The 119,347-nt window shown below is 45.4% G+C and overlaps 2 protein-coding genes across 2 annotated transcripts; both read right to left on the bottom strand.

Annotated features, from left to right (window-relative positions):
- Positions 1–34,262: 34,262 nt before the first annotated feature.
- Positions 34,263–36,542, bottom strand: LOC142905569 (exosome complex exonuclease RRP44-like). The gene is made up of 3 exons (XM_076052199.1): positions 36,461–36,542; positions 35,898–36,054; positions 34,263–34,386 (listed from the first exon to the last, which is right to left on the bottom strand). The coding sequence occupies exons 1-3, from the start codon at positions 36,508–36,510 to the stop codon at positions 34,354–34,356; spliced, it is 240 nt and encodes a 79-aa protein (XP_075908314.1). The 5' UTR covers positions 36,511–36,542; the 3' UTR covers positions 34,263–34,353.
- Positions 36,543–38,389: 1,847 nt separating this feature from the next.
- On the bottom strand, positions 38,390–54,922 carry LOC142905595 (exosome complex exonuclease RRP44-like). Its single transcript, XM_076052220.1, has 6 exons — positions 54,890–54,922; positions 41,395–41,511; positions 39,636–39,737; positions 38,945–39,009; positions 38,490–38,574; positions 38,390–38,398 (listed from the first exon to the last, which is right to left on the bottom strand). Exons 1-6 carry the CDS (start codon positions 54,920–54,922, stop codon positions 38,390–38,392), a joined length of 411 nt encoding a protein of 136 aa, XP_075908335.1.
- Positions 54,923–119,347: the final 64,425 nt, after the last annotated feature.

Below are 119,347 nucleotides of genomic sequence, written 5' to 3'. Positions count from 1 at the left end.
AAGTCACGTAGATAGAAAATAACAACAATAAAATCAAAATAAATTAAAATAAAAGCAAAAAACCCACGACGTTTCGATCGCAACACGTGATGAAGACCGCTTGTGTTGCCACCGACCTCGTGGGTTTTTTGCCTTCACTTAAAATGTTATTTTCTATCTACGTGACTTTACCGAAAGAACCAAAAATATGAATTCCTGCAAGTTACGAAAGTTTAAAGTAAAAATTTGACAGTCGTGTAACTAATCAGGCCTGGAGGATACAGTGGACCACGTGGTTTCCGGGGTTCGTTACCTTAACAAGTGACGTCACTTCCCTAGCAACGGTCGATCGTTACAGACGGAGGTGGACGCGCGCTCTGTGTGCTTAAAGATCGCATTCGGGAGCACACTTCGACAACGTCGTCAGTGAACATCGATAACGCGGTTAAATTACTTGGTAAACCTCATTGACAAACATCCGTGAGGTTGAACACTTCATTAACACAGTTAACGAAATCTATTGACAAAACGTGACCATCCGTGACTTCTCGTTCTGCCTTCAAGGCGATGTCTTCCGTGAGTACATCCACACGCGCGCTGTATCAGGATAACATTAATCTGAGAGAACATCTATATGTGAATGTGTGTCTGTTCGAAATGTTTAATGATGAGGACGGTAATGATGATGGTGGTGGTGGTTGTAAGCTGTGATATGATTAGAGTCTCACGTGCGCTGCTGTGATTTTGTTGCAGGGTGGAGAGATGAGCAAGCCGACGGGAAGTGAGTACTGTAATTCCACACACAGACATACACACAGACACATGCACCTGTATACAAAGACAGATCCCGTATAGCCTTAACAGACTATTGAGTCAAGTGCTGTTAGCGAGTTAGCACCTATGATGGGGTGGGTGGTCAGCACCGCATCCGGATGCCTTTGTCTCCCCACATTTGATGTTTATACGTTGCACGAGGTACTATTTTAAGTTTGAGTAGATGTAGGGGACGCACACGACCGGTTTTATTTATTAGTCACTGATGGTTGTGAATGGGAATCGAACTCAGGTCGATCCCCACAGACACAACTGCTCCCAACCACTCATACAGACACTGCACATAGACACAAACAAAGACATAAATCTTGTGTATAGCCTTGAAACACTGTAGGAGCAAGTGCTGTTAGTGAGCACCTATGACGGCTGGCACCGCACACGAGGGGTGGGTTGCCAGCACCACACTTGTCCGTCTTTGTCTCCCAAGTGGCGATGTTTACACACCGTATCAGATACTTATTTGAGGCTGAGTGGACCTAGGGGAGGCCCCTAACCGACTCAGATAACAACAACAGCCCTCATTCGCCACTAAGTGACGGAGACGTCACCATGGCGCTTGTGCCAGGCCTGGTGCACTCCGAGGCCACTTGAAGTGTCGAAGGCTTGCCGACAGGAGATCAGGGGACAGACCCCAGTGCGATGGGTTGACTGACTGAGATGACTGGCAGACGCACCACCTTTGCATCCTACTGTGCCAACTTGCTGCGTTTTAGTCATCCAGTGCACCGTCTGTTGTTGTGAGCGTCGCTCCTCTCACCCTCCTTTTTTGCTTGAGGGCAACTGCCACCAACTTCCCATAAGCATCCTTCACGAGCTTCCTCCATAGAGGCAGATCTTGACACCAGTGGTACCAGTCTTTGGCAAGTCCACTTAGTTCCGTATCCTCCTGTACTGCATCAGTCCATCTCTTCTCCAGGCCGTGCCACGCCCATTTAGCCCCCTCTATCTGGAAAAACAGAGGCTGCTTGGGGATGCGGTGGCTGAGCAAGCAGGCTACATGACCCAGGCAATGCAGCCCTGCCCACCAGTGGAGCTCACTGTGAGCTGTTCACACATTCCAGCCTAGTTAAACCCAGGGTGGATCGTAGGCAGGCCAGTCTGAAAGTGTAAAGCTGGTTCAGATTTTTCATTTATTCTATCATTGGCCAAGAAGACCCAGCGTTTTGTGTCGAGTGACAGACCAGGTAGATACCCCAAAGTGTTACGAAGCTGATGAAAATATGCCACTTGACCGATTCGGAGTGAGACCTCTGCTGCCAAACCAGAATTTTTGCATAAGCACACTATCCAGGTACGTAAACTTCTCTCTACAATTACCCCATCACTCAAGAGTAGTTGAGGGGGCGGAGTATTAAATTACACAAAATACTCAGGCGGGTGCTTAGTTTTGGTGGGGCTGATGGTAAGACACCACCTCTTTGTCACACGCTCCAGGCTTAGCAGCAGAACCTCCAACTATTTTTCAGTGTGAGCATCAACTTCCAAATGATCAGTGTACATAACATGGTTGACCAGTAGGGAGCCATCCCTTGACCTCACCCAGGCATCAATCAGCCTCCCATTGTATCTGTAGCAAATATTAAAAAATCCACCGGTACAGCCATAAAAAAAAAACTTCTCGAACTATGTGGTCGAAGATGATGCTAAATAATGTGTCAGCCAGAGTAGATCCCTGTCGCACCCCACTGTAAACAGGAAATTGCTCTGACTCCTGGGCACGCAACTTTATCCGGGCCTGCCCACCATCGTGAAGGTCCTTAATGATTGTGAGCAGAGGGTTAGGGACTCCGGAAATACGAGTAACAATCCAGAGCCCTGGCCTACTGATTGTATCATAGGCCTTGACCAGGTCGGCGCTGCAACACTACACATGTAACGCATGGATTTGTTACACCGTTCAACCACACACACAGACACATTTTAATTAAAACAAGTCCCTGATTTGTAAAAAAAAGAATCAGAGTACCAGTCATCAAATAGGCAATTGACACTTGGTCCAAAGAATATGTGATACTGTAATAGAAATACATGAATAGCTAAATTCAGAATTTAGGTTAATAAGGCATAACCCAGTGCACAATATGACATTCATGAAAAGACAAACAGTGCAACAAAGGAAATAAGCTTTCAGTCTGTATCAGACGGTCTCAGACGCTAGTGTTGAGAAGGTGACATGGCAGGCGTTTAGAAACCCGCAGTGCCGGCCAATGTAAAGTCGTTACACACAGTGTCTTTCGAACAATACAACAGTCAGGTGCTTGATGCAGCTGGTGACTTTCCAGATGTGGTGGGGTATTGACGATGTGTAGAACGATGCAATTGTACTTCTTTCTCGAATGTCAGGTGTTGTCGGGCTTTGACGATGTGTAGCACGATGGATTTCCTTCAGTATCCAACGTATAGAGGTGTCTTCACCATGATAATTATTCACAGGCTTGTTGGTTTACAGTCACGTTTTTTCTAAACTCATGTGATTCATGGCACGTGACCTTGCAGCACAGTTTTGAGCAATGCCTTTCCTTCTCCAAGAGACACACATGTATCCTCTCTTTCTGTAAAACTCACTTTAAGTCTTCTTAATTTCACTTGCCATATGTATCGGCTCAATATAAAGTGACAAATGCAAATCTTAAACTTTGCTTTTAAAATCTCCACTGTTTTACCACTATACCGTCTCCACTGCTTAACCACTATACCTCTGAGTGGTTACTCAGCGTTTCAGCCATTCTCGTGCAAGGAATGACTTCTGTTGAGAGCAACCTCACATGCACGGGAGCACATGCTATCCAGCCAACATAAACATTAGGGTTGCCCCTGGCTCTCTGGCCCCTTTGGGCACCCTCCTCTTCTCCTCCCTTTATCTTTTCTAACGTAGCCCACTAATATACTAATTGTATGAATGGACCAGTGTATAAGAATTAATAGTGTATTTCTTATCCAATTCATGTTCTCTCTTGTGAAACAATGGACATCTTTTAAATTTAGCCAGACCTCCACAGCTTGCCCATAAATCCATCTTACTTTTTTCTGAGATAACGGAAGTTTTTCTATGTTTGGCCTGGAGTTTCCAGACCTCGCAAACTTAATATGGCCTCCCCAACCAGCCCATAATCCTAATGAAGTTATTTGGAGGAGGAGGTGTCTCCGGCACATGAGTCAACCTCCAGACCTCCCTACAGTGGTATCATTGTTACATCGGTCTCAAGTTAAGTTAGATTCCTGTCAATGGTGCCAAGTTTCTTTACCAAAATAACATACAGGAAATACGCCTTTTGGCGTCCTCTGGTCTAACACCGTTTGAGACGAGGCTCAAAAGAAAGCTGTCCCTGGTGTGGACCAATCAGTTTCAAGGACAATGCATATATTATCAGAGTATGTTTTTTGTTTGCATTCTGACCACAAGCATCATGGTTAATGCAGACATGATTCCTTGTAAAAGGTTTCAGTTTGGTGTTTTAACATCTTAACACCTGTTTTGTTGCCAGTAAAAATGGGAAAACCCTATTATCATACAGGAAATACTCAAATACCCATTAACGAATCAATTGTGGTGCTGCTCTCTCCTCCCCATGTGACTCCCCAGACCGTCGCTCGAAGGGGCAGCGAAAGAGGTTCCTCGTTGACACAAGACTAGAAGCTAAGCGCCAGATTCTGGAGCTTGAGATGATCCTGCTGGATCATTGTGCACAGCAGCAGGCCAAATATCAGCGGGAGCTGCTGCAATTCCAGAACAGCACCGAGCTGAAGAGCTTCATCATCCACCAGCAGCAGCAGCAGCAGCAAAAGGCAGAAGAGCAGCAGCAGGCAGAAGTCAGCACCAATAATGAGGATGTGAAGCAGACAATGCAGAATAGCAACAAGGTTGAGAACGAGATCGAAGAGATGGAGAAAGTGGGGGAGAGAAATGGTATGAAGAAAAAACGTGGGAGTAGGAAGAAACATAAGAACAAGAAGAAAGTTCTGGAGGAGACAGTGAAAGAAGAGGTGGCTGAGAGAGAGGGGAGTGAGGGAGAGCCCATGCAGGAAGTGGTGGAGGTTGGGACGATTGAGGTAGAGATGATTGAAGCAGTGGCTTTGGAGGATGTGATGAATGAGGTAGAGTTGAATAAGGTAGAGGTGTTAGAAGGAGATGGCAAGCGGGAATTAGCGAAGGAGGCAGAGGTAGCGGTGATTGAGGTAGAAGCAGTGGCCAAGCAGGAAGTGGTGAAATATATAGCGGCCAATGTCATAGAGGGGATTGAGAGAGATGCAAAACAGGTATTAGCAGAAGAGGTAGAGCCAAATGAGGTCGATCGGAATGAGGGAATGGCCAAACAGGAAGTGGCTAAGAAAGTTGATAATGTTGTGGAGACAAAGAAAGAGGGAGAGGATGGTCTTCAGAGGAAACGTAGGAATAGGAAGCTACGAAGGACTGATATGAAAGTGCGGGAAGTAGAAGAGATGAAGGAAAACGAGATTGAGGGAGAGGGGAATGATGGAGAGCCCAAGAAGGAAGTGGCGAGTGAGGTAGAGGTAGTGGTGATTGAGGTAGATGCAGTGGCCACACAGGAATTTGTGAAAGAGGTAGTGGCCAATGTCGTAGAAAGGATTGAGAGAGATGCCAAGGAGAACTTAGGGAAAGAGGTAGAGGAAAGTGAGGTAAATGGGAATGAGGGAATAGCCAAACAGGAAGTGGCTAAGAAAGTTGATAATGTTGTGGAGACAAAGAAAGAGGGAGAGGATGGTGTTCAGAGGAAACGTAGGAATAGGAAGAAACACAAGAACAAGAAGAAAGTTCTGGAGACAGTGAAAGAAGAGGTGGCTGAGAGAGAGGGGAGTGAGGGAGAGCCCATGCAGGAAGTGGTGGAGGTTGGGACGATTGAGGTAGAGATGATTGAGGCAGTGGCTTTGGAGGATGTGATGAATGAGGTAGAGTTGAATAAGGTAGAGGTGTTAGAAGGAGATGGCAAGCGGGAATTAGCGAATGAGGCAGAGGTAGCGGTGAATGAGGTAGAAGCAGTGGCCAAGCAGGAAGTGGTGAAAGATATAGCGGCCAATGTCATAGAGGGGATTGAGAGAGATGCAAAACAGGTATTAGCAGAAGAGGTAGAGCCAAATGAGGTCGATGGGAATGAGGGAATGGCCAAACAGGAAGTGGCGGAGAAAGTTGAGAATGTTTTGGAAACAAAGAAAGAGGGAGAGGATTGTGTTCAGAGGAAACATAGGAATAGGAAGCTACGAAGGATTGAGATGAAAGTTCGGGAAGTAGGAGAGATGAAGGTAAACGAGATTGAGAGAGAGCGGAATGATGTAGAGCTCAAGAAGGAAGTGGCGAGTGAGGTAGAGGCGAATGAGGTAGAGGTAGCGGTGATTGAGGTAGATGCAGTAGCCACACAGGAATTTGTGAAAGAGGTAGTGGCCAATGTCATAGAAGGGATTGAGAGAGATGCCAAGGAGGACTTAGGGAAAGAGGTAGAAGCAAATGAGGTAGATGGGAATGAGGGAATAGCCAAACAGGAAGTGGCTAAGAAAGTTGATAATGTTGTGGAGACAAAGAAAGAGGGAGAGGATGGTGTTCAGAGGAAACGTAGGAATAGGAAGCTACGAAGGACTGAGACGAAAGTGCGGGAAGTAGAAGAGATGAAGGAAAACGAGATTGACGGAGAGGGGAATGATGGAGAGCCCAAGAAGGAAGTGGCGAGTGAGGTAGAGGTAGCGGTGATTGAGGTAGATGCAGGGGCTACACAGGAATTTGTGAAAGAGGTAGTGGCCAATGTCGTAGAAGTGATTGAGAGAGATGCCAAGGAGAACTTAGGGAAAGAGGTAGAGTCAAGTGAGGTAAATGGGAATAAGGGAATAGCCAAACAGGAAGTGGCTAAGAAAGTTGATAATGTTGTGGAGACAAAGAAAGAGGGAGATGATGGTGTTCAGAGGAAACGTAGGAATAGGAATAAACACAAGAACAAGAAGAAAGTTCTGGAGACAGTGAAAGAAGAGGTGGCTGAGAGAGAGGGGAGTGAGGGAGAGCCCATGCAGGAAGTGGTGGAGGTTGGGACGATTGAGGTAGAGATGATTGAGGCAGTGGCTTTGGAGGATGTGATGAATGAGGTAGAGTTGAATAAGGTAGAGGTATTAGAAGGAGATGGCAAGCGGGAATTAGCGAATGAGGCAGAGGTAGCGGTGATTGAGGTAGAAGCAGTGGCCAAGCAGGAAGTGGTGAAAGATATATCAGCCAATGTCATAGAGGGGATTGAGAGAGATGCAAAACAGGTATTAGCAGAAGAGGTAGAGCCAAATGAGGTCGATCGGAATGAGGGAATGGCCAAACAGGAAGTGGCTAAGAAAGTTGATAATGTTGTGGAGACAAAGAAAGAGGGAGAGGATGGTCTTCAGAGGAAACGTAGGAATAGGAAGCTACGAAGGACTGATATGAAAGTGCGGGAAGTAGAAGAGATGAAGGAAAACGAGATTGAGGGAGAGGGGAATGATGGAGAGCCCAAGAAGGAAGTGGCGAGTGAGGTAGAGGTAGCGGTGATTGAGGTAGATGCAGTGGCCACACAGGAATTTGTGAAAGAGGTAGTGGCCAATGTCGTAGAAAGGATTGAGAGAGATGCCAAGGAGAACTTAGGGAAAGAGGTAGAGGCAAGTGAGGTAAATGGGAATGAGGGAATAGCCAAACAGGAAGTGGCTAAGAAAGTTGATAATGTTGTGGAGACAAAGATAGAGGGAGAGGATGGTGTTCAGAGGAAACGTAGGAATAGGAAGAAACACAAGAACAAGAAGAAAGTTCTGGAGACATTGAAAGAAGAGGTGGCTGAGAGAGAGGGGAGTGAGGGAGAGCCCATGCAGGAAGTGGTGGAGGTTGGGACGATTGAGGTAGAGATGATTGAGGCAGTGGCTTTGGAGGATGTGATGAATGAGGTAGAGTTGAATAAGGTAGAGGTGTTAGAAGGAGATGGCAAGCGGGAATTAGCGAATGAGGCAGAGGTAGCGGTGATTGAGGTAGAAGCAGTGGCCAAGCAGGAAGTGGTGAAAGATATAGCGGCCAATGTCATAGAGCGGATTGAGAGAGATGCAAAACAGGTATTAGCAGAAGAGGTAGAGGCAAGTGAGGTAGATGGGAATGAGGGAATGGCCAAACAGGAAGTGGCTAAGAAAGTTGATAATGTTGTGGAGACAAAGAAAGAGGGAGAGGATGGTCTTCAGAGGAAACGTAGGAATAGGAAGCTACGAAGGACTGATATGAAAGTGCGGGAAGTAGAAGAGATGAAGGAAAACGAGATTGAGGGAGAGGGGAATGATGGAGAGCCCAAGAAGGAAGTGGCGAGTGAGGTAGAGGTAGCGGTGATTGAGGTAGATGCAGTGGCCACACAGGAATTTGTGAAAGAGGTAGTGGCCAATGTCGTAGAAAGAATTGAGAGAGATGCCAAGGAGAACTTAGGGAAAGAGGTAGAGGCAATTGAGGTAAATGGGAATGAGGGAATAGCCAAACAGGAAGTGGCTAAGAAAGTTGATAATGTTGTGGAGACAAAGATAGAGGGAGAGGATGGTGTTCAGAGGAAACGTAGGAATAGGAAGAAACACAAGAACAAGAAGAAAGTTCTGGAGACATTGAAAGAAGAGGTGGCTGAGAGAGAGGGGAGTGAGGGAGAGCCCATGCAGGAAGTGGTGGAGGTTGGGACGATTGAGGTAGAGATGATTGAGGCAGTGGCTTTGGAGGATGTGATGAATGAGGTAGAGTTGAATAAGGTAGAGGTGTTAGAAGGAGATGGCAAGCGGGAATTAGCGAATGAGGCAGAGGTAGCGGTGATTGAGGTAGAAGCAGTGGCCAAGCAGGAAGTGGTGAAAGATATAGCGGCCAATGTCATAGAGGGGATTGAGAGAGATGCAAAACAGGTATTAGCAGAAGAGGTAGAGGCAAGTGAGGTAGATGGGAATGAGGGAATAGCCAAACAGGAAGTGGCTAAAAAAGTTGATGATGTTGTGGAGACAAAGAAAGAAGGAGAGGATGGTGTTCAGAGGAAACGTAGGAATAGGAAGCTACGAAGGACTGAGATGAAATTTCACGAAGTAGAAGAGATGAAGGAAAACGAGATTGAGGGAGAGGGGAATGATGTAGAGCCCAAGAAGGAAGTGGCGAGTGAGGTAGAGGTAGCGGTGATTGAGGTAGATGCAGTGGCCAAGCAGGAAGTGGTGAAAGAGGTTGTGGCCAATGTCGTAGAAGGGATTGCGAGACATACAAAGCAGGAATTGGTGAAACAGGTCGAGGCAATTCAGGTCGACACGATCGAAGAAAAGGCCATGCAGGTCTTGATCAATGAGGTAGACAAGAATGAGCTAAAGGCCAAACAGGAAATGGCAACAAAAGTTGAGAACGTGGTGGAGGAAATAAAGCAGGAAGGGGCAAATGAGGTTGAGGCATATGAAGTAGATGCCATCCAGGAAGTGGCAAAAGAGGTAGAGGAGATTGAGGGAGAGGCCAAGCAGGAGGTGGTTATGGAGGTAGAGCCGAATGAGTTAGAGGCGAATGACGTAGAGGTGATTGAGGTAGAAGTGAAGGTAGGGGATATTGAGGTGGAGGAGAGTGAGGCGATTTTGGTAGAGGTGAATGATGTAGAGGCAATAGAGGTAGACGCAAAAGAAGTAGGAGCTATTGAGTTAGAGGCAAATGAGGTAGAGCTGAAGGAGGTCGACACGATTGAAGACGATACAAAGCAGGAAGTGGTGAATGAGGAAGGAAGATGTGAGCAACCTTGGAGGGCAGATAGTGTTCAGGAAGAGAAGAAAGAGATTAAGCACATCCCATCTTCTAAGGGAGAGAGAAAGAACAGTTTCTGGCGTTGGGCAATTTGGAGCTTCATGTGCTGCACACGGCAGCTGGAGAAAGATGAAGAGGAGAATGAACGAGGAGGAGACAGAGGGAAGGAACACCAAGACGAGGAGCTGGGAAACAAGAAGAAAGAAAAGTGGTGGAGACTCCACAGAGGGAGAAACTAGCGTGTTCTCCCAGACATAGACATTGAGACGTGGTTGTATGGACATGTATATTTATATATGTATATATACATTTGAGTTGAAATAAAAACGTACTTATGTTTCTTGAACTCGACTTCTGGTATAAAATATGTATTACCTAAGCTATCAACAGAAGGTTTGTACAGGATTAACTGCACTTGTGGCAAATGTTATGTTGGGCAAACAGGACAAATGATCAGCACGAGACTAAAAGAACATCAGAGAAATATTAAATACACACGTTTCAACAAGAACACTCAATCCACTGCTGGATAAAGCCCTCTCCATGCTGCGATTCCTTACATCCCTGTGATGTGGCAATCCATTCAACTCCTGTAAGCAACCTATTTTTATTTGACCAGGTAAGGCCCACTGAGATACATAGCTCTTTTCCAGAAGCAGCCTGGCCACATATGATTGCTCAACGAGGTGGCTTATGTGAAAATTCATAGCAGTCATTATCCCAACGTGACCATGGGGAGAACATGCAAACTCCAAATACGGGAGACCCTTGAATATCACGAGTTCATAGTCCGTGGTTTAGACCTATCGCCGGCAAGCTCTATGTATATCAATTTACCTATCATGGGGATTAGATTTGGTCTTTATTGGGTATACTGTACAAGGAAGTACTATATCATCGTGTGATATCGTGGTGGGGAGCAGGCGAGGGGATTATTTGTTTACTAGCCTTTTGCCCGTCCAAGCATGGGTGTATTGCAGTAAATCTGAAACTTGCAAGCGCAAAGCAGACCGCGAAGTGATATTCATTGCATCCATTTGTGTGCAATTTGTAAGCCCGCGGTGACAGACCTATTTCATTTAAAGGTTATAATCCCTTGTTCATCATGACGTTGTTTTTACTTAGATGTCTCAATAGCGTTATGGAGATCGCGTTACGTGAGGGTTCTGCCTTTGTAGTGAGTTTATAAGTTGACGCTTAGGAGGGGAGAGGAGGCACCTCGCCCCCCCCCCCCCCCCCCATGTGGAGTGATGTCACCCGCTAATTATTATCAATGGAGGGGGGTGTCCATTTGGAGGACGTCACCTGTTCATGATTAATAATGGGGGGGGGGGTCCATGTAGAGGACGTAACCTGTTTATGATTATATTCTATGGGTCCTTTGGTAAAGCCACGTAGATAAAAAATAATAAAAATATCACGACGTTTCGATCGCAACACAAGCAATCGTCTTCAGGTCAGGTGAGAGAGAAAGTTGCTGAGACAAGGTCTTATATAGGCCTGAGATAGGTGCATCAAGGTAGGTTGGTGGAGCTAGAGATGGTCCAACCACAGAGGCTGGGACAGTGGTCTTTGTATTGTGAGTTTAGCAAACTCCTCCGCCATCTCAGTTGAGTACTCTCTATTAACTTATTAAATATTTAAACTTGTTATATACAATAGAACCCCTCTTAACGACCACCCCATGTTAACGAGTAATCCCTTAACGACAGGCCTCCATAGAGCCCAATGTTTACTGTATAGTAGTGGTGTATAATAGTGGAGTGCCTCTGTAGAGCCCAATGTGTTCCCTTACCGATCATTCCCATTGCTAGCGACGGGCTGCTGGTTTATTCTCCTTGACACGAGATCAGCAAGGTATCATGGTTCATGTGTGGCAGTTTCACCACCTGTACGCGATCACGACAGTCGACGCGGCTGACCGGGCCCCACGTTTGTGGTGAGGCACCACGGGGGCCAACGTTTTCATGGAGAAATTTGAAACTGATGCCATCCAGACTGCCACTCTACGCCCGACGTTATGGAAGAGGTACGTGGATGACACTTTTATCATCTGGCCACATGGCCGGCCTGCTCTAGACCAATTCCTCGACCACATCAATTCCATACACCCAGCCATTAGATTTACCATGGAAGTCGAAAAAGATGGCAAGCTACCCTTTGTGTATGTCCTTATTAAAAGGAGACCTGATGGTTCAATGAGCCACTCTGTCTACAGGAAAGCTACCCATACGGATGCTTACTTAAAACCGGATTCCCACCACCATCCATCCCAGAAGAACTCCCTCATCAAGACTCTATACCATAGTGCCCAATGCATTTCCGACCACGAACACATTGCCAGTGAACTCAAGCACGTACACCAAGCTCTCAAGGCTAATGGTTACTCCGACTACACAATCCGCAAAGCCATCACTCCAGCAATGAAGAAGAATCCTCTTGAGGAGCCATTCAAAACCATCACCTTACCCTACATTGCGGGGGTCACAAAAAAGATCTCCAAAATCCTGAATAAACACTAGATCCAGGTCCGATTCAACACAGTACATAAAATCCGTGATCTGGTTCCGTCTGTAAAAGATGTGGTTCCAGACATACAGTACCCGGGCGTCTACAAACTAAGTTGCCTCTGTGGTAGCAGTTACATTGGAGAAAACAAACGACATATCTCGGACCGCATCCGTGAACATAAAGCAGACTTGAAACATGGTAGGACGAACACCTCAGCCATGGCAGATCACTGTTATAATTCAGTGGGCTCACATGACATTGACTTCTCCAAGACGGACGTTCTCTGCAAGCCATCCGGCTACCATGAGAGATTCGTTCATGAGGCCATCCACATATACAAACACAGAGACAATTTCAACCGAGAAGATGGATTCTGGCTTAGTAACCATTGGAAAGATGTTATAAACCATTTCGGTTCTTAATTGATTGTATTTTATGGTGACTTTCAGACCGCAGTCCATTCGCTGGCACTGCCTCTTAATAGCTTTCACACGACGGTCAATGGTATGGTTTATAGCATGTTATATAATAATAAATAGTATAACATTGTAATGTTTAACATAATTCATAAGGCAATATATAGTATCGTAATTGTATAGTGAATATACAGCAGTGTGGTATACAGTAGGGTTGGTAGAATAATACATAGTGTAATATTACAAGTCTAACATTTTACAGTCTAAAGTATAGGGTAGTGTAAAGTAACGCATTGTATAATTCAAGGGTGGGTTTGTCTATGGTAGTGTATATTATGGTGAATAGTCGTGTAATGTTGGAAAATTTTAGTTGGAGACATATCAATATCATGCATAATGTTCGAGCTTACATTGGGCTGTGTATACGATATTATACAATGTAGTTTAGATTGGAAGGTATAACATTACAATGTATAGTAGTCTAGTTTATGGCATGGTTGTAACGCAACACAGGACAGAGCAGCGCATCGTGGCTGTTTCTCCCCCCTCCTCCGTTCCGAGCATGGATGGACTCGTCCGTCTGAACGAGGCTCGTCGCTCTCCATGGTGCTAACGTTTGAAAGAAGGAAAAAACCGCCACCCATTTTTTCGCCATAGGGCATTGTAATGTATAATGACTTATTGTTAGTAGCTCAGCTGATGGGAGAGTATATAGAGTTTATTGATAACATTGATGTAGTTATATTTTAGTTGTATTAATTCGTTTACTATATGGTATTCATTATATAGTGTAGTGTATACCTAGTTACTTTATGTTTATAGCTCAACTTTTTGAAAAATATATTGAGTACATTTATTATATTGATGTAGTTTATACTTAGTTTTTTTTCACATCGGTTTATTGTATGATAGTTGGGTAGTTGCAGTCCTTTAGCGTCCATATACTAAATGCCTCGCTTGATATGTAAACTTTGACCTTAATATAGCTATTTCCGTGACCAGTCGCATGCTAATCTCTCACATTAACATCATGCTAATCTCCCAGTTACATGCTAATTTCTGACTTTAACACCCTGCTGATCCAACACTTTAACACAGCTATTTCAATGCTAAATTATCCTGTTTGATATGTAAACTCCTTTGTCAAGGCGCTTTACCTCTCACACCTAGCCTAAAAGGCGCTGCGAATCTTAGCAGCGTTCAATGAAGCGCTCTGCTGATTGGAGAGTATATAGAGTTTATTGATGACATTGATGTAGTTTATACTTAGGTTTTTTTCCACATCGGTTTATTGTATGATAGTTGGGTAGTTGCAGTCCTTTAGCGTCCATATACAAAATGCCTCTGTTGAGATGTAAACTTTGACTTTAACATAGCTATTTCCGTGACCAGTCACATGCTAAACCCTCACATTAACATCATGCTAATCTCCCAGTTACATGCTAATTTCTGAATTTAACACCCTGCTGATCCAACACTTTAACACAGCTATTTCAATGCTAAATTCTCCTGTTTGATATGTAAACTCCTTTGTCAAGGCGCTTTACCTCTCACACCTAGCCTAAAAGACGCTGCGAATCTTAGCAGCAGTTATTGAAGCGCTGTCGTCCCGACAGTTCTGTTCCTTCACCTGAAGAAGGCTACTTGTGTTGTGGCCAAAACGTCGTGAGAATTTTTTTATGTTTTATTTTTTATTATTTTATTTCCATTCTACGTGACTTTACCGAAAGAACCAAGAAGTTCCATAAAGTTGTTGCATGCTTGGGCTCCACGTGCCGAAATAACCTTTTAAAAAACGGCTACCAGTCTCATCAGATCTCAGAAGCTAAGCTTGCAGCGCCCAGCCCTGATGGTAACCCGGAGATACAAATTAATATGGAGAAACAAATGTTCGCTTGTGACGACCAAGACTACGCCTGTCCTCCCAAGGACAGGCCTCACTGATTCCGAAGACTTTTATTTTCAGGAGGGTCCTGCCGAGTTTTTTTGCAGTAGGGAGGCGATGTTGTGCTGTGCAGTGCCGGAGAGTAAGCTCATGCAGCCGGTCCACCCTGTCCTCTCTCCTCCCGTCGGGACGGGTCGGTCACAATAGCGTTCAGAAACACCCTCCACGTCACAACACAGTTCAATTTCTCAATCCGGAGGTCAGCTCAAATCTGTACTGTGGGCGTTCCCTTGTATTCTACTGTGTACGTGGGGCTCTGGGTCCAATCCCCTGATCACCATTGCATTCACTTAAATAATAATACATTCTCCTGGCCACCCATAGAAAATAAGAGTGCGCAATTATACGTGTTATTCATCACAGGCGAGCTCACACCGGCTACACTTACAGCTTAGGGCCTCGCATTAAGAGAGGGGGGGGGGGGGGCTCTAAATACGAAACAAGAAATGGACACGAGGTTTCGAGTTTTAACATAATTGTTTAAAAAAATTAAGATCGGTGAGAAAAAAAGACTCTCCAAAGCAGTTATTTTCATTCTGCTGACAAAAATATACAGGCATTCATAGAAGGGGCCTCTTAAGCTTGACAATGGCATAGGGCCCCAGCAATGTCATCATCCCAGTGAAGTAATTTGCAGGTAACATTAGCATTGGGATGCTTGGCCAATACCCAGTTACATTGTGATTGTGTGTTTTCTAGCTACGTGAGCAAAGTGGATAACCCATACATCCGCAAAGTGCCAGTCGGATGATTAACCAAGGCCCTTCTTGTTGCGAGGGTCAAAGATCACCGCTGCAACACCCTGCCACCTGAAACGATAATAGTTCGCTTATAATTATGATTTTTTTTATTTTAGTGTGCACATTTACACGCGATAATCACATCTCATCTCAAGCATTTTAAAAGGGCACCCTCAGTGGCAACTGTTCTCTGTGTGACACACGGTTATTCAGCACCTAACCTGCAAGCAGGTCAAGTGCTCTTTGCTGCGAGCAATCCCAATTGAGTGATTCGGAGTGAAGTTTTTTTTTACATGCCAATTTTCGCCTGTGATGCTGACACACGATGGCCATACTTTATTTTAAATAATGTCTTGGGATCGTTTTTATTTTTTTACATTGAATTTTAGTGAGTAAATCACGAGCCCGTTACAGTGCGCCACGGGACTGCACGTAATTCGAGTGGTGCATTCACAATGCAACCGGACCATTTATTAGGGGGGGCTGACGCGAAGGGGTGGAGTGAGGCCCGCGGCCCCCCATAAACTGGGGGGGGGGGGAGAGGGGGGCATTGTGACAGGCGTAGAAGAGTTGTAGTTGTAATCTGCTCCACGTTTGTCTTGATAAAGGAGATCTGTGCAACCTGCTCGGTGTGTGACGTGCGTGCTCCTCGGTGTGACGTGTGTGCCGCTCAGTGTGATGTGTGTGGGTGTAGGAGAGGCCCATTACCCTGGCGCATGGCAGTCGATGACAAGTTCTACCGCTTGATCTGCGATGGCTACTGCATCCAGCCACTCCCCTGCTGTCCACCGCAAGTGTAAGCCGCCGCCCCCCCCCATACCTCCGACGCCAGGTTTTATCCACTGCTGGACTGATGCGTTTCTATTGTCGATGCAGGTGGCTGACGGAGGAGAGTGTGAAGTGTTTGTTCTGGGAGATTCTTTGGTTTTAATTGTAGTGATTCAATTAATTGATTGAACAATTGCTTAAGGGTGAATTATGTGATATGTGTTATTGGCAGTGAGTTGTGCTGGCTGGTTCAGTATCGTTGACATTGCCATCATTAACCCTATTAGTCTGGAATGTCCTACTTCCAGCCGTACGTGATGTTGCGACCCACAGACTCCTCACATACATTGAGGGGAAAAAGTATTTGATCCCCTGCTGATTTAGTACGTTTGCCCACTGACGAAGAAATGATCAGTCTATAATTTTAATGGTAGGTTTATTTGAACAGTGAGAGACAGAATAACAACAAAATCCAGAAAAACGCATGTAAAAAATGTTATAAATTGATTTGCATTTTAATCAGGGAAATAAGCATTTGACCCGTGTGCAAAACATGACTTAGTACTTGGTGGCAAAAGCCTTGTTGGCAATCACAGAGGTTCGACGTTTCTTGTAGTTGGACCACCAGGTTTGTACACATCTCAGGAGGGATTTTGTCCCACTGCTCTTTGCAGATCATCTCCAAGTCATTAAGGTTTCGAGGCTGACGTTTGGCAACTCGAAACTTCAGCTCCCTCCACAGATTTTCTATGGGATTAAGGTCTGGAGACTGGCTAGGGCACTCCAGGACCTTAATGTGCTTCTTCTTGAGCCACTACTTTGTTGCCTTGGCCGTGTGTTTTGGGTCATTGTCATGCTGGAATACCCATCCATGACCCATTTTCAATGCCCTGGCTGAGGGAAGGAGGTTATCACCCAAGATTTGACTATACATGGCCCCGTCCATCGTCCCTTTGATGCGGTGAAGTTGTCCTGTCCCCTTGGCATAAAAACACCCCCAAAGCATAATGTTTCCACCTCCATGTTTGACGGTGGCGATGGCGTTCTTAGGGTCATAGGCAGCATTCCTCCTCCTCCAAACACGGTGAGTTGAGTTGATGCCAAAGAGCTCCATTTTGGTCTCATCTGACCACAACACTTTCACCCAGTTGTCCTCTGAATCATTCAGATGTTCATTGGCAAACTTCAGACGGGCATGTATATGAGTTTTCTTGAGCAGGGGGGCCTTGCGGGCGCTGCAGGATTTCAGTCCTTCACGGCGTAGTGTGTTGCCAATTGTTTTCTTGGTGACTATGGTCCCAGCTGCCTTGAGATCATTGACAAGGTCCTCCCGTGTAGTTCTGGGCTGATTCCTCACCGTTCTCATGATCATTGCAACTCCACGAGGTGAGATCTTGCATGGAGCCCCAGGCCGAGGGAGATTTACAGTTCTTTTGTGTTTCTTCCATTTGCGAATAATCACACCAACTGTTGTCACCTTCGCACCAAGCTGCTTGGCAATGGTCTTGTAGCCCATTCCAGCCTTGTGTAGGTCTACAATCTTGTCCCTGACATCCTTGGAGAGCTCTTTGGTCTTGGCCATGGTGGAGAGTTTGGAATCTGATTGATTGATTGCTTCTGTGGACAGGTGTTTTTTATACAGGTAACAAGCTGAGATTAGGAGCACTCCCTTTAAGAGTGTGCTCCTAATCTTAGCTCATTACCTGTATAAAATATATCTGATAGCCAGAAATATTTCTGATTGAGAGGGGGTCGAATACTCACTTCCCTCATTAAAATGCAAATCAATTTATAACATCTTTGACATGCGTTTTACTGGATTTTGTTGTTGTTATTCTGTCTCTCACTGTTCAAATAAACCTAATATTAAAATTATAGACTGATGATGTATTTGTCAGTGGGCAAACGTACAAATCAGCAGGGGATCAAATACTTTTTTCCCTCACTGTAGATCCCTGTCACACCCCACTGTAAACAGGCAATTGATCTGACTCCCGGGCACGCAACTTTATCCGGGCCTGCCCACCATCGTGAAGGTCCTTACTCATTGTGAGCAGATGGTAAGGGACTCTGAAAACACGAATAACAATCCAGAGCCCTGGCCTACTGATTGTATCATAGGCCTTGCCCAGGTCGGCGCTGCAACACTACACATGTAACGCATGGATTTGTTACACTGTTCAACCACACACACATACACATTTTAAATAAAACAAGTTCCTTATTTGTAAAAAATAATCAGAGTACCAGTCATCAAATAGGCAATTGACACTTGGTCCAAAGAATATGTGATACTGTAATAGAAATACATGAATAGCTAAATTCAGAATTTAGGTTAATAAGGCATAACCCAGTGCACAATATGACATTCATGAAAAGACAAACAGTGCAACAAAGGAAATCAGCTTTCAGTCTGTATCAGACGGTCTCTGATGCTAGTGTTGAGAAGGTGACATGGCAGGCGTTTAGAAATCCGCTGTGCCGGTGGATGTAAAGTCGTTACACACAGTGTCTTTCGAACAATACAACAGTCAGATGCTTGATGCAGCTGGTGACTTTCCAGGTGTTGTAGGGTATTGACGATGTGTAGAACGATGAAATTGTACTTCTCAAATGTCAGGTGTTGTTGTGCTTTGACGATGCGTAGCACGATGGTTTTCCTTCAGTATCCAACGTATAGAGGTGTCTTCACCATGATAATTATTCACAAGCTTGTTGGTTTACAGTCACGTTTTTTCTAAACTCATGTGATTCATGGCACGTGACCTTGCAGCACAGTTTTGAGCAATGCCTTTCCTTCTCCAAGAGGCACACATGTATCCTCTCTTTCCTCCAAGATTTTTTTAGCAACACACTTTAAGTCTTCTATATTTCAGAAATCTCCACTGTTTTTCCACTATATCGTCTCCACTGCTTAACCACTATACCTCTGAGTGGTTACTCAGCGTTTCAGCCATTCTCGTGCAAGGAACGACTTCTGTTGAGAGCAACCTCACATGCACGGGAGCACATGCTATCCAGCCAACATAAACATGAGGGTTGCCCCTGGCTCTCTGGCCCCTCTGGGCACTCTCTGGGCTCCGGGCACCCCGGCCCTCCTCTTCTCCTCTACTCCCTTGATCTTCTCCTTCTCTAACGTAGTCCACTAATATACTAATTGTATGCATGGACCAGTGTATAAGAATTAATAGTGTATTTCTTATCCGAGTCATGCTATCTCTTGTGAAACAATGGACATCTCATGAATTTAGGCAGACCTCCACAGCTTGGTCATCAATCCATCTTACTTTTTCGGAGATAACGGAAGTTTATGTTTGGCCTGGAGTTTCAGACCTCGCAAACTTAATATAGCCTCCCCAACCAGCCAATAAATCTAATGAAGTTCCGAAATGGTTTAAAACATCTTTACAATGGTTCTTAATTAATTGTATTTTACGGTTACCGTCAGACCGCAGCTCTTTCGCTGATATTGCCTCTTAATACCTCTCACACCACGGTTAATGGTATGGTTTATATCATGGAGTATAACAACGCATTATGGCTGTCTCTCTCCCTCTTCCGTTCCCGAGCATGGATTGAGTCGTCCGTCTGAACGAAGCTCGTTCGTTGTCCGTGGTGCTGGTCGTTGATGGGAAGAAAAACCGCCATTTTTTGCAATATGGCATTGTGATATATAACGACTTATTGTTGGTGGCTCAGCTGATTGGAGAGTATATAGAGTTTATTGATAACATTGAGGTATTCTTATTCTTAGTCACGTTGAAGGGAAACAACAAAATAATAATATATAAAACAAAAAATTCTCACGACGTTTCGACCATAACTCAAACGGTCGTCTTCAGGTGTGTTGGTTTGCATAAATTTATTTTTAAACGGCGCATTTATTTATTTATAAATGCATATCCGACCAGGAACACATAAGCAGTGAACTCAAGCACGTACACCAAGCTCTTAGGGCTAATGGTTACTCCGACTATACAATCCGCAAAGCTATCACTCAAACCATGAAGAAGAACCCTCTTGAGGAGCCTTTCAAAACCATCACTTTACCCTACATTGCGGGGATCACAAAAAAATCTCCAAAATCTTGAATAAACACAAGATCCAGGTCCGTTTCAACACATTACATAAAATCCGTGATCTGGTTCTGTCTGTAAAAGATGTGATTCCGGACATACAATACCCTGGTGTCTACAAACTAAGTTGCCTCTGTGGTAGTAGTTACATTGGAGAAACCAAACGCCATGTCTCGGACCGCATTCGTGAACACAAAGCAGACCTTAAACACGGTAGGACCAACACCTCGGCCGTGGCAGATCATTGTTCTAATTCAGTAGGCTCACATGCCATTGACTTTTCCAAGACAGAGGTTCTTTGTAAGCCATCTGGCTTCCATGAGAGATTCGTTCATGAGGCTATCCACATATACAAGCACAGAGACAATTTCAACCGAGAAGATGGATTCTATCTTAGCAATCATTGGAAAGATTTGATAAACCATTTCAGGTCTTAATTGATTGTTCACGCTTACAGTGGCTTTCAGACAGCATACATTATAAAAAATTTCGTCTCCCCCCTCCTCTTTTCAGAATATAGATGGACTAGTCCTAAATAAACTGCCAAATCGTTGTGCGTGGCGCTAACGTTTTTATAAATAAATAAATGCGCCGTTTAAAAATAAATGTATGCAAACCAACACACCTGAAGACGACCGTTTCAGTTATGGTCGAAACGTCGTGAGAATTTTTTGTTTTATATATATTATTATTTTGTTGTTTCCCTTCAACGTGACTTTACCGAAAAAACTAAGAATATGAATTACTGCAGTCACGAAAGCTTTAAATCAAAACATTTAGGTAGTTTATATTTTGGTTTTCATTGGTTTTACTATATGGTATTAATACTGGAAGGAACGAAGTTGTAAACTGAGTGTACCAACCTGCAATAGACAAAATTCCAATGTTCCTACCAGCCCACCCTGCAGGGACCTGTTTATATAGTGTAGTGTATACCCAGTTGCTTTGTGATTAATAGCTCAGCTTATTGAAGAATATATCAAGTACAATTATTATACTGATGTAATATAGACTTAGTTTTTTCCCACATTGGTTTACTGTATGATAGTTGGGTAGTTGGAGGCCCTTTAGCGTCCATATACTAAATGCCTCTGTTGATATGTAAACTTTGACTTTAACACAGCTATTTTTTGTCACAAGCTAATCCCTAGCTATTTCAATGCTAAATTCTCCTGCTTTCTAGGTCATTCACACCTATCACCGAGCTTAAAAGACGCCACGAATCTCAGCAGCACTCATTGAAGCACTGTCGTCCCGACAGTTATGTTCTTTCACCTGAAGAAGGCCGCTTGTGTTGCGGCCGAAACGTCGTGAGAATTTTATTGTCTTATTTTTATTTTATTATTTTATTCTCATTCTACGTGACTTTACCGAAAGAACCAAAGAAGATAAACAGATACTTTAAACACCTTCATTTGGAAGTGCACGCTTACGTTTACTATTTGCAAAACATAAACCAGGATCAATCCACTGCTGGATGAAGCCCTCTCCATGCTGCGATTCCTTGCGTCCCTGTGATGTGGCAATCCATTCAGCTCCTGTAAGCGACCTATTTTTATTTGACCAGGTAAGGCCCACCGAGATATATAGCTCTTTTCCAGAAGCAGCCTGGCCACATATGATTGCTCAACGTAGTGGCTTATGTGAATATTTATAGCAGTAATTATCTTAACGCGTGTTTTTAGATGTGGAGAAAAAAACTGGAGGACCTGGAGAAAAGGATACGTGACCATGGGGAGAACATGTACACTCCAAATACGGGAGACCCTTGAATATCACGAGTTCATAGTTCGTGGTTTAGACCTATCGCCGCCAAGCTCTATGTATATCAATTTACCTATCATGGGGATTAGTTTTGGTCTTTAGCGGGTATACTGTACAAGGAAGTACTATATCATTGTGTGATATTGTGGTGGGGAGCAGGCGAGGGGATTATTTGTTTACTAGCCTTTTGCCCGTCCAAGGATGGGTGTATTGCAGTAAATCTATTGCAGTAAATCAGACCGCGAAGTGATATTCATTGCATCCATTTGTGTGCAATTTGTAAGGCCGCGGTGACAGACCTATTTCATTTAAAGGTTATAATCCCTTGTTCATCATGACGTCATTTTTACTTCGATGTCTCAATAACGTTAGGGAGATCGCATGACGTGAGGGTTCTGCCTTTTAGTGAGTTTCTAAGTTGACGCTGAGGAGGGGGGAGGAGGCACCTCGCCCCCCCCATGTGGAGTGACGTCACCCGAAAGTTGCTGAGACAAGGTCTTATATAGGCCTGAGATGAGTGCATCAAGATAGGTGGGTGGAGCTAGAGATGGTCCAACCACAGAGGCTGGGGCAGTGGCCTTTGTATTGTGAGATTAGCATGTCAATGGCTGTGGCAGTGGCCTTTGTATTGTGAGAGATTAGTCTATTCATGAGTATTAATGACGGGGCCTGCTCGACGTGGAGTGACGTCACGTGCGGGACACAGACATTATTGGCTCATTATAGTAGTAAATTTGGCATTCAGTACAGCACATTTCCATTGTGATGTGTCTATTTTTGGTTACGTGTATGTAAGCTCATTATTTAGGTCAAGCTTAAGTATTGAATATCACGCTTTTGGCTTTTGCTACACTTTCCAAAAATGTAACCACCTCGATATCCAAGGTACTCCTTATAAAGGCATCAGGGTCGGGATCAAACCCTCGGCCTCCTCCATACCAGGTGAGGTAGTTAACATCTCCTAGCCACCGAGCTGATTCAGTCTCTGTGGCAATGATTGTCCATGCTTTGCACAAGCAAATACTGTAGAAGCATAACTCGCTTTTTGTGTCTCCACATAAATCAGAATACGATGTTTAAATACATCAGCCTAATGGCTTTTCCCACCAACATTCCCCAGCAGCATTTGTTTTAAGCAATATAATTATACCGGCTCCCATTTGGGTTTCATCAGTTAGGCTTGTTAAACTAATGGTGGTTGTTATTCAAAAAAGAGCCGGCCATTTGCGTCAGTGCCACAGTCCAAATTTACCAGACTTTAAATAATACTTTCCAATTATCCAATTGGTTAAAACCACAGAGCAGCATTGCCCTTAATGTGAAACCATGGCACACTCTACCCGTCTGTAAAACATATCACCTTCGTGAGAGCCTTGCATTGTAGGAATGGTGCAAATACATCTGGTAATGATTTCATCTAATTAGATCTGAGGAAGAGTTATTACTATAAATCTTGACTTAAAGCTTTCGTGACTGCAGGAATTCATATTATTTGGGTCTTTCGGTAAAGTCACGTAGATAGGTTCAAATTAATAAAAATAAAATAAACAAAAAAGCTCTGACGTTTTAATCACAACACAAGTGATCGTCATCAGGAAGAAGAAAGAGGGGGAAAGCTGCTGAGGCAGACTGTTTTAAAGGTTGAAAATGGGTGTAGCCCAAGGGTCATAAACGACGTGGCTAGTGATGTTAATGTGAGAAATTAGCACATTAATGTAAGATCGGAGAGCGGCCTCCATGACGAGGGCGCGGAGGTGGTTAGGTTAATGTGAGAGATTGGCATGTTAATGTAAGATCGCAGAGCTGCCGCCACGTCTAGGTCAGCATGCGGAAGGGGCTATGTTGGTGTGAAATTTGTTTCACCTGTTAATGTAAGATCGGAGAGCCGAACCTACGGGGAAAATAAAAACTAACATCGGAAGGTGGCAGGATGAGAACAACACCAGTTATGACTTAAACTGGTTGATGACGTTCTTCCAATGATTGCTGAGTTTGTACCCATCGTCTCGGTCGAAAATGTGACTGTGTCTGTATATGTGGATGGCTTCATGAACGAATTTTTTTGATAGCCAGTGGGCTTACAAAGTACCTTCGTCTTAGAGAAATCAATTGGCGTGTGAGCCAACCGCATTAAAACAATGATCAGCCAAGGCTACCGTGTTGGTCCTACCGTGTTTCAAATCTTCCTTATGCTCATGAACACAGTCCGAGACATGTCGGTTAGTTTCCCCAATGTAACTACTGCCACAGACACGGCTTAGTTTGTAGACGCCAGAGTATTGTATATCAGGGACCCAGCGTATCCGCAGGTGGTGGATAGTGGAACGACCTTCTGTGAACTTTAGCTGCAAAATAAGCAGCGGCAACCCTGGCGGATAAGCAGTTGTGGACCAAGCAGTGACAGCACCACCAGGGTGTGGTTAGGACTGAAAATGCCAATGGTTTTCCTCTTGAAAAGCGACATATACCCTTTAACGATGCTTCCACATGGCGAGTATAGGCCGCCATTATAATAAGCATGTCTGCCACCAGCCATGGGTTAACAAGTCCTCAACAGCAGAGCAGGAGGAAGAAGATGTTAACATCTCAACAGCTGTGAAGGCGGACCAAGACTGCAGCAGAACGATATCTCCAATCGTACTGGTCTCCTTGCCATTGGATTCATGGTCCCATTCTCTCAAGAACTGTGTGGAAGCTACTGTACAACAGCTTTTTGGCGTCATCTGGTCCAACACCATGTGAGACTAGGCTCTAAGGAACGCTGTCTCGGGTGTGGACCAATCAATTTCAAGGACAGTGCATACATTATCAGAGTTATGTTTTTTGTTTGCATTCCGACCGCGGGTATTGTGGTCAATGCAAACATGACTCCTTGTAAAAAACAGGTGTCAGTTTTGTTGCCAGATAATAGGGTAAAAAAACAATTATTAGCTTCTCCACAATAAAATAAATCATGCACAGGCGTGTTTCATTAAAGGAATAACATCTTCTGGCCCATTCAATACAGTGTTTTTGGTGACCAGCTAGTGACGACGGGAGCTTGATTGTGAAGTCTGGAAGCTTCTAGTGGCAGCTACAAGAAGGTCGTCTAACACTCAGCAGAAACAAGAGTGTGTTTCTGCAGCTGTACCTGCGACTAAGAAGTCCTTTCAAATTATCCACTCTGCTCACCCCACGTGGGGAAGGAGCTAGGAAAGTGGCCCTAAACATAGTCTGTCTCACTTCTTCCGGACTGGATAACCACGTTCAGAAGGATCCCCATTACTGTGGTGGAAACAAAACTAAAAGTCAGATAATTACCTTTGGGAACTGGAATGTCAGGACCCTTATGGACAAGACTAAAAGTGAACGCCCAGAATGCTGCACCTTAATCGTGGCCCGGAAACTCAGACGACACAACACTGACGTAGCTGCCCTCAATGATACTCGACGAGAAGAGAAGGGGCAGCTCAAGGAACAAGGAGCTGGCTGTACCCTCTTCTGGAAAGGCAGACAGGAAGAACAGCGGCGGCTGCACAGAGTTGGTTTCTCCATCAAGAATTTACTTGATGAGTGAGCGCCTCATGACTCTATGTCTCAAACTGGTGGGGAGCCAATATTCTACTGTCATCAGCGTATATGCCCTGATTCTTCACTCCGATTATGAATGTTACGTCAACCTTGATCAGGTCCTTTCTACTGTTCCTGTGGGAGACAAACTTATTCTGCTCGGTGATATGCATGCCAGAGTTGGAAGAAACATAAACCTCTGTAATGGAACCATCGGGAAAGAAGGAGTGGGTAAAGTCAATTCCAACGGCATCCTTCCCTTGACTAAATGCACGGAAAATGGAGTCATCATCATCAACACCCTGTTACGCCAGAAAAAACAAATACAAAACATCATAGCATCATCCGTGATCTAAGCACCGCCACTTGATCGATTACGTCATTGTCCATGAACAGGATCCCAAAGATGTCTGCATCATCCAGGCTGTTCTAGTAGCTGCTGGTGGCTGGACTGATCATTGACTCATCTGCTCAACCATGCTCATAAAACTGGCTCGCAAGTGACGGCTTCATCAGAAGAGATGTCTACAGAAGATTAACATTGAAGCTTTATAGGACTCCATTAAGCAAGACCTCTTCCACCAATGCCTCAATGAAAAACTGTCAAACTTGATTAACCAAAAGTGGGAGAATGTAGGTCGTCAGAGAAAGTGCTTCAAGGATGTCCTCAAGTCCAACATGAAGAAGTGCTCCATCGACACTAACTCAAGGGAGTATCTTTCCCAGGATCACCTCAGATGGAGACAGTCTATTTCAAGAAGCCAAACATTTTAAAACTTAATAGCAGAAACAGAAAAAGTGGGAATGGCGGAAACAACAGCCTGCAGCCCGACTAATGCAGTTCCACCCACCACTATTTCTGGACACATGTGCCAGAGTTGCGGCAGAATCTGTCGATCCCAGATTGGTCTCTTCAGCCATCTTTGGACCCACAGAAAATCCAAATTTTCTCTGGAAGGCAATCCTCGATTGCGAGGGAAAGCCTATGATGACACTTGGGTCCCTGGTTCCATTGAAAAGGATGCAGTTGGGTTCATATTTTCACTGACACCACACCGTTCCGGGCCCTATCCACTGCTATTTGTGACTCAGTCTATGGGCCTCTGAGTCTATGAGTTTGTATGTACAACGTTAGTTCATGGGCTTCTCTGGACAGGCAAGATATTGGTAATACGAAGCCGTAATTTTCACAGCCCCGATGTGTTTATGTAATTTTTGTTGTGACTGAAATGATGTACATTATATAAGCGATATAGTTTGAAGAGTTGCGATGATTAGAAGGCTCGTGTAGGGGCTAATGTTGATCAAACTGTCGAATGTTTCCCTGCACTCAAGTATACAAACGGGAGAATGTGGAGCGCCATCTGCAGTTGGAAATGATGCGTTGATAGCTCAATGAGCTGGAGAAAGCCACGGCCACGGTCTCCACCAACACCACCACTGCCTCCAACGCCATCCTGGCAGCCACATGCAGTTCCGCCGCCACCACCAGGGATGCTGTTGGGAGATGCATCGACACCCCCACCCCGACTGCTTCTGGCATATTATTCACCGCCATGGCGCTTGATGTTGGCAGATTCAGCGCTGCCACCCCGGCTGCTGCTGGCATCTCCAACACCGCCACCACCGCCCCGGCTGCTGCCGGGAGATCCAACGTTGTCATCCCAACCCAGCTCATGCTGGCAGATGCACCACTGCCTCCCCAGCTTTTGCTGGGAGATCCACCACCGCCTGTGCCAAAGCCACCAGGTTCGGCAAATTGCGTAAATTTATTCGAGAACTTCACTGGTCGGCTACTGCTGGAAGATCCACCGCCGCTACCCCTACATCTGCAGGCCGATCTACCGCCGCCACCCCAGCGTCTGCAGGCCAATCCACCACCACCCCAAGGTCTGCAGGCCAATCCACCACCACCCCAACGTCTGCAGGCCAATCCACCGCTGCCACCTGTGGGTCTGCAGGTTGATGCACCTTCACCACTCCTGGGACTTCATATTCAATACCCGTTGAGAAATACAACTGAGATTCTTGCATTACGTGTAGTCATTACACTTTCGGTGTTTTGCTTTCACTGGTGTTTGTCACGCCAAAACAAAGGTCAAATGTTGCTTTCGGGAGGTTATAGCTGGGAGGGAGAGGACAAGTGTGGCAGAAAAGAACCAGAGCTTTGTATGAAGTGATAGGCCATGTAACTTTTATACAGCACTAAGCAGCTGAAAAAAAGGATATGCCACTGAACTAATTCAGAGTAAGACCTCCGCTCTGAAATCGGAGCTGGTCATAAACAACTGCCCAGATATGGGAATACCTCCACTCTTTCCACAACTACCTATCATGCGGAGTTGAGGGGGTGGAGTCCTTGAAGACATACAAAATATCAAGGCAGGTACTGCTTTGATTTGTTTGGTAGGGCGAATGGTAAGGCCCTACCTCTTATTGGCACAATCCAGGTTCACCATCAGACTCTCCCACTCCTTGAAGTGAACAGCCATTACGAGATCATCACCAACATCATCAGCACACAGATCATCCGTTGTTCCCTCCTTCCAGATTAAGAAAAACCATGGGGCATGTTACACGTTAACATTATTGATACATTACGATTCGTAGATCAAAGTAGATTTTAATACAATCAGTCCTCGCTTAGAATGCTCCCGTAGAACACTGATTCGTTACAGTGATAGGTGTGGGGCCAAATGTTCTGGACTGACTTCTACCACCAAGCCAGCTTCACAACATCTGCGCGTTTCTCCGGTTTCCTCCTACGTGCCGAACCCTGATGCTTGAAATTGTCCAAACATCTTAATGCAGCACGGAGCTAATAATGAGTCTCGAGACTCAATGTGGCTCTCCTGGGTACATACAGGATATTTCTAGATTTGATTATATTTATTAATATGATTCAGCCTAGCAGCTGCACTGCGATGTGCCAGCCTTGCCACTGTGTCATGGTGGTAGTGGTGGTAAAACCGATTCGGAATAATATGTTCAGTGCGCGTTGTGATTTTTTCTTTTAAAAGTGTTAATCAAACGAGTTGCAGTGACGTCATGGTCGAGTAAGCAGCAATGACCGCTCCAACCCCTACATTAGAACATTACCTTTTTCGACCCAACATAACCACTCGCTTTCCTGTTTGATAGTTTTCTTATTTTTCTACCTGGCCTCAGGCACTTTATAGGGGGCCTTGGAAAGCTGTTTTTTTTACTTTGGAGCTTCCTAGGGCGATCCACAGCCTCCTTAGGTGTAGGGTCCTCAGTAAGCAACTCGAGCCTGACCTCATGGCTAGGCCAAGGGGACCTTCCGCCTGTATCTTTGTGCTCCATGGAAGACAGATCCCCTGGGAAAAAAGCCATAGCTTTGTCTCCCCCCCCCCCACCCCGTTCAAGTTGACACCAGAGATCCCGGTGGGAGGAACGAGAGCTCTTACAAGCCCTTTTGTAAAAAAAAAAAACAAAGAGAATACTGCCCTTCTTCGGGTCCTCAACGAGATGTCGAGTAAGGTTTGCAGGAGGGTGAAGATTCAGGAGGCAGCCACATATGACCCTTCAGACTATGCTAGACGAGCAGAGCGGTGCAATGAAGACCTACGAAGCCAGGCTGCTGGAACCTGAGGAGGCTTACATCAGACTGGACTCTAAGGGACGGGAGTGCCAAGTAATCCATACGGCCTCCCGGAGGGGGTCGAGGGCAACGCTCCTCAAGATGCTCTATCCTACATTCGGCTACATCTGCTCGAAGCTCCGGCATTCCTCTCTACAACTGGGCCATCACCACCTACACTAGTCGGCGCTGCGCTGTGACCACGGCGTGCCTCCACGCGTGCCTGTCGACGGTCGTCCTCAAGACTGCCCGCATCGAACGCGAGCTCATCTCATTCGTATGGCAATGCTTGTTTCCCGCAGAGCAGACTCTTGTCCACAACCTCTCTCGCATAGATGTAGCGTAATAAATGCACATCCTATACCGTCGGTATACTTACCTGCAGTTGCGGGCACAAGCCCATAGGGGGTGCCACCCTGAGCTGGGGAAGGACAGAGAGAGCCAGGCCCCAGGTGAGGGGTTGGGGGGTTCTTCCAGAGCCCCCTGGAAGGTTCTAGAGAGGGGGCGGCACCGGGGGCGGAGAGCCCCCGAGAGGTGTATTAAAGGGGCACCTCTGGGACAGCTCGGGGCAGTGCTCCGAAGACGAAGAACAGAAGACCATCCTAGCTAGGACCCTGGGACCCGACATCCTTATAAGGGTCGGGGCCGAGCGCGGACCAGTGGTCAGGACCCGCACCTTGGCTGGGTCGGGTCAGAGTAGCCTCCCTAGCTAGGACCCTGGGACCTCGAGCCCGACGTCCTTGTAAGGGCCGCGCCGAGCTCGGACCAGTGGTCAGGACCCGTACCTTGGCTGGGTCGGGTCAGTTAGCCTCCCCTAGGGCACAGATAGCCAGAGGGCTGAGAGCCAGGTTTGATCAGTGCGAGGGCACGCTAGCCCGGAGGCTGTACCTCCCTAAATAGTGGGAGTTAAGGGGAGTTCTGTTCATAGTTACAAATAAACCGTGTTGCCTCTAAAGACGTCTCCAGTCTCCGTGGAACCCACTACATGTGTATTTTTTTATTTTTACTACTGTGATATACACGTTGCCTGCGTGCGGCGACGCTGGATGCTTTTCCCTCTTCCTTTTCCTCATCCCTTCACCACAGAATGAACACGGTAACACGGTCATGCACCTCGGGGGGGGGGGGGGGGGGTCAGGGGTCAGACATTTGTGACGATGTGTGACGTGGGGGAGGGGGGGGGTTTGAGAAATGTGACGTCACATCAAAATGCGCAACTTTAAGTATAGAATTGTTATAACACTAATTGTTATAACACTCGTACAACATCAGTGCAGCGCCACGCACTACAATGGCAATAGTTGAAGCATGTTTTATTTTCAAAATGGAAATATGGTTTTGGGGGGGGGGCAGAGCTTTGTGACGTCATATTTGAGGGGGGGGGGGTCTGACTTTTTGTGACGCCGAGTGACGAGGTCAAAAATTGCGTGACGTCATTTATGGACGGCCCCTCAAGTGAATGGCAAAATTGGTTTCGATTTACGTTGTTTCACTTACTGTCGTGTTTTTCAATGTACTAAATCGAGAACTTCAGTGCTTGGGGGATTTTGGAGCTGGCTCACCGCCTGGGCTGCTGCTGCCTTCCCACTCGGCTGTGGTTGCTCGAACCTCCGAGTCGTTCATAGCTCGTGGCTTCTAATATCGGAAGGAAGCGGTGATCGTCTTTGTTCGATGGCCAAGAGCTGCTGCTGCGAGGATGACCGGAGTTTGCGTGATGACCGTTTATGCTCCTGGACACGAGATCAGCAAGGTGTGATGTTTCATTTGTGGGAGTTGCACCGCCTGTACGCGATCAACCGTCGACGCGCCCACCCGGGCCCCACGTTTGCCGTGAGGCACCATGAGGGCCTCCCCGACGGCCAGGGCCTCCGCACGGTCAGAGTGGGCAGAGGCCGGCGTTCGACTGGTGGTTTGAAAAGAACACGGACAAACATTCGAGCTCACACTTTTGCTTTGGCAAAAGTGTGAGTGTCAGCGCGATGCCCTCCACGCACAGTGTGAGGCCCTACACAAAACACAAAGACATCTCTAATGTAGCCTTAACAGACTGTTGGGGCAAGTGCTGTTGGCGAGGAGCACAGATGAAGGCCGGCACAGCACACAAGGGGGTGGTTTGCCAGCGCCATGCCCGGCCGCCTTTGTCTCCCCAGTGGCGATGTTTACACACCGCACCAGGCATTCAATTGAGTTCCGAGTCAACCTAGGGGAGGCCCAGGACCGGTTCAGATAATCATCACTGGTGTTGACCGTGCGAAGGAATCGAACCCAAGTCGCCAGGATTGTAGCACAGAACGCTAACCGCTACACTACCGCTGACTGCTCTCTGCCAAGTGCCCTGCATACAAGTACGGATTGACGTGAACCCAACGTTATTATTCATACAATTACAAGGGTCACTCAGAAAAGCCTCACTGATTCTCAAAACGTTTGCATTCAAGGTCACTGCTACGTTTTTGTAAAAGGAGGCGAACGATTAATATGTGCTCCCCAAATAAGTAATTTGCATGTAATTTGCCAACCTTGGACCATGATGCTGGCACACGAATAACGTTACAGGATCTTTTAACGTCCACTGTTAAAGCGGATAGCCTGTAAATATTTTACGCTTAATACACACCACAGTATTAACCGGAGTGGCCACCGAGTTTGAAACGCAAACCTCCACAACACACAGCGAATGCAATACCGCTTGGGCCACCTCACCGCGAGCTGAAAACCAGGCATGAGAAGCCGATGGCTGCAATGACCAAACCAACCGAGGGATCGTGATGTGCGGGCCAGCCAAGAAATTTTAAAGCCTTATTTGGCCATCATTAAGGAGTAGATGCAACCCCCCTTAGGTTATATGGAGTGTACAATTGCAGTTAAGAACATACCTAAAATATGGCTGCAAATGTTGACCCTTTTGAGCTTCTGGTCCAAATTAGGCTGTGTGCATTATCCACACAGAGTGACAATGTAATGCGGCATACAAGGCATGCTGGAAAGGACCGGATCCACTGATCACAAATGTGCTTTTTGCCATCTAGAGATCACTTTTTGCATCAACTACTATTTCCCTCATTTGTTTTTATTCTACAAGTACTTTTCTGCCCTTCGAGTTTCTCATTGTTTACAGAAAGCATTAGATTTTCTCTATAATTCTTCCGGATCTGAGGGATTTTACTGTATTTTTAATGTGATGTCCTCTCCGAGACAATACGGGCTCAGTCATGGCAGTTATTTCCAAAGCAAATTTAATTGTGACCGTTTTATATTTGAAACGCATTTACATCATTTAATTCAGTTTCAGTTTATTTTGGTATAGCCCTGTGAGCCATCCGGCTCTAATGTATCCACCGGTGTAACTTCCTCTGTAATAGTCCACACTGCCAAATGGCAAAAAAAACGGAGCTTCGTATCTCACTACGTTCTTCCACCTTAAACCAAGTGTCTGTGTGTCTGATAGAAACCTAATCGTAGAGAGATGGTCAGTGGGCTTGGGTCCCAGTGCATTAAGCCAGTCCTGGGTTTAAATGCAGAATTCAGCCGTTCGGGAAATGCCAATGCCTCCCGGTTAAGTGAACACATGCCCTACCTCCTCGTCGAAGGTAACGTTGAGCTTGAGATCTTTGGAGTCAAAGAAAACCATCCCCTCCAAGCCGTACTTGGGAATGAGCACCACCACGGCGTTCTTGCGCACAAACAGCACGAAGCCCTCTTCGCTCACCACTCCCTTGCTCTTGAAGAACAACTGAGACCACAACAACAACAGCCGTTAATCACCGCTACGTGGCCAAGAGCAGACACACGCGCATCACTTACCAAGCCCATAATTACTTAACAAAATTTAAGGTAATTTTCCGCATCCCCCCGCTAATTTATTCCAGTTGTGCTATTGGCATCATGTCATGGGGATTATTGACTATAATCCTCCATCACCTGACAGAGCCAATCAAATAAAGTTGTCACATCATGGGCAAATGTGCCAAGTGACGAGGTTTTTCAGCAAACACAGAAGAATGCTGAAAAGCAATGTCAAGTGTAGCCAACCAGTACAGCCACGGCACCACCACACGTAAGCGTGTGAATAGAAAACAATTGATTCTTACTACACGCACAATACGATGCCTGCTTTCGTGACCTTAAAAATGGTTTTCAAGAGACGAATGGACTCATTATCAGGTGCCTAAGCACACGCCGTGCAAGCTCCACGTGGCCCACACTTCCGCCTCCCACCTGCGTGTGGAAAGCTACAGACGAGCGTTGGGCGTACTGCGCCATCTTGTGGCGGTAGTTGAGGTTGTTGCAGAGCTGCTGCTGCTTCTGCTTGTCGGTGAGCGCCGGGTACGTGGGGTCGGCGCCCACGCACATGGCCAGCAGCCGGTGCACAATCACATCCGAGTATCTGTAACGGTACAGGGAGACAACAACAACAATATTCACATTTGTTGTAGCCTCTATTTAATATGAAGATTAAATTTACAGTAGATACAGGCTGCGGTATGGCCACGAGATGCCAACGGAGCAGCGGTATTAATCCACCAAGCACCGCGATTCATTCTGTTGGATCTCAGCGGGTTTCACGATCCACCAGAAAGCTACGCAAACAATGACTCAGATGAATTTAACCCTGATAGAATACTGTACTCTGGCCATACCACGTTCTAGCACCATCTGCTGGTGGAAATTATCTTTGTTAATGTATGAATTTAATTCTTTGTTGAGGACTTTTTATTTGTCATCAGATGTAACGCAAATTGCTGCCTGCTCATATCTGTGTTCTTATTTAAGATCCACAACAAAATCGTTAGCGATCCATGGCAGAATTGCAATTCACTTTTGGCCGCCGCTGCAACACGGCAATGGATTCTTGATTCTGCACGTGGAACACTGTCACCCTCCTTGTAGGCGTCGGTGTTCTCCGAATCCTCTAGTTTTTCTCCAACACAAGCCAAACAACCATTTAAGGAATTGGCCAAACTTCCCGTTTAAAGGACCTTTTAGAAAAATAAGTCAAAATCTGAATCTTTATCCTGGAGAAATCCGATTCGCGATAAAAGCTCTTTTTGACAGATGTCCAGTAGGTAGATGATAGGAGTGCTAAGAATAGGAAAGGTAAACAAATCACTAAAAGTAAATAATAGAAAAAAGATATACAAGTACGTAGCCAATCGTGCTAATCGGAGGTGTGCCATAATGACAAATTAACATTGCATAAGTACATCAATTAATTAATAAATTCCTAAACTTGGGAAAGGCAACACAGTCCCAGACCACACCAAGACAACAACATAGTCCCCTCAATAATCGCGAAGGTCGATTTCACGCGTGTGCCTGACGCCAGAGCACGTCACCGTCGAATGGGCGACGTGAAGTGGGTGTAGATGGCGGTGGCGAGCCTGTAGTGGTGGGTGTCGGGCTCCATGCCGGAGCAGAAGTAGATGGCCTGCATCACGCAGCGCGTGGCCAGGATGCGCGCACTTCCTGTGGGCATTCAGGTTTCCATAACCTGGCTTGCCAGGAGAAGGCAGTACAGCAAGTGGATTAATCTACATCTGGCACAGTGCCTGGCTGCCTTCCAGCATTGTCTGTGGTTCGTCACACCTTTTGAGTTGTTCTGCCTCTAAGGGCGAGTGGAACCTATACGGCTACATCTCAAGATAAAGGTAAAAGGTGCAGCCCTGCAATTGCTCGCTCAGGCCAATACTGACATCGTTTCAAGGCACCTCTGCTTCACAGTAGGGGGTAGCACATTCCCACCCATTTTGAGCACAATGTTCATCACAATAAGTCGACCTGATATTTCAACATTTCAGTGCTGGAATTTATCTAAAATTAAATACAGTACTACATTTATCGTGATGGTTTTTTGTTGCTTATTTCTGTGGAGTAGCTGGGAAACGAGCCGAGTCCTTCAACTCCCTACACTTGATAACACAGTGTGTTCAATGCGGCTGCTGGATTTTGAAGCCAGGGTCCCAGCTGTAATCTCTGGGTCATAGGGTGACCCAGGTGACCCTTGCAAATGAGACTATTATGGTCTCTTGAGTTCTCACCCGGTTAAACCAAAAGACCTCAAACAAAAATTTGAGCCACCCGGCGACCTCTGAATTCCTTGCGAGGAGGATGATATTGAAGGAAGGTTAACAGCAATCTAGAGACGATAGAACCCCTCTTAAAGACGGTAATTGGTTCCACGAACACGAGCATCGAAAGTTTCCCTTGTTCACCCAAAACACGTATTTTATAATATTTAAACAATGGATATGAATACATAAAGATACTAACATTATAAACACATCATATTAAAATAAACACTGTTAATAAATGCATGAATTCATTTTGATTTAAAGCTTTTGTGACTGCAGGAATTCATATTCTTGGTTCTTTCAGTAAATTCACGTAGAAGGGAAACAATAAAATAATAAAAATATAAAACAATAAAATTCTCACGACGTTTCGACTGCAACACAAGCAATCATCATCACGTGTGAAAACCACAACAAGAAAATTTGAAAAAAGTGGCGGTTATTTTAACGTTAGCACCACGGAGAGAGATTTGATAAACCATTTCGGGTCTTAATTGATTGATCACGCTCAAGGTGGCTTTCAGACCGCATCCATTATTTTTCGTCTCCCCCCTCCTCTTTTCCGAACATAGATGGACTCGTCCATCTGAACAAACTGTCAAATCTCTCTCCGTGGTGCTAACATTAAAAATAACTGCCACTTTTTTCAAATTTTCTTGTTGTGGTTTTCACACCTGATGATGATTGCTTGTGTTGCAGTCGAAACGTCGTGAGAATTTAATTTTTTATATTATTATTATTTTATTGTTTCCCTTCTACGTGGCATTAATTCATATTTACTGTACCTACAACAGCCCGTCGTTAACAGGGAAATGGTCGGTTAAGCCTACACATTGAGCTCTATGGAGGTCCGTTGTTAAGCGATTAGTTAACAAGGGTGGTCGTTAAAAGGGGTTCTAACTCTACCTTTGATTTCGCCGCCTTCACCAAGATGTCGTAGTTGGAAGGCGGAGGCGCCGGGTGGCGTCGAAGCAGCGCACACTCGGGGAATTCGTCTACGATGCGCTCTGCCACGGAGATGTTGGCGAGCAACATGAACTCCTCCACCATCGAGTTGGTCTCCCTGTGTACACGCACCAGTTTCCGCCACCACAACACATCAATCACAAGGGTCAAGAATCTTTATCTTAGATTATTTTGCTGATAATAAATTTCCCACGTGATAAGCCACTTTGTTCAGCTATCATTTGTGGTCAGGTAAGATTTTTTAAAAAGATAAAAATAGTTTAGTTTTATTTGTATATTTGTTTAAGTTATTTGTTTACCTTTCCAATACTTTGCAATCCTAACGTGTGCTTATATTGTTTGTTGTTGTAACGTTGTGACCTGCCCCAACTGGACATCTGTGAAAAAAGAGCTTTATAGCTCATCGGATTCTTCCAGTAGAAATATATATTTTGATTCTGATAGAGAGGTCTGCACAACAGTCGGATTGCAGTCATGGGAGGTGTCTTCTTGACGAGACTCACTTGAGTTCCTTGGTCTGCAGGTCGATCGGGTCATGGGTTTCGCTGTCCATGTGGAATCGGACCTCAGGGGATGCCAGAGTCAATGCCCTACGGGTGGAGAAGGGACATGAGCGATTATCATGTCCAGCCAAAACAACACAGAATCTTAATATAAGACACTTCACAAACTCAGATATTTGAGTTGAACATGCAGAGCTCGTTAAGTCAATCCACTGCTGGATGAGGGCCACCCCCATGTCATGCGAGTCGTGGGGTGGTTTTACCGTACTAAACCGTGGTGGTCAGTACGCGCTGGCAAAGGTGGGGGAGCACAGACATGGGAGCATTAAGTAGAGTAAAACAATTTATGTCACTGCATTGTCCTCTATTGCCCACAATGTAGCCCCGCAGCAGCCTGTAACACTCCAATCTAGAAGGATGTTATTAACCAGGTAAAACCTTAACTTCTTTATTGTTGCCTTCATTTCCGCATCTCCAGCTTCTTCAGCCTCCCACTCCCAGCCCCGCTCACTTCCCCCCCCCCCCCCCGGCATTTTGCCGTGCTCGCCCCTTTAATCCCTCTAGCAGCACCCCACTTCCCCTATCCCACACCCCCCTCTCTATCTCTCCCCCCTTGCTCCCCCCCACTCTCTTACCTATATAGCCTGTTACAACAGCCCTTTTTTGCCCACTTCAGCAATTGTTTCTGGCTGTGGTTGTCCCACCAGAAGAAGGACGCTTGTGTTGCGCCCGAAATGTCGTGATTTAATTTAGTTGTTATTTTATTTTATAGTTTTACCTACGTGACTTTACTGAAAAAAAAACAAAGAGTATGAATCCTGTAACACTTGTTTGTGCATGGTATTCACCCAAGCCTCATGCATCATGGGGTCAAAAAAACCTACAGGTGCAGCTTTGCAATTGCTTGCTCAAGCCACTGCTGGAAGGGGGCTCCCATAAGAGGGGGCCCCTCTAGAGATACACCCTTTTACAGTCCCTCTCAATGTATTTTAGCCTACTCTTCCACGCTGGCCGGATGTCTTAGAAGACACGGGAGTAACCACACTTTACCGCGCCACAGGCGACCTGCCGATCGACTAAATGTGGTGCACCCATTAATACTGCTCAGCGCTCCAGAGGCGGTGGAGGGGATGAGGATCTTGAAAATGAGTTACCCGTTTTGAATGCGCCTCTGCTTGAGGATCTTGGCCAGGGAGTTGAGGCCACGCAAGCTGCTGGTGACCGGGTCCTTCCGCCCGGCGTCGTCCATCATTAGCTGAGCCTCTGTGTACGTCAGAGACGCCTGCGGGGATACGATGAACACACCACGGGTGAACCATGGGGTCCTCGCAATTACACAATGCCCACGCCTGATCCAAGCCCAAGCCAGAACTCAACAGATGTCTACGTGGCGCCCGATGACCACTGAGGGTTACGCTCACCCAAAGACAGTAAAATTTATATTTTTTGAATTCTCAAAGCTGGAATTTAACCAAATTTAGTGCAATGTAATTTGGTGGTCTTTTGTGCAGTGAGTTTAACACGTAGGCTTTCGTGACCAATATCATCCATAATACAGGTTTTTTGGGTTAGATTGTGTAAATACATAAATGTGTCGTTAAACCCGCCACCACCCGACACAGCCGACTAGTAAGGGTTGTCACATAAACAGAACGTGGCCAATTCGTCACTGGTACAACACACCGGTGTGCTGTACTCGTGACGAATTGGCATGTTCTGTGTTTTGTGCAGTGATTGTTGACTGGACAGAGACCATCAACTCACTACTTTCATGTCCTACCTCGCACCTCCGATTAGCACAGTTGGCTACATACGGTGCAAAAGAAGTTCAACATACATACTACCACTTGTGAACCCGGTTCATCTCGCTCCACTTGTGAACCCAGAGGTGCAAGCTCAACGCTCTGACCTCTCAGCCATCCGGAAACCTCAACTGCACTAACATAGCAAGGCACTGATACAATAAACGTGAAAGCAAACGAGAGTTTTACAAAAACTGAACGTCTGTGGGGGGGGGGGAGGGAATCACCTTGGAATTGATGATGCTCTTGGTAAAACGTGTGCTCACGATCTCAGCCTTTGGAGTCATCTCCCATATGCACGAGAACGCCAGCCTGCACGCGCACAGCACATGCACCGTCGCCATTCACCGTTGAGTGGCGGAGTCGTCGACATTGGAGTGGTGCAGGGTGTTCACTCAGGAAAGCCTCGCAAAGTCTCGAGACTCTTTTTCAGGAGGGTCTTGCCAAGTTTTTGGTAGTCGAGTCATTCTTTCAGCAGCGGGATGTTTGGCCAAATACCGGTTTGGGTTGTTACAAATTACTCAACTGGAATATATACGTAGCAACCATTGTTCGACTGCAAAAGCTTTGCAGTACCACGCATCATGGGATTACATGTGCACCTGGCAACAACGCACGTTAGCTGCTGAGTATGGGTTGCAATGTGCGCACTCGCGAGTTCACAGTTGTTGGTGCATCTCACCGGTCGACGTTGGATCTCAAGGAACACAGGTTTGAGCTCAATAACTCTGGCACCATATCAATCCTCTGCAGGTGCAAAAACACATAAACGCAACCACTTCTCTATCAATAAACACAATCTGGCAAATACATATGCACCAACTCAACGAGTGTTTTGCAAGCAAACCCACACATGATTAAATCACCTGCATGTAACTGTTCAGCAAGGGGATGTTTTCGCGAATGCCAGTTAAGATTGTATGGGTTTTATTTAGAGGAAATCTGATTAATCCAGAGGAAACCCATTCACTAACAGGGGGGAGAACAAACAAAACAGCAAGCAAAAAGGCACAAGAGTTGAGTAATCAAACCCAGCGTCTCCTTGCTGCAAGGCACGAGTGTTACACTGCGCCGATAGCCTGTCGCTCATGATGTGACGGTACATCATATGATAAGAAATCCACAAAAATCACCTCGTTTAATACATCATGAGAGATATTTAGCATTGTTGTTATTCATACGGTAAGTACTGAAAAGCACACAAAAAAATGTGGTGAAAATGTCAACTACAATTACAGTTGTGGGGAAACTGGTACCGCGATGATCATTACATCATAATATTTTACATCATGTCGTAAAGTTAAGAATGAAAGGATGAAATCGGCGGGTTGTAAAACACTTGATATTGTGGCAAGAAGAAATCCACATCTCACCTTCTCACACAGGTAAACTGTGGTACCACGCAGAGATGCCTCCTCATCCAAGGCATTCCCCGGCCGGATAAAGTAGCTCACATCGGCGATGTGTACCCCAACCTAGAACACACATTAATACACCGTCACCACCCTCACATGCATGGATGTGTAATGACAGGGTGATACCTGCCGGCCTGTAAGGGTAATTAAGGTTATAGCTGCATTACATAATGCCTTATTATGAAGGGGCGTATCTGGGGTAAAGGTCAACGGCGGAGTCAGTCGAGAAGCTCCGGGAACCATCCCGAAGGGCCTAGAAGGTTCTAGAATGGGGGCGTGGCCAGAGGTGGAGCTTGGCCACTCCAGGCAGATATAAAGAGCACCGAATCAGAACTTCGGGGCTGTTAGCGTGGGGTCTGGGTCCTGGTTGCGTCGCTACGGTCGTCATCTCTTCGTCTTCGACCACGTGGCTGGTTCTTCTGCAAGAGCAGCTCTGTCTCCGCCGCTACGCTCGTCAACCAACCAGCGTAGCTACGCAGGACGGAGATGGGCTGCGTGTTTGTACAGCCTAGGTGTAGCCGCGTTACGAAGTGTATCGCCCTGTGTGCTTTTAATAAATAAGACGCCTTCTACTAGACGTCTGTCGGAAGTTGCTCACTACACATGCATGCATAACCTCCACCATAGCCACTCCAACCAAAGCACAATAATGTGAAATGAAATGCACACCCATTACCACCTGGTGCATTCATTGTGAACCAGGCATTCGGCCAGTGACGTGGACACTTAGGCCAGTGGAGTCTTAGCTATGGCTTGGCTCAGGCTTGGCTCTCGCGCAACATGCATTGAGATTATTTCTATTATTTTGGCTGCTATAAATGTCCAAATGATGGGCCACTTTGTTCAGCTATTCATTTGTGGCCAGGTCACTAATCAAAAATAAATCAATACCTCAGTGGGCTTTGCCTGGTAGGATGGGGATGGTTTCGTTGTATTTGTTTGTGTTTGGGTTATTTGTTTGTCTTTCTTGTACTTTGCACTACTATTATGTTTTGTACTGTTTGTTGTTGTAACGTTCTTACCCGCCTCTACTGGACATGTGAAAAATAGCTTTATAGCTCATCGGATTCCTCCAGTATAAATATTCTGATTCTAATTCTCAATAAGCCACATCAAAGCAATGCTTAAAACCCGAGCTGCCTCTAAGCATGGTTCCAGCCCTGAGCCTCTGTGTCCCTTGTGCCTCCTCGTATATCCCTGCATGCTCCCAGCCACGCTCAGAATTTCTGTGAGCTGAGCGTGAGCCAAGGCACAGCTGAGCCACTCATGCTTCTTTGGAGGCAACGGAGCAGATCAAGCCAGAACCGAGCCATGTTGAAGTCAGTCCTGAGCCGAGCAGATACCAAGAATACGGGCACTAAGGCAACAATGTTTGGAAACTTAAAAACAGGAATATTGTCCACCCCTTTGTCAATCCACTGCAGGATGAGGGCTTCTCCATGCCGTAATGGGTCGCGATTGTCATTTGACCTTGCTTTGTTACGATGGTCAATGCAGGTGGTGAAGGGGAGAACTTGGGCAGTTTTTTTAGATATCACTCTGTACCGGTGTTAGCCATGACTGGAACTAAACCAGCTTGACAGGATGAATGTGCAGTGCACTTATCATTGTGTCATTAAACTCCCCTTGTCACCTCCGCTAGCATTGACAAAACCATGAAAGGAATAGGCACGAATTACCCCGACCGTGACCACGATTACCACCACCAAATGAATACCTCGGCGTTCCCATTGTCGAGCGGTTTGCAGTGTTGGGCATCGTCGATGTCTGTGCAGCCTGGAGGATCCACACTGCAGATGGACAACACACGGAGGTCCTCCCTGCCAGCCTGGTCCTTGTACGGGACACACACAGCACCAGGTTCAACAAAACGCTGCCTTACAACAAACAAAACACAGGGTGAGCCATACATGGGTAAACCAACTTCATTCTAATGGCGTTCTAGCTTCTCAATAGGCGACTGAATATTTTGAAAGTACAGTCCATTCTCCTATAACTCCGCGTGTTTTCATATCGTGAATTAGATATAATGCGATGAATGCATTAGGGAACACATTTTTTTCATAACATGGATGCGAATTGGATAAAAGGCGATCGAGTGAACAGAACTGCGTTGTGCGAGGCAGAATAAGCAGTTGTACGGTTGCCTCGGTGTAGCATCACACAAGGTGGGATGCTTCTGGATGCTTCTAGATGCTACTCACGTACCCGAAGTCTTTGTTAAGCCTGCGTACGCATCTCACGTGTTATCGCGGACTGTGCTTTACCCTATCTTATTTATTATGCGATTTTTCCACAATTCGGTGTTCTTCAGGAACGCAAGTACAGCGTTATAGGAAAAAAGTCTGTAGTCCCCTTGCTCCATTCATTTATGTACTGGACCATCTCCACGGCTACTGCAGAGTCCTCCACATCCTGGCTCACCACTTTGATCCGCATCTCTCGAGGCCTGCCTCTCGGATCTCCGCCCTGGTGCTTCCATAAGTCCGTCGCCTTCCTTCCTCCGATGTGAATTTCCTCTCTTCTTACGATGATGTGTCCGAGCCATCGACTTTCTTTCAGGTCGACGGCTTTTCTATATACGGTCTGCGGTAAAGGTGTAGAGCCCCGTGGCTTCTCGTTCATGCCAGTGCAGCGGAAGGACCTCGACTGGAGGGAGAGCTCCAGAGAGGTCCTCTAGAAGGTATTCTACGCAGGCCAAACATCTTGAAACTATTGAGGTTTGACAGCACGATGATGATGATGGGGGCTGTTTTCGCATTTGTCTATTGTCGGGGGCCTATACGTCGGGGGCCACACGTCATGGGCCACACCAAAGGCCACCCAGGGGCCACCAGTGGCCCGTGGGCCTTGTAATAAAGAACATTGAAGTAAAGGATTCTCACATGCACGACCAAGCACACCAACACACCGCAGGCGTAAGAATTGAACTCAATCGATGAATTGACATATCGTCACACGTCTCATGCGTACCTCTGCTGTGATGCTGAACGTGGGAGGGGGCAGGCATGCAAGTACGGCCTGGCTGAAGGGCTGGTGTGGCACGTCGTGCTCCAGCAGCAGCACCTCCGTCTCCGTCTCCTTATCCCCACATTCGCCCAGACAGCGCACAAAATGGCCCTGCACAAGCACACCGACGATTAGCACGGTTGTCTACGTATGGTACGGAAGAAGTTCAACATGCATATGCACATACGTGGCCAATCGTCACCGGTATCCCTTTTCCACTGGTACAATGGAACCCAGACAGTGCAGATCTCTCGAAGTGTCTGTGGTCACCCACTGGCTTTTTGCCGTGTCGAACCAGAACCAAACCGTAGTATGCTGGCCCCACAAGGCATCCAAATATATCCGGGGGCCGAGCAGGGCCAGGGGCGGGGCTAGCGACACATTGTGTGACGGCAGTCAGTACACCGCGGGGACGTGGCACCACAGCGTCATCTGCACGTGCCTAGCCTTGTTCAAAGCATTGACCGTCCATGGCATGGATCCGCTTTTGCAGTGGATAAACAAACTGCAGCCTACTAAACCGTGCCAGCCATGGTGTCGCTCGGTTGTGCAGTGGCAAATAGGTATGAAAAGCACAACCACAATGCCAACCTTGTACCTAACGTACATTATGTAGAATATTAACCGACATCTGTTTAAACAAAGATACAACCCAAAGAATACATCTTAACAATATATTTAACTTTTCACCAATTTAGTTTCTCATTGTGTTAATGGTATCGCACAAGACAAGCAATCTATACAAACCCTTCGTGGTCAAGGACGACCCACAGGAGCAGACATAACAGAGCTACTTCTAAGATCCATTGAAGTGAAATGCAGTCCAAATTGTAGGGGGGCAGTGCTTTTCCAACCACTCTGCCAATCAAAGTAATGTTCATCACATGGCAGTCAAACGCAGTAGTTTTCTCAGAGATGGAAATCAAACAATCGAAGTGCACGACCAAATTTAATATCGTTTTTGGTGCAGTTATTGGTGACTGGGCTGAGACTATCAACTTACAACACCTTAATAACCTAGGTTGAATCACAGGTGAGTTTGCCATGCTTTCAAACAAAAAAATATCACAGTGGTGCCACTTCATCCACCCTGACTTCCAATTCACCGTGTCACCGTTCGTGTTTTGGGTTCGACGGCTTGCATACAGAGCCGCGTGGCCGCGCATCAAGTGACAGAAGGATGAGCCCGACGTTGCCGACCACGGGACAGACGGGTGAGGTGTCACGGCGTCCGGGGCGTCACGGTGCAGTCGTACGTTCGGGTAGCGGGAGTGTCGCAGCCAGCCACCGATGGCTGGCTGCGACATTGCTCTCAGGGGCCTGGGTCACATCGCTGCAGACGTAGCAAGATCTGAAATCGCTGCAACCCTCAAAAACGCTAAGATGCCAGCTAGCAACCTCAGCAAAGATGAGCGTTTTGAATTATATAAATTAAAAAAGAGGAATGATATTGTAGTCCTCTCAGCTGACAAAGGCAATGCTACTGTCATCATGGATAAAATAGAATACAACAACAAAATTTAAGAATTACTCGACGATGGTAGTTATACAAAAATAAAAAGAGATCCCACCAACAGCCTCGTCACACAAACCAACAAAATAATTTCTGATTCAACCGCATTAATTGATCAATCTAAACAGTTTTCGTTGAAACCTTCTGCTGCCAGGCCACCAAGATTATACGGCTTACCAAAAATACATAAAGTAGATACACCCCTTCGTCCCATAGTCTCTACTATCGGCTCCCCCACCTACAAACTAGCTCGTTTTTTGTCTGAAATCCTGCGTCCTTTCACTGGAAAGACCACCTCTGTGGTACAAAATTTGACTCACCTGGTATCGACAATCAAGGGTATTTCCCTGTCCCCAGACGACCTGCTTATCAGTTTTGATGTAGTTTCCTTATTCACCAAGGTTCCTGTACCTGACACCATTGCAATCATTGAAGACTTGGTTCATCAAGGACTAAACACTGAGGTACCCCCCCTGGTGAGACACTGTTTAACCAATACATACTTCACTTGGAATGGAACTTTCTACAAACAAACTGAGGGCACCCCAATGGGCTCCCCCCTTTCTCCAGTTATAGCTAACATTTTCATGGAGAAATTTGAGACTGACGCCATCCAGACTGCCTCTCTGCGCCCAACCTTATGGAAGAGGTACGTGATGACACTTTTGTCATCTGGCCACATGGCCGGCTTGCTCTAGACCAATTCTTCGACCACATCAATTTCATACACCCAGCCATCAGATTTACCATGGAAGTCGAAATAGATGGCAAGATACCTTTTTTGGATGTCCTAATTAAAAAGAGACCTGATGGTTCAATGAGCCACTCTGTCTACAGGAAAGCTACCCATACGGATGCTTATCTGAAACCGGATTCCCACCACCATTCATCACAGAAGAATTCTCTCATCAAGACTCTGTATCATAGAGCCCAATGCATATCCGACCAGGAACACATAAGCAGTGAACTCAAGCACGTACACCAAGCTCTTAGGGCTAATGGTTACTCCGACTATACAATCCGCAAAGCTATCACTCAAACCATGAAGAAGAACCCTCTTGAGGAGCCTTTCAAAACCATCACTTTACCCTACATTGCGGGGGTCACAAAAAAGATCTCCAAAATCCTAAATAAACACAAGATCCAGGTCCGTTTCAACACATTACATAAAATCCGTGATCTGGTTCCGTCTGTAAAAGATGTGATTCCGGACATACAATACCCTGGTGTCTACAAACTAAGTTGCCTCTGTGGTAGTAGTTACATTGGAGAAACCAAACGCCATGTCTCGGACCGCATTCGTGAACACAAAGCAGACCTTAAACACGGTAGGACCAACACCTCGGCCGTGGCAGATCATTGTTCTAATTCAGTAGGCTCACATGCCATTGACTTTTCCAAGACAGAGGTTCTTTGTAAGCCATCTGGCTTCCATGAGAGATTCGTTCATGAGGCTATCCACATATACAAGCACAGAGACAATTTCAACCGAGAAGATGGATTCTATCTTAGCAATCATTGGAAAGATTTGATAAACCATTTCAGGTCTTAATTGATTGTTCACGCTTACAGTGGCTTTCAGACAGCATACATTATAAAAAATTGTCTCCCCCCTCCTCTTTTCAGAATATAGATGGGCTAGTCCTAAATAAACTGCCAAATCGTTGCGCGTGGCGCTAACGTTTTTATAAATAAATAAATGCGCCGTTTAAAAATAAATTTATGCAAACCAACACACCTGAAGACGACCGTTTGAGTTATGGTCGAAACGTCGTGAGAATTTTTTTATTGTTTTATATATTTTATTATTTTGTTGTTTCCCTTCAACGTGACTTTACCGAAAAAAAACTAAGAATATGAATTACTGCAGTCACGAAAGCTTTAAATCAAAATTTATATTAAAACTATTTAAAAACTATAAACTAAATAACTTTACCAGGTAAGGACCCTGAGAGCTCTATAGCTCTTTTTAAGTGACCTGGCCACAAATGATCGTTCAGTGAAGTATCTTATCACATTTGAAATTGATAGCAGCCACATACTCTAAGTGCATGTCAGATTGTAACTGTGGAGGGAAAAGCCGGAGGACCTGGAGAAAAATCCATGCGACCACGGGGAGAGAGACACGCACACTGCAGGTGTCTGGGTTTGATTTTGGTTCGGCAGTGTTGACGCTCCACTCACCACATCCTCTTCATTCTCTTCTGCAACGTCCCCTGCGACGCCCTCATCGTGCAGGACCAGCGAGGAGGGGGCAACCCAGCGCTCCTCGGGGAACATCTCCACGCACACGATGTCGTCGTGCATCGCGCGGTTTAAATGCTGCAGGCCCTGGATCAACACCTGCACGCAGACAAAAAAGATCCCCCGTATAGTCTTAACAGACCGCTGGGCCAAGTGCTGTTAGAGAGCAGCATATACAGTAAAACCTTGGATTGCGAGTAACTTGGTCTGCGAGTGTTTTACAAGACAAGCAAAATTTTTAATAAATATTAATTTGATAAACGAGCGAGGGTCTTGCAATACGAGCAGCTTTGTACTGCCGAGCGTCACGTGATCAGAACTGATATACGAGTGCTTTGATATACGAGTGCTTTGGATTACAAACACGTTTCCGGAACGAATTATGCTCGCAATCCAAGGTTTTACTGTACAAGAGTTTTAATACCACGAATAAACAATTTAAAATGTAGGACTATGAGCCCATGAATCTTCTGAAACCAATGTTTTTCAGTAACATATGTTCAAGTAGGGCAATTTCTAGACTGGGTTTTTTTTTTCCAACAAAGGACCAATGTACCTAATTGTTATTTAACGTTACATTTTGGAGGTGGAAATAGACCATTCATTTTGTTAACAAAGTAGTCACAACCATCATTAGACCTCCTTTGCCAGTACCAAAATATAATAGGGTTTTTCCCCTTTTTTCTGGCAACAAAACTGAAACCTCTTACAAGGAATCAGGTGTGCATTAACCACAATACTTGTGGTCAAAATGCAAACAAAAACACACTGATAATATTTGCAATATATGCGTACGCCTTTTGGCGTCCTCTGGTCTCGCACCAATTGGGTCGAGGCTCAAAAGAAAGCCGTCCCTGGTGTGAACCAATCAGTCTCAAGGACAATGCATATATTATCATAGTGTGTTTTTTGTTTGCATTTTGACCACAAGTATTGTGGTTAATGCACACATGATTCCTTGTAAAAGGTTTCAGTTTTGTTGCCAGAAAAAAAAGGGAAAAACCCTATTATTAAAGTAGTCACAATTAACGTATATACTGTAGTTGTGGTGGCGTAGCTATCGAGTGTGCAGGCAGTGCAACTGCACCAAGACTCACAGGCCGGGGGGGCAGGAGCCAGGCTATGACACCTACGTAGGGTGCAAAAGACGTTCAAAATACAAATATTTTAGCCCAGTAGCTCTTAACCTTTACTGCAGCCTTGCAGTAAAGGTTAAGAGCTACTGCTCATGCCAAGAACGCTATGCCACTGCTTAATTATAAATTTGTTTTTAAAACTCACACAGATACGATCGGACAGCATTGTTCCTTCCAGACGCAGGCTTGTGAAACGTGTACCTCTTTATCACTGTCACCGTCCCCTCGCACCCTCAGAGTCCCCTCCAGGTAATTCTCACGACTCGCAAGGAAGGTTCCCTGGACAAACCAGCCGGAGCGCACACCTTGCTGCAGCTGGGACAGCGGGAGATGTTCGGGGAAGATTACCCGGGACTCCACCACATCCTGCACACGTACACAGCACACGCACGGCACATGCACGCGTCAACAACAATTTTGCAACCGCCATCACGTAACGAGACGAAGGATCCAGTCTGATTTATCTCAGAGCAGTACGGCCATCCGTGTTAGAGAACGTTCCACAAAAGCGGATATCAAAGAGCTACCTCTAGAGTTTCACCCTTCCATCTCTGCTTTTTGGTAAATATGCCACGTTATAAATCTAGGATTTATTTGATTGATTGACCATTGATGGTGAGGATGAGACGTTCTTAACGGGAGCTGTTTAACACGTGTTCTTTTGCGACCAATATTATCCATAATAAAGGTTTTTTGGGTAAGAGCGCGTAAATGTGCGTAGTTAACCCGGCACAGACAATTAGTAAGGTTTGTTACGTAAAACAAAACGTGTCAATTAGTTACTACTGCAGCACGCCAGTGTATTGGAGAGTAAACCCACAACACTTACAAATCGAGTATATCGTTTCCCTGGCGATTACAACCAGCGAAACGTCGTACTCAGCGCAAGGCAAGTGTCCCTTTCTTCAGTGAGGCAGCTGGATGCAACGCGGAAGTGAGGGGTCGGACAAGGGTACAGGCCCGCACCATAAATATGAGGGGGGGGGCAGAGCTGATGCACGCATACGGAGTCTCACCTGCTCCGAGGCCAGTGCCAGACGGTCAATCAACTCAGGGTTGTCCAGCAAGCTGCGCACGTATTCCTCCACTGGGGGTACACAGACACGCGCAGATAAACGCAGAAATTATAATTGGCGACACGATTTACCGGACGATTTAGAGTGCCACCCAAAATGTAAATGTGTTACTTTTCAAGTCATGCCTGCTGGATTTATTAATTTTCCTGTTTAACTGAAGCACTGTTTAACAAGAGGCACTACAGACTTGATTCAAAGCTTTCGTGACTGCAGGAATTACTCTTTGTTTTTTTTCGGTAAAGTCACGTATAAATAAGAAATAATAAAATAACATAATAGCGTACGACGTTTCGGTTGCAACACAAGCAGCCATCATCAGGTACAGAAGAGCTAAATTTACGAGAGAGAGGAAACACATAAACCCAGATGTATATACATACACACAAGTAGGGGGGAACTAACACAGATACAACAGGGGACACAGAGAGAGAAGCATACCAAACAAACAGGGTTTAGCAAAATTTGGAAACCATATAAAGCAACACAGACGGTCGGTCAAAACACAATTAACGCATAGTCTGGTTGATTACGCTATTTCAAAGATTGCTAAATTGCAAGTTAAGTATGACATTTAAAATACAGACCGCGCACACACACATAGACATCCAAGTAGAGTGAACCAGCACAGACACGCACACAGTGAAGTCGCCTTAAATAGGCAGAGAAGGTAAGGCTGAGAGACAATGGGACAATTTAGCATGAGGTATGCATGGAGCAAAGGGGGTGCAGCAGCACACACTCGGAAACACCAAGGCCCACACACAGGCAGAGACAGCACAGAGACACAAATCCAAGCCAAGACACAAAGGCAGATACACAAGCAGAGACAACACAAAGACACAAACCTCATACCTCCCCGTAGAGGTGGTTCAGACTTGATTCGAAGCTTTTGTGACTGCAGGAATTACTCTTTGTTTTTTTCGGTAAAGTCACGTATAAATAAGAAATAATAAAATAACATAATAGCGTACGACGTTTCGGTTGCAACACAAGCAGCCATCATTAGGTACAGAAGAGCTAAATTTACGAGAGGAAACACATAACCCCAGATGTATATACAGACACACAAGTAGGGGGGAACTAACACAGATACAACAGGGGACACAGAGAGAGAAGCATACCAAACAAACAGGGTTTAGCGCCCGAAACGTCGTGATTTGTTTTATTTTATACCTATGTTACTTTACCGAAAGAACCAAAGAGTATGTTTAACTGTGTCTCTGTGACTGTGCGTGTTTAACTGTGTCTTTGTATTTGACTGTGTCTGTGGTGCACGTCTTTGTTGCCCTTAATATGGCTGTCTGGGTAGCGAGTGGTCGCTCAGTGGTTAGTTCACTGTGCTACGAACCCAACGGCCAGAGTTCGATTCCCGCTCACAGCCAACATCAGTGACAATTATCTGAACCGGTCTTGGGCCTCCCCAGGTGGACTCAGTCTCAAATGAGTACCTGGTGCGGTGTGTAAACATCTACACTGGGGAGACAAAGGCGGCCGGGCGTGTTGCTGGGCACCCACCCCGTCGTGTACCGTGGCCGACCTTCACAGAAGTTGCCCCAAGTTTGTTGAAGGCCACACAGGGAATTTTTTTCTTTTTTTTAGTGCATCCACCGCGACCTGGCTGCGAGGAAATTGCTGGTAACGCATGGACACATCGCAAAGATTTGCGACTTTGGGCTGGCACGGGACGTCCAGACTGACCCCAACTACATGGTGAAGGGCAATGTGAGTCCTTCACCTTACTTAGCATCATCAGCATCATTATCAGTATCGCCAATGTCATCACCATCATCGGGATAGAAGGCCCATCACTTTAATTGTACTCAATGTTTTTATTTTATTTTGCACAGCCCCTAAGAAAAAAAGAGTGGGGGTGCTGCCACACACGGTGGTTCAATGGCTCTCCCACCCTGGACTTGCAATCCAGAGGTCGGCAATTGGATTCAATCTCCCTGCTCTGCCGACAGTTCAAAATATGGGGCAATTTCACAAATCTCCTTCCTCCTCCCCCCCCATGTGGTACACGGGGTAACTGGCCCAGAATAACAACCTGTGGTGGTGACCACCAGGCTAACTACACTAATTACAACATGACTAGCTACGACAGAACGGGACCACAGCTCGGGTCCCAGTCCATGTGTTGGAGACTCGGTAGAACGTAGACGTAGACAAAGGTTTCTTCAGGATGAACAACAACGCCGGTCCCTCTGGGGGACCCAGCTTATATTCTCTGTGGCGTGGCTGGCTCCGCCCTTGGCCACGACCACCTTCTAGAATCATCGAGCAGCAGGATCTGGACCCCGACCACGTGACCACCCCTAGCCCCCACTTGGGGCCCCTTTGTAGACTTAACCGGTCACGTGTCCTCTCGGGTCAACCAGAGTGCCATGGCATTTAGTAACCCGTTTCCTACGGTCGGCACTCCCACACCCTATCCTGTTGGGTTGGCACTGCACGCCAAGCGTGATGCTATCCAGCGGGATCAATCAGCGCTGACCGAGCCCCTCTAGGGCCGGTACTACACCCACACCAGAGTGGTATCCGCGATGTCAATACACCGCACGCCGTGCCTCTCTAGGCCCGGCACTACACAGTGCCATCCCGTGATGTCACTACACATTTAACCCTTCAGGGTAGTGGAGGGCTAGATGACGCTAATTTGGCCAGATGAATATGGCCTGACGCAAAAAACGTATGACGAATCGCGATGCATCGGCCTGAACTGAATTTACTGAACGTATTGTTGTTGTGCTTGTGGCCATGCGGTCATGTCCATTAGGTGCCTCTGCCTGTAAAGTGGATGTCTTCAGAAAGCATGTTCCATGGGCTCTACAAGGTGCAGAGCGACGTGTGGTCATACGGTATGCTACTGTGAGAAATCTTATATTTTGCTGAGACAAACTTTCACTTGCAACAAACATTCGGGGCCCTGAGTACAGAAGATCCTCACAGCAGACAACGATTGTAGTCTTATCTTACACTATGATTTTTTATTGCGTAAAGTTCAGATTTAAAGCTTTCGTGACTGCAGGGATTCATCTTCTTGGTTCTTTCGGTAAAGTAACGTAGAATGGAAAAAAAAAACGTAATAAAAAATAAAATTTTCACGACGTTTCGGCCACAACATAAGTAGCCTTCTTCAGGTGAAGGAACAGAACTGTCGGGACGACAGCACTTCAATGACTGCTGCTAAGATTCGCAGTGTCGTTTAAACTAGGTGGGAGAGGTAAAGTGCCTTGACAAAGGAGTTTACATATCAAACAGGATAATTTAGCATTTAAATAGCTGCGTTAAAGTGTTGGATCAGCAGGGTGTTAAAGTCAGAAATTAGCATGTAACTGGGAGATTAGCATGATGTTAATGTGAGGGATTAGCATGTGACTGGTCACGGAAATAGCTATGTTAAAGTCAAAGTTTACATATCAGCAGAGGCATTTAGTATATGGACGCTAAAGGACTGCAACTACCCAACTATCATACAATAAACCGATGTGAAAAAAAACTAAGTAGAAACTTCATCAATATAATAAATGTACTCAATATATTCTTCAATAAATTGAGCTATAAACATAAAGTAACTGGGAATACACTACACTATCTAATGAATACCATATAGTAAACTACTAAAAACTAAAATACAAACTACATCAATGTTATCAATAAACTCTATATACTCTCCATCAGCTGAGCTATTAACAATAAGTCGTTATACATTACAATGCCATATGGCGAAAAAAATGGGTGGCGGTTTTTTCCTTCTTTCCAACGTTAGCACCACGGAGAGCGACGAGCCTCGTTCAGACGGACGAGTCCATCCATGCTCGGAACGGAGGAGGGGGGAGAAACAGCCACGATGTGCTGCTCTGTCCTGTGTTGCATTACAACCATGCCATAAACTAGACTACTATACATTGTAATGTTATACCTTCCAATCTAAACTACATTGTATAATACCGTATACACAGCCCAATGTAAGCTCTAACATTATGCATTATATTGATATGTCTCCAAATAAACTTTTTCCTACATTACACAACTATACACCGTAATATACACTACCATAGACAAACCCACCCTTGAATTACACAATGCGTTACTTTAGACTACCCTATACTTTAGACTGTAAAATATTAGACTTGTAATATTACACTATGTATTATTCTACCAACCCTACTGTATACCACACAGCTGTATATTCACTATAAAATTACAATACTATATATTGCCTTATGAATTATGTTAAACATTACAATGTTATACTATTTATTATTATATAACATGCTATAAACCAGGGGTGTCCAAACTACGGCCCGCGGGCCAACTGCGGCCCGCCATCCATTTTTAATGGGCCCGTATCAAAGTTTAAAAATATAATGGACTATGGCCCACTGTATTGCATTTCTTAATTTAAACACTAGATGGCGCTATTGTCTTGAACAAGGCAGCGTCTCCACAAAGCAAGCAATCGAAGAAAACATTTGCTCAGGGTCACCAAAAATGCCGGAACCGAAGAGACGCAAGATTGCAAGCGAGTGCAGAAAATTTCAGACTCGGTGGAAAAATGAATGTTTTTTCATAGAAACCAAGGGGAAGTGTGTTTGTTTGATTTGTAATGAGAGTGTTGCCGTGATGAAAGAGTACAATGTACGACGGCATTATGAAACGAAACATCAGACCTTCACGTCCTACACTGGCGCCGAGCGGAGAGAGAAGGTAAAGCAAATGGCAAGCTAGCCTGCTAACGCAGCAGCAGGGTTTTTTTTTCCGTGCTAACAAAGCTCAAGAAAATGCAACAATAGCCAGCAATGAAGTAGCTCAACTCATTGCCCTACACGGGAAACCTTTCTCAGACGGTGACTTCATCAAACAGTGCCTCACTAAAGTCGTGGGAATGTGCCTGGAGAAAATGCAGGATTTTAACGATGTTAGTATGTCCAGAAATAAGGTTGTGCGGCGAATTGAAGACTTGTCGGCTAACTTAAAACAGCAAGTGTCAGATAAAGCTTGTGCTTTCGATTTTTACTCGATTGCATGTGATGAGAGCACAGATGCCACGGACACTGCACGGCTGTTAATTTTTTTGCGGGGAGTTGATGAGAATTTTTGCATTACGGAGGAACTGCTTGATCTTCGGAGTCTAAAGGGGACAACAACTGGGAAGGATATGTTTTGAAGCTGTGTCAGATTCAATTAACCAGGCTGGACTTAAATGGGACAAGCTGTGTGGAATTACAATGGATGGGGCTCCAGCAATGACAGGCGAGCGCAAAGGAATGGCTTCTATGGTGAGTGCCAAGGTGCAGGAGAGCGGAGGTGAGACTGTTAAAATGCACTGTATCATCTACCAAGAAGCCCTCTGTGCCAAGATAATCCAGCTTGGCGATGTGATGAACACAGTTGTGAAAAATGTCAAAAAATTATGGCCCGAGGGCTTTACCACAGAGAATTGCAAGCGTTCCTCTCTGATGTCGATGCTGAATACGGGGACCTACTCTACCATTCTCAAGTGCGCTGGCTCAGTCGCGGCTCCGTGCTGCAGTGGTGTTATTCCCTGAGATCAAATATCGACAAGTTTTTGAAAGAAAAGGGCAGACCTCTCCATGAGATCAGTGACCCTTTATGGTTGGCAGGCCTGGCTTTTTTAGTTGATCTCACGAGACTACAAGGCAAAGAGCAGCTGGTACCACAGCTGTATGTGCACATGAAAGCATTCCGTGCGAAGCTCCGTCTCTTCGAGTCACAACTGCGCAACTTCAATGTAGCGCACTTCCCCACGCTGACCGAAATCAATGCGCATTTCCAAATGCCAAGCTCTCTGCAAAAATGGGAGAATATGTGTCTGTGATCACATCTCTCATGACAGAATTCAGTCAGCGCTTCCAAGATTTTTCTGTCATTGAGAAGGAAATCACACTGTTTGCGGCTCCGTTTTCAATGGATGCAAAAGAAGTGGAGGAGAGTCTGCAATTAGAACTGATCGAAATTCAGTGTGATGATTCTCTGAAGAATCAGCATCAGCTTCTCTCCCTACCTGACTTCTACCGGAGTTTGGAAAAGGCCAAGTTTCCTCCGACGAGACGCCATGCAAAACGAATGATGAGTCTGTTCGGCTCAACATACATAAGTGAGCAGACATTCTCTCTGTTAACGCTGAACAAAAGCAGGCTGAGAACCAGAACGACCGACAGCCATCTCCGTGACGTCCTTCGCATCTCAACCACCAAACTTACTCCTGACCTGCCAGCTATCTTTCAGACCAAAGTGCAGCATCACTGCTCCCACTGAGCGTAACATTATTCCCATTACAGGTGAGTTAAAAATATACACACCGTTTTCATTTGTTAATAAGCCCAATTACTTCATAAATTCAGTCAATTAAAGTTGATGACAATTGTTTTAACAAACGTTAGTTGATGTGTTAACAAGCCCAATAATTTATTTGTGTAATAAGGTTGAAATATCCACATCCCCTATTTGTCTTCTTGTCTCTCCCTTCATATGGACAATGAAGGGGGATCAGCACCCTAAGAACCAATCTGAGGCTGTCACTGAGAGAATTACCTGCCAACCTTTTTGTAAAAAATAAAATTAATATCTACTAATGAAGAGCTATGATGGAGGCTTTTTTTCTTCAAACATGTTCAATAATCAAATGTAATTTACCTGCATTTGATTGATTTTTACAATATTAGTGCATGAGAAGTGAGGCAGTATACCTCACGTCTAGTGAGTGGCCCAATCCTTCGTATATTTTTCTGTATGTGGCCCTCGGGAAAAAAAGTTTGGACACCCCTGCTATAAACCATACCATTGACCGTCGTGTGAAAGGTATTAAGAGGCAGTGGCAGCGAATGGACTGCGATCTGAAAGTCACCATAAAATACAATCAATTAAGTACCAAAATGGTTTATAACGTCTTTCCAATGGTTACTAAGCCAGAATCCATCTTCTCGGTTGAAATTGTTTCTGTGTTTGTATATGTGGATGGCCTCATGAACGAATCTCTCATGGTAGCCGGATGGCTTGCAGAGAACGTCCGTCTTGGAGAAGTCAATGTCATGTGAGCCCACTGAATTATAAGTGATCTGCCACGGCTGAGGTGCTCGTCCTACCGTGTTTCAAGTCTGCTTTATGTTCACGGATGCGGTCCCAGATATGTCGTTTGGTTTCTCCAATGTAACTGCTACCACAGAGGCAACTTAGTTTGTAGACGCCCGGGTACTGTATGTCTGGAACCACATCTTTTACAGACGGAACCAGATCACGGATTTTATGTACTGTGTTGAATCGGACCTGGATCTTGTGTTTATTCAGGATTTTGGAGATCTTTTTTGTGACCCCCGCAATGTAGGGTAAGGTGATGGTTTTGAATGGCTCCTCAAGAGGATCCTTCTTCATGGCTGGAGTGATGGCTTTGCGGATTGTGTAGTCGGAGTAACCATTAGCCTTGAGAGCTTGGTGTACGTGCTTAAGTTCACTGGCAATGTGTTCCTGGTCGGAAATGCATTGGGCTCTATGGTATAGAGTCTTGATGAGGGAGTTCTTCTGGCATGAATGGTGGTGGGAATCCGGTTTTAAGTAAGCATTCGTATGCGTAGCTTTCCTGTCAACAGAGTGGCTCATTGAACCATCAGGTCTCCTTTTAATTAGGACATCCAAAAAGGGTAGCTTGCCATCTTTTTCGACCTCCATGGTGAATCTGATGGCTGGGTGTATGGAATTGATGTGGTCGAGGAATTGGTTTGTGTTATGGTCGAAACGTCGTTAGAATTTTTATTGTTTTATATATTTTATTATTTTGTTGTTTCCCTTCAACGTGACTTTACCGAAAGAACTAAGCATATGAATTACTGCAGTCACGAAAGCTTTAAATCAAAATTTCATTGGAAAGACGTTATAAACAATTTCAGTTTTTAATTGATTGTATTTTATGGTGACATTCAGACTGCAGTCCATTCGCTGGCACTGCCTCTTCACACGACGGTCAATGGTATGGTTTATAGCATGTTATATAATAAATAGTATAACATTGTAATGTTTAACATAATTCATAAGGCAATATATAGTATCGTAATTGTATTGTGAATATACAGCAGTGTGGTATACAGTAGGGTTGGTAGAATAATACATAGTGTAATATTACAAGTCTAACATTTTACAGTCTAAAGTATAGGGTAGTGTAAAGTAACGCATTGTGTAATTCAAGGGTGGGTTTGTCTATGGTAGTGTATATTACGGTGTATAGTAGTGTAATGTAGGAAAAAGTTTAGTTGAAGACATATCAATATAATGCATAATGTTAGAGCTTACATTGGGCTGCGTATACGATATTATACAATGTAGTTTATATTGGAAGGTATAACGTTACAATGTATAGTAGTCAAGTTTATGGCATGGTTGTAACGCAACACAGGACAGAGCAGCACATCGTGGCTGTTTCTCCCCCCTCCTCCGTTCCGAGCATGGATGGACTCGTCCGTCTGAACGAGGCTCGTCGCTCTCCGTGGTGCTAACGTTGGAAAGAAGGAAAAAACCGCCACCCATTTTTTCGCCATAGGGCATTGTAATGTATAATGACTTATTGTTAGTAGCTCAGCTGATTGGAGAGTATATAGAGTTTATTGATAACATTGATGTAGTTGATATTTTAGTTTTATTAATTAGTTTACTATATGGTATTCATTATAGTGTAGTGTATACTCAGTTACTTTATGTTTATAGCTCAACGTATTGAAGAACATATTGAGTACATTTATTATATTGATGTTGTTTATACTTAGTTTTTTTCACATCGGTTAATTGTATAATAGTTGGGTAGTTGCAGTCCTTTAGCGTCCATATACTAAATGCCTCTGTTGAGATGGAAACTTTGACTTAACATAGCTATTTCCGTGACCAGTCGCATGCTAATCGCTCACATTAACATCATGCTAATCTCCCAGTTACATGCTAATTTCTGACTTTAACACCCTGCTGATCCAACACTTTAACACAGCTATTTCAATGCTAAATTATCCTGTTTGATATGTAAACTCCTTTGTCAAGGCGCTTTACCTCTCCCACCTAGCTTAAAAGACGCTGCGAATCTTAGCAGCAGTTATTGAAGCGCTGTCATCCTAGAGTTCTGTTCCTTCACCTGAAGAAGGCTACTTGTGTTGTGGCCGAAACGTCGTGAGAATTTAATTTTTTATTATGTTTTATTTTTATTATTTTATTTCCATTCTACGTGACTTTACCAAAAGAACCAAGAAGTTGCATAGAGTTGTTGCATGCTTGGGCTCCAGATGCCGAAATTACCTTTTACAAAACGGCTACCAGTCTCATCAGATCTCAGAAGCTAAGCTTGCAGCGCCCAGCCCTGATGGTAACCCGGGGATACAAATTAATGTGGAGAAATAAATGTTCGCTTGTGACGACCAAGACTACGCCTGTCCTCCCAAGGACAGGCCTCACTGATTCCGAAGACTTTTTATTTTCAGGAGGGTCCTGCCGAGTATTTTTGCAGTAGGGAGGCGATGTTGTGCTGTGCAGTGCCGGAGAGTAAGCTCATGCAGCCGGTCCACCCTGTCCTCTCTCCTCCCGTCGGGACAGGACGGTCGCAATAGCGATCAGAAACACCCTGTACGTCACAACACCGCCAGTCAATTTCTCAATCCGGAGGTCAGCTCAAATCTGTATTGTGGGCGTTCCCTTGTACTCTACTGTGTACGTGGGGCTCTGGATCCAATCCCCTGATCACCATTGCATTCACTTAAATAATAATAAATTCTCCTGGCCACCCATAGAAAATAAGAGTGCACAATTATACGTGTGATTCATCACAGGCGAGCTCACACCGGCTACACTTACAGCTTAGGGCCTCGCATTAAGAGAGGGGGGGGTCTCTAAATACGAAACAAGAAATGGACACGATGTTTCGAGTTTTAACATAATTGTTTAAAAAAATTAAGATCGGTGAGAAAAAAAGACTCTCCAAAGCAGTTATTTTCATTCTGCTGACAAAAATATACAGGCATTCATAGAAGGGGCCTCTTAAGCTTAACAATGGCATAGGGCTCCAGCAATGCCATCATCCGGCTCTGCTGCCGAGTGTCATCCCAATGAAGTAATTTCCAGGTAACTTTAGCATTGGGATGCTTGGCCAATACCCAGTTACATTGTGATTGTGTGTTTTCTAGCTATGTGAGCAAACTGGATAACCCATAGAGAACAAAGGGGAGAACATAGAAAAGTCCGCAAAGTGCCAGTCGGATAATTAACCAAGGCCCTTCTTGTTGCAAGGGTCAAAGATCACCGCTGCACCACCCTGCCACCTGAAACGATAATAGTTCGCTTAGAATTTTTTCGTTATTTTAGTGTGCACATTTACACGCGATAATCACATCTCAAGCATTTGAAAAGGGCACCCTCAGTGGCAACTGTTCTCTGTGTGACACACGGTTATTCAGCACCTAACCTGTAAGCAGGTCAAGTGCTGTTTGCTGCGAGCAATCCCAATTGAGTGAGTCGCAGTGAAGTTTATTTTTACATGCCAATTTTCGCCTGTGATGCTGACACACGATGGCCATACTTTATTTTAAATGTCTTGGGATCGTTTTTATTTTTTTACGTTGAATTTTAGTGAGTAAATCACGAGCCCGTTACAGTGCGCCACGGGACTGCACGTCATTCGAGTGGTGCATTCACAATGCAACCGGACCATTTATTAGTAGGGGCTGACGCGAAGGGGGGAGTGAGGCCCGCGCCCCCCCATAAACTGGGGGGGGGGGGGGAGAGGGGGGCATTGTGACAGGCGTAGAAGAGTTGTAGTTGTAATCTGCTCCACGTTTGTCTTGATAAAGGAGCCCTGTGCAACCTGCTCGGTGTGTGATGTGCGTGCTCCTTGGTGTGACGTGTGTGCCGCTCGGTGTGTGATGTGTGTGGGTGTAGGAGAGGCCCCTTACCCTGGCGCATGGCAGTCGATGACAAGTTCTACCGCTTGATCTGCGATGGCTACTGCATGCAGCCACCCCCCTGCTGTCCACCGCAAGTGTAAGCCGCCCCCCCCATACCTCCCACACCAGGTTTTATCCACTGCTGGACTGATGCGTTTCTATTGTGGATGCAGGTGGCTGACGGAGGAGAGTGCGAAGTGTTTGTTCTGGGATATTCTTTGATTTTAATTGTAGTGATTCAATTAATTGATTGAACAATTGCTTAAGGGTGAATTACGTGATGTGTTATTGGCAGTGAGTTGTGCTGGCTGGTTCAGTCTCGTTGACAAGGCCATTATGAACCCTCTTAGTCTGGAATGTCCTACTTCCAGCCGTACGTGCTGTTGCGACCCACAGACTCCTCACATACAATGAGGGAAAAAAGTATTCGATCCCCTGCTGATTTTGTACGTTTGCCCACTGACAAAGAAATGATCAGTCTATAATTTTAATGGTAGGTTTATTTGAACAGTGAGAGACAGAATAACAACAAACAAATCCAGAAAAACGCATGTCAAAAATGTTATTAAATTGATTTGCATTTTAATGAGGGAAATAAGTATTTGACCCCCTCTCAATCAGAAAGATTTCTGGCTCCCAGATGTCTTTGATACAGGTAACGAGCTGAGATTAGGAGCACACTCTTAAAGGGAGTGCTCCTAATCTCAATTGTTTTCTTGGTGACTATGGTCCCAGCTGCCTTGAGATCATTGACAAGATCCTCCCGTGTAGTTCTGGGCTGATTCCTCACCGTTCTCATGATCATTGCAACTCCACGAGGTGAGATCTTGCATGGAGCCCCAGGCCAAGGGAGATTGACAGTTCTTTTGTGTTTCTTCCATTTGCGAATAATCGCACCAACTGTTGTCACCTTCTCACCAAGCTGCTTGGCAATGGTCTTGTAGCCCATTCCAGCCTTGTGTAGGTCTACAATCTTGTCCGACATCCTTGGAGAGCTCTTTGGTCTTGGCCATGGTGGAGAGTTTGGAATCTGATTGATTGATTGCTTCTGTGGACAGGTGTCTTTTATACAGGTAACAAGCTGAGATTAGGAGCACTCCCTTCAAGAGTGTGCTCCTAACCTCGGCTCGTTACCTGTATAAAAGACACCTGGGAGCCAGAAATCTTTCTGATTGAGAGGGGGTCAAATACTTATTTCCCTCATTAAAATGCTAATCAATTTATAACATTTTTGACATGCATTTTTTTGGATTTTTTGTTGTTGTTATTCTGTCTGTCACTGTTCAAATAAACCTACCATTAAAAATATAAACTCATAATTTCTTTGTCAGTGGGCAAACGTACAAAATCAGCAGGGGATCAAATACTTTTTTCCCTGCCAATGAACATCTGCATGATTCAGAGGACAATTGGGTGAAAGTGTTGTGGTCAGATGAGACCAAAATGGAGCTCTATGGCATCAACTCAACTCGCTGTGTTTGGAGGAGGAGGAATGCTGCCTATGACCCCAAGAACACAATTCCCACCGTCAAGCATGGAGGTGGAAACATTATGCTTTGGGGGTGTTTTTCTGCTAAGGGGACAGGACAACTTCACCGCATCAAAGGGACGATGGACGGGGCCATGTACCATCAAATCTTGGGTGACAACCTCCTTCCCTCAGCCAGGGCATTGAAAATGGGTCGTGGATGGGTATTCCAGCATGACAATAACCAAAAACACACGGCCAAGGCAACAAAGGAGTGGCTCAAGAAGAAACACATTAAGGTCCTGGAGTGGCCTAGCCAGTCTCCAGACCTTAATCCCATAGAAAATCTGTGGAGGGAGCTGAAGGTTCGCGTTGCCAAACGTCAGCCTCGAAACCTTAATGACTTGGAGAAGATCTGCAAAGAGGAGTGGGACAAAATCCCTCCTGAGATGTGTGCAAACCTGGTGGCCAACTACAAGAAACGTCTGACCTCTGTGATTGCCAACAAGGGTTTTGCCACCAAGTACTAAGTCATGTTTTGCAGAGGGGTCAAATACTTATTTCCCTGATTAAAATGCAACTCAATTTATAACATTTTTGACATGCGTTTTTCTGGATTTTGTTGTTATTCTGTCTCTCACTGTTCAAATAAACCTACCATTAAAATGATAGACTGATCATTTCTTTGTCAGTGGGCAAACATACAAAATCAGCAGGGGATCAAATACTTTTTCCCTCATTGTAGAGACCCACAGACTGCTTCTCTCACTACAAGATAAACATGACCAGTGTTTCTGCACTACGTATGGAGATGCAGTGGCATTTAGACGCCGCTGTGTGAATCCATACTGTAGATATTTTACGTCTTCATGACCCTCTCCCTACTCACCCCCCCCCTCACCCCCCTCGCCACCTGATCCCCTTCATCCCCCTCTGTGACGTCATTAACATCATCGGCACTCATTCAACCATTCTGAGAACGAACGCGCACTGGAAGAGGTGAAAGCGCAGTCCGAGCTTGTGCGCGATTCGCCTTCCTCGCACCCTCACCGCACCCTCCCCTCGCCCCACAGCCGCAAGGTGATGCACCACTGCTGGAGCTACGCGCCGTTAGAGCGCCCCACGTTTGAGGCGATCCTCGCAGAGCTGAGACCGGCCTCCAACGATGACAAGATCGACAAAGGCGAAGAGGTCGGCTGGGAGCCGTCGTCCGTTCCGTCCGAGCACAGCTCCCTCACTTGCTAGGATCACCCTCGTTACCCTGTCCACTCTAGGGGTGAATAGTTTATTTTATTATTTCAAAGATTACCGTGCTACATTTGTTTATTCAGGGAAGTCTCACTGTTTTGCAGGAGGGTCCTGTCCAGCTTTCACAGAAGGGGCGATGTTGCCACGGTGTGTAATCCCTGTTTAAGTAATTTGCAAGTAAAATCTCACTGTTAGAATTGGTTGTTCTTTTTTGAAAGCTGAGAACCCTGAGAAAACGCGTGCACAACAGGGGAAGAACATGTAAAGTCCACAAACTCTTACTTACACGCCAAGACTAAGATCCCCCCATGTAATAGACTGTTGGAGTAAGTGCCGTTATGAGCACTTATGCAGGCCAGAACAGCATATGGGGTTTGTCTCTGCCAGTGCTGATGTTTTCACAATACACCAAGTACTCATTTGAGGCCGAGGGTAGGTCCAGGAATGGTTCAGATAATTGCCACTGGTGTTGGCCGTGAGCAGGAATAATGCCAGGATTTATGGCTTCATAGTACAGCTCGCTAACCCGCTCCACTAACGCTCCCCGTAAACATCAATAACATAAACAAACAACAGCTCGTACAAATACAAGAACAAATACAAGAACCCCCCCCCCCATAAGGTACATCGTGTTGTTTTGATTTCACGACTCGGCGCGACTCGCGAATACTCAAAGCGAGATGCTCGTGGTTAGTAAACAGGTGTCCAGTAGTCAATCCGTGTTTACTAAAATCTCGTGGTTGGTAAATTCGCGGTTGGCAATGGATTCCTGTACATGTATGCCTCTATTTACGAAAGGAATGCGTTCTTCTAAAAACGCACGCAAAACAAAATATCGTAAATCGGATTGGCCTTTCCCATTAATTGAATACGAAAAACTTGCGATGTGTTTCAGTCATTTCTGCTATACTCCTAAACCCAAAACATACACCAATATTTCACAATACAAAAAATAATAAAGAACAAATATTATAACGGTTGAATAATAATCAATTTAAGACAAAAATAATTAACATCTTCAAGGAGCTCACCAAAAGATCTGCATGTTGGATGGACTGGAGAGGTGACGAGGCGTTACTTTTGCACTATGGGGATACCGTGACACTGTCGTGGATGGGTGACAGCTTCTTGCTTGATGATCTCATGGCGCGTGACATGTGATATATTGTTTCCGCTGAAATTCTATTTAGCAAGTCGAAAAGTATCCTTAATTTGTCAATTTCGTTTTCACTAAATTTCGTGAATGCAACATTCGTAAATCAAAACACAAAAGATTTCCTGTACAACCAATATAGACTGTTGGGCCAAGTGCTGTCATCAAGCACCTAATACAGAAAATAAAAAACACGTGCATTCATGCACAACCACGTACAAATACACGTGACCATTATAAGCACATGCTTTCAACAGAAATTACAAATGTTATATATTGTGCTTTAATGATTAAATTTTTTATTAGTGTGTCTTAATATTACCATCATCACCACCATCATCACCAAATGTATCATTATCATCATCCTAACCATCTGTATAATCAATCACCATCTGTATCATCACCACCAAAGCAAAGACTCCCCGTATAGCCCGAATAGACTGTTGGGGCAAGTGCTGTTAGCGAGTACCTGTGAAGGCCAGCATGGCACACGAGGGGTGGGTGGCCAACACCACGCCCGGCCGACTTTGTCTCCCCAGTAGTGATGTTTACACCACACCAGGTACTCATTTGAGGCTGAGTCGACCTAGGGGAGGCCCATGACCAGTTCAGAGAGTCGTTACCTGCGTTGGGCATGAGCGAGAATTTAACTCGGGTCGCCGGGTTCGTAGCGCAGCGTGCCAAACGCTACACTACCGCTACCCACCACCTGTATCACCATCATCTTCCAGAGTTAATACATTTCATGTCAATAGCTGGAAATGCTTGTATTTGTAATAACAAAAAATGCATAAGTAGTTGTCACTCACTCACCCACACTCAAACGGTCAGAAAGGACTGAAAGATGAAATATCTTCAGAACCCTACATCCTGAAACTAAATTAATAATTTCAATTTTACCAAGTAAGGCCCACTGAGCTTTATCGCACACTCAGGAGTCCTGATTCCACTTCTGGGAGTCTCAAGTCCAACGCCATGGAATTGTATATGTTTAAACATGTGCGTGCACGTGTGTTTGTGTGCACGTATGTGTGCATGCGTGCCTTCATATGCGCATGCGTGTATGCACGTGCGTGTGGATGCACGTGCGTGTGTAAAATAACTTTAGCCATGACATTTGGGATATGTTAGGTTTAGGGTTAAGAGCTTTGCGCACGTAAACAGGTGGGTGTGTTAACTCACCAGTGTGTAGCTCACCTCACCGGTGAGCTGGTGTGTACGCTATCTAATCTGTAAGCTTACGACTGTGTGTGTGCACACTAGTGTGTAAGCTCACTGATGTGTAAACCTGCTGGTGTGTGGCCTCACTAATGTGCAGCACATTTTGTGGAAGCTCACTAGTGTGCTTGCACACGAGTGTGCCGGTGAGTGTGAGTGTGTGTGAGTGTGCGGTGAGTGTGTGTAAATTTGTGTGAGTGTGTGTGAGTGAGTGTGTGTGAGTGAATGAGTGCGGTGTGAGTGTGTGTGAGTGTGTGTGAATGCGGTGTGAGTGCGGTGTGTGTGAGTGTGCAGTCAGAGTGTTGGTAAGTGAGTGTGCGGTGAGTGTGTGTGAATGTGCAGTCAGTGTGCCGGTAAGCGAGTGCGTGGTGAGTGTGCGGTGTGTGAGTGTGCAGTGAGTGCCAGTGTGCGAGTGTGCCGGTAAGTGAGTGTGCGGTGAATGTGGTGTGTGTGAGTGTGCCGGTGAGTGTGTGGTGAGTGTGTGGCTTGACGTGTCTCCGTATCAGTCTTACTCAGCCACCCCCTTACTTGCCCACACGTAGATCCGTCCTGCCCACCAGACAGCTACATGCGATTCAAATGTCCACGTACACATGACATCACATTGCGATGCGCATGTGTGGCATACATGTGCCACGTGTTGCACACACTACGCACGTCCCATGCACAAAGAGCATGCCTTACAAGTGATGACCACGCGATGCAGGTGCTTGCCTTGTAGATGTCACGTACCCGTGACGCACGTGGCCCGTGCGCGTGACGCGCGTGCTCCGCGCTGCCGTGTGCTTTGACCAGGGCCGTCCATAGGGGGTGCGTGGGCCCCCCCCCGATGCCTTCAAACTAAACCGGAAGCATTACATGTGACACTGATGTCTACACGTGGGGCCTCCCCCGAAGCGCGAGGCCCGGGATAGTCGGTCCAATTTGCCGGACACTCGGGGACGACTCTTGATTTGGCATACGCGACGCGCACGTTGTGTGCGCTGTGCGTGGGGTGACTGGCCCGATGTGCGTGCCAGGCAGGGCAAGGGGGACTGCCATTGATTGTGTCGAGACCTTTTGTATGGGTGACGAGATGAACGCCCAAATTCAACGCAGGCCGCCACACAAGGGCTGCACATTTCAATGTTGAGCAGGTCCCTGTGTGTCCGTGCGTGTGGGTCCCTGTGTGTGTGTGTTGTTTCTGTGTGCGTTATGTGAGGGTAGCAGTGACGCAGTGGATAGTAAGCTACGCTCCGAACCCCGCAAACATGCGAGTTGGAGTCCCGCTCATGGCCAACACCAATAGCGATTATTTATCTGAACTGGTCCTGGGTCGACTCAACCTCAAATGAATACCTGGAGCGGTGTGTGTATACATCACCACTTGGGAGACAAAGGCGGCCGGGTGTGGTGTTGGCCACCTACCCCCTGGTATACCATGCCGACCTTCATTGGTGCTTGCGAACAGCACTTGCCACAACAGTCTGTTAAGGCTATATGGGGGACCTTCGTCTCTGTAGTGGGAAACTCGTAGGTGTGTGCATGTGTGGAGGGAAACCTGTACTGCTGTCGTACGTTGTGACCGGGCGAGGCCAATTTCCGTCCTCATGGTCGGCCACGGCGTCCTGGTCTTCGTACTGCTGCTTGTTTTTGGCTGTAATGACACCCAACATGGACAACCCCATCACCTGCGTTCAAACAAGTGTTACACAGTACATACACACGCGCAATAAAGCAACCACAAAGCACATGCACTTTTAAATATAAAAGCACTGGGGGTCTAGTACTATAGTCACCAATCCGTGCGTATTATTTATTTATTTATTGGTCATTCTGATGGCAGCACAACAGAAGCTGCATCCATAACTTCTCAATCCCCACAGTCCCAGGCCAAGGTCCATTCGTGGAATTAATACAAATATTTACTTATTAGAGGGTGTTTTTGTTTGTTTGGGTTATATCGCGTAAATCTTAGTCAAGTTTGTCACGTAAACAAAACATGCCAATTAGTGACTAATTCAGCACATCGGTGTGTTGGAGAGTAAACCCACAACATTTACAATTCAAGTACCGTGACGTTTCGCCTGTAACTACAACAACAACCCGCCTCGTCAGGTAATAGCCAGAGTTGTGGTGAAATCCTTCCCCTGTTTCGGTCTTTAATAGACGTAGACGGGGGATAAATGTGACGTCGTCGCTTGTAAGCAGATCCGATACGAAGACGGGGGGGGGGGGTAATGTATTGATGTAAATTACAATGGATATCTGTTATTGATTGGGTTATTCGCAGTTAATCAACATACATAATTGTTACTCCTGCTATTATGGATTGACTCAAGCAGCTAGCGAAGGGTGCTAGGTTTAGTAATATATGTTATATATGTCGCTATTGTTAACTTTCAATCACATTTCTTATGATCACTGTTGCATTGTTTTTATAGCATTATTTTAGTAGCTTCTAGAAAGGTTTAGTTTAGCCTGATTTTTACATAGTGGACACTGTGTGTGTGTGCTGCGAGCTGAGTGGTGGAGGTACCTGGCAACAGTTGAACCGAGCCCGCTCGGCCTCTTCATCCGTGGCGACCAGGGTACAATCGCTACTATATTCTTGGTTCTTTCAGGTAAAGTCACGTAGATAGAAAATAATAACAATAAAATAAAAATAAATTAAAATAAAAGCAAAAAACCCACGACGTTTCGATCGCAACACGTGATGAAGACCGCTTGTGTTGCCACCGAAACCTCGTGGGTTTTTTGCCTTCACTTAAAATGTTATTTTCTATCTACGTGACTTTACCGAAAGAACCAAAAATTATGAATTCCTGCAAGTTACGAAAGTTTAAAGTAAAAATTTGACAGTCGTGTAACTAATCAGGCCTGGAGGATACAGTGGACCACGTGGTTTCCGGGGTTCGTTACCTTAACAAGTGACGTCACTTCCTTAGCAACGGTCGATCGTTACAGACGGAGGTGGACGCGCGCTCTGTGTGCTTAAAGATCGCATTCGGGAGCACACTTCGACAACGTCGTCAGTGAACATCGATAACGCGGTTAAATTACTTGGTAAACCTCATTGACAAACATCCGTGAGGTTGAACACTTCATTAACACAGTTAACGAAATCTATTGACAAAACGTGACCATCCGTGACTTCTCGTTCTGCCTTCAAGGCGATGTCTTCCGTGAGTACATCCACACGCGCGCTGTATCAGGATAACATTAATCTGAGAGAACATCTATATGTGAATGTGTGTCTGTTCGAAATGTTTAATGATGAGGACGGTAATGATGATGGTGGTGGTGGTTGTAAGCTGTGATATGATTAGAGTCTCACGTGCGCTGCTGTGATTTTGTTGCAGGGTGGAGAGATGAGCAAGCCGACGGGAAGTGAGTACTGTAATTCCACACACAGACATACACACAGACACATGCACCTGTATACAAAGACAGATCCCCGTATAGCCTTAACAGACTATTGAGTCAAGTGCTGTTAGCGAGTTAGCACCTATGATGGGGTGGGTGGTCAGCACCGCATCCGGATGCCTTTGTCTCCCCACAGTTGATGTTTATACGTTGCACGAGGTACTATTTTAAGTTTGACTAGATGTAGGGGACGCACACGACCGGTTTTATTTATTAGTCACTGATGGTTGTGAATGGGAATCGAACTCAGGTCGATCCCCACAGACACAACTGCTCCCAACCACTCATACAGACACTGCACATAGACACAAACAAAGACAGAAATCTTGTGTATAGCCTTGAAACACTGTAGGAGCAAGTGCTGTTAGTGAGCACCTATGACGGCCGGCACCGCACACGAGGGGTGGGTTGCCAGCACCACACTTGTCCGTCTTTGTCTCCCAAGTGGCGATGTTTACACACCGTATCAGATACTTATTTGAGGCTGAGTGGACCTAGGGGAGGCCCCTAACCGACTCAGATAACAACAACAGCCCTCATTCGCCACTAAGTGACGGAGACGTCACCATGGCGCTTGTGCCAGGCCTGGTGCACTCCGAGGCCACTTGAAGTGTCGAAGGCTTGCCGACAGGAGATCAGGGGACAGACCCCAGTGCGATGGGTTGACTGACTGAGATGACTGGCAGACGCACCACCTTTGCATCCTACTGTGCCAACTTGCTGCGTTTTAGTCATCCAGTGCACCGTCTGTTGTTGTGAGCGTCGCTCCTCTCACCCTCCTTTTTTGCTTGAGGGCAACTGCCACCAACTTCCCATAAGCATCCTTCACGAGCTTCCTCCATAGAGGCAGATCTTGACACCAGTGGTACCAGTCTTTGGCAAGTCCACTTAGTTCCGTATCCTCGTGTACTGCATCAGTCCATCTCTTCTCCAGGCCGTGCCACGCCCATTTAGCCCCCTCTATCTGGAAAAACAGAGGCTGCTTGGGGATGCGGTGGCTGAGCAAGCAGGCTACATGACCCAGGCAATGCAGCCCTGCCCACCAGTGGAGCTCACTGTGAGCTGTTCACACATTCCAGCCTAGTTAAACCCAGGGTGGATCGTAGGCAGGCCAGTCTGAAAGTGTAAAGCTGGTTCAGATTTTTCATTTATTCTATCATTGGCCAAGAAGACCCAGCGTTTTGTGTCGAGTGACAGACCAGGTAGATACCCCAAAGTGTTACGAAGCTGATGAAAATATGCCACTTGACCGATTCGGAGTGAGACCTCTGCTGCCAAACCAGAATTTTTGCATAAGCACACTATCCAGGTACGTAAACTTCTCTCTACAATTACCCCATCACTCAAGAGTAGTTGAGGGGGCGGAGTATTAAATTAGACAAAATACTCAGGCGGGTGCTTAGTTTTGGTGGGGCTGATGGTAAGGCACCACCTCTTTGTCACACGCTCCAGGCTTAGCAGCAGAACCTCCAACTATTTTTCAGTGTGAGCATCAACTTCCAAATGATCAGTGTACATAACATGGTTGACCAGTAGGGAGCCATCCCTTGACCTCACCCAGGCATCAATCAGCCTCCCATTGTATCTGTAGCAAATATTAAAAAATCTACCGGTACAGCCATAAAAAAAAAACTTCTCGAACTATGTGGTCGAAGATGATGCTAAATAATGTGTCAGCCAGAGTAGATCCCTGTCGCACCCCACTGTAAACAGGAAATTGCTCTGACTCCTGGGCACGCAACTTTATCCGGGCCTGCCCACCATCGTGAAGGTCCTTAATGATTGTGAGCAGAGGGTTAGGGACTCCGGAAATACGAGTAACAATCCAGAGCCCTGGCCTACTGATTGTATCATAGGCCTTGACCAGGTCGGCGCTGCAACACTACACATGTAATGCATGGATTTGTTACACCGTTCAACCACACACACAGACACATTTTAATTAAAACAAGTCCCTGATTTGTAAAAAAAAGAATCAGAGTACCAGTCATCAAATAGGCAATTGACACTTGGTCCAAAGAATATGCGATACTGTAATAGAAATACATGAATAGCTAAATTCAGAATTTAGGTTAATAAGGCATAACCCAGTGCACAATATGACATTCATGAAAAGACAAACAGTGCAACAAAGGAAATAAGCTTTCAGTCTGTATCAGACGGTCTCAGACGCTAGTGTTGAGAAGGTGACATGGCAGGCGTTTAGAAACCCGCAGTGCCGGCAGATGTAAAGTCGTTACACACAGTGTCTTTCGAACAATACAACAGTCAGGTGCTTGATGCAGCTGGTGACTTTCCAGATGTGGTGGGGTATTGACGATGTGTAGAACGATGCAATTGTACTTCTTTCTCGAATGTCAGGTGTTGTCGGGCTTTGACGATGTGTAGCACGATGGATTTCCTTCAGTATCCAACGTATAGAGGTGTCTTCACCATGATAATTATTCACAGGCTTGTTGGTTTACAGTCACGTTTTTTTCTAAACTCATGTGATTCATGGCACGTGACCTTGCAGCACAGTTTTGAGCAATGCCTTTCCTTCTCCAAGAGACACACATGTATCCTCTCTTTCTGTAAAACTCACTTTAAGTCTTCTTAATTTCACTTGCCATATGTATCGGCTCAATATAAAGTGACAAATGCAAATCTTAAACTTTGCTTTTAAAATCTCCACTGTTTTACCACTATACCGTCTCCACTGCTTAACCACTATACCTCTGAGTGGTTACTCAGCGTTTCAGCCATTCTCGTGCAAGGAATGACTTCTGTTGAGAGCAACCTCACATGCACGGGAGCACATGCTATTCAGCCAACATAAACATTAGGGTTGCCCCTGGCTCTCTGGCCCCTTTGGGCACCCTCCTCTTCTCCTCCCTTTATCTTTTCTAACGTAGCCCACTAATATACTAATTGTATGAATGGACCAGTGTATAAGAATTAATAGTGTATTTCTTATCCAATTCATGTTCTCTCTTGTGAAACAATGGACATCTTTTAAATTTAGCCAGACCTCCACAGCTTGCCCATAAATCCATCTTACTTTTTCTGAGATAACGGAAGTTTTTCTATGTTTGGCCTGGAGTTTCCAGACCTCGCAAACTTAATATGGCCTCCCCAACCAGCCCATAATCCTAATGAAGTTATTTGGAGGAGGAGGTGTCTCTGGCACATGAGTCAACCTCCAGACCTCCCTACAGTGTTATCATTGTTACATCGGTCTCAAGTTAAGTTAGATTCCTGTCAATGGTGCCAAGTTTCTTTACCAAAATAACATACAGGAAATACGCCTTTTGGCGTCCTCTGGTCTAACACCGTTTGAGACGAGGCTCAAAAGAAAGCTGTCCCTGGTGTGGACCAATCAGTTTCAAGGACAATGCATATATTATCAGAGTATGTTTTTTGTTTGCATTCTGACCACAAGCATCATGGTTAATGCAGACATGATTCCTTGTAAAAGGTTTCAGTTTGGTGTTTTAACATCTTAACACCTGTTTTGTTGCCAGTAAAAACGGGAAAAACCTATTATCATACAGGAAATACTCAAATACCCATTAACGAATCAATTGTGGTGCTGCTCTCTCCTCCCCATGTGACTCCCCAGACCGTCGCTCGAAGGGGCAGCGAAAGAGGTTCCTCGTTGACACAAGACTAGAAGCTAAGCGCCAGATTCTGGAGCTTGAGATGATCCTGCTGGATCATTGTGCACAGCAGCAGGCCAAATATCAGCGGGAGCTGCTGCAATTCCAGAACAGCACCGAGCTGAAGAGCTTCATCATCCACCAGCAGCAGCAGCAGCAGCAAAAGGCAGAAGAGCAGCAGCAGGCAGAAGTCAGCACCAATAATGAGGATGTGAAGCAGACAATGCAGAATAGCAACAAGGTTGAGAACGAGATCGAAGAGATGGAGAAAGTGGGGGAGAGAAATGGTATGAAGAAAAAACGTGGGAGTAGGAAGAAACATAAGAACAAGAAGAAAGTTCTGGAGGAGACAGTGAAAGAAGAGGTGGCTGAGAGAGAGGGGAGTGAGGGAGAGCCCATGCAGGAAGTGGTGGAGGTTGGGACGATTGAGGTAGAGATGATTGAGGCAGTGGCTTTGGAGGATGTGATGAATGAGGTAGAGTTGAATAAGGTAGAGGTGTTAGAAGGAGATGGCAAGCGAGAATTAGCGAAGGAGGCAGAGGTAGCGGTGATTGAGGTAGAAGCAGTGGCCAAGCAGGAAGTGGTGACATATATAGCGGCCAATGTCATAGAGGGGATTGAGAGAGATGCAAAACAGGTATTAGCAGAAGAGGTAGAGCCAAATGCGGTCGATCGGAATGAGGGAATGGCCAAACAGGAAGTGGCTAAGAAAGTTGATAATGTTGTGGAGACAAAGAAAGAGGGAGAGGATGGTCTTCAGAGGAAACGTAGGAATAGGAAGCTACGAAGGACTGATATGAAAGTGCGGGAAGTAGAAGAGATGAAGGAAAACGAGATTGAGGGAGAGGGGAATGATGGAGAGCCCAAGAAGGAAGTGGCGAGTGAGGTAGAGGTAGTGGTGATTGAGGTAGATGCAGTGGCCACACAGGAATTTGTGAAAGAGGTAGTGGCCAATGTCGTAGAAAGGATTGAGAGAGATGCCAAGGAGAACTTAGGGAAAGAGGTAGAGGAAAGTGAGGTAAATGGGAATGAGGGAATAGCCAAACAGGAAGTGGCTAAGAAAGTTGATAATGTTGTGGAGACAAAGAAAGAGGGAGAGGATGGTGTTCAGAGGAAACGTAGGAATAGGAAGAAACACAAGAACAAGAAGAACGTTCTGGAGACAGTGAAAGAAGAGGTGGCTGAGAGAGAGGGGAGTGAGGGAGAGCCCATGCAGGAAGTGGTGGAGGTTGGGACGATTGAGGTAGAGATGATTGAGGCAGTGGCTTTGGAGGATGTGATGAATGAGGTAGAGTTGAATAAGGTAGAGGTGTTAGAAGGAGATGGCAAGCGGGAATTAGCGAATGAGGCAGAGGTAGCGGTGAATGAGGTAGCAGCAGTGGCCAAGCAGGAAGTGGTGAAAGATATAGCGGCCAATGTCATAGAGGGGATTGAGAGAGATGCAAAACAGGTATTAGCAGAAGAGGTAGAGCCAAATGAGGTCGATGGGAATGAGGGAATGGCCAAACAGGAAGTGGCGGAGAAAGTTGAGAATGTTTTGGAAACAAAGAAAGAGGGAGAGGATTGTGTTCAGAGGAAACATAGGAATAGGAAGCTACGAAGGATTGAGATGAAAGTTCGGGAAGTAGGAGAGATGAAGGTAAACGAGATTGAGAGAGAGCGGAATGATGTAGAGCTCAAGAAGGAAGTGGCGAGTAAGGTAGAGGCGAATGAGGTAGAGGTAGCGGTGATTGAGGTAGATGCAGTAGCCACACAGGAATTTGTGAAAGAGGTAGTGGCCAATGTCATAGAAGGGATTGAGAGAGATGCCAAGGAGGACTTAGGGAAAGAGGTAGAAGCAAATGAGGTAGATGGGAATGAGGGAATAGCCAAACAGGAAGTGGCTAAGAAAGTTGATAATGTTGTGGAGACAAAGAAAGAGGGAGAGGATGGTGTTCAGAGGAAACGTAGGAATAGGAAGCTACGAAGGACTGAGACGAAAGTGCGGGAAGTAGAAGAGATGAAGGAAAACGAGATTGACGGAGAGGGGAATGATGGAGAGCCCAAGAAGGAAGTGGCGAGTGAGGTAGAGGTGATTGAGGTAGATGCAGTGGCTACACAGGAATTTGTGAAAGAGGTAGTGGCTAATGTCGTAGAAGTGATTGAGAAAGATGCCAAGGAGAACTTAGGGAAAGAGGTAGAGTCAAGTGAGGTAAATGGGAATAAGGGAATAGCCAAACAGGAAGTGGCTAAGAAAGTTGATAATGTTGTGGAGACAAAGAAAGAGGGAGAGGATGGTGTTCAGAGGAAACGTAGGAATAGGAATAAACACAAGAACAAGAAGAAAGTTCTGGAGACAGTGAAAGAAGAGGTGGCTGAGAGAGAGGGGAGTGAGGGAGAGCCCATGCAGGAAGTGGTGGAGGTTGGGACGATTGAGGTAGAGATGATTGAGGCAGTGGCTTTGGAGGATGTGATGAATGAGGTAGAGTTGAATAAGGTAGAGGTGTTAGAAGGAGATGGCAAGCGGGAATTAGCGAATGAGGCAGAGGTAGCGGTGATTGAGGTAGAAGCAGTGGCCAAGCAGGAAGTGGTGAAAGATATATCAGCCAATGTCATAGAGGGGATTGAGAGAGATGCAAAACAGGTATTAGCAGAAGAGGTAGAGCCAAATGAGGTCGATCGGAATGAGGGAATGGCCAAACAGGAAGTGGCTAAGAAAGTTGATAATGTTGTGGAGACAAAAAAAGAGGGAGAGGATGGTCTTCAGAGGAAACGTAGGAATAGGAAGCTACGAAGGACTGATATGAAAGTGCGGGAAGTAGAAGAGATGAAGGAAAACGAGATTGAGGGAGAGGGGAATGATGGAGAGCCCAAGAAGGAAGTGGCGAGTGAGGTAGAGGTAGCGGTGATTGAGGTAGATGCAGTGGCCACACAGGAATTTGTGAAAGAGGTAGTGGCCAATGTCGTAGAAAGGATTGAGAGAGATGCCAAGGAGAACTTAGGGAAAGAGGTAGAGGCAAGTGAGGTAAATGGGAATGAGGGAATAGCCAAACAGGAAGTGGCTAAGAAAGTTGATAATGTTGTGGAGACAAAGATAGAGGGAGAGGATGGTGTTCAGAGGAAACGTAGGAATAGGAAGAAACACAAGAACAAGAAGAAAGTTCTGGAGACATTGAAAGAAGAGGTGGCTGAGAGAGAGGGGAGTGAGGGAGAGCCCATGCAGGAAGTGGTGGAGGTTGGGACGATTGAGGTAGAGATGATTGAGGCAGTGGCTTTGGAGGATGTGATGAATGAGGTAGAGTTGAATAAGGTAGAGGTGTTAGAAGGAGATGGCAAGCGGGAATTAGCGAATGAGGCAGAGGTAGCGGTGATTGAGGTAGAAGCAGTGGCCAAGCAGGAAGTGGTGAAAGATATAGCGGCCAATGTCATAGAGGGGATTGAGAGAGATGCAAAACAGGTATTAGCAGAAGAGGTAGAGCCAAATGAGGTCGATGGGAATGAGGGAATGGCCAAACAGGAAGTGGCGGAGAAAGTTGAGAATGTTCTGGAAACAAAGAAAGAGGGAGAGGATTGTGTTCAGAGGAAACATAGGAATAGGAAGCTACGAAGGATTGAGATGAAAGTTCGGGAAGTAGGAGAGATGAAGGTAAACGAGATTGAGAGAGAGCGGAATGATGTAGAGCTCAAGAAGGAAGTGGCGAGTGAGGTAGAGGCAAATGAGGTAGAGGTAGCGGTGATTGAGGTAGATGCAGTAGCCACACAGGAATTTGTGAAAGAGGTAGTGGCCAATGTCATAGAAGGGATTGAGAGAGATGCCAAGGAGGACTTAGGGAAAGAGGTAGAAGCAAATGAGGTAGATGGGAATGAGGGAATAGCCAAACAGGAAGTGGCTAAGAAAGTTGATAATGTTGTGGAGACAAAGAAAGAGGGAGAGGATGGTGTTCAGAGGAAACGTAGGAATAGGAAGCTACGAAGGACTGAGACGAAAGTGCGGGAAGTAGAAGAGATGAAGGAAAACGAGATTGAGGGAGAGGAGAATGATGGAGAGCCCAAGAAGGAAGTGGCGAGTGAGGTAGAGGTAGCGGTGATTGAGGTAGATGCAGTGGCTACACAGGAATTTGTGAAAGAGGTAGTGGCCAATGTCATAGAAGTGATTGAGAGAGATGCCAAGGAGAACTTAGGGAAAGAGGTAGAGTCAAGTGAGGTAAATGGGAATAAGGGAATAGCCAAACAGGAAGTGGCTAAGAAAGTTGATAATGTTGTGGAGACAAAGAAAGAGGGAGAGGATGGTGTTCAGAGGAAACGTAGGAATAGGAATAAACACAAGAACAAGAAGAAAGTTCTGGAGACAGTGAAAGAAGAGGTGGCTGAGAGAGAGGGGAGTGAGGGAGAGCCCATGCAGGAAGTGGTGGAGGTTGGGACGATTGAGGTAGAGATGATTGAGGCAATGGCTTTGGAGGATGTGATGAATGAGGTAGAGTTGAATAAGGTAGAGGTGTTAGAAGGAGATGGCAAGCGGGAATTAGCGAATGAGGCAGAGGTAGCGGTGATTGAGGTAGAAGCAGTGGCCAAGCAGGAAGTGGTGAAAGATATATCAGCCAATGTCATAGAGGGGATTGAGAGAGATGCAAAACAGGTATTAGCAGAAGAGGTAGAGCCAAATGAGGTCGATCGGAATGAGGGAATGGCCAAACAGGAAGTGGCTAGGAAAGTTGATAATGTTGTGGAGACAAAGAAAGAGGGAGAGGATGGTCTTCAGAGGAAACGTAGGAATAGGAAGCTACGAAGGACTGATATGAAAGTGCGGGAAGTAGAAGAGATGAAGGAAAACGAGATTGAGGGAGAGGGGAATGATGGAGAGCCCAAGAAGGAAGTGGCGAGTGAGGTAGAGGTAGCGGTGATTGAGGTAGATGCAGTGGCCACACAGGAATTTGTGAAAGAGGTAGTGGCCAATGTCGTAGAAAGGATTGAGAGAGATGCCAAGGAGAACTTAGGGAAAGAGGTAGAGGCAAGTGAGGTAAATGGGAATGAGGGAATAGCCAAACAGGAAGTGGCTAAGAAAGTTGATAATGTTGTGGAGACAAAGATAGAGGGAGAGGATGGTGTTCAGAGGAAACATAGGAATAGGAAGAAACACAAGAACAAGAAGAAAGTTCTGGAGACATTGAAAGAAGAGGTGGCTGAGAGAGAGGGGAGTGAGGGAGAGCCCATGCAGGAAGTGGTGGAGGTTGGGACGATTGAGGTAGAGATGATTGAGGCAGTGGCTTTGGAGGATGTGATGAATGAGGTAGAGTTGAATAAGGTAGAGGTGTTAGAAGGAGATGGCAAGCGGGAATTAGCGAATGAGGCAGAGGTAGCGGTGATTGAGGTAGAAGCAGTGGCCAAGCAGGAAGTGGTGAAAGATATAGCGGCCAGTGTCATAGAGGGGATTGAGAGAGATGCAAAACAGGTATTAGCAGAAGAGGTAGAGCCAAATGAGGTCGATGGGAATGAGGGAATGGCCAAACAGGAAGTGGCGGAGAAAGTTGAGAATGTTTTGGAAACAAAGAAAGAGGGAGAGGATTGTGTTCAGAGGAAACATAGGAATAGGAAGCTACGAAGGATTGAGATGAAAGTTCGGGAAGTAGGAGAGATGAAGGTAAACGAGATTGAGAGAGAGCGGAATGATGTAGAGCTCAAGAAGGAAGTGGCGAGTGAGGTAGAGGCAAATGAGGTAGAGGTAGCGGTGATTGAGGTAGATGCAGTAGCCACACAGGAATTTGTGAAAGAGGTAGTGGCCAATGTCATAGAAGGGATTGAGACAGATGCCAAGGAGGACTTAGGGAAAGAGGTAGAGGCAAGTGAGGTAGATGGGAATGAGGGAATAGCCAAACAGGAAGTGGCTAAGAAAGTTGATAATGTTGTGGAGACAAAGAAAGAGGGAGAGGATGGTGTTCAGAGGAAACGTAGGAATAGGAAGCTACGAAGGACTGAGATGAAAGTGCGGGAAGTAGAAGAGATGAAGGAAAACGAGATTGAGGGAGAGGGGAATGATGGAGAGCCCAAGAAGGAAGTGGCGAGTGAGGTAGAGGTAGCGGTGATTGAGGTAGATGCAGTGGCTACACAGGAATTTGTGAAAGAGGTAGTGGCCAATGTCGTAGAAGTGATTGAGAGAGATGCCAAGGAGAACTTAGGGAAAGAGGTAGAGTCAAGTGAGGTAAATGGGAATAAGGGAATAGCCAAACAGGAAGTGGCTAAGAAAGTTGATAATGTTGTGGAGACAAAGAAAGAGGGAGAGGATGGTGTTCAGAGGAAACGTAGGAATAGGAATAAACACAAGAACAAGAAGAAAATTCTGGAGACAGTGAAAGAAGAGGTGGCTGAGAGAGAGGGGAGTGAGGGAGAGCCCATGCAGGAAGTGGTGGAGGTTGGGACGATTGAGGTAGAGATGATTGAGGCAGTGGCTTTGGAGGATGTGATGAATGAGGTAGAGTTGAATAAGGTAGAGGTATTAGAAGGAGATGACAAGCAGGAATTAGCGAATCAGGCAGAGGTAGCGGTGATTGAGGTAGAAGCAGTGGCCAAGCAGGAAGTGGTGAAAGATATAGCAGCCAATGTCATAGAGGGGATTGAGAGAGATGCAAAACAGATATTAGCAGAAGAGGTAGAGCCAAATGAGGTCGATCGGAATGAGGGAATGGCCAAACAGGAAGTGGTGGAGAAAGTTGAGAATATTGTGGAGACAAAGAAAGAGGGAGAGGATTGTGTTCAGAGGAAACATATGAATAGGAAGCTACGAAGGATTGAGATGAAAGTTCGGGAAGTAGAAGAGATGAAGGAAAACGAGATTGAGAGAGAGGGGAATGATGGAGAACCCAAGAAGGAAGTGGCGAGTGAGGTAGAGGCAAATGAGGTAGAGGTAGCGGTGATTGAGGTAGATGCAGTGGCCACACAGGAATTTGTGAAAAAGGTAGTGGCCATTGTCGTAGAAGGGATTGAGAGAGATGCCAAGGAGGACTTAGGGAAAGAGGTAGAGGCAAGTGAGGTAGATGAAAATGAGGGAATAGCCAAACAGGAAGTGGCTAAAAAAGTTGATGATGTTGTGGAGACAAAGAAAGAAGGAGAGGATGGTGTTCAGAGGAAACGTAGGAATAGGAAGCTACGAAGGACTGAGATGAAATTTCGCGAAGTAGAAGAGATGAAGGAAAACGAGATTGAGGGAGAGGGGAATGATGTAGAGCACAAGAAGGAAGTGGCGAGTGAGGTAGAGGTAGCGGTGATTGAGGTAGATGCAGTGGCCAAGCAGGAAGTGGTGAAAGAGGTTGTGGCCAATGTCGTAGAAGGGATTGCGAGACATACAAAGCAGGAATTGGTGAAACAGGTCGAGGCAATTCAGGTCGACACGATCGAAGAAAAGGCCATGCAGGTCTTGATCAATGAGGTAGACAAGAATGAGCTAAAGGCCAAACAGGAAATGGCAACAAAAGTTGAGAACGTGGTGGAGGAAATAAAGCAGGAAGGGGCAAATGAGGTTGAGGCATATGAAGTAGATGCCATCCAGGAAGTGGCAAAAGAGGTAGAGGAGATTGAGGGAGAGGCCAAGCAGGAGGTGGTTATGGAGGTAGAGCCGAATGAGTTAGAGGCGAATGACGTAGAGGTGATTGAGGTAGAAGTGAAGGTAGGGGATATTGAGGTGGAGGAGAGTGAGGCGATTTTGGTAGAGGCGAATGATGTAGAGGCAATAGAGGTAGACGCAAAAGAAGTAGGAGCTATTGAGTTAGAGGCAAATGAGGTAGAGCTGAAGGAGGTCGACACGATTGAAGACGATACAAAGCAGGAAGTGGTGAATGAGGAAGGAAGATGTGAGCAACCTTGGAGGGCAGAGAGTGTTCAGGAAGAGAAGAAAGAGATTAAGCACATCCCATCTTCTAAGGGAGAGAGAAAGAACAGTTTCTGGCGTTGGGCAATTTGGAGCTTCATGTGCTGCACACGGCAGCTGGAGAAAGATGAAGAGGAGAATGAACGAGGAGGAGACAGAGGGAAGGAGCACCAAGACGAGGAGCTGGGAAACAAGAAGAAAGAAAAGTGGTGGAGACTCCACAGAGGGAGAAACTAGCGTGTTCTCCCAGACATAGACATTGAGACGTGGTTGTATGGACATGTATATTTATATATGTATATATACATTTCAGTTGAAATAAAAACGTACTTATGTTTCTTGAACTCGACTTCTGGTATAAAATATGTATTACCTAAGCTATCAACAGAAGGTTTGTACAGGATTAACCGCACTTGTGGCAAATGTTATGTTGGGCAAACAGGACAAATGATCAGCACGAGACTAAAAGAACATCAGAGAAATATTAAATACACACGTTTCAACAAGAACACTCAATCCACTGCTGGATAAAGCCCTCTCCATGCTGCGATTCCTCACATCCCTGTGATGTGGCAATCCATTCAACTCCTGTAAGCAACCTATTTTTATTTGACCAGGTAAGGCCCACTGAGATATATAGCTCTTTTCCAGAAGCAGCCTGGCCACATATGATTGCTCAACGAGGTGGCTTATGTGAAAATTCATAGCAGTCATTATCCCAACGTGACCATGGGGAGAACATGCAAACTCCAAATACGGGAGACCCTTGAATATCACGAGTTCATAGTTCGTGGTTTAGACCTATCGCCGGCAAGCTCTATGTATATCAATTTACCTATCATGGGGATTAGATTTGGTCTTTATTGGGTATACTGTACAAGGAAGTACTATATCATCGTGTGATATCGTGGTGGGGAGCAGGCGAGGGGATTATTTGTTTACTAGCCTTTTGCCCGTCCAAGCATGGGTGTATTGCAGTAAATCTGAAACTTGCAAGCGCAAAGCAGACCGCGAAGTGATATTCATTGCATCCATTTGTGTGCAATTTGTAAGCCCGCGGTGACAGACCTATTTCATTTAAAGGTTATAATCCCTTGTTCATCATGACGTTGTTTTTACTTAGATGTCTCAATAGCGTTATGGAGATCGCGTTACGTGAGGGTTCTGCCTTTGTAGTGAGTTTATAAGTTGACGCTTAGGAGGGGAGAGGAGGCACCTCGCCCCCCCCCCCATGTGGAGTGATGTCACCCGCTAATTATTATCAATGGAGGGGGGTGTCCATTTGGAGGACGTCACCTGTTCATGATTAATAATGAGGGGGGGGGGGTCCATGTAGAGGACGTAACCTGTTTATGATTATATTCTATGGGTCCTTTAGTAAAGCCACGTAGATAAAAAATAATAAAAATATCACGACATTTCGATCGCAACACAAGCAATCGTCTTCAGGTCAGGTGAGAGAGAAAGTTGCTGAGACAAGGTCTTATATAGGCCTGAGATAGGTGCATCAAGGTAGGTTGGTGGAGCTAGAGATGGTCCAACCACAGAGGCTGGGACAGTGGTCTTTGTATTGTGAGTTTAGCAAACTCCTCCGCCATCTCAGTTGAGTACTCTCTATTAACTTATTAAATATTTAAACTTGTTATATACAATAGAACCCCTCTTAACGACCACCCCATGTTAACGAGTAATCCCTTAACGACAGGCCTCCATAGAGCCCAATGTTTACTGTATAGTAGTGGTGTATAATAGTGGAGTGCCTCTGTAGAGCCCAATGTGTTCCCTTACCGATCATTCCCATTGCTAGCGACGGGCTGCTGGTTTATTCTCCTTGACACGAGATCAGCAAGGTATCATGGTTCATGTGTGGCAGTTTCACCACCTGTACGCGATCACGACAGTCGACGCGGCTGACCGGGCCCCACGTTTGTGGTGAGGCACCACGGGGGCCAACGTTTTCATGGAGAAATTTGAAACTGATGCCATCCAGACTGCCACTCTACGCCCGACGTTATGGAAGAGGTACGTGGATGACACTTTTATCATCTGGCCACATGGCCGGCCTGCTCTAGACCAATTCCTCGACCACATCAATTCCATACACCCAGCCATCAGATTTACCATGGAAGTCGGAAAAGATGGCAAGCTACCCTTTGTGTATGTCCTTATTAAAAGGAGACCTGATGGTTCAATGAGCCACTCTGTCTACAGGAAAGCTACCCATACGGATGCTTACTTAAAACCGGATTCCCACCACCATCCATCCCAGAAGAACTCCCTCATCAAGACTCTATACCATAGTGCCCAATGCATTTCCGACCAGGAACACATTGCCAGTGAACTCAAGCACGTACACCAAGCTCTCAAGGCTAATGGTTACTCCGACTACACAATCCGCAAAGCCATCACTCCAGCAATGAAGAAGAATCCTCTTGAGGAGCCATTCAAAACCATCACCTTACCCTACATTGCGGGGGTCACAAAAAAGATCTCCAAAATCCTGAATAAACACTAGATCCAGGTCCGATTCAACACAGTACATAAAATCCGTGATCTGGTTCCGTCTGTAAAAGATGTGGTTCCAGACATACAGTACCCGGGCGTCTACAAACTAAGTTGCCTCTGTGGTAGCAGTTACATTGGAGAAAACAAACGACATATCTCGGACCGCATCCGTGAACATAAAGCAGACTTGAAACATGGTAGGACGAACACCTCAGCCATGGCAGATCACTGTTATAATTCAGTGGGCTCACATGACATTGACTTCTCCAAGACGGACGTTCTCTGCAAGCCATCCGGCTACCATGAGAGATTCGTTCATGAGGCCATCCACATATACAAACACAGAGACAATTTCAACCGAGAAGATGGATTCTGGCTTAGTAACCATTGGAAAGATGTTATAAACCATTTCGGTTCTTAATTGATTGTATTTTATGGTGACTTTCAGACCGCAGTCCATTCGCTGGCACTGCCTCTTAATAGCTTTCACACGACGGTCAATGGTATGGTTTATAGCATGTTATATAATAATAAATAGTATAACATTGTAATGTTTAACATAATTCATAAGGCAATATATAGTATCGTAATTGTATAGTGAATATACAGCAGTGTGGTATACAGTAGGGTTGGTAGAATAATACATAGTGTAATATTACAAGTCTAACATTTTACAGTCTAAAGTATAGGGTAGTGTAAAGTAACGCATTGTATAATTCAAGGGTGGGTTTGTCTATGGTAGTGTATATTATGGTGAATAGTCGTGTAATGTTGGAAAATTTTAGTTGGAGACATATCAATATCATGCATAATGTTCGAGCTTACATTGGGCTGTGTATACGATATTATACAATGTAGTTTAGATTGGAAGGTATAACATTACAATGTATAGTAGTCTAGTTTATGGCATGGTTGTAACGCAGCACAGGACAGAGCAGCGCATCGTGGCTGTTTCTCCCCCCTCCTCCGTTCCGAGCATGGATGGACTCGTCCGTCTGAACGAGGCTCGTCGCTCTCCATGGTGCTAACGTTTGAAAGAAGGAAAAAACCGCCACCCATTTTTTCGCCATAGGGCATTGTAATGTATAATGACTTATTGTTAGTAGCTCAGCTGATGGGAGAGTATATAGAGTTTATTGATAACATTGATGTAGTTATATTTTAGTTGTATTAATTCGTTTACTATATGGTATTCATTATATAGTGTAGTGTATACCTAGTTACTTTATGTTTATAGCTCAACTTTTTGAAAAATATATTGAGTACATTTATTATATTGATGTAGTTTATACTTAGTTTTTTTTTCACATCGGTTTATTGTATGATAGTTGGGTAGTTGCAGTCCTTTAGCGTCCATATACTAAATGCCTCGCTTGATATGTAAACTTTGACTTTAATATAGCTATTTCCGTGACCAGTCGCATGCTAATCTCTCACATTAACATCATGCTAATCTCCCAGTTACATGCTAATTTCTGACTTTAACACCCTGCTGATCCAACACTTTAACACAGCTATTTCAATGCTAAATTATCCTGTTTGATATGTAAACTCCTTTGTCAAGGCGCTTTACCTCTCACACCTAGCCTAAAAGGCGCTGCGAATCTTAGCAGCGTTCAATGAAGCGCTCTGCTGATTGGAGAGTATATAGAGTTTATTGATGACATTGATGTAGTTTATACTTAGTTTTTTTTCCACATCGGTTTATTGTATGATAGTTGGGTAGTTGCAGTCCTTTAGCGTCCATATACAAAATGCCTCTGTTGAGATGTAAACTTTAACTTTAACATAGCTATTTCCGTGACCAGTCACATGCTAAACCCTCACATTAACATCATGCTAATCTCCCAGTTACATGCTAATTTCTGAATTTAACACCCTGCTGATCCAACACTTTAACACAGCTATTTCAATGCTAAATTCTCCTGTTTGATATGTAAACTCCTTTGTCAAGGCGCTTTACCTCTCACACCTAGCCTAAAAGACGCTGCGAATCTTAGCAGCAGTTATTGAAGCGCTGTCGTCCCGACAGTTCTGTTCCTTCACCTGAAGAAGGCTACTTGTGTTGTGGCCGAAACGTCGTGAGAATTTTTTTATGTTTTATTTTTTATTATTTTATTTCCATTCTACGTGACTTTACCGAAAGAACCAAGAAGTTGCATAAAGTTGTTGCATGCTTGGGCTCCACGTGCCGAAATTACCTTTTAAAAAACGGCTACCAGTCTCATCAGATCTCAGAAGCTAAGCTTGCAGCGCCCAGCCCTGATGGTAACCCGGAGATACAAATTAATATGGAGAAACAAATGTTCGCTTGTGACGACCAAGACTACGCCTGTCCTCCCAAGGACAGGCCTCACTGATTCCGAAGACTTTTATTTTCAGGAGGGTCCTGCCGAGTTTTTTTGCAGTAGGGAGGCGATGTTGTGCTGTGCAGTGCCGGAGAGTAAGCTCATGCAGCCGGTCCACCCTGTCCTCTCTCCTCCCGTCGGGACGGGTCGGTCACAATAGCGTTCAGAAACACCCTCCACGTCACAACACAGTTCAATTTCTCAATCCGGAGGTCAGCTCAAATCTGTACTGTGGGCGTTCCCTTGTATTCTACTGTGTACGTGGGGCTCTGGGTCCAATCCCCTGATCACCATTGCATTCACTTAAATAATAATACATTCTCCTGGCCACCCATAGAAAATAAGAGTGCGCAATTATACGTGTTATTCATCACAGGCGAGCTCACACCGGCTACACTTACAGCTTAGGGCCTCGCATTAAGAGAGGGGGGGGGGGGGGGCTCTAAATACGAAACAAGAAATGGACACGAGGTTTCGAGTTTTAACATAATTGTTTAAAAAAAGTTCAGATCGGTGAGAAAAAAAGACTCTCCAAAGCAGTTATTTTCATTCTGCTGACAAAAATATACAGGCATTCATAGAAGGGGCCTCTTAAGCTTAACAATGGCATAGGGCCCCAGCAATGTCATCATCCGGCTCTGCTGCCGAGTGTCATCCCAGTGAAGTAATTTGCAGGTAACTTTAGCATTGGGATGCTTGGCCAATACCCAGTTACATTGTGATTGTGTGTTATCTAGCTACGTGAGCAAAGTGGATAACCCATACATCCGCAAAGTGCCAGTCGGATGATTAACCAAGGCCCTTCTTGTTGCGAGGGTCAAAGATCACCGCTGCAACACCCTGCCACCTGAAACGATAATAGTTCGCTTATAATTATGATTTTTTTTATTTTAGTGTGCACATTTACACGCGATAATCACATCTCATCTCAAGCATTTTAAAAGGGCACCCTCAGTGGCAACTGTTCTCTGTGTGACACACGGTTATTCAGCACCTAACCTGCAAGCAGGTCAAGTGCTCTTTGCTGCGAGCAATCCCAATTGAGTGATTCGGAGTGAAGTTTTTTTTTACATGCCAATTTTCACCTGTGATGCTGACACACGATGGCCATACTTTATTTTAAATAATGTCTTGGGATCGTTTTTATTTTTTTACATGGAATTTTAGTGAGTAAATCACGAGCCCGTTACAGTGCGCCACGGGACTGCACGTCATTCGAGTGGTGCATTCACAATGCAACCGGACCATTTATTAGGGGGGGCTGACGCGAAGGGGTGGAGTGAGGCCCGCGGCCCCCCATAAACTGGGGGGGGGGAGAGGGGGGCATTGTGACAGGCGTAGAAGAGTTGTAGTTGTAATCTGCTCCACGTTTGTCTTGATAAAGGAGACCTGTGCAACCTGCTCGGTGTGTGATGTGCGTGCTCCTCGGTGTGTGACGTGCGTGCTCCTCGGTGTGACGTGTGTGCCGCTCAGTGTGATGTGTGTGGGTGTAGGAGAGGCCCATTACCCTGGCGCATGGCAGTCGATGACAAGTTCTACCGCTTGATCTGCGATGGCTACTGCATCCAGCCACCCCCCTGCTGTCCACCGCAAGTGTAAGCCGCCGCCCCCCCCATACCTCCGACGCCAGGTTTTATCCACTGCTGGACTGATGCGTTTCTATTGTCGATGCAGGTGGCTGACGGAGGAGAGTGCGAAGTGTTTGTTCTGGGAGATTCTTTGGTTTTAATTGTAGTGATTCAATTAATTGATTGAACAATTGCTTAAGGGTGAATTATGTGATATATGTTATTGGCAGTGAGTTGTGCTGGCTGGTTCAGTATCGTTGACATTGCCATCATTAACCCTCTTAGTCTGGAATGTCCTACTTCCAGCCGTACGTGATGTTGCGACCCACAGACTCCTCACATACATTGAGGGGAAAAAGTATTTGATCCCCTGCTGATTTAGTACGTTTGCCCACTGACGAAGAAATGATCAGTCTATAATTTTAATGGTAGGTTTATTTGAACAGTGAGAGACAGAATAACAACAAAATTCAGAAAAACGCATGTAAAAAATGTTATAAATTGATTTGCATTTTAATCAGGGAAATAAGCATTTGACCCGTGTGCAAAACATGACTTAGTACTTGGTGGCAAAAGCCTTGTTGGCAATCACAGAGGTTCGACGTTTCTTGTAGTTGGACCACCAGGTTTGTACACATCTCAGGAGGGATTTTGTCCCACTGCTCTTTGCAGATCATCTCCAAGTCATTAAGGTTTCGAGGCTGACGTTTGGCAACTCGAAACTTCAGCTCCCTCCACAGATTTTCTATTGGATTAAGGTCTGGAGACTGGCTAGGGCACTCCAGGACCTTAATGTGCTTCTTCTTGAGCCACTACTTTGTTGCCTTGGCCGTGTGTTTTGGGTCATTGTCATGCTGGAATACCCATCCATGACCCATTTTCAATGCCCTGGCTGAGGGAAGGAGGTTATCACCCAAGATTTGACTATACATGGCCCCGTCCATCGTCCCTTTGATGCGGTGAAGTTGTCCTGTCCCCTTGGCATAAAAACACCCCCAAAGCATAATGTTTCCACCTCCATGTTTGACGGTGGCGATGGTGTTCTTAGGGTCATAGGCAGCATTCCTCCTCCTCCAAACACGGTGAGTTGAGTTGATGCCAAAGAGCTCCATTTTGGTCTCATCTGACCACAACACTTTCACCCAGTTGTCCTCTGAATCATTCAGATGTTCATTGGCAAACTTCAGACGGGCATGTATATGAGTTTTCTTGAGCAGGGGGGCCTTGCGGGCGCTGCAGGATTTCAGTCCTTCACGGCGTAGTGTGTTGCCAATTGTTTTCTTGGTGACTATGGTCCCAGCTGCCTTGAGATCATTGACAAGGTCCTCCCGTGTAGTTCTGGGCTGATTCCTCACCGTTCTCATGATCATTGCAACTCCACGAGGTGAGATCTTGCATGGAGCCCCAGGCCGAGGGAGATTTACAGTTCTTTTGTGTTTCTTCCATTTGCGAATAATCACACCAACTGTTGTCACCTTCACACCAAGCTGCTTGGCAATGGTCTTGTAGCCCATTCCAGCCTTGTGTAGGTCTACAATCTTGTCCCTGACATCCTTGGAGAGCTCTTTGGTCTTGGCCATGGTGGAGAGTTTGGAATCTGATTGATTGATTGCTTCTGTGGACAGGTGTTTTTTATACAGGTAACAAGCTGAGATTAGGAGCACTCCCTTTGAGAGTGTGCTCCTAATCTCAGCTCATTACCTGTATAAAATACATCTGATAGCCAGAAATATTTCTGATTGAGAGGGGGTCGAATACTCACTTCCCTCATTAAAATGCAAATCAATTTATAACATCTTTGACATGCGTTTTACTGGATTTTGTTGTTGTTATTCTGTCTCTCACTGTTCAAATAAACCTAATATTAAAATTATAGACTGATGATGTATTTGTCAGTGGGCAAACGTACAAATCAGCAGGGGATCAAATACTTTTTTCCCTCACTGTAGATCCCTGTCACACACCACTGTAAACAGGCAATTGATCTGACTCCCGGGCACGCAACTTTATCCGGGCCTGCCCACCATCGTGAAGGTCCTTACTCATTGTGAGCAGATGGTAAAGGACTCTGAAAACACGAATAACAATCCAGAGCCCTGGCCTACTGATTGTATCATAGGCCTTGCCCAGGTCGGCGCTGCAACACTACACATGTAACGCATGGATTTGTTACACTGTTCAACCACACACACATACACATTTTAAATAAAACAAGTTCCTTATTTGTAAAAAATAATCAGAGTACCAGTCATCAAATAGGCAATTGACACTTGGTCCAAAGAATATGTGATACTGTAATAGAAATACATGAATAGCTAAATTCAGAATTTAGGTTAATAAGGCATAACCCAGTGCACAATATGACATTCATGAAAAGACAAACAGTGCAACAAAGGAAATCAGCTTTCAGTCTGTATCAGACGGTCTCTGACGCTAGTGTTGAGAAGGTCACATGGCAGGCGTTTAGAAATCCGCTGTGCCGGTGGATGTAAAGTCGTTACACACAGTGTCTTTCGAACAATACAACAGTCAGATGCTTGATGCAGCTGGTGACTTTCCAGGTGTTGTAGGGTATTGACGATGTGTAGAACGATGAAATTGTACTTCTCAAATGTCAGGTGTTGTTGTGCTTTGACGATGCGTAGCACGATGGTTTTCCTTCAGTATCCAACGTATAGAGGTGTCTTCACCATGATAATTATTCACAAGCTTGTTGGTTTACAGTCACGTTTTTTCTAAACTCATGTGATTCATGGCACGTGACCTTGCAGCACAGTTTTGAGCAATGCCTTTCCTTCTCCAAGAGGCACACATGTATCCTCTCTTTCCTCCAAGATTTTTTTTAGCAACACACTTTAAGTCTTATATATTTCAGAAATCTCCACTGTTTTTCCACTATATCGTCTCCACTGCTTAACCACTATACCTCTGAGTGGTTACTCAGCGTTTCAGCCATTCTCGTGCAAGGAACGATTTCTGTTGAGAGCAACCTCACATGCACGGGAGCACATGCTATCCAGCCAACATAAACATGAGGGTTGCCCCTGGCTCTCTGGCCCCTCTGGGCACTCTCTGGGCTCCGGGAACCCCGGCCCTCCTCTTCTCCTCTACTCCCTTGATCTTCTCCTTCTCTAACGTAGTCCACTAATATACTAATTGTATGCATGGACCAGTGTATAAGAATTAATAGTGTATTTCTTATCCGAGTCATGCTATCTCTTGTGAAACAATGGACATCTCATGAATTTAGGCAGACCTCCACAGCTTGGTCATCAATCCATCTTACTTTTTCGGAGATAACGGAAGTTTATGTTTGGCCTGGAGTTTCAGACCTCGCAAACTTAATATAGCCTCCCCAACCAGCCAATAAATCTAATGAAGTTCCGAAATGGTTTAAAACATCTTTACAATGGTTCTTAATTAATTGTATTTTACGGTTACCGTCAGACCGCAGCTCTTTCGCTGATATTGCCTCTTAATACCTCTCACACCACGGTTAATGGTATGGTTTATAACATGGAGTATAACAACGCATTATGGCTGTCTCTCTCCCTCTTCCGTTCCCGAGCATGGATTGAGTCGTCCGTCTGAACGAAGCTCGTTCGTTGTCCGTGGTGCTGGTCGTTGATGGGAAGAAAAACCGCCATTTTTTGCAATATGGCATTGTGATATATAACGACTTATTGTTGGTGGCTCAGCTGATTGGAGAGTATATAGAGTTTATTGATAACATTGAGGTATTCTTAGTTTTTTCGGTAAAGTCACGTTGAAGGGAAACAACAAAATAATAAAATATATATAAAACACTAAAAAATTCTCACGACGTTTCGACCATAACTCAAACGGTCGTCTTCAGGTGTGTTGGTTTGCATAAATTTATTTGTAAACGGCGCATTTATTTATTTATAAATGCATATCCGACCAGGAACACATAAGCAGTGAACTCAAGCACGTACACCAAGCTCTTAGGGCTAATGGTTACTCCGACTATACAATCCGCAAAGCTATCACTCAAACCATGAAGAAGAACCCTCTTGAGGAGCCTTTCAAAACCATCACTTTACCCTACATTGCGGGGATCACAAAAAAATCTCCAAAATCTTGAATAAACACAAGATCCAGGTCCGTTTCAACACATTACATAAAATCCGTGATCTGGTTCCGTCTGTAAAAGATGTGATTCCGGACATACAATACCCTGGTGTCTACAAACTAAGTTGCCTCTGTGGTAGTAGTTACATTGGAGAAACCAAACGCCATGTCTCGGACCGCATTCGTGAACACAAAGCAGACCTTAAACACGGTAGGACCAACACCTCGGCCGTGGCAGATCATTGTTCTAATTCAGTAGGCTCACATGCCATTGACTTTTCCAAGACAGAGGTTCTTTGTAAGCCATCTGGCTTCCATGAGAGATTCGTTCATGAGGCTATCCACATATACAAGCACAGAGACAATTTCAACCGAGAAGATGGATTCTATCTTAGCAATCATTGGAAAGATTTGATAAACCATTTCAGGTCTTAATTGATTGTTCACGCTTACAGTGGCATTCAGACAGCATACATTATAAAAAATTTCGTCTCCCCCCTCCTCTTTTCAGAATATAGATGGACTAGTCCTAAATAAACTGCCAAATCGTTGCGCGTGGCGCTAACGTTTTTATAAATAAATAAATGCGCCGTTTAAAAATAAATTTATGCAAACCAACACACCTGAAGACGACCGTTTGAGTTATGGTCGAAACGTCGTGAGAATTTTTTGTTTTATATATATATTATTATTTTGTTGTTTCCCTTCAACGTGACTTTACCGAAAAAACTAAGAATATGAATTACTGCAGTCACGAAAGCTTTAAATCAAAACATTGAGGTAGTTTATATTTTGGTTTTCATTGGTTTTACTATATGGTATTAATACTGGAAGGAACGAAGTTGTAAACTGAGTGTACCAACCTGCAATAGACAAAATTCCAATGTTCCTACCAGCCCACCCTGCAGGGACCTGTTTATATAGTGTAGTGTATACCCAGTTGCTTTGTGATTAATAGCTCAGCTTATTGAAGAATATATCAAGTACAATTATTATACTGATGTAATATAGACTTAGTTTTTTCCCACATTGGTTTACTGTATGATAGTTGGGTAGTTGGAGGCCCTTTAGCGTCCATATACTAAATGCCTCTGTTGATATGTAACTTTGACTTTAACACAGCTATTTTTTGTCACAAGCTAATCCCTAGCTATTTCAATGCTAAATTCTCCTGCTTTCTAGGTCATTCACACCTATCACCGAGCTTAAAAGACGCCACGAATCTCAGCAGCACTCATTGAAACACTGTCGTCCCGACAGTTATGTTCTTTCACCTGAAGAAGGCCGCTTGTGTTGCGGCCGAAACGTCGTGAGAATTTTATTGTCTTATTTTTATTTTATTATTTTATTCTCATTCTACGTGACTTTACCGAAAGAACCAAAGAAGATAAACAGATACTTTAAACACCTTCATTTGGAAGTGCACGCTTACGTTTACTATTTGCAAAACATAAACCAGGATCAATCCACTGCTGGATGAAGCCCACTCCATGCTGCGATTCCTTGCGTCCCTGTGATGTGGCAATCCATTCAGCTCCTGTAAGCGACCTATTTTTATTTGACCAGGTAAGGCCCACCGAGATATATAGCTCTTTTCCAGAAGCAGCCTGGCCACATATGATTGCTCAACGTAGTGGCTTATGTGAATATTTATAGCAGTAATTATCTTAACGCATGTTTTTAGATGTGGAGAAAAAAAACCGGAGGACCTGGAGAAAAGGATACGTGACCATGGGGAGAACATGCACACTCCAAATACGGGAGACCCTTGAATATCACGAGTTCATAGTTCGTGGTTTAGACCTATCGCCGGCAAGCTCTATGTATATCAATTTACCTATCATGGGGATTAGTTTTGGTCTTTAGCGGGTATACTGTACAAGGAAGTACTATATCATTGTGTGATATTGTGGTGGGGAGCAGGCGAGGGGATTATTTGTTTACTAGCCTTTTGCCCGTCCAAGGATGGGTGTATTGTAGTAAATCTATTGCAGTAAATCAGACCGCGAAATGATATTCATTGCATCCATTTGTGTGCAATTTGTAAGGCCGCGGTGACAGACCTATTTCATTTAAAGGTTATAATCCCTTGTTCATCATGACGTCCTTTTTACTTTGATGTCTCAATAGCGTTAGGGAGATCGCGTGACGTGAGGGTTCTGCCTTTTATAGTGAGTTTCTAAGTTGACGCTGAGGAGGGGGGAGGAGGCACCTCGCCCCCCCCCCCCCCCCATGTGGAGTGACGTCACCCGAAAGTTGCTGAGACAAGGTCTTATATAGGCCTGAGATGAGTGCATCAAGGTAGGTGGGTGGAGCTAGAGATGGTCCAACCACAGAGGCTGGGGCAGTGGCCTTTGTATTGTAAGATTAGCATGTCAATGGCTGTGGCAGTGGCCTTTGTATTGTGAGAGATTAGTCTATTCATGAGTATTAATGAGGGGGCCTGCTCGACGTGGAGTGACGTCACGTGCGGGACACAGACATTATTGGCTCATTATAGTAGTAAATTTGGCATTCAGTACAGCACATTTCCATTGTGATGTGTCTATTTTTGGTTGCGTGTATGTAAGCTCATTATTTAGGTCAAGCTTAAGTATTGAATATCACGCTTTTGGCTTTTGCTACACTTTCCAAAAATGTAACCACCTCGATATCCAAGGTACTCCTTATAAAGGCATCAGGGTCGGGATCAAACCCTCGGCCTCCTCCATACCAGGTGAGGTAGTTAACGTCTCCTAGCCACCGAGCTGATTCAGTCTCTGTGGCAATGATTGTCCATGCTTTGCACAAGCAAATACTGTAGAAGCATAACTCGCTTTTTGTGTCTCCACATAAATCAGAATACGATGTTTAAATACATCAGCCTAATGGCTTTTCCCACCAACATTCCCCAGCAGCATTTGTTTTAAGCAATATAATTATACCGGCTCCCATTTGGGTTTCATCAGTTAGGCTTGTTAAACTAATGGTGGTTGTTATTCAAAAAAGAGCCGGCCATTTGCGTCAGTTCCACAGTCCAAATTTACCAGACTTTAAATAATACTTTCCAATTATCCAATTGGTTAAAACCACAGAGCAGCATTGCCCTTAATGTGAAACCATGGCACACTCTACCCGTCTGTAAAACATATCACCTTCGTGAGAGCCTTGCATTGTAGGAATGGTGCAAATACATCTGGTAATGATTTCATCTAATTAGATCTGAGGAAGAGTTATTACTATAAATCTTGACTTAAAGCTTTCGTGACTGCAGGAATTCATATTATTTGGGTCTTTCGGTAAAGTCACGTAGATAGGTTCAAATTAATAAAAATAAAATAAACAAAAAAGCTCTGACGTTTTAATCACAACACAAGTGATCGTCATCAGGAAGAAGAAAGAGGGGGAAAGCTGCTGAGGCAGACTGTTTTAAAGGTTGAAAATGGGTGTAGCCCAAGGGTCATAAACGACGTGGCTAGTGATGTTAATGTGAGAAATTAGCACATTAATGTAAGATCGGAGAGCGGCCTCCATGACGAGGGCGCGGAGGTGGTTAGGTTAATGTGAGAGATTGGCATGTTAATGTAAGATCGCAGAGCTGCCGCCACGTCTAGGTCAGCATGCGGAAGGGGCTATGTTGGTGTGAAATTTGTTTCACCTGTTAATGTAAGATCGGAGAGCCGAACCTACGGGGAAAATAAAAACTAACAACGGAAGGTGGCAGGATGAGAACAACACCAGTTATGACTTAAACTGGTTGATGACGTTCTTCCAATTATTGCTGAGTTTGTACCCATCGTCTCGGTCGAAAATGTGACTGTGTCTGTATATGTGGATGGCTTCATGAACGAATTTTTTTGATAGCCAGTGGGCTTACAAAGTACCTTCGTCTTAGAGAAATCAATTGGCGTGTGAGCCAACCGCATTAAAACAATGATCAGCCAAGGCTACCGTGTTGGTCCTACCGTGTTTCAAATCTTCCTTATGCTCATGAACACAGTCCGAGACATGTCGGTTAGTTTCCCCAATGTAACTACTGCCACAGACACGGCTTAGTTTGTAGACGCCAGGGTATTGTATATCAGGGACCCAGCGTATCCGCAGGTGGTGGATAGTGGAACGACCTTCTGTGAACTTTAGCTGCAAAATAAGCAGCGGCAACCCTGGCGGATAAGCAGTTGTGGACCAAGCAGTGACAGCACCACCAGGGTGTGGTTAGGACTGAAAATGCCAATGGTTTTCCTCTTGAAAAGCGACATATACCCTTTAACGATGCTTCCACATGGCGAGTATAGGCCGCCATTATAATAAGCATGTCTGCCACCAGCCATGGGTTAACAAGTCCTCAACAGCAGAGCAGGAGGAAGAAGATGTTAACATCTCAACAGCTGTGAAGGCGGACCAAGACTGCAGCAGAACGATATCTCCAATCGTACTGGTCTCCTTGCCATTGGATTCATGGTCCCATTCTCTCAAGAACTGTGTGGAAGCTACTGTACAACAGCTTTTTGGCGTCATCTGGTCCAACACCATGTGAGACTAGGCTCTAAGGAACGCTGTCTCGGGTGTGGACCAATCAATTTCAAGGACAGTGCATACATTATCAGAGTTATGTTTTTTGTTTGCATTCCGACCGCGGGTATTGTGGTCAATGCAAACATGACTCCTTGTAAAAAACAGGTGTCAGTTTTGCTGCCAGATAACAGGGTAAAAAAACAATTATTAGCTTCTCCACAATAAAATAAATCATGCACAGGCGTGTTTCATTAAAGGAACAACATCTTCTGGCCCATTCAATACAGTGTTTTTGGTGACCAGCTAGTGACGACGGGAGCTTGATTGTGAAGTCTGGAAGCTTCTAGTGGCAGCTACAAGAAGGTCGTCTAACACTCAGCAGAAACAAGAGTGTGTTTCTGCAGCTGTACCTGCGACTAAGAAGTCCTTTCAAATGATCCACTCTGCTCACCCCACGTGGGGAAGGAGCTAGGAAAGTGGCCCTAAACATAGTCTGTCTCACTTCTTCCGGACTGGATAACCACGTTCAGAAGGATCCCCATTACTGTGGTGGAAACAAAACTAAAAGTCAGATAATTACCTTTGGGAACTGGAATGTCAGGACCCTTATGGACAAGACTAAAAGTGAACGCCCAGAATGCTGCACCTTAATCGTGGCCCGGAAACTCAGACGACACAACACTGACGTAGCTGCCCTCAATGATACTCGACGAGAAGAGAAGGGGCAGCTCAAGGAACAAGGAGCTGGCTGTACCCTCTTCTGGAAAGGCAGACAGGAAGAACAGCGGCGGCTGCACAGAGTTGGTTTCTCCATCAAGAATTTACTTGATGAGTGAGCGCCTCATGACTCTATGTCTCAAACTGGTGGGGAGCCAATATTCTACTGTCATCAGCGTATATGCCCTGATTCTTCACTCCGATTATGAATGTTACGTCAACCTTGATCAGGTCCTTTCTACTGTTCCTGTGGGAGACAAACTTATTCTGCTCGGTGATATGCATGCCAGAGTTGGAAGAAACATAAACCTCTGTAATGGAACCATCGGGAAAGAAGGAGTGGGTAAAGTCAATTCCAACGGCATCCTTCCCTTGACTAAATGCACGGAAAATGGAGTCATCATCATCAACACCCTGTTACGCCAGAAAAAACAAATACAAAACATCATAGCATCATCCGTGATCTAAGCACCGCCACTTGATCGATTACGTCATTGTCCATGAACAGGATCCCAAAGATGTCTGCATCATCCAGGCTGTTCTAGTAGCTGCTGGTGGCTGGACTGATCATTGACTCATCTGCTCAACCATGCTCATAAAACTGGCTCGCAAGTGACGGCTTCATCAGAAGAGATGTCTACAGAAGATTAACATTGAAGCTTTATAGGACTCCATTAAGCAAGACCTCTTCCACCAATGCCTCAATGAAAAACTGTCAAACTTGATTAACCAAAAGTGGGAGAATGTAGGTCGTCAGAGAAAGTGCTTCAAGGATGTCCTCAAGTCCAACATGAAGAAGTGCTCCATCGACACTAACTCAAGGGAGTATCTTTCCCAGGATCACCTCAGATGGAGACAGTCTATTTCAAGAAGCCAAACATTTTAAAACTTAATAGCAGAAACAGAAAAAGTGGGAATGGCGGAAACAACAGCCTGCAGCCCGACTAATGCAGTTCCACCCACCACTATTTCTGGACACATGTGCCAGAGTTGCGGCAGAATCTGTCGATCCCAGATTGGTCTCTTCAGCCATCTTTGGACCCACAGAAAATCCAAATTTTCTCTGGAAGGCAATCCTCGATTGCGAGGGAAAGCCTATGATGACACTTGGGTCCCTGGTTCCATTGAAAAGGATGCAGTTGGGTTCATATTTTCACTAACACCACACCGTTCCGGGCCCTATCCACTGCTATTTGTGACTCAGTCTATGGGCCTCTGAGTCTATGAGTTTGTATGTACAACGTTAGTTTATGGGCTTCTCTGGACAGGCAAGATATTGGTAATACGAAGCCGTAATTTTCACAGCCCCGATGTGTTTATGTAATTTTTGTTGTGACTGAAATGATGTACATTATATAAGCGATATAGTTTGAAGAGTTGCGATGAGTAGAAGGCTCGTGTAGGGGCTAATGTTGATCAAACTGTCGAATGTTTCCCTGCACTCAAGTATACAAACGGGAGAATGTGGAGCGCCATCTGCAGTTGGAAATGATGCGTTGATAGCTCAAGGAGCTGGAGAAAGCCACGGCCACGGTCTCCACCAACACCACCACTGCCTCCAACGCCATCCTGGCAGCCACATGCAGTTCCGCCGCCACCACCAGGGATGCTGTTGGGAGATGCATCGACACCCCCACCCCGACTGCTTCTGGCATATTATTCACCCCCACCGCCATGGCGCTTGATGTTGGCAGATTCAGCGCTGCCACCCCGGCTGCTGCTGGCATCTCCAACACCGCCACCACCGCCCCGGCTGCTGCCGGGAGATCCAACATTGTCATCCCAACCCAGCTCATGCTGGCAGATGCACCACTGCCTCCCCAGCTTTTGCTGGGAGATCCACCACCGCCTGTGCCAAAGCCACCAGGTTCGGCAAATTGCGTAAATTTATTCGAGAACTTCACTGGTCGGCTACTGCTGGAAGATCCACCGCCGCTACCCCTACATCTGCAGGCCGATCTACCGCCGCCACCCCAGCGTCTGCAGGCCAATCCACCACCACCCCAAGGTCTGCAGGCCAATCCACCACCACCCCAACGTCTGCAGGCCAATCCACCGCTGCCACCTGTGGGTCTGCAGGTTGATGCACCTTCACCACTCCTGGGACTTCATATTCAATACCCGTTGAGAAATACAACTGAGATTCTTGCATTACGTGTAGTCATTACACTTTCGGTGTTTTGCTTTCACTGGTGTTTGTCACGCCAAAACAAAGGTCAAATGTTGCTTTCGGGAGGTTATAGCTGGGAGGGAGAGGACAAGTGTGGCAGAAAAGAACCAGAGCTTTGTATGAAGTGATAGGCCATGTAACTTTTATACAGCACTAAGCAGCTGAAAAAAAGGATATGCCACTGAACTAATTCAGAGTAAGACCTCCGCTCTGAAATCGGAGCTGGTCATAAACAACTGCCCAGATATGGGAATACCTCCACTCTTTCCACAACTACCTATCATGCGGAGTTGAGGGGGTGGAGTCCTTGAAGACATACAAAATATCAAGGCAAGTACTGCTTTGATTTGTTTGGTAGGGCGAATGGTAAGTCCCTACCTCTTATTGGCACGATCCAGGTTCACCATCAGACTCTCCCACTCCTTGAAGTGAACAGCCATTACGAGATCATCACCAACATCATCAGCACACAGATCATCCGTTGTTCCCTCCTTCCAGATTAAGAAAAACCATGGGGCATGTTACACGTTAACATTATTGATACATTACGATTCGTAGATCAAAGTAGATTTTAATACAATCAGTCCTCGCTTAGAATGCTCCCGTAGAACACTGATTCGTTACAGTGATAGGTGTGGGGCCAAATGTTCTGGACTGACTTCTACCACCAAGCCAGCTTCACAACATCTGCGCGTTTCTCCGGTTTCCTCCTACGTGCCGAACCCTGATGCTTGAAATTGTCCAAACATCTTAATGCAGCACGGAGCTAATAATGAGTCTCGAGACTCAATGTGGCTCTCCTGGGTACATACAGGATATTTCTAGATTTGATTATATTTATTCATATGATTCAGCCTAGCAGCTGCACTGCGATGTGCCAGCCTTGCCACTGTGTCATGGTGGTAGTGGTGGTAAAACCGATTCGGAATAATATGTTCAGTGCGCGTTGTGATTTTTTCTTTTAAAAGTGTTAATCAAACGAGTTGCAGTGACGTCATGGTCGAGTAAGCAGCAATGACCGCTCCAACCCCTACATTAGAACATTACCTTTTTCGACCCAACATAACCACTCGCTTTCCTGTTTGATAGTTTTCTTATTTTCTACCTGGCCTCAGGCACTTTTTTGGGGGCCTTGGAAAGCTGTTTTTTTTTTACTTTGGAGCTTCCTAGGGCGATCCACAGCCTCCTTAGGTATAGGGTCCTCAGTAAGCAACTCGAGCCTGACCTCATGGCTAGGCCAAGGGGACCTTCCGCCTGTATCTTTGTGCTCCATGGAAGACAGATCCCCTGGGAAAAAAGCCATAGCTTTGTCTCCCCCCCCCCACCCCGTTCAAGTTGACACCAGAGATCCCGGTGGGAGGAACGAGAGCTCTTACAAGCCCTTTTGTAAAAAAACAAAGAGAATACTGCCCTTCTTCGGGTCCTCAACGAGATGTCGAGTAAGGTTTGCAGGAGGGTGAAGATTCAGGAGGCAGCCACATATGACCCTTCAGACTATGCTAGACGAGCAGAGCGGTGCAATGAAGACCTACGAAGCCAGGCTGCTGGAACCTGAGGAGGCTTACATCAGACTGGACTCTAAGGGATGGGAGTGCCAAGTAAACCATACGGCCTCCCGGAGGGGGTCGAGGGCAACGCTCCTCAAGATGCTCTATCCTACATTCGGCTACATCTGCTCGAAGCTCCGGCATTCCTCTCTACAACTGGGCCATCACCACCTACACTAGTCGGCGCTGCGCTGTGACCACGGCGTGCCTCCACGCGTGCCTGTCGACGGTCGTCCTCAAGACTGCCCGCATCGAACGCGAGCTCATCTCATTCGTATGGCAATGCTTGCTTCCCGCAGAGCAGACTCTTGTCCACAACCTCTCTCGCATAGATGTAGCGTAATAAATGCACATCCTATACCGTCGGTATACTTACCTGCAGTTGCGGGCACAAGCCCATAGGGGGTGCCACCCTGAGCTGGGGAAGGACAGAGAGAGCCAGGCCCCAGGTGAGGGGTTGGGGGGTTCTTCCAGAGCCCCCTTGAAGGTTCTAGAGAGGGGGCGGCACCGGGGGCGGAGAGCCCCCGAGAGGTGTATTAAAGGGGCACCTCTGGGACAGCTCGGGGCAGTGCTCCGAAGACGAAGAACAGAAGACCATCCTAGCTAGGACCCTGGGACCCGACATCCTTATAAGGGTCGGGGCCGAGCGCGGACCAGTGGTCAGGACCCGCACCTTGGCTGGGTCGGGTCAGTTAGCCTCCCCTAGGGCACAGATAGCCAGAGGGCTGAGAGCCAGGTTTGATCAGTGCGAGGGCACGCTAGCCCGGAGGCTGTACCTCCCTAGATAGTGGGAGTTAAGGGGAGTTCTGTTAATAGTTACAAATAAACCGTGTTGCCTCTAAAGACGTCTCCAGTCTCCGTGGAACCCACTACATATGTGTATTTTTATATTTTTACCACTGTGATATACACGTTGCCTGCGTGCGGCGACGCTGGATGCTTTTCCCTCTTCCTTTTCCTCATCCCTTCACCACAGAATGAACACGGTAACGCGGTCATGCACCTCGGGGGGGGGGGGGGGTCAGGGGTCAGACATTTGTGACGATGTGTGACGTGGGGGAGGGGGGGGGTTTGAGAAATGTGACGTCACATCAAAATGCGCAACTTTAAGTATAGAATTGTTATAACACTAATTGTTATAACACTCCTACATCAGTGCAGCGCCACGCACTACAATGGCAATAGTTGAAGCATGTTTTATTTTCAAAATGGAAATATGGTTTTGGGGGGGGGCAGAGCTTTGTGACGCCATATTTGAGGGGGGGGGGTCTGACTTTTTGTGACGCCGAGTGACGAGGTCAAAAATTGCGTGACGTCATTTATGGACGGCCCCTCAAGTGAATGGCAAAATTGGTTTCGATTTACGTTGTTTCACTTACTGTCGTGTTTTTCAATGTACTAAATCGAGAACTTCAGTGCTTGGGGGATTTTGGAGCTGGCTCACCGCCTGGGCTGCTGCTGCCTTCCCACTCGGCTGTGGTTGCTCGAACCTCCGAGTCGTTCATAGCTCGTGGCTTCTAATATCGGAAGGAAGCGGTGATCGTCTTTGTTCGATGGCCAAGAGCTGCTGCTGCGAGGATGACCGGAGTTTGCGTGATGACCGTTTATGCTCCTGGACACGAGATCAGCAAGGTGTGATGTTTCATTTGTGGGAGTTGCACCGCCTGTACGCGATCAACCCTCGACGCGCCCACCCGGGCCCCACGTTTGCCGTGAGGCACCATGAGGGCCTCCCCGACGGCCAGGGCCTGCGCACGGTCGGAGTGGGCAGAGGCCGGCGTTCGACTGGTGGTTTGAAAAGAACACGGACAAACATTCGAGCTCACGCTTTTGCTTTGGCAACAATTTTCGTTAATTGGGCTCCGAGCGGCTCAACAAGCCTGGAAGCTGGCGCATTTAATCACCTCCGAGATCGAAATGTGGCAAATCGCATGCTAATCAGGAGCAAGTTGGCCCAGGGATTGTGAATCAAATTTGCATGTGAAACGGCGGTGCAGGACTCGATTCGAAGGTGAGTGAATACTGCGCGGTGGTGCATTGCAAGTGGACATTATTATCATCCAACAGTGACCAGCATGGTGAAGTATGGTCAAACTAAAGCTGGCATCCAACATCACGTGGCGAGATGTTCATCCAGCAGTGGAAAACGTAACTTAAAGTAACCAAAATAACAAGATGCATGGAAAATAAATCGGTTTAATTTTGTATATAAACGCGTATAACTCATGTGTACATGCTTGTAAATATACGATTCAGCTAAAAAATGTTAAACACATTTACACAAAGTCGCAAAGACATCAACTCGCTTAAATCTTTACCAGTACTCCAGGAGCTCAGAATTATTGCCCAAGTACTGTATATACGTGAGCAAAGTTATGACCATTTACGAAACAATTTGAAAACGTGTCAATATTTTGTCAGAAATTATCTTTGCACGTCTAAAGGACAAGAGAAGCTGTAACGAAATGCGCATTTGTAAACGATTAAACCTTAAAATTTTCTGACACCGACATTTTTTCCAAAAAACATTCCTTGTGTGATTGCACAGAGTCCGATGAGGGGTGGGGCAGCTGTGTAAAAAAACCTGAGGTGAAATTCTCCGTTAAACCGACGATTTAAACAGCAACAGCTCGGGGAATTTTATACTATGTTCTATGCAGCTGACCGCTGCCCCTTCATACAGTAAATGGCATCCTCACAAGAATAAGTAACCTAACATCCCTTGCAGGGAATCCTCTCGCGATAAAAAATCTTCAATTTGCCATCCATCACGAGACCCCTGCGCGTATCACCGTGCACAATCATACTTCGAAGCTCTTGCTCGGATTCCCCAGAGCTTTGCCCTCCGAGTGGCCACCCTAATGGCCCACTCCGACAGGCCAAACCTGGCACAATTGTAGGTTTTCAACTATAATACACATTTTATGGGTTAGATCGTTTAAATATATAAATGTGTTGTTAAACCCACCACCACCCGACAGCCAATTAGTAAGGTTTGTCACGTAAACAGAACATGTCAATTCGTTACTAGTACAGTCCACCAGTGTGTTGGAGAGCAAAGCCACACCATTTACAATCTAAGTACAACATTTCGCCAGCACTAACTAGCTTCATCAGGCGACAGCCATCACTTGTGAGCACTTCTTTCGCGAATTGGGAGGGGAATCAATGAATGCATTGACTATGGGTATCCATTGCCGATTGGGTTATTTATATGTTAATCAACACACATTATGCATGCGCATTAAGGGACGAGGATTCTCCACGAATCTGGCTGTCGCCTGATGAAGCTGGTTGTAATTACTGGTGAAACATTGTACTCAGATTGTAAATGTTGTGGCTTTGCTCTCCAAGACACCGGTGTGATGTTACTAGTACCGAATTGGCACGTTCTGTTAATGTGACAAACCTTTCGAATTGGCTGTGTCGGGTGGTGGCGGGTTTACCGACACATTTAAATATTTATTACGCGATCTAACCCAAAAAACCCGTGTTATGGATATTGGTCGCGAAAGCCTATGTGTTAAACTGGTTTTCAACTGTTAGATCAGTGGTAGCCGATATGTGAATCGCGATCCATGGGTGGATGATCGCAAAAGATTTTGATTGTGGATCTCGGGACAAATAGGAATAAACACCTCTAATATAAAGCATTTCTTGTTATAGCAGATGGCAAAACAAAATCCCCGACTAAGAATTAATGGATTAATAATATATATTTTAAACCAATAGATTGCACTAGCACTTGGCATGTCTACAGTGTTCTATTAGTCGGTTAAATCCATCCGGGTAACTGCTGGTCATATATTGCTGGTAGATCACGGAACATGTTGAGATATACCAGAATGGATCACAGTGCTTTGTGGGTTGGACGCTGCTGCGTTAGTCAATAAACACCACCGATTCAGTAACCAATATTTTTGTGAAATCACCTTCATCACAAGGGGGTCAGTGTCTTGGCTGGCAAAGAAGTTGGGCATAAGATATCCTAAACCTTTGATTTAAAGCTTTCGTGACTGCAGTAATTCATATTCTTAGTTCTTTCGGTAAAGTCACGTTGAAGGGAAACAATAAAATAATAATAATATATATTTTATTATGTTATTGTTTTCCTTCAACGTAATAATAATAAAATATATATTATTTTATTGTTTCCCTTCAACGCGACTTTACCGAAAGAACTAAGAATATATCCTAAACCTTTCATACATCTTGATGCGTATACACCTTAATTGGCTGATTGTACTGGTTGGCAAGGTAAAAATTCTAAATAAAAAAATTGCGCTACCGTTTGAACCGCTGCGACAGGAGAACAAAGAACCGGTGACCTCTGGATTGCAAGTTCAGAGTGCAAACCGTCTGTTACTTCAGGGTAGCAATTCTCATAACCGCCACTGCTTTTTTCAATTGTTCACCTCTGCTTGCGAGCACAATGTACACTTAATTAACTCTGCAGATGTAAAACCCAGAGTGTGTGCCCACTCATGCACCTGCTCCGACATCTTGTTGACACCGCATCCACGATACACTAGTGCTGTCTGGGTTTCTTAGGCCGGGGAGAAGGCGAGCCCCATGGGGTAGACTCCGCAGGGTTGTAGCCTGGAATCTGTGACAGCGGACACACAAATGGCACAAACGTACAACGAAGATAGTCACCCAAATAAGCCTTTAACAGACTGTGCTGCTGTTAGACAGCATGGCCCACGAGGGGGTAAGTGGCCAACACCTCTCCCCAGTGCTGATGTTTACACACTGCACCAGGTACTCATTTAAGAAAGAGTTGACCTTGGGTAGGCAAAACAGCAGTTCAGATAATCCTCACTGCTGTTGGCGGTGAGTGGGAATTGGCTTGCCGGGTTCATAGCGCAGCGTGCTAACCACTACACCAATGCTCTCACACACACACATGCGGGTATTTCCAACACAAGTGATACGTTATTATTACACTTATTAACACTGAAAAACTTAACAACTCCACACAGTAACACTCTAGTTGGGAATCAAACCCAGTTTTCTTGCTGCAAGACGCAAGGGTTTACCAATGTGCCACCCTGCCGCCCATGGCGATACGTAAACATCTTGTGAATGTAATTAAATATATTAAACTTACTCCTGATGATATTCTGGTAAGTTTTGATGTGATTTCTCTATTCACTAAGGTTCCAGTGGACGAATCGCTTAAATTACTTGATACACTAGTAAAGAATACTGGTTTACAAAAAGATATTCCGAAACTTGCTGGCCATTGTTTAAATAACACTTACTTCTTATGGAGAGGGGATTTCTTTAAACAAAAGGAAGGAGCAGCAATGGGTTCTCCTTTATCCCCTGCTATAGCAAATTTGTACATGGAAAACTTTGAAATAAGAGCACTTGCCTCGAGCACATTAAAACCATCCTTTTGGTTTAGGTATGTGGATGACACTTTGGTTGTCTGGCCACATGGTAAAGATACACTTAATGATTTTCTAAATCATCTCAATGCACAAAACCCGGCCATCCAGTTCACCATGGAAATGGAGGTGAATAACACACTCCCATTCCTAGATATTTTGCTTGGACATGGCCTAAACGGTAAAATAACACACAGCGTTTACAGAAAGCAAACGCACACTGATGCCTATCTGAATGCAGAATCACATCATCATCCAGCTCAAAAATCCTCTCTTATCAAGACGCTCGTACATCGGGCGAAAACAGTGTCAGATGGTGAGAGTCTAGTGAGAGAGATTAAACACGTTAAAGACGCACTACGACAGAATGGCTACAATAATGCTCAAATTAACAGAGCACTGAATGCCAAATCACGATCGCAAAGCAATACTACTGAAAGCGACCAGATTGTTAAAACAATAAAAATTCCATATATCTCAGGAGTAACTGACAAATTAGCCCGCGTTTTGCAAAAGCAAAACATTACAGTAAGATTTGGTACAGTACACAAAATTCAAAAACTAGTATCTTGCACTAAAGACGCATTACCTAAACTATCAACAGAAGGTGTATATCGGATTAATTGTTCATGTGGCAGCTGCTACATTGGGCAGACGGGACGTAACATCAGCGTAAGACTAAAAGAACATCAGAGAAATATTAAATTATCTCAAACACAACTGTCGGCAGTGGCAGAACATGCTTGTCAACAAGGACACTCAATTGATTTTGACAATGTTGCAGTGGTGTGTAAAACTAATTATTACTGGCAAAGACTAATTAGAGAATCCATTGAAATTGAGAGGAACAAGAATAACTTTAATCGCTCTGACAGCTACCGGCTTAGTGCGGCCTGGAAGCGTATTATTAAATAATACACATTACATTTTGATTTAAAGAATTACTAATCTACAACTCATTACTAATCATAACCAATGACTGATTACTAATCGATTATATAATTACATTACCCCCCCCCCTCCGCCTCTAATCACTGCACCTGATGAGTTAAGTGATGACGTCACCCTGCTGCTCTATATAAAACCGGGAGCAAGCGAGGGCTTTACCATTCTGGCGAATTGCCCGATGATGCTGGAAGTATTTACCAGCGAAACGTCGTACTCAAACTGTAAATGTGGATTAACTCTTCAACACACCGGTGGGCTGAAGTAGTGAATTATTTGTCTTTTGTCAACGTGACACCTTTTTTTGCTGATTGGCCGTGTCGGGTGGTGGAGGGTTACGACACATTTATAAATAAACGCGATCTAACCCAAAAACCTTTATTATGAATAATATTGGTCGCGAAAGCCTACGTGTTAAAGTAAACTACCTTAATACCAGTTTCAACGCATGCTTATTTTTAGATATGGGAGGAAACCAGAGAACCCGGAGGAAACCCATGCAGAACAGACTCATGGAGTTTTGTTAAGAAATCTGATATCTACCAAGGCTCCCACACCCTGACTTAGCTTGGTATCTTGAGAACTCGCATTCATCAACAACAGCCCCAAACGATCATTTAAATAGGTCACGTTTCAGATAATGGCCCTTCTTGTGCAATGAACTAGGGCCATAATAAAAATCTATTTTATACAGCACCTTGCATATCGAAACATCTCAAAAAAGCACTGGACATTAAAAAACTACTCAAGTATAGATACAAGCCAATACAAATAAAGTAAAAGCCGATAATAACAATGATAGTGATACTGACACTTTACACAGCATGCAAAATGCAATAAAAGCTAATTATAATGATTCCCCTCACAGTAATAACCAATCAGAATCCAGGAAAAGCCAATTAATAACGACGTTTTCAAGCTGGATTTAAACACACGGACAGTCACAACTGATATAGGTAGGGATAGTATCCCATAGTCTTTGGATATACAGTCTGTTCTATAATACGGTAGTTGCGTACCTCAAGAACACCACGTTTTGGAAAAATCGTGTTATAATAAATAATATATATTATATGGGGTAAAGCGCAGTCCGCAATAACGCGTGAGATGCGTAACACAGGCTAAACAAAGACTAAGGAACGTGGGTAGCATCTAGAAGCATCCAGCAGCATCCCGCCTTGTGTGATGCTACGCCGAGGCAGCCGTTACGACCGCTTATTCCTACTCGCGCGACGTAGTTCCATTCATTCAACCGAGTTAAATCCAGTTCGGATCCGCGTTATACAAAAAATGCGTTCCTTCATACATTCATCATCGCGTTATATCCAATTTGCCAGTTACAGGAGGTATAGGACAACAGACTGCAGCTCAAAATGCTAGCTAAACATATATTTTTTCCATCCAAGACCGGAGTTTATATTTTATTCCTGTGTTATGAGGGTATTACGTTCAGGGGCTAAATGCCAATGTATGGGTCTGATAGCCACGGGAGAGCCTCAGGAGAGAGTTTGTGTCATCTTGCCACCCCCTCCATTGAAGGAGCGCAGACTACAGTGGTGTAAAATGTGGTCCATAGTTTGGGTTGCATGGCCACAATCGTACAGTAGCTTGTTTTTAATGCACTGCTATGTATCTGTATGAGTCTCTATGAATCTCTAGGAATCATAATGGGTCTCTCTGTATCTCTTATGTATCTCTGTGTCTCTATGGGTTTACTATACGGTCCCACAGTTTGGGTTGCATGGCAACAAGCGCTATGCTGTGGCTTGTGTCATTAATTTTCGGCCCGCTGACGTTCCGATGCGGCGAGCGTTTGTTTTTTGTGCACTACTGCTGGCGCAGCAAGCAGCAACAGCAGCATGGTCACAATACAAATCGGTGGTATTCCGAGGTTGCGCGTCGCGCCGCACGGTGAGTACCTCCGGGCCGACGAGGTGCATGCGGATCCGCTGGTGCTGCAGGTTGGACGAATCCAGCGACACGCGCACGCACACGCGGTCGAACATGTTCAGCGCGATGCCCTCCACGCACAGCGTGGGGCCCTACACAAAACACAAAGACATATCTCCAATGTAGCCTTAACAGACTGTTGGGGCAAGTGCTGTTGGCGAGGAGGACAGATGAAGGCCGGCACGGCACACAAGGGGGTGGGTCGCCAGCGCCATGCCCGGCCGCCTTTGTCTTCCCAGTGGCGATGTTTACACACCGCACCAGGCATTCAATTGAGTTCCGAGTCAACCTAGGGGAGGCCCAGGACCGGTTCAGATAATCATCACTGGTGTTGACCGTGCGAAGGAATTGAACCCAAGTCGCCGGGATCGTAGCGCAGAGCGCTAACCACTACACTACCGCTGACTGCTCTCTGCCAAGTGCCCTGCACACAAGCACGGATTGACGTAAACCCAACGTTATTATTCATACTATTACATGGGTCACTCAGAAAAGCCTCACTGATTCTCAAAACGTTTGCATTCAAGGTCACTGCTACGTCTTTGTAAAAGGAGGCGAACGATTGATATGTGCTCCCCAAATAAGTAATTTGCATGTCATTTGCCAACCTTGGACCATGATGCTGGCACACGAATAACGTTACAGGATCTTTTAACGTACACTGTTAAAGCGGATAGCCTGTAAATATTTTACGCTTAATACACACCACAGTATTAACCGGAGTGGCCACCGAGTTTGAAACGCAAACCTCCACAACACACAGCGAATGCAATACCGCTTGGGCCACCTCAGCGCGAGCTGAAAACCAGGCATGAGAAGCCCTTTTGAGCTTCTGGTCCAAATTAGGCTGTGTGCATTATCCACGCAGAGTGAGAATGTAATGCGGCATGCAAGGCATGCTGGAAAGGACCGGATACACTGGTCACACATGTGCTTTTTGCCATCTAGAGATCACTTTTTGCATCAACTACTATTTCCCTCATTTGTTTTTATTCTACAAGTACTTTTCTGCCCTTTGAGTTTCTCATTGTTTACAGAAAGCATTAGATTTTCTCTATAATTCTTCCAGATCTGAGGGATTTTACTGTATTTTTTATCTGATGTCCTCTCCGTGACAATACGGGCTCCGTCATGGCAGTTATTTCCAAAGCATATTTAATTGTGACCGTTTTATAATTGAAACGCATTTACATCATTAAATTCAGTTTCAGTTTATTTTGGTATAGCCCTGTGAGCCATCCGGCTCTAATGTATCCACCGGTGTAACTTCCTCTGTAATAGTCCACACTGCCAAATGGCAAAAAAACAGAGCTTCGTATCTCACTGCGTTCTTCCACCTTAAACCAAGTGTCTGTGTGTCTGATAGAAACCTAATCGTAGAGAGATGGTCAGGGGGCTTGGGTCCCAGTGCATTAAGCCAGTCCTGGGTTTAAATGCAGAATTCAGCCGTTCGGGAAATGCCAATGCCTCCCGGTTAAGTGAACACATGCCCTACCTCCTCGTCGAAGGTAACGTTGAGCTTGAGATCTTTGGAGTCAAAGAAAACCGTCCCCTCCAAGCCGTACTTGGGAATGAGCACCACCACGGCGTTCTTGCGCACAAACAGCACGAAGCCCTCTTCGCTCACCACTCCCTTGCTCTTGAAGAACAACTAAGACCACAACAACAGCAGCCGTTAATCACCGCTACGTGGCCAAGAGCAGACACACGCGCATCACTTACCAGGCCCACAATTATTTAACAAAATTTAAGGTATTTTTCTGCATCCCCCCGCTAATTAATTCCAGTTGTGCTATTGGCATCATGTCATGGGGATTATTTTGAGTTCAATCGTGAAGGTACAATGTCAATTGTATTGACTATAATCCTCCATCAACTGACAGAGCCAATCAAATAACGTTGTCACATCATGGGCAAATGTGCCAAGTGACTAGGTTTTTCAGCAAACACAGAAGAATGCTGAAAAGCAATGTCAAGTGTAGCCAACCAGTACAGCCACGGCACCACCACACGTAAGCGTGCGAATAGAAAACAATTGATTCTTACTACACGCACAATACGATGCCTGCTTTCGTGACCTTAAAAATGGTTTTCAAGAGACGAATGGACGCATTATCAGGTGCCTAAGCACACGCCGTGCAAGCTCCACGTGGCCCACACTTCCGCCTCCCACCTGCGTGTGGAAAGCTACAGACGAGCGTTGGGCGTACTGCGCCATCTTGTGGCGGTAGTTGAGGTTGTTGCAGAGCTGCTGCTGCTTCTGCTTGTCGGGGAGCGCCGGGTACGTGGGGTCGGCGCCCACGCACACGGCCAGCAGCCGGTGCACAATCACATCCGAGTATCTGTAACGGTACAGGGAGACAACAACAACAACAATATTCACATTTGTTGTAGCCTCTATTTAATATGAAGATTAAATTTACAGTAGATACAGGCTGCGGTATGGCCACGAGATGCCAACGGAGCAGCGGTATTAATCCACCAAGCACCGCGATTCATTCTGGTGGATCTCAGCGGGTTTGACGATCCACCAGAAAGCTACGCAAACAATGACTCAGATGGATTTAACGCTGTGATAGAATACTGTACTCTGGCCATACCACGTTCTAGCACCATCTGCTGGTGGAAATTATCTTTGTTAATGTATGAATTTAATTCTTTGTTGAGGATTTTTTATTTGTCAACAGATGTAGCGCAAATTGCTGCCTGCTCATATCTGTGTTCTTATTTAAGATCCACAACAAAATCGTTAGCGATCCATGGCAGAATTGCATTTCACTTTTGGCCGCCGCTGCAACACGGCAATGGATTCTTGATTCTGCACGTGGAACACTGTCACCCTCCTTGTAGGCGTTGGTGTTCTCCGGATCCTCTAGTTTTTCCCCAACACAAGCCAAACAACCATTTAAGGAATTGGCCAAACTTCCCGTTTATAGGACCTTTTAGAAAAATAACTCAAAATCTGAATCTTTATCCTGGAGAAATCCGATTCGCGATAAAAGCTCGTTTTGACAGATGTCCAGTAGGTATATGATAGGAGTGCTAAGAAGAGGAAAGGTAAACAAATCAGTAAAAGTAAATAATAGAAAAAGATATACAAGTTGTATGTTAAACTTAATTCGCACCGTACGTAGCCAACCGTGCTAATTGGAGGTGTGCCGTAATCACAAGTTAACATTGCATAAGTACATCAATTAATAAATAAATTCCTAAACTTGGGAAAGGCAGCACAGTCCCAGACCACACCAAGACAACAACATAGTCCCCTCAATAATCGCGAAGGTCGATTTAACGCGTGTGCCTGACGCCAGAGCACGTCACCGTCGAATGGGCGACGTGAAGTGGGTGTAGATGGCGGTGGCGAGCCCGTAGTGGTGGTTGTCGGGCTCCATGCCGGAGCAGAAGTAGATGGCCTGCATCATGCAGCGCGTGGCCAGGATGCGCAGCAGAGTGTTGAGGTATGGTGGCGCTCCCGGCACCGCCGCCCGGTCCAGGAACTCGGCCAACGCCTTAGCCGAGTCCACCTGGATCTCGATGTTCTGCGCAAAAAAATCGGGCACACCGGCGTTTGTGAGGTGACTATCCCGCACGTGGCTTGTAGTTCAGTGCTGGGGAAGCAGCAAGGGTTGTGGTGTATTGGAAAGAAAACGTTATTCAGCGCACTTCCTGTGGGCATTCAGGTTTCCATAACCTGGCTTGCCAGGAGAAGGCAGTACAGCAAGTGGATTAATCTACATCTGGCACAGTGCCTGGCTGCCTTCCAGCGTTGTCTGTGGTTCGTCACACCTTTTGAGTTGTTCTGCCTCTAAGGGCGAGTGGAAACTATACGGCTACATCTCAAGATAAAGGTAAAAGGTGCAGCCCTGCAATTGCTCGCTCAGGCCAATACTGACATCGTTTCAAGACACCTCTGCTTCACAGTAGGGGGTAGCACATTCCCACCCATTTTGAGCATAATGTTCATCACAATAAGTCGACCTGATATTTCAACATTTCAGTGCTGGAATTTATCTAAAATTAAATACAGTACTACATTTATCGTGATGGTTTTTTGTTGCTTATTTCTGTGGAGTAGCTGGGAAACGAGCCGAGTCCCTCAACTCCCTACACTTGATAACACAGTATGTTCAATGTGGCTGCTGGATTTTGAAGCCAGGGTCCCAGCTGTAATCTCTGGGTCATAGGGTGACCCAGGTGACCCTTGCAAATGAGACTATTATGTTCTCTTGAGTTCTCACCCGGTTAAACCAAAAGACCTCAAACAAAAATTTGAGCCACCCGACGACCTCTGAATTCCTTGCGAGGAGGATGATATTGAAGGAAGGTTAACAGCAATCTAGAGACAGTAGAACCCCTCTTAAAGACGGTAATTGGTTCCACGAACACGAGCATTAAAGGATTTGGTCATTAAGCGAGTATAGGAAATACGTGTTAAAAGCTTAATTCGTTCCGATAGCATCGAAAGTTTCCCTTGTTCACCCAAAAAACGTACTTTATAATATTTAAACAATGGATATTAATACATAAAGATACTAACATTATAAACACATCATATTAAAATAAACACTGTTAATAAATGCATGAATTCATTTTGATTTAAAACTTTCGTGACTGCAGGGATTCATATTCTTGGTTCTTTCGGTAAATTCACGTAGAAGGGAAACAATAAAATAATAAAAATATACAACAATAAAATTCTCACGACGTTTCGACTGCAACACAAGCAATCATCATCAGGTGTGAAAACCACAACAAGAAAATTTGAAAAAAGTGGCGGTTATTTTAACGTTAGCACCACGGAGAGAGATTTGATAAGCCATTTCGGGTCTTAATTGATTGATCACGCTTAAGGTGGCTGTCAGAATGCATCCATTATTTTTTGTCTCCCCCCTCCTCTTTTCCGAACATAGATGGACTCGTCCATCTGAACAAACTGTCAAATCTCTCTCCGTGGTGCTAACGTTAAAAATAACTGCCACTTTTTTCAAATTTTCTTGTTGTGGTTTTCACACCTGATGATGATTGCTTGTGTTGCAGTCGAAACGTCGTGATAATTTTATTGTTTTATATTTATTTTATTGTTTTCCTTCTACGTGGCATTAATTCATATTTACTGTACCTACAAGAGCCCGTCGTTAACAGGGAAATGGTCGGTTAAGCCTACACATTGAGCTCTATGGAGGCCCGTTGTTAAGCGATTAGTTAACAAGGGTGGTCGTTAAAAGGGGTTCTAACTCTACCTTTGATTTTGCCGCCTTCACCAAGATGTCGTAGTTGGAAGGCGGAGGCGCCGGGTGGCGTCGGAGCAGCGCACACTCGGGGAATTCGCCTACGATGCGCTCCGCCACGGAGATGTTGGCGAGCAACATGAACTCCTCCACCATCGAGTTGGTCTCCCTGTGTACACGCACCAGTTTCCGCCACCACAACACATCAACCACAAGGGTCAAGATTCTTTATCTTAGATTATTTTGCTGATAATAAATTTCCCACGTGATAAGCCACTTTGTTCAGCTATCATTTGTGGTCAGGGTTTTACTTGGTAAGATAAAAATAGTTTAGTTTTATTTGTATATTTGTTTAAGTTATTTGTTTACCTTTCCAATACTTTGCAATCCTAACGTGTGCTTGTATTGTTTGTTGTTGTAACGTTGTGACCTGCCCCAACTGGACATCTGTGAAAAAATAGCTTTATAGCTCATCGGATTCTTCCAGTAGAAATATATATTTTGATTCTGATAGAGAGATCTGCACAACAGTCGGATCACAGTCATGGGAGGTGTCTTGTTGACGAGACTCACTTGAGTTCCTTGGTCTGCAGGTCGATCGGGTCGTGGGTTTCGCTGTCCATGTGGAATCGGACCTCAGGGGATGCCAGAGTCAATGCCCTACGGGTGGAGAAGGGACATGAGCGATTATCATGTCCAGCCAAAACAACACAGAATCTTAATATAAGACACTTCACAAACTCAGATATTTGAGTTGAACATGCACAGCTCGTTAAGTCAATCCACTGCTGGATGAGGGCCGCCCCATGTCATACGGGTCGTGGGGTGGTTTTACCGTACTTAACCGTGGTGGTCAGTACGCGTTGGCAAAGGTGGGGGAGCACAGACATGGGAGCATTAAGAAGAGTAAAACAATTTATGTCACTGCATTGTCCTCTATTGCCCACAATGTAGCCCCGCAGCAGCCTGTAACACTCCAATCTAGAAGGATGTTATTAACCAGGTAAACCCTTAACTTCTTTATTGTTGCCTTCATTTCCGCATCTCCAGCTTCTTCAGCCTCCCACTCCCAGCCCCACTCACTTCCCCCCCCCCCGGCATTTTGCCGTGCTCGCCCCTTTAATCCCTCTAGCAGCACCCCACTTCCCCTACCCCATACCCCCCATCTCTATCTCTCCCCCCTTGCTCCCCCCCACTCTCTTACCTATATAGCCTCTTGTTACAACAGCCCTTTTTTGCCCACTTCAGCAATTGTTTCTGGCTGTGGTTGTCCCACCTGAAGAAGGACGCTTGTGTTGCGCCCGAAACGTCGTGATTTAATTTAGTTGTTATTTTATTTTATAGTTTTACCTACGTGACTTTACCGAAAAAAACCAGAGTATGAATCCTGTAACACTTGTTTGTGCATGATATTCACCCAAGCCTCATGCATCATGGGGTCAAAAAAGCAACAGGTGCAGCCTTGCAATTGCTTGCTCAAGCCACTGCTGGAAGAAGGGGGCTCCCATAAGAGGCGGCCCCTCTAGGGATACACCCTTTTACAGTCCCTCTCAATGTATTTTAGCCTACTCTTCCACGCTGGCCGGATGTCTTAGAAGACACGGGAGTAACCACACTTTACCGCGCCACAGGCGACCTGCCGATCGACTAAATGCGGTGCACACATTAATACGGCTCATCGCTCCAGTGGCGGTGGAGGGGATGAGGATCTTGACAATGAGTTACCCGTTTTGAATGCGCCTCTGCTTGAGGATCTTGGCCAGGGAGTTGAGGCCACGCAAGCTGCTGGTGACCGGATCCTTCCGCCCAGCGTCGTCCATCATTAGCTGAGCCTCTGCGTACGTCAGAGACGCCTGCGGGGATACGATGAACACACCACGGGTGAACCATGGGGTCCTCGCAATTACACAATGCCCATGCCTGATCCAAGCCCAAGCCAGAACTCAACAGATGTCTACGTGGCTCCCGATGACCACTGAGGGTTACGCTCACCCAAAGAAAGTAAAATTGATATATTTTTTTAATTCTCAAAGCTGGAATTTAACCAAATTTAGTGCAATGTAATTTGGTGGTCTTTCGTGCAGTGAGTTTAACACGTAGGCTTCCGTGACCAATATCATCCATAATACAGGTTGTTTGGGTTAGATTGTGTAAATACATAAATGTGTCGTTAAACCCGCCACCACCCGACACAGCCGACTAGTAAGGGTTGTCACATAAACAGAACGTGGCCAATTCGTCACTGGTACAACACACCGGTGTGCTGTACTCGTGACGAATTGGCATGTTCTGTTTACGTGACAACCCTTATTAGTTGACTGTGTCGGGTGGGGGTGGGTTTAATGACACATTTACATATTTACACGATCTAACCTAAAAAAACAAACCTGTGTTTTGTGCAGTGATTGTTGACTGGACAGAGACCATCAACTCACTACTTTCATGTCCTACCTCGCACCTCCGATTAGCACAGTTGGCTACGTACGGTGCGAAAGAAGTTCAACATACATACTACCACTTGTGAACCCGTTTCATCTCGCTACACTTGTGAACTCAGAGGTGCAAGCTCAACGCTCTGACCTCTCAGCCATCCGGAAACCTCAACTGCACTAACATAGCAAGGCACCGATACAATACACGTGAAAGCAAACGAGAGTTTTACAAAAACTGAACGTCTGTGGGGGGGGGGGGGGGAATCACCTTGGAATTGATGATGCTCTTGGTAAAACGTGTGCTCACAATCTCAGCCTTTGGAGTCATCTCCCATATGCACGAGAACGCCAGCCTGCACGCGCACAGCACATGCACCGTCGCCATTCACCGTCGAGTGGCAGAGTCGTCGACATTGGAGTGGTGCAGGGTGTTCACTCAGGAAAGCCTCGCAAAGTCTCGAGACTCTTTTTCAGGAGGGTCTTGCCAAGTCTTTCAGCAGCGGGATGTTTGGCCAAATACCGGTTTGGGTTGTTACAAATTACTCAACTGGAATATATATGTAGCAACCATTGTTCGACTGCAAAAGCTTTGCAGTACCCTCCCGAAGTTATGAGATTCAGTGAGGCTTTCCATGGTTAAGGATCATAGTAGTAATAACACGTTTATGTTAGCGATGAGAGGAAACCTGATAACCTGGAGTCAACCCATGCTAAATAGGGGGAGAACATACAAAATCTACATGGAAAGGCAACCAAGTCGGGCATCAATCTTAGGCCATTCTTGCTGTGAGACATGTGTTACCATTGTGCCATCCTGGTTTGGCTGCTTATGTATGTACACATGCTTGTGTGGATCTGTACAATGACACTTAAACAGTGCCACGCATCATGGGATTACATGTGCACCTGGCAACAACGCACGTTAGCTGCTGAGTATGGGTTGCAATGTGCACACTCGCGAGTTCACAGTTGTTGGTGCATCTCACCGGTCGACGTTGGATCTCAAGGAACACAGGTTTGAGCTCAATAACTCTGGTACCATATCAATCCTCTGCAGGCGCACAAACACATAAACGCAACAACTTCTCTGTCAATAAACACAATCTGGCAAATACATATGCACCAACTCAACGAGTGTTTTGCAAGCAAACCCACACATGATTAAGTCACCTGCAGGTAACTGTTCAGCAAGGGGATGTTTTCGCGAATGCCAGTTAAGATTGTATGGGTTTTATTTAGAGGAAATCTGATGAATCCAGAGGAAACCCATTCACTAACAGGGGGGAGAACAAACAAAGCTGCAAGCAAAAAGGCACAAGAGTTGAGTAATCAAACCCAGCGTCTCCTTGCTGCAAGGCACGAGTGTTACCACTGCGCCGATAGCCTGCCGCTCATGATGTCACGGTACATCATATTATAAGAAATCCACAAAAATCACCTCGTTTAAAACATCATGAGAGATATTTAGCATTGTTGTTGCACATTTTTTAAATTCTAATTCATTTTTAAGTTATCGTTATTCATACGGGAAGTACTGAAAAGCACGCAAAAAAATGTGGTGAAAATGTCAAATACAATTACAAAGTTGTGGGGAAACTGGTACCGCGATGATCGTTACATCGTAATATTTTACATCATGTCGTAAAGTTAAGAATGAAAGGATGAAATCGGCGGGTCGTAAAACACTTGATATTGTGGCAAGAAGAAATCCACATCTCACCTTCTCACACAGGTAAACTGTGGTACCACGCAGAGATGCCTCCTCATCCAAGGCATTCCCCGGCCGGATAAAATAGCTCACATCGGCGATGTGTACCCCAACCTAGAACACACATTAACACACCGTCACCACCCTCACATGCATGGATGTGTAATGACAGGGTGATACCTGCCGGCCTGTAAGGGTAATTAAGGTTATAGCTGCATTACATAATGCCTTATTATGAAGGGGCGTATCTGGGGTAAAGGTCAACGGCGGAGTCAGTCGAGAAGCTCCGGGAACCATCCCGAAGGGCCTAGAAGGTTCTAGAAAGGGGGCGTGGCCAGAGGTGGAGCTTGGCCACTCCAGGCAGATATAAAGAGCACCAAATCAGAACTTCGGGGCTGTTAGCGTGGGGTCTGGGTCCTGGTTGTGTCGCTACGGTCGTCATCTCTTCGTCTCCGACCACGTGGCTGGTTCTTCTGCAAGAGCAGCTCTGTCTCCGCCGCTACGCTCGTCAACCAGCCAGCGTAGCTACGCAGGACGCAAATGGGCTGCGTGTTTGTACAGCCTAGGTGTCGCCGCGTTACGAAGTGTATCGCCCTGTGTGCTTTTAATAAATAAGACGCCTTCTACTAGACGTCTGGCGGAAGTCGCTCACTCCACATGCATGCATAACCTCCACCATAGCCACTCCAACCAAAGCAGAATAATGTGAAATGAAATGCACACCCATTACTACCTGGTGCATTCATTGTGAACCAGGCATTCGGCCAGTGACGTGGACACTTAGGCCAGTGGGGTCTTAGCCATGGCTTGGCTCAGGCTTGGCTCTCGCGCAACATGCATTGAGATTATTTCTATTATTTTGGCTGCTATAAATGTCCAAATGATGGGCCACTTTGTTGAGCTATTCAGTTGTGGCCAGGTCACTAATCAAAAATAAATCAATACCTCAGTGGGCTTTTCCTGGTAAGATGGGGATGGTTTAGTTGTATTTGTTTGTGTTTGGGTTATTTGTTGATCTTTCTTGTACTTTGCACTACTATTATGTTTTTGTACTGTTTGCTGTTGTAACGTTCTTACCCGCCTCTACTCGACATGTGAAAAATAGCTTTATAGCTCATTGGATTCCTCCAGTATAAATATTCTGATTCTAATTCTCAATAAGCCACATCAAAGCAACGCTTAAAACCCAAGCTGCCTCTAAGCATGGTTCCAGCCCTGAGCCTCCGTGTCCCTTGTGCCTCCACGTATATCTCTGCATGCTCCCAGCCACGCTCAGAATTTCCGTGAGCTGAGCCTGAGCCAAGGCACAGCTGAGCCACTCATACTTCTTTGGAGGCAACGGAGCAGATCAAGCCAGAACCAAGCCATGTTGAAGTCAGTCCTGAGCCGAGCAGAGACCAAGAATACGGGCATTAAGGCAACAATGTTTGGAAACTTAATAACAGGAATATTGTCCACCCCTTTGTCAATCCACTGCAGGATGAGGGCTTCTCCATGCCGTAATGGGTTGCGATTGTCATTTGACCTTGCTTTGTTACGATGGTCAATGCAGGTGGTGAAGGGGAGAACTTGGGCAGTTTTTTTTAGATATCACTCTGTACCGGTGTTAGCCATGACTGGAACTAAACCAGCTTGACAGGATGAATGTGCAGTGCACTTATCATTGTGCCACTTAAACTCCCCTTGTAACCTCCGCTAGCATTGACAAAACCATGAAAGGAATAGGCACGAATTACCGCGACCGTGACCACGATTACCACCACCAAATGAATACCTCGGTGTTCCCATTGTCGAGCGGTTTGCAGTGTAGGGCATCGTCGATGTCTGTGCAGCCTGGAGGATCCACACTGCAGATGGACAACGCACGAAGGTCCTCCCTGCCAGCCTGGTCCTTGTACGGGACACACACAGCACCAGGTTCAACAAAACGCTGCCTTACAACAAACAAAACACAGGGTGAGCCATACATGGGTAAACCAACTTCATTCTAATGGCGTTCTACCTTCTCAATAGGCGACTGAATATTCTGAAAGTACAGTCCGTTCTCCTATAACTCTGCGTGTTTTCATATCGTGAATTAGATATAATGCGATGAATGCATTAGGGAACACATTTTTTCATAACATGGATGCGAATTGGATAAAAGGCGATCGAGTGAACAGAACTGCGTTGTGCGAGGCAGAATACGCGGTTGTACGGTTGCCTCGGTGTAGCATCACACAAGGCGGGATGTTTCTGGATGCTTCTAGATGCTACTCACGTACCCGAAGTCTTTGTTAAGCCTGCGTACGCATCTCACGTGTTATCGCGGACTGTGCTTTACCCTATATTATTTATTATGCGATTTTTCCACAATTCGGTGTTCTTCAGGAACGCAAGTACAGCGTTATAGGAAAAAAGTCTGTAGTCCCCTTGCTCCATTCATTTATGTACTGGACCATCTCCACGGCTACTGCAAAGTCCTCCATATCCTGGCTCACCACTTTGATCCGCATCTCTCGAGGCCTGCCTCTCGGGTCTCCGCCCTGGTGCTTCCATAAGTCCGTCGCCTTCCTTCCTCCGATGTGAATTTCCTCTCTTCTTACGATGATGTCTCCGAGCCATCGACTTTCTTTCAGGTCGACGGCTTTTCTATATACGGTCTGCAGTAAAGGTGTAGAGCCCCGTGGCTTCTCGTTCATGCCAGTGCAGCGGAAG

The sequence above is a fragment of the Petromyzon marinus genome, chromosome 55 (assembly GCF_048934315.1).
Source record: "Petromyzon marinus isolate PM22_M1 ecotype Great Lakes invasive population chromosome 55, UKy_Petmar_22M1.pri1.0, whole genome shotgun sequence".
NCBI classification, from domain to species: Eukaryota; Metazoa; Chordata; class Hyperoartia; order Petromyzontiformes; family Petromyzontidae; genus Petromyzon; species Petromyzon marinus.
This window is presented reverse-complemented; position numbering and strand designations above follow the sequence as displayed.

Excerpts from the sequence above, each read along its gene's own strand:
- LOC142905569 (XM_076052199.1), bottom strand. The coding sequence starts at position 36,510 with ATGGACAGCGAAACCCATGACCCGATCGACCTGCAGACCAAGGAACTC. Across the intron at positions 36,055-36,460 it reads CTGCAGACCAAGGAACTCAA|GGAGACCAACTCGATGGTGG; the intron begins GTGAGTCTCGTC and ends GCGTGTACACAG. Across the intron at positions 34,387-35,897 it reads TGAAGGCGGCGAAATCAAAG|GAAGTGCGCGCATCCTGGCC; the intron begins GTAGAGTTAGAA and ends GAATGCCCACAG.
- LOC142905595 (XM_076052220.1), bottom strand. The coding sequence starts at position 54,922 with ATGCTGCACTTTGGTCTGAAAGATAGCTGGCAG. Across the intron at positions 39,738-41,394 it reads TCGACAATGGGAACGCCGAG|GTTGGGGTACACATCGCCGA; the intron begins GTATTCATTTGG and ends TGTGTGTTCTAG. Across the intron at positions 39,010-39,635 it reads CAGTTTACCTGTGTGAGAAG|AGGATTGATATGGTGCCAGA; the intron begins GTGAGATGTGGA and ends TTGCACCTGCAG.